Source organism: Ambystoma mexicanum, chromosome 3p (genome assembly GCF_040938575.1).
Source record: "Ambystoma mexicanum isolate Mex_15411 chromosome 3p, UKY_AmexF1_1, whole genome shotgun sequence".
Taxonomy (NCBI): Eukaryota; Metazoa; Chordata; class Amphibia; order Caudata; family Ambystomatidae; genus Ambystoma; species Ambystoma mexicanum.
Window position 1 is genome coordinate 1257504630 of NC_090925.1, and position 144179 is coordinate 1257648808.

The 144179-nt window shown below is 44.8% G+C and overlaps 1 protein-coding gene across 4 annotated transcripts; it reads right to left on the reverse strand.

Annotated features, from left to right (window-relative positions):
• Positions 1-28862: 28862 nt before the first annotated feature.
• On the reverse strand, positions 28863-95396 carry ADAT3 (adenosine deaminase tRNA specific 3). 4 transcript variants are annotated; one of them, XM_069652741.1, is made up of 3 exons: positions 95257-95390; positions 78878-79002; positions 28863-30162 (listed from the first exon to the last, which is right to left on the reverse strand). In XM_069652741.1, exon 3 carries the CDS (start codon positions 30155-30157, stop codon positions 29060-29062), a length of 1098 nt encoding a protein of 365 aa, XP_069508842.1. In that variant the 5' UTR covers positions 30158-30162; positions 78878-79002; positions 95257-95390; the 3' UTR covers positions 28863-29059. The 4 variants fall into 4 exon arrangements, with proteins under 4 accessions (XP_069508842.1, XP_069508843.1, XP_069508844.1 ...); XM_069652742.1 differs by having other exon boundaries at positions 78878-78962; positions 95257-95313; XM_069652743.1 differs by lacking the exon at positions 78878-79002 and having other exon boundaries at positions 95257-95396.
• Positions 95397-144179: the final 48783 nt, after the last annotated feature.

A 144179-nucleotide genomic window follows, 5' to 3' on the forward strand; every position in this document is an offset into this window, starting at 1 on the left:
ACAGGTGGTTCCTGTCACCCTTAAAACGGAAAGTGATGCGCCAGAAACACTATGCTACTGGCAATGGTTGCAAGTTGCCTTAAGCAACACTTCTCCATGACCTGTGGGTGATGCAAACCTAATTCTATCATGGAGTAAACGAGGACACTCCCACCTATTCAGTGAAGATGGTCTCTTGTCCTAACTGGATATATTCATGATTTTATCTTTACAAGAAACTGACAGAAGATGTACTGTCCAACAAGTGGCTACAAAGGGGCCGCTAGAAAGACCCAAAGGAGGGCTTTTACTCTCGGTAAAGTCCCCATGGAATTAATCAAAATGAAGGAATCGACTCATTCTATTCTAGTAGCAAAAATATTTCATTTAAACCAGGTAATGATTTGTGTTAACATAGATGATCTCTCGAACTATAAGCCCACGAATGATAATGTTAAAGTTGTTGCTAATGTACTCTAGAAATACTCTCACTGATACCCACTATGGATGGTTGGGGACTTTAATGCGAACAAAGGTGCCTCTACCATCGAGTTCGACAAAGATATGGTGCTTAATTCTACACCTATCAAAGATGATCATTCCAACCGTCAAGGGAAATCTTTGGAAAATCTTATTGATAAATTTGGTTTGACGAGGTTAAATGGTAATTGCCCTAGTGATGTAAAGAAGGGCTATACTCAGACAGATTGACGCAGAGCATCAACAATTGATTATGTTATCACTAACAGTAATGGGTTACTCTGAACAGAACATCGCCATGAGAGTGACAATTTTCCGCTTTGTGTCCTCTTAGGTTCATTGATAACTTCCAATCGGGAAAACGAATATGATAAAACCGGACAAATAGCTCTGAACGAAGCACAAAACCGTATCAAAAGGGGTGGCAAAAATGTGAGCAGGTGAATCTATTGGTAGCAAAGACCGTTCCAAATTCTATTGTACAATGCAGTGATAGTAGTATTGATTCCACTATATATGTTATAAAGCTATTTTCTGAGATGATGGCAATCATTTGCACAAATAATTGAGCTTCCAGGAATTATAAAACTGTCCTGCAATGTTCGAACAAGATCACCACTAATCGCCACCACCACGATAGAAGCATAGCCAATGCAAAAAAAACATCTTCGCAAGTCCATCAGCGCGGTCGTTGAATTATTTGGAGCTAGTCGAAGCTCTGGTCCAAATACATCTGGCTTTGTAAAAATCTTTATCAAAAATGGCTTAGATGCCATCAAAAAAATAAAAAATAAATCGAGCTAACACGCTGGAACACAATTGCAAGCCGTGCAACTGAAGGTAATAATACAGCTATCTGAGAAGTGATAAGAGGATCCCAAAAAAAAGAGAATAATCTATTAATTGTGTCTCAGAAAGTAAGTGGACGGCGCACATTAAAGGAACGTTGGGTTCCTCGCTTGATTGTGATCCTCCCTTCAATCCACCAAATGTGATATGGTGTTGTAAGGCCTCTGTCTTGGACATAATAGTGATCATTGAAAAACTGAATAATTCAAGAGCTGTCGGCCCAGATGGGGTGTGTAATGCATTGCTGAAACTCACACCTGATCGTTGGGCACATGCATTATACCATTTATTTACTGAAGTTGGTAGAAGCGGAAGGATCCCAAAAACCTGGCATATGAGCTACCTATTAGCCGTATATAAAAAAGGGGCTTGGGATAATCCTGCAAACTATAGAATGCTAGCTATGCTAGACATCGCCTCTAAAATATTTGCAAACATATTGCTGGATGAGTTAAACATCTGGATTAAACCCAAGAACATCTTGCCCAGTAATCAAATAGATTTTCAGCCGAAAGCAAACACTGTGTCTAATATCCTCATATTGACATCGGCTATCGAATACACATGGCAACAACAGCAATGTAATGTCTATTGCGCTTTTATAGATTTTAGCGCTGCTTTTGATTCAGCTTTAAGGAAAGACCTATGGAGAAAACCTAGTGCTCGGAAGATCCCCCCGGGTTTGCTGAAAATGCTAATGCTTTTATATGCCGATACTACTGTACAAATCAGTTTAGATGGCAAGGGTCGGCTGTCAGCACCCATAGACAAGTGCCGAGGGGTTAAACAGGGCTGAATAGTGGCAGCTACCCCGTTTAACCTCTACTTAGCCGACATGTATTTACACTTCTTGCATTTGGCATTATGCCCTGTTAAGGTTGGCACAGCATTGTTAAGCTGGCTTGCATATGCGGATGACCTCTTACTATCTGATTATGCAAAATTAAATGGACTGAAAGGTAATATAAATGGACTGAAAGGTAATATAGAAAAAAGTAAAATCATGGTTTTTAGTGCGTAGACAGCAAAGAAACATTATACCTAGGAAATTGATGGCACAAACTTGAACAGGTAAAAATGTAAAAGTATCCGGGAGTAATAAAAGAGAAATTAAAATGGGATGCACATTGGAATGCCACCAAAGAAAAGGGTCTTAAATCCATAAACTCTTTGGGAGATATGGAGGTTTCTCTACACACGCAGTTCTGTTATTATATTCAGCAAAAATGTTACCATTGTTATTGTATGGCTGTGAGATTTGGGGCCATACTCGTCTAATAGCACTAACAAAATTCAAAGCACTCTTATTAATGAAGCTACACAGAATGCCTAAGAGTATTTCAATAGAATACATTTACTAAGAATTTGAGTTAAAAAGATGTAGCAACCGAGTGTCTCCGTAAAATGACTATGTGCTGCATAAATCTAATGTCAATAGACAATGGCAACATAATCGTGTCATATATGCAGACCGATCACTGTTGCACCTATGGTACGAGGGGTAGAATTCTAAATCTTCATAGTGAATGGTTTGTTGACTGACAGTACATGCAGTCTAACATCCTTATTCCAGTGGAAAAATTAGCTGAAAAAGAAATTGCAATTATATGGCCAGGAGTGTCACCTGTTTCAACTTGCCACTAAGAGAACCAACGAGTGGGCAATATTGTCAGTACTGTCAAACACGCCCCACTGTGTATATAACAGCTTATCCTGAACCATATATTCTCAGAAATTATCTGCTGATGAAGTTTAACTGTTGTGATGTACTTGACGTTGTTGGGTCACGTCACAAACTTGACAAGCGGTTAGGTATGCTAGTAGCATCCCACATCAAATTGTTGGTTCCGTTTATCACCCACTCAATTCATCATGCCCAACATTGCATGTTTAAGCACTGAAATTTCCGCCAATGCTGTTCCAATAATTATATCAATACCTAATTTCCTTATTAATCTTAAAATAATCACAAGGGCTAGCTGGGTTTAGTTCACCAGGTTTATTTGCTCTCATGTTCATTATGAATGCCTTTCCACTCACCAACCACACTATTCAAATAATTCATGATCACACATACTGGGTGTTTTTCTGGTGCAGGTGAGACACCCTCACACTATATTTTTTACAAAGACATTCATGTCTTAGTCTTTAGTCTCTGCTCTGTTATTTTTCTTTTATGTACGCCTCCGTAAACCCTGACTCCAACCCCTACCATGCGGTATGTCTTAATTGTTTTTATTTCATGTTTAAACCTTGGTTTTTTTGTAATTTCCTTATTATCTACAAGGTCCACTATGTAATACTTGTATAATTTGGTCTTTTTGGCTAACATTAACAATGTTAATCTTTGTTTTAAATGACAACTTTTGAAACTGTTTTACTTTTTTTTTTTAATGTACTATACAGCCTTGAAAACCACCCGCCTGGCCGAAACACGTGGCGACTGCTCACTTTTTGATTAAATTTGTCATATGATTTAAAAACAGAATTGTAACTGTAATATCTAATGTGATTGGCAACAAAAGCTAGGCAGTGCGCGTTGCACTTTACTTCTAAAACACAACCCATACCTGCAACTCAGGTAAGTAAGTACCTCAGATGCAGAAGGATAGAAAGAACTCTAAAAATCAAACCAAAATAGCCTCCCTACTTCTTATAAAGTCCAACCCTAAGATGGTTTGGGGCCTTGTGCCCAAAAGGTACTGCTTCCAAAGCATATACTTCATACAGAGATTTACAATGCAAATGGTTATGATTAATTAGGAGTTCCAAAGTTAGAAAAAGGTTCAAGTAATGGTAAGGTAAGTACTCAACTCAATCCAACACACTAGGAGAGGCAGAGGGAAGGATCCTTAACCCAGGTTCCACCACCAAAGGTCAGGTAAGTGCAAGTTAAGGCTACGACTTATGGCCATGTTACGCTATGGAGACAGGGGTGGGGGCTCAGAAACAGGTATGTTAACTTACCCACCTGACTCAGATTCTTACACAGACCACTATAGGTGTTATCGGTATCCATTGGGGGCACAATCTTCTGCACTTGGTGTGGTCGAGGAAGGCCCAGAGGTTGTGGATGCAGAGTTAATTTACAGAGTCAGCATTTTGTTTTGGTTGATTGCTGTACTTAGGAATTGGTTCCAGACAATTTCTAGTAGAAGACCCAAATGAGTGACGGATGGACTTCTGCAGGGCAGGCCACTTAGGACTCTTCACAGGATTGCAGAAAGAGTGTTGCAACTTAAGCCACCATGATAGCGTTACGACATGCGATCTTAAAGCTGCCAACATAGGAACAGCCCCAGCACAGCTTCCCTTGGTGCGAGATGGCTAGAGCAGACGACTTGCGGCACACACGTACAATCTGAAAAGTTCCAAGGCTCTGCTTGGAATGGAGACGTCTGCAGCGAGGTAACCCAGGAGAGAGCTGGTCAGTCCACCCCTGGGTCCACGGACACTTCTGAAGGCTCAGAGGGCATGGATCTTCGAGCAGGGGCCAAGACAGTGTGTTGCCAACAGTCATGGAGTTGAAACAGCAACAAGGATCTTCTTCAAATCGGGCAGAGGAACAGGGCTTCACCGAGACACCACTGGAGTCGATGGTGGTCAGCTTCAGGACTCATCTTTAGCGGGCTGCTCTTTTTCATAGAAGTCTGGATTCCAATGATGAACTCCTGAACAGTTGCAGGAGCCCTCCTTTCATCCAAGATTCAAGCTGGGAGCGAGCACAAGCCCACCAATGATAAGGATCTGAACTATTCAGGGAGTGGCCATCTGATCACGGATAAACACTGGTTTGCACATCTGCCCAGCAACACATTCAGGCACCAGAGATGGATTGGGGCTAGAAAGTCTCAGCTTCTTCCTCTGGCAGACACCTACAGATAATGCCCTTTAGCCGGGGAAAGTTACAGCCTTCGCCTGGAAAGCGATTTCCATTTAGGCATTTGTTGATCTGAGAAGGCAGGAAGAAGGCCAAAGAATAATATGGTGGAAGAACAAGCAACCAACCTCGTGACCTGCCATCTTAGGATGCTAGCCACCTTTAGTAACCTTTTGTGGTAAATGCAAAAGTACACATGTAAAAGAACACTAGAACGGTTAAGAAAATATCACAGATGCCACCAGTTTGTCTCAGGCACATTGTCAAAGTAACCAAAAAGCAGTTTTATATAAGGACGGGTGGCAAGGGCGCTACTTTGGGTCCCAGCTGAAGTAAGTTCAAACAGTCCAAAGATGTTCTCCTCCTAGCGCGCTTTCATGCCTCAGCAAGCTTCAGGGAGGCTGATATAAATTACACAGCCTGCTGTAGCGGCCGTGTAGTTATGGTTAAGTTGCTCATCTCACAAGAAGAGCACTTTTTGGGCGGCTTATAACTTCGCTCCCCCTGGACGAATCCTCACCAAACCTTGCAAAAAAAGTATATATCCCGCTCTGAATTGTTTTGCTAGGTTTGGTGAGGTTTTGTCAAGGGGGCAAAGTTTTAGGGGGGTGGAGGGGAGGAGTCCCACATTTTTTTTTCCATAGATTGAATGGAGAAAAACTTTGCTCACGCCTACCGCCCAAACCGCTGGACGGATTTTCACCAAAATTGCGGCAGGAGCGGCAGCTTTGTCACGAAAGGGTGCTTTTGTAAATTTGGTGGAATTCCGTACAGTAGTTTTTCTTTTAAACAGGAAAAATGTAGGTCAAAAAAATTAGTGATATCTAGGTTCGGTCTGGGTTAGATATACCTTTGGTGACTGAGGTATAGCCTGTGGCCATAGGCAGTGGCCAGATTGTCCGGGTCATGGTATAAGGTCATCACCCAGACAATCTGGCTACTGGCCATGACCGCGAGGGATGAAAAATGGTGTTAAAGTGGCCATGTCCACCTGGGACCGGCTATGTGATAATGTTATTCGAAAGTAGGATAGTTTTGAAAGGGAAGAAAATGTGCTTATGGATATATGGTTATAGGGTTCTGACTTTGGATTCTGCAGGCTGCCATGGAAAGGGAAGAGGGGCTCTGTACTGAGCCCTGCCTTCTTTTTTCATGGTGGCCATCTTGGAAAAGGATTTTCCTTCCTACAGTGGGACGCTGCAGTAGTCCCACTGTAGGGAGAAAAATAAATGTATTAGCACCCCGGATTCCCGCCTTGGGAACCAGAGGTGCTACTGGCCTGTATCCCCCATTGCAGGGGCTGCAATGGAGGATAATGGTACGGAGCCCTCGTTATTTATTTATAACACACCGAAGCCCGCGGGCATCAGAGCGCACACAGACACACTTTGCTTGGGCCGATAACTTGGGCTGCCGGGCCGTTATCCCCCCGTTTCAGTCCCTGGAACAGGGGATGAACGCCACATTATTCCCATTAGCATAACACAAAATGCTAATGGAAATGTTGTAAAAACGTATTGAGTCCATGTATGGTCATGTGACACTGTCCGAAAGGACCACAGTGGCGTTCACAGATGTCGACGGAAGTAAAAACAGTGGAAAAAAGTATAGAAGTATTAAAAAATGATGCTAGAAAGTGGGAAATGGCAGAGTTTTAAGGTGAAAAGTAAATTGGACAAAAGCGTTGCTATATTGGGGTAAGTATGATATTAGTAAGTTGTAGGAAAATAGCATGCACTGGTAAAAACCCATGGAATTCTCTGAAAATAAATTTGTTAAAGGGACGTTCTGGTTAAGTTGCATCAATAAAAACCTATACAATTCAATGAAAATCTTTGTTAAAAGGGACTTTATGGTTAAGTTGCACTAATACAAACCTATGAAATTTAATGAAAAGACTAAGGCTAACACCCAGGACATCAATGATGACATCACAAATGTCACTGATGATATCACATGTGAAATTAATTTTGATGAAGTCCCTACAAGAGGTTGTGTTTATAATGTTGATAACAAGATGTCAGGGGTGATTGTGTATAGCATTAAAGTTCATCTTCATGTATACAAATTAATTGTGCTTGAGGCCTGCCTATTGCCCCATGTATGTGCACCATGAGAGACCAACCCCTAAGGAAAGTACTTTAAGAACATATGACAAGGTTAACTTCTAGATATACAGCACCTTTTGAATTTTCATATTCTGACTGTCAGTGAACAAAACCTCCTAGCCTAGATATTTCAGTGAACAAAAATAAGTGGGCCAGATATGTGATGTCATCAGTGATGTCATCAATGTCCTGGGTGTTAGTCTTAGCAGTGCATGGTGGTGGCGTGAGTTATGGTTGCTTAACTTCCCATAACTGGCAAATTTTTTCGGTTTTTCGATTTTACCTGTAACCAGAACGACCCTGTAACAACGTTTTCCCATTGCATTTCATAGGTTTTTATTAGTGCAACTTAACCATAACGTCCCCTTTTTCATTGAAAATATATATATGTGATACAACTATCCGAAAAGCACTTAATTGTAAGGCGAGGTGTACAGTTGAATGAATGCAAAAATTCATAGTCTCCCTCAGTATTGACAGTCCTCGAGACTAGTCAGTTTCTCCATAAGAGCAAAACGGACAACTGAGGTAAAGCAGGCGGCTTTCTGTACCTACAGAAAGTCAGGACAGGGTTCAAAACAAAGGGCACGGGGGGGGGGGGGTCGCATAGAAATTATTAGAGTGAACGGTGCAAAAAGAAAATCTTTGTAAATTACAATTGTGTGCTTTGATTTGATAACATAGGCACCAACATTACATTTCATGACAGAAAGGCATTGCATCGCAAAAGCATATTAGTCTTGGTCTTACCAATACCTTCAGTGTAATGATGTAGGTTGCGGTGTGGTGTCAGCTGCCAGCTGTGGTTAATCGTCATCAATAAAAAAAGTTTTTAAAAACGGGAATGGGTGCATTTTTCTTTCTTCATCAAAAATACCATCAGGTCATACTTTCGTTTTTGGTCTTCTCCTAACAGAACAGCCAGTCTCACAAACCGCTTTCCTTCATCAGGAAAACAGATTAACTTTATCAGCTAAGGGTTCCTCAGAGGTGGCTACTACCCTCTTGGCTTTTTCAGGGAAACATTTCTTAAAGGCTTTCACTCACCCCTTAGCTTTGCCAGGCAAGCATTCCCCAGACTTCCACAAGTCTCTCAGCTTTGCAGGTTCTTCGTGGACATTACATGATTCTTAGCTTTGTCAGGCACTGTTACAGTTGCCTTCAGCCCACAAGACCAACAGCGTGGAAAGGATCCAGAAGAGCAGGAAGCTGGTGTTTTCAGTTGCTACTGAATGGACATCTTGCCAACTGTTCCATTTCCTCTGCTTCCCAATATACTCCATCCTCTACATGCCCTTCCTAAACTTTGTCTGAAGGCTTCCCGTTGGTACAGCTATTCTACCCCTCTTCTCTTCTGGTCCCGATTGGCCTTGGGACTTTCCAAACTGCCTCTTTACCCCACAATTACTTCAACTGTTTAACTTGTAATGTAAGTTTGGGGTGGGAATAAGGTTAAAAAATGTTTGGCAATCATGTTGCCTTTCATTGCCAGGATCGAGCCAGGGATTACATCCTCAGTAAAGAAAAAAAAAGCTTTCAACCTCATTAGGACTACGGCAGTGGGGTAATTACATTACTGCTGAATTACCACCCCGCCGCACTATGAGTTCGGAGGTAACATGGGAGCATAAATCTCAGTAAATTCTGCTGAAATCCGCACAGAGTCCTATGGACTCCAATAATAGTGACTTACACCACCCTACCACCACTTGTAATCCTGGTGTATATCCAAGTAGTGGTAACACTAAATTGGTTGGCAGTGTTTTGGCACATTTACTGCTGGAATACCACCCAACTCGTAATGAGGCCCATTGTCTGCCAAATTAGTTCTTTCTCACATTATTCTGAATTTTGCCATACTGCCATGTGGTCAATACGCCACCATTGATGAAAAGTAATTGGACATTCCTTCAAGTTTGTTTTCCTGCAGAAGGGCGTTTTGTGACATGGTGCTAAGTATTTGTCCTGCCAAATTATATCATGGCCTACTGGGAGGCAGAGTGGCGTTGTGATTAGGTGTGTTAGGGCGGGGTCTTTGGGGAGTTGCTAGGGAAGCATCATCCAAGTTGAAAGATCTGCATTCACGTGTATAATAAATATATTAGCACCATCAGGAGATTGGCAGGCTTCAGAAGAGGAATGATTAGCTGAGTGGAAAGCATTATAGCAAGACAAAGCGCGACACAACAGTATCACCCAATGACGGAGTAGATTTCAGGATAACTCTTGCATTTTCCCCCAGAAGTATGACGGCAGCCTTCTGTGGGCAGAGAACAAGATGCAACAAAATAAAGGAGTGTATTTCCAAGGAAATAATGTGACTTTTTTTTTTTACTTTTTAATACTTGACAATACAACGTAAGAGCGAGCAGTATACAATGCTTGACAGTCATAGATCTTTCGAATACAGTTTGAGTACAGCAATAACAAACAGGTGGGCCGGGTGTAGCATGTAAAGACATAATCACTGTATCGGTTGAGCAGATGATACAGAGGATGCATCGTTATCCTTCGCTGAGGTGGAAGCAATATGGGAACGGAACTGGGTCCAGACATTCCTGGGCTTAGACTGTAGTGGCTGCTGATCAGACCAGGCTTCTTCAGTGTCCGAGGCCCAGGTCACGGCCCTGAGCCATTATGCATGTGGTGGCGCTCCTGGGCGGAGCCAATGTAGTAAAATACAGCGATTAGCATGTAGAGCCCCATCAGTTTTTTAGAGTTACGGCCCAGCCCAGGAAAGTTATGAAAAAGGCACAGCAGTGGAGACGGGGTGACAGCAAAATCAAGAATTTCAGATACAGTAGTACAGATCTCTTCCCAGAACTGGGTCAAGCATGGGCAAGACCAAATCATATGTATGTATGTTGAGTTTTCAGACCCACACTCTGGGCATCTGGGGGAGTGGTCCTGTGACATGTGATGTAAGCTGATTGGAGTGTAGTGGCACCAATGCAGTACTTTTAATTCTCGCTTTAAGCTGATTCAATTTAATGACACATCATCGGTACGTGCACACATACAATTCCAGCACTGGTCTGATATTTCCTCCCCCGATCCTCTGCACGAGAGCGTTCGAGTTTATCAAACCGAGGAGTGGCTTTGTCTTGCAATGTAGCATATAGTCTAGATACCTTCCACTTGGTGAAGTTGACGTGTAGAATTTCAGCTAGTATAGAGTCATCAGGGGTATAGTGGGGAAATTAGGGTATCTTTGCTTAAGAAATCATCGAGGGCCAGAATATTGGACCCAAACGGATGTTTTCCGACGTAAGGTTTCAGGCAGGTCTGGCCACTCAAGGAAGTTGCCTTGATCAAAGATGTCCTGGATGCTTTCATAACCTGCGGAAGCCCAGTGATGTACTATAGACAAGGGAATAGAGGGATCTTCGGGGAGGAAGTTCCAGAGAGGCAGGGTGCCGTGAAAGGGGTAAGGGACTCCAGTTAATTTCCATATTTTGGAGAGTGCCAGGGAACTACTGCCTACAGGGTCCAGTGAGTCGTGCCCAAGGTGTAGGGGAGAGAGAACCAAGGATCTAATATCGCGTCCCTTGACTAATAATGTACCTTCTTACGATTGGACAGTGGTACATTTACAATAATGGTTTGTACAAGATTATTTACAAGGAGGCCAGATAACAAATGCTCCACTGTATCATCTAAGTTATGAAGTGATATGATAATGTATGTATGTACAATGTAACGCCTAAAGTAATGTCGTAGGAATCAGACAGAGGACTCACATTTCTTTAATAGCAGCAATGCAGAGTGAACTCGGGAACATAAAACACACACCCCCAACAATGTGCTACCCCTCCACCTTATCAGCAACTTTTACGTTTTCAGTACATTAACATCAATGCAACTAACAGAAGATTCTATGAACTCACTAAGGAGGATGCCACTCCTTTCAATTAGTACAAGGGGATTCTATGTGGATCGGGGATACCCAAGGTCATGTCTCCTGTCTTGAAGAGATACCAACACAGATGTGTCACCATAATACAATTAGGCTAACATTCTTCCATCATCATGTGTTTGTAGCAGCTTGTTATCTTTATGGCTGGATATGCTTTTGGTGGTGTAGGCAGTTATGAATAAGTGTGCTAGTAAATATGGTATTAATGCACAAAGTTTCATTTCTCGATCCTGACTCCAAGCATATACTTCAAAGCAGAGGGCTTTCTAAGCAACTCAAAACTGGTTGCCGAGTATAAAGGCCTGATGTTTCCTGAATCAACATACTCTTCTCGGGTTCATTTCAATTCACTTACAACAATGACATTTCCCATTAACATCCTTTAACTAGTCATTTAAATGTATCTGCATTTTTCTTCCACAGTAATGCAATGAGGGAGTACAGCATTTGTCGATAGGAGAATGCGATAGGGAAAATAGCATGATTGGTAAGGGAAAAAGTGTTGTGTAAGGGAGGAGGTTGTTGAGGATCTGAGATGGGTGAGGTTCTCTGTGGGTAAAGTCTCACAAGGTTCTCTGTGGGTAAAGTCTCACAACTGGATGTGTAAGTACCCTGGTTTAGGTCATTCCTGAATGTAAGGAAGTCAGGTTGAATGCATTTGCCAGTTAGGTGAGAGTTTCAGAGAGGTGGTGCCATTATAGAAAAACATGTTTCAGCAAATCTTGCTGTCCTATAACGGTTTCACAGAATTGTGCCATAAAGAGACATTAGATGAACATAGCGATATAGAACACCAACTTAGCTTGAAGGAATGTGTGCTGTACCCTGTTGACAGCACAGTGGGTAATGCATAGGGCCCTAAAGGTATCCGAGTGACAGATAGAAAACAGATGCAGGGTATGCAGCACTGGGTCACTTAGCCACAGGTTCAATAATACCTTGGTAGCTGTTTTCCATAGCCAATGGAGCTCGAATAAGAGGTAGGCTAGGGAGTCCAAGGACAGTCTGTTTGTTCAGTCCAGGTACAAGAGTATTATGGCCATCACAGAAGGTCCTTTCTTTGGGAATGGCAGAAATAGGAACATGTACCTCAGACTTCTCAGATGGTAGAACAAGGGTATGACCACGATGTTAACAGACAATGAGAGTAGAAGGTCCATGGAAACCACTATGCATTTCACCGATTTGGTGGGGCCAGGGCAGAGGATAGGGGAACCAGGGAAGTAAGAGCCACATAGCAGGATTGCAATCTTACCTGGGACGAGGAGCATGTGATTTTGGATCATCCATCGGTTGTTTGCTTGGGGAGAGGAAACTAGCATGGGGGGAGGTGGATTCACACCGAGGAGTTTGAAGACCTTCAGCACAACGTTGGTCATCTGTGTAATTGTAGCAGGCCAGTTCCAAGAAATAAATTAGTACAGAATATGGGCATGGTTAATGTTCAAGGGCAGGAGGGAGAGGAAGTAAGTTTTGATTTTGGTTGAGATTTTGAGTAAAAGGGAATTGGTGTAGAAAGCCTCCAACCCATCTAGAAGTACTCATGCCACTGCTCCTTTAGCATTTCACTGTTTCTTCCGGTTATCCCAGATGGCATAAGGTCAGTTTTGATTCCTCTGCAAGGCCTGAAATCTGCTTGAGCTGGTCCCATGGTGCTACCCTATTGGTGAATTGGGAGGCTGTCTGCAAGATTGGCCGGTTTAGTAGCAAAGCTGCAGTTGGCAGTGGCTCCATTGTTATTCAGCTAAGTGGGAGCTGGGTTGATTTCTTCAGGAATTACATGGCAAAATATCCTGAGCCCAGTAGGAAGGACAATCCATGAAGAGAAGGAGCATTTGAGGTTTGTGTTGACCGCCCTTGCAGCAGGTCTGGCAGAGGGACATTTCTTAAATAGTGACAATGTGCAGAGGTCTGCAGGGCCCGTCTGAGGATACCAGCTACAGGACGTATGAGACATCGCAGCTTGAAGGAGGGGAAAGGTCTGGCATTAGAAGGAGTGGAGGGGCATGAAAAAGCAAGCCAGAAAGAAGGTGGTGGTGGTGGATGTAATTGTGTATACTCAGGGTGTGATTTATCATCTAGTTGAAGTACCTCAAACAGACAGTCAAGGAGCAAATTTGTGTTTGGTGCAGTGTTTCGTAACACAACACACCCTATAATTACAGCAACAATGTACCTCGGTTTAACTAGAATGAACTTGCATAAAACTTTGCTGTCTCTCAAGCATTTAACTTTGCAGTTTTCCTCATAAACAAGTTCCTTCACACCCTTTCACAGTTTCATCATTCAGGGTTTGAGAGGTATTATTTAATGCACACTTTCAAAAAGGTGTCAATTCACTTTGAGTTCATGCCCTGAAGAAAAATACTCCCCAGTGCACTGTCACTTCAGGAAACTTGTGACTACAAATGTACTTTTGCCAAATCCTGAATACACTTGATTCGATCAATAGGTTGTACCACCCAATGGGGCGATATGTAACCCACGTTTATGCTCTGAGTCAGAAGCATGATTTTGAGGTCTAGCATCACAGTTCTGTTCATGGTTTCTGATCTCTGAGTAACACTACTTTCCATAAACGTTTTAATCTCGGCTGATGCACAATGTGTCTGACCTGAATACTGGCGGTGGCGAATCACTCACATCAAATCACTTAGTTGTCGTTCACCCTGCTCTGCCAAAATATGTGCTATGTTAATAGCATACAATAATTCATTGGCTCTACATGCATTTATAACTTTTTTTATGTTGCGTCTAAAAAGAATTTTTGTTTTTTATTTAAAAAATTAGCTCCCAATTTAAGTGTCTGGATTGCGTTAGAAAGCACCAAGGAAATATCGTGTTCTTTTTGAATTCATGACCCGGCGTGTGCATATTATGATCTCTGAAGAAGTGCGCCAAAAGACGAGCAAGACGCTTAATGCAAAGATTGTTGGGTTGCTTTTTAACACTGTAATACAGCTTTTTGTACCACTTTGCCTAGCTCACAGGCTATGTGTTTCTCAACAATGTGGGCGTTTGGGGACTGGCCTTCTTTGTGTGGTGGCGGTAGTATCGTGTTGGCTCAAATCTGACTGCACCACACCGGTACTCATAAAGGTGTTAGCTACATTTCAGAAGGAACACAGGAGCCCATGATTAGGGGTCAGAAATGAATGGAGGGAGCCTTTGTTTTGTTTCCGATGGCTCAGGGGGCCACTTTTGGACAGCTGCCTTCTTGTTGAATGCCACTTGATATCTTCAGTTCAATGGCAGTCAAGGTCGCAACTCGCTCTTTTCTCACATCAATCCAAGCACTTCTAGTGGCACAAAAGAGCAGCTTGTACAAATTTCGCACTTATAATCAGAAACAGTACTTCACATGAGTTCATGGACATAAGTTTGCTTTTCCTGAATCTGCTTTTTATTTTAGTTTCATAGAACTTTGTGGCACATTTCAACAATGAAGAAAAGTGACTTCCTGTAGCATTTTGATTTGCTTACAATGTCGGAGTTGCCTCAAACTAAATTTGAAATGTAACCACTTTAAATATTGTTGGTTGCACAGATATAAATATATATACATAAGCATGGTCAAAAACACATATGGTGCGTCTATTAAGGCTCATTTCAAAATGGGAGGAGTGGAAAATGAAATTGTAAAAATTCCAACTCCTGTTCTTGTGTGTGCATTTCCAAGGTGTAGGAGGGCAGCTAAGCACAGTTTGCATCTTCAGTTTGCTTTCCTCCTCCATCTTGGGAGAGCACCCGGCTTTACGCCTGCATGAGATTTTCATGCAGGCGTAAAAGCAGCGGATTCTAACGAAGTGCACTTTGCCTGAGCACCTGCTAAAGACCAGGTGGAATCCATTATGAAATGCTGCCTACAAAGCGTAATTCGCAGGTGGCGTTTTATCTCACACAAATTGGAGAGTAAAAGTGAAGAGCTAAGGCGATTTCACCTTCATTTACTCTTCACATTCACACCCCACTTTGTAAGTCTTCAAAGTTGCATGCAGGGGACCAGCAACACGTAAGTGCAGGCATTGGTTACAGCCCGCATGCTAATAGCATTTTATACAAAATGATCCACATTGTGTCAGGAGTGTATAACATAGGAGTGTGCAAAGGTTTTCATCTGCCGTTGGAATTGTGAGAATTGCAAGACAATGAAGTTTCCCATTTTTTTGATCATGCCAGCAGTGAAGAAAGACCTGGTTTTGAACCACTTTTTATTATTAGCTGAAATCTCCCCCAGTTGCCTTTGTCGACACCAACTCGTGTTTAGTGAGCAGTCCATGGCTTGTTGCACACACCCGCGTATCATGCAATTAAACCTATCCACATTCCATTGCTCTCTGAATAATATACAGATGAAAATGTCCAACTGAAATCCTACTCATACAGTACTTTTGCATTAACTAAGATGAAAACTGGTCTAGTGTCCCTCGCAGCGAGTTCAGGATGACCTTCACTTTCCAATATGCTTCCAGGAACCCTAATTCTCAACATCGTTATGTTTTCTACCACCACTTCTTCTGGCAACCCAGTATGATGGTTTAAATAATGCTAGGGCAAAAGCACATCCGCTCCGAACCTTACCCACAGACTTTGGGTACTGGGAATGGGGACCAAGGCATCTTGCAGACTTTTACTTATCACGATTGAAACAATGCCACCATAATCATGCACCATTGTCTCAATTTGACCATCAGTATGTGGCCGCCAGAATATTGTCCTCACCTTCTGGATGCATATTTCAGGTTACTGGCCAGGGATAAACGTCACTCACCCCCGATATGGATGCCAGTTCCCCACATGCACAAAGCACACCACATCTTACTCACCAATGCGTATAATGTAAAAATGAATAGGGGGGGGGGAATTGTGCCGCCTGTTCTTAGGCAGGATTTGGACTGAACGTCCTTTATAGGATAAATACATGGTTCTTACTCCTTAGTCTCTTGAGGGGTACCAATCTGAGTCTCCTCAGCAACCATCCCTTTCCACCGTCAGCTCATTCTTGCCCTCAAAGAAACTGATATACAGTGAATTCATAAAACAATACCTTGAACCGCCTTAAGGTCTGCATGTTTTCTAGCCACTCGGCCATCATAATATGGATCCGATCTCTGCACCATAAACATGCACATAGATCATCTTCGACTGCATCTTCCAGCTAGCTACCCAGTGGCATTATTGTCAATTCTGCAATACAATTCTTTTTTCCAGAAGGGGTCTGGTCTCACAATTAAAATCTAACAGCATTTGCCGAGCCAAGCTATTCTCTCAGTGTGGCACTTAACACACCACACGGGACAACACGTTTACCAAAGGTTAATGGTAAAAAATGACTTCCCATCCTACAAATACTGACTGAAAACGCCTACACCCCAAAAGGCCTAGAGTTCCCTTGGTATCACAGAGTAAGAAGATTGCAAAGCAAAGAATAGGTGTATACTTTGAGTCATCCAGTTGGGACTCACACATTTATTATACTAACATCTACAGTCAGACTGGCCGTTATAGCATCTTCTTTAGGTGTACACCCATCGTTTGTCAATGATGGACTAAACAGCTTAATTCTTTCATGAACATCTTAGAATTGTCCATCTCTTCCAATTTGCCAAACACAGCCTTCCTTCTGCAGACATGTGTCCTTACTCAACTTCCATAGACCAGAATATCATCCTAAAATATTCCTGGCAATTCTGCCAATGTGTCACATTAGCCTCTGGAATTCTGTGGTCACAGACTAATGACCAAAAGGCATGCTCAGTTAATGGCGCATACTAAACTGTGTCATAAATATGGTAAGATGCGTATTAAAGAAGATCGGATACTATTCGGAAGATAGGTAATGGCAGTGGGTAGCTACTTAATTCTTGTTTAAATCGCTTAGGTCAATGCAACTCTAACATTTCAGTTTGCATTCCAACTACAACAGTAAACGTTTACCCTGATGCTTCCTCTGGCTCAATAACCTCCTCCACAATCAATCTGTCACAGTATCTTTTAAATTCTTTTATCCAAGATGTGGGAATAACCCTCACACGATGCAGTGCAGATTGAACAACCTACTTCAATAGTATCCTGTGAGAGTAACCCTTCAATGTACCAATTCCTTGTGTGAAGGAACAAACTGCTACTTTCAAAGTACTATTTCTTCGCCTAGCACCACCCAGGACGGCTACTTGCTAATTAGATACAATTAATTCATATTTTATAACGCCATTAATACCCAAGACCAGTCTCTAAGCATGGGACCAGGATTTGAACCTGGTCTTGCTTCCAAGACGCATTGCCCCCGAGTTATGCATGGAAAGCTTGATGAATGAAAAACACCACATTCAGTGCTTAAGGCATGACCCCGATTACAGCTTGTATAGTATCAAGCGCAGTGCAGCAACAGCAGCTTCCCGTTACTTGCACATGGAACGCTGGCGATTGTGGTCTCCTTATGTGTGGAGCGTGCCGTCCTTGGTCTGGATCACTCTGCTTTTAGGCATGCACGACCAAGCCACAAACACAGACTATGGTGTTTTACATGCATCAAGATTTCCACACATTGGATTCTTTCCTTGAAATTCCCAAACGACTATGTTTCGATTATTGTATAAGAGTCCTGAAGAAGAGCCAAGCTCCAAACAAGTGTAGGCTCAGCAGCTACAGTTGTCATCTGCATCAAATTATTCCTTTTGAGAGACTGTACCGTTTTTAAACTTGAACACAGTTGTGTAATCATTATCATACTTTGCAACTTCAGATGTTTCAATAGAATATAGCTTATCAGTGTTCACTACAGAGTAATTTCAGGGAAGGCGCTGTTAGAAACCAGGATCTCATTTCGTGTGTTTTCAATAATTGAGTCACGTAAGGGAAGCGTCTCAAACACTTGGCTTCACTGCGACATCTCACTCTACATTCCTAGCAACTAGCACATTGATTGAGGTAAGTTTCCCCGAAAACGTTTTTGCTACTTGATACTAAATTCCAGCTGAAATCACAGGTGTACAACTGGGAATGGAGAGGATGACTTAATGGGAAAGGAGGACACACCTGGGTACCACAGATTGAGCAGGGGTACTGAACCCGGGTGGATATCAAGTTCAGGAAAGTCATAAATGGGACCTGTGGGGAAAGATGCCCTTCTCTCTTATGCGTCCCTGTGTTGTGAGGATCACTCCCCCCCCCCCCACTTAAACTAGCTGGGCTCTCACCAGCCAGTCAGCTGATTTAACCAGACTCCTCACTGGAATACCCCCCTACTAGAAAATGCAACTTGGTCTGTTGAACGTTTCAAATCTGTTTTAGTAATAAAATATCAGAAAACATTCTCTCATTAATAGCCAAACAAATTATTGGGCCGAAGTACTCAATGCCTCCGCTCCTTTAAGATTAAGGCAATGCTTTTCAAAATGACATTTCAAAACCGCTATTTAAGAGCAGAATCAGGTTAGCCCTTTCGCCAATGAATACAAAGATACATTCAATAGTCATTAACCAGCAGCATTCCCTGCTACCCAGACGGCGGTCAGGCTTTCTCAAACAATATCAAAACAACATATATGCCGTTAATGTATACTGCACCCACTTTTAACAGGCCTTCACTCTACAGGTCTTCCACAATGCCCATAATAGGTGTTGTCCTTCCCTGTTGAGTACAGCTTCTCCACTGCAATTTCTCTTTCAGACATGCATTATTAATGTGGGGCTACTCTGTTCCCCGGTCACTTAGTACATCACCAGTATGCAGGGGTGGTAATTCATGGTAGAATACCACAGGCCCAGATGTGAGCCCAACAGGGGCGGTTGACATTGCTAGGTGAAATTCCCACCCTCCATGTTGCTAGAGTCCTACTAGATAATCTATAGGGGCCCTAATACCGCAGGCAGGCTTCATCCTTCTTGGTAATGGACAGTGGTTTCAGGCATTTTGTACTACTGGAAGCTGCTGAATGATGCCTCTGATCTCCTGTGTTGCCAGATGGCTCAGAAGCTTCATGTGTAGATCTGCACACCCTGACCACCTGCAAGCCTGGCTTTTCCCCTATGAATACCAGTGGTGTGGCTTGAACACCCTTTTCATTTGTCCAGCATCAGGACACCACACAGCAGTCTTTCAGACAACCACCCCTTCGAATGTTTGGCTGCTGGGCCTGCCTTGAGATTCCGTTCTCATTAACTCCTGGGAGACTGCATGTGCATGCAAAGTCTTGGCGTTTGTGACCTTAGTCTCAATTCCATTAGCCCTTCCTCCACACAGTCTTTGCATGGTACAGGTGGACTTTTTGCTTCTTATGCACAAAATAGCTTTTCATATGAGAGTTTGTCCAGGAATCGAATATCCAGCGGGATAGGTCTTTAACTAACCTCCTCGAAGCTTAGGAGTTTCCAGTTACCAGTTAGAACTCTGAACCACAATAAACTGTAGTGTTCTGGCAAAAGTCTGCATTGTCAGTCACAACTTATATGTCCAAATAACAAAGATTATGTCGGGTCCACCAACCGTACTTTCGTATACTGAGTGCAGATCTTCTAAACGTATAACTGATCAAACTTATTTAAAAAGGTTGAATAAGTTGCTTAAAAGAAAAAACACATAATACAATTAATATTTCCATAATTACATATAATCAATGGAACGCAAATAGAACAGTCAGTAAGTAGTGGATCCAAGTTTTGGCATATTGAAAGATCTAAGTTTACTTCGACTTGTGTGCCCTTCCTGATGTCAGGTCATTCCGAAATGTAGTTTATGCAAAATAACCTGAGGTTCAATAATTTGTCTTTGGCAGAGCGAGGAATGACGTGACAGTGGCAATGGAAGGCAAAGTACCACTCAGGACTGCAAGAAAGAGGATGTATATAAAATGATGGGCAAAAGGAGGCACAGACATCAAGAGTGAATGTAAAGCATACCATGCGTACACACACTGCAATGGATTCTGTATGCGTTTCCCCAATTACCTTGCCCTCATGAAACCATGTTTAAATGACCTTGCAGTCGTCCAAACAGGACTATTTCCACTGGCTCTGCATTTTGGCCTCAGAATGGGTGGTGAACGCTTAGCAAAATAAATATTACGTGGCTCTAGGGAGAAAAGTACAAATCATGAACAAAATAAGGCAGCTCAAGTAAAGCTAGAGACTATAATGTCTAGCTGTATACATGCTTAACAAGGACTGTAGATTAAGTCCATCTCTGCCCCCGGTACAACTACAGAGGGACCCCTGTTTTAGCAGGGGCTGGCCAGGCTATGCTAGAAAAAGCTACTTGTGTCGTTCATGCGTGTGGATGGGTGCTGAGAAGGATAGGGGTGGCGTCGGCGCTAGTGCCTCGTTAGGTGTTCAGCGTGCCAGGATTTAAGATACAACTGCGCCACATTCTGCTTTCAAGAGGTGTTGAGGCATAGGTAGGCAGAGAATTTATGTAAATCAGCACAGCCGGATTGTTGTCGCAGTCCTGGTTGTATACTGATGTGTGTGGTTCGCCGTGCCTGCGGCCAGTGGAGTGATGTATTTATACGTACCACTGGCGTCAATTTGAGGTACTTCGATGTTAGGGCTCCTGCTAATTTATTTGGCTTCTTCCATTGGTTCTTGCTGCTGTTATAGAGACGGTTAGCTGCATTCTATGTCCCAACTAGTCACCACAGGAGGCCAGAATTATATGTGGGTTAGGTCGACTGCATTGGAGGTGTCATGGGTTCAATCGCACCACTGTGCCTCTACTAGTATTGCGATTAGCCAGTTTTCGGTCCGTTTGCCTGGTGCAGTCGTTCATCAATCAGGGGCAATTGCCTATGAGAGTGCTGTGAATCCGCTAGTGGCAAATGAGGCACGGCAGGGTCGTGTTAGGTGTGAGTATGTGATCCGGGCCACCGCAATGGACATGGTCAGGTGTTTTGTGCAACAACAAAAAAGGTTGGAAGCTCCACGAACGCAGCAGGCCCCGCCTGGGGAGAGCAGTTAATATACTTCAGGATTATGGGGTTTTCAGGATAGAGCAGTAAAAAGCCAGGGTTGAGGGTTTTGAAAGAGAAGAAGAGTGTGGGGAAACCTATTGCAGTACATGGGTATGTTGCTACAGTCTATCCCCTCAAAGTGTGTTCTCTAGCAGTACAGCACACGAGCCTAAATTAGTAGTACAGTTAGTGTGTTCGAAAAACGTGTAACCTGGAGCAGCGCCTGCACCCAGACAGCGGATCCATTTTATTCCACTGGCAAGTATACTTGAATGTAGTGCAGTTCCTTGCCATATCAGAGCACATTTACTGGTGCATAATACGGGGAGCAAATTAACCCAGCTGCCAATCAACTTTTTCCCCTACTAGAAACGCAAATGCAGGAAACAAAGTGTTTGGCAGGGGACAGACACGAAGCAGCTAGCCTCGCATTTAGGGAGAGTGTATACATCTGCCATAATGCAGAGGTTGAGAGGACCATTAACAGGTGCGAGTGAAGTCTGTGTGAAAAAATGAGAGCATTGTACAGAGGTGCAGTTTGCCTTTAGGTATATCAGCAGTGGGTAATGTCTGGGGGGCGGCTCATTAAGATATAGGGTATTGTATAGCATCACAAGGTGTATCACATGTCAGCCAATATTACAAAAGTGGATACGTTCTGTCCAATCCCATGGAGACCCCGTGTTGAAACAAAAGTGCTTACAGACTTGTTGCACAGCAGGGATTTGAAACAAGAGGTTGAGTAATCGAGAACTAGCCAGGGATTCTCTTACTTTGTACCAACACACAAATCTCCTCTCGGGCCTCTTCAACACATACTAGATAACATTCCTTACTCAAGAATGGGACAGCAGGCTAGTGATTTGATGGCATATGATGCCTCCTAACGAGACTATACACAAAAACAGACTGCTTGCATTATAAACAACCACGCCAACCATAGCCCCCCCCCCTCCTCACTCTCCTCCCAAAGTCTTAATTCATAGGATTTCAGCCCAGCACAGTAAGGTTGTGAAAAATGTAAGGAAACATGCAGTTGTGGGACTAGCCATTTTATACATTGGGGCTATGTGCTGCATTAGGGTTTGTCATTTCTGGGGTTTTTCACATTGGGGCTGGATCTCTACTCCTGTTTCCTGCAGAACAGCACACTCTCAGTGGTCAGTTTCTTGTGCCAGCTGAGGCAACTGCAGTGTGACATGTAACCCTGTAGAGGGCTGTGCTCTATGGTGGCTCACACCCTCCCAGGTGTAGTGGCGTATTGGAATGTAGTATTTTGACTGGTGGTTCTGACAGATCTGTAAGGATATGAGAATAGGCTGAATGTTAAAAGGTATTTGTACCGCGCACCGTCACCAACGGAGTTGGTCCCCAGGCGCTCTGGCGGATCTGCAAGCGAGAAGGTGGGATGGGTTAGTAGGTGAAGCGGGAGTAGGATAGTGAGAGGAGTGGGGTTCTGTTGGCAACTTCAACTCGTTATACACCGGGTGCTGAGCTTTGGTGCGAGCATCAGATCAATGTCAGTCCTGGTGTGCTGTTGGTGAGGCTTATGTGTTGTTGCAGTGTTGTGCAGTGCGTCCGGGTTGTTGTGCGAGAGATGGTTGTGTGAGATCTTTGAGTGAGATAAATCTTCAGAAATGCTGAGTTTTTTGTTAGTGGGTTATATGAAGTTTAACATGCTAACATTCCGAACTCTGGCAGAGTGTGGCGCTCGCTAATCCTCCCAATCTCATTAGGATGGGCAAAGGGGTTACGCCTGGCAGGGTTTTAGGTTTGTGTTAGGCGCTCCCTGTGCTGTTATAACATGCTCTGTAAGTGTTCTAATTCTGATGGAGTGAGTGTTGTGGGTTGGGTTTCAGTTGGTGTGATCCGCTCCCCGTTCTATCCTAGCAAGCTCTGTAGGTGTTCTAGTGCCGATGGATTGGTTAATGTGGGTTGGCTGTCTATTCTCCTCTTTGGGTGTTGGAGCAGGTTGTGGTCTCCTCTTACAAACTTTCTATCAAAATGTGTCTGCTGGGGGTTTGGATATGGAACGGCCGGGAGGCAGTGGATGAGTCATTTAAGGGCTTTCGTCTCTGTCTGAGGATGCGATCAGTCTAATGACTAGGTTTGTGGTATTTCCCAGGACGAGTTTAATTCCCAAACTCCGGGGGCATCCCTCCCTTACATCTGAGCGGGAAGCCCCAAAAACATTTGTATTGCTCACGGATCAGCATTTCTGGCATTCCATTTTACAATTAGATAGGAATATTGTACCTTTGGTACAAAGTGTATGGACTTGTAGGGATTGATAGCCATTATATAATGTTGGTGCACATAGACCTTTATTTTTAATCTGGCACCTAGACTCGGCATTGTAAATAAATGTGCTCCAAGTGTTTTGTAGTGGAGTGGAGCCCAGACCTTTTGTCGTTTCTACAGCAGAGATCAGGTGACCAGGAACAGAGGAAGCTAAAAAAAACCAGCCTTCTCGCAGTGCGAGCGCAGAACGTGCTCCGAGTGTTTGGGTGTACTGTGGCAAGGAGGCTTTCAATGATGGGTCTCAGGCACCGGACGGCTCCTCCCGCTCCCAAGGTTCGCATCGGACGAGAGTGGCTTCCGTGGAAACAAACAACATTGTACAAATAATAGCAACGCTGCTCTGTGGGGAGTACCCATGGCCAGCACAATTAGTTAACTCACTAAAAAGAGCGTTTTTCAAACCTATAAGGGAAAATCAAGCATTCCCCTCCCCTCACTCCCCTCTTGAACTGCCTGTAAAATACCTGCATAAACTCTTAGCGGCCGAGGGGAGGGGTATTAGGTTTGGCTTGAGGTGAAGTTGAAAGGATTGGTGCCTCAGTGGATACTAACAATTATCACTGAATGCAGCCCGGCATTACAAGCACGATAAATGTAAACATCTCCAAGTCTACAGTCTGTCAAAGAGAAAACGGAAGGCACAAGAGGTTCACTATTGTTATTGTGTAAACCTATTGTAAACGACTAGGTCAATACAGTTGACGGTGGACTGCTCCTCCTCGCAGTAAAGGAACAAGGGTGTGGCAAAATAGGTAATCAACCTACTATCTACGTAGTGCAGCGTTGACAGAGGACCTAAGAGCACCAGAGTGGGACTGCTCAGTAGTGGGGAACGAAGCTCAGATTTTGGGGGGTTCCCAAACTTCACGATCTCCCCAAAGATCGGTCAGGGGGGGTCATGGTGAGTGCACAAGTTCACACTCATGAACACTTTCTGGAGGGGGGGGGGTAAGGTGAAAGCAAATCCACAGGTATATTGGCCCCAGATCAGTTGCTGGCATCGAATCTTGAATATACCCTCACAGCCACGATTATCAAAAAGAAAATCATTGTCATTGGTACAAAGAGGAGGTGCTGAAGTCTGGGAGATAAAGACCCCACTAAGGCAACTGGTGGAGACCCCTGCTCCTCTGAGATGGATATTGACCTAGAAGGTGGCTCACTTTTGGGGGAAGTTATCCCTTGAAGGGGCCCCACACATAGTAACAGCCTGTACTACAAATAGACCTTTACACAGGACTTCAAGTAGAGCTCAATTTTCCATCTTTACACCGAGGTCAGCACAGGACATATATGATCCCACAAGACGGCATAACCAGGAGAGACTTCACTCGAACCACCAATGAATGATGCAACTCTCCCAGCAATAATAGTTAACGTATTTGAAATGCTTAAAGGGGACTCGCTCAGAAATTCTAATGGAACTCACAAAGGCAATGTGCCAGTGTGAGACTTCGATGGTGGGCCTCAGTAAAGTTTTGAATACCTCAATCTTGCCCACATTGAAGGAAGAGGCCTTAAGGCAGAGTCTCAAGACTAGCCTGATCCAGGGAGCCTTAAGTGAGGCAAAGATAGAAAGTGCTGAGCTTCAGAGAGCGGTGATTAGAGAGCAGTGATCAATCAGTTAAATTCTATTGAAAAAATGAGTGGCCTAACAAACGAAGAAGAGGCTGCATTTGGTGGCAGGATGGGCAAGCCTTTCAATGAAACTCCCTGTCGAGTGTGTTGGAGTTTAGACGCAAGGCCCATGCAGCTGATGATATTTGCACTGCACTCCCGTGCAAAGAAGTAGCCCGGGAGTGTCAAAGTGCCCCTGTAGAGGACCACGTGGAGATTGGTAGGTCCAGAAGCACACAAAGAACAAAAGAAGAGCAAAGAGAGAAGGAAGAACCGAAGCAGGAGACTGGAGTCTTGGCCCATGGAGGGGTGAAATAAAAAAAAAAAAATAAAACAAAGAGCAAGAAAATCAAAGAACAAGGGCAATACTACCCACATTAATGCCCCGCCAGATCCCGGTTCAGTTGATCAGGTATATCCAGAATAATATGTGGAACCTGCAGCCACAGCAGGGAGGCAGGTCCAGGGAAAAAGTCACGCTACAGTCGACGCAGTAAACAACCATCAAGGAAGAAGGAAAGTAGGCGTGCGGGGGACCCGATGGTGCCCAGACAGACAAAAGGGGTGTAGGACCCCTCTAACCATCAGGCTATTGAAAACTCCTTTGCTGACAAAGTTGCACCCAAACCAATAAAAAAGGCTAATTTTCCTACAAGGGAAAAAAAGGCCTTCAGAGCTGGCTGGAAATTCAAGTAGGGGGCCCGTTACGACAAACCTTAGACCGGTGAAATGGGCTCCTATTTTTCTTCACGGTAAAACATCATGTAAGCAGGTTGAGTCGAGTAATCCACGGGATCTGGGGAGCAGAAGGTACCCCATTGGGAACACTCAGGAAGAGGCAAATGGCTCCTTTCGCAATCCCCCAGACTTTAGTTAAAGTGCTACTTAAAGGCCGTGGAACACAAGTCCCTGAATCATGGAGTAATTTTGTCTGTCTTGAAGAGAATTCCAGACTTGTATCTATTCTCCTCTGAGGATAGTGAGTTTTTTTCCACTTCCCCTTGGAAGATAATGTCATGCTAGCTGAGTTGGGCCAAATGCTATTCTGACAGCTTCCAAAGAACTTGAGAAAGATGGCCTGGAGGTCTATGCAGCTTTCCCAGATAAGGAACTACGTGCCAGTTCGAGGAGGTCAGAGGAAAGAAAGGGGTTGGAAATGTCCTGCAGTTAACTGACACAGAGGGTAGAAAAGGGCCACTATATCAGCAGAATTAACCACAAGTGAAGGCATGGGCTTTACTCCCCTGTGGGGGAGTGGGGGGGGGGCCACGACGGGGGTGAAGTACAGAGGGGACGGAACACAACTAAATGGCAGGCTTCAAAGGGTGAGAGAGTGGACTCCGACACCGTTTCGTCAAATAGGTGCAGTCCCTTGTGCTTCCGGAAGTTTCTCAACCATAGATCCTCCCCCTGAAAGAATGATAAGCGCCCAGGACGCAAGCATGCCTTTGCGGAGGAGACATGGGCCAGGAAGCGGTCCCTGAGCAAGGCAGTGAGGGACTTTGTGGGGTGGGGCAAGGTCTGGAGCCAGTGGGCTATAAAGCGAAAGTGGATTGCCTCAAGAACTAGAAATTAGTCCCGGGGGCGGAGAGCTCTCAGTTTCTATCTTTTTGTAGAGTCAATGCTCGGGGCATTGAATAACAATAACTCGCGATCGCTCTCCTTGACTTTGAGAGCAAAATATTTGCAGGATTGTTGTTGAGGGAGATAGAGGAATGGGCCAGGGAAAAAAAGATCCTATCAAGGTTTCAGACAGGTTTTCATGGTGGACGGCATTGAAGCACAGTAGTGGCAATTTTAAAATGTTTAAAATCCTGGTCGGGGGTTCCTGTGCTACATGGTGCATGGGTCAACCTCTCAAAAGCTTTTGACATGGTAAACAGGGATCGCCTTTGGTAAAAACTGGATTCTTGGGGGGGGGGCCCCCAAAAACCTCTTTTGGCTATGCTGGCAAGTCTGCATGAAAATATGACACCGAGGATCAGGCTGGATGCCAGGGCAGCCTGTCCAATCCAGTGGTAGTTGAGAGGAGAGTGAGAAAGGGGTGTATGGTGCCCCCCCCCCAGCTTTTAAACCTCTATTTGGCAGGTTTGGGGGTTGCACTAGACAAGTCGCATTAGCCAACCCGAAGATAGACTTTCAGCCGGTCAGATGGATGGCTTATGCAGACGACATTGTCCTCCTCGATAATACAGCTGTTGGCCTGCAGCGCCTTTTGAACTCATTAGGGTGGGGGGGAGGAGGAGAGGGGGGGATCTACGCAAAAGATAATGACCCATTGCTAAACCCAGAGGAATCAAAAGTACTGGTATTCAAACAACCAGTTAGACAAGTGGCAGATTATATGTGGACTCTGGGAGATCATATGATTCCTGTAATAAAAGACGAGTTATATCTGGGATTTACAATATATCCCTCGCCAAGAATAAGCCAATTGGGAATGGACTAAGGCTTCCCAATTAACATCACCAAGGAGGAATTTTGTGAACTTTTCCATATCCCCATTGATCCATTTTTATATTGCCAAGGTGGTAACTGTTAATCTCTATGGCCCAGAGATGAAACCATTGGCCTGGGACATGAATTGGCCAAGACTGGAAGGCAGGATATGGAAGAAGGTTTTCTGCTTGCCCCAGAGCCTGATAATGGCAAGTCTGAGATATGAGTTAGGTCTCAGATCTCTTCGGTCCTTTGCAGAATGAAGGATCGTATCCCTATATCAGCTGATTAGAGTACCTCAGGCTGACTCTGAGGGCCATCAAGATGCATTTAGAGCAACGTTCATCAACATTTCTGTCCAAGTTGAGGTTGCTCATCTCTAGGGTATTGGCAGAATGCGACAGTGACTTGGATACCCTCTTGCTTAACCCGATGAGGGTAAAGAAAGCTATCATCCAATCAGATTAGATTTGCACGATCTAAAGCATGCGCAAGCTGACATTAGCCAAATCACTGTCCGTGTTTGATTAAAAAAGGCGTTTTTTCTTATTTGAGGTACTTTCCCAGCTGGAAGAGGAGACCAGTATTTAAGAGTTCGTCTAAATCTGATCCATACATGTGAAGTGCTGTCTTGTCGGGGTCGAAGTGATTAAGTAAAAAAAAAAGCTGTCCCGACAGGGAGGTTGCTCGCCTGCAGTTCTTAAGAGATGCACTGTTGGAATGTAGGGTTACCTGGGAGGTGAGGTACTTCCTACAGTTTGTGGAAAATTAAGATAGATTGTCATTTGACATGTTTTGAGATAGGTTAATAACTGGACAAGAGACTTCATTGACCATGTCCAGTGTTTGCAGGAGTGTGGCCTTGTGTATTCCTAAATCCTTTGAGAGATTTTTGTTGGGTATTTATGACCAAAAATGTGAGATCATTTTACCAAAGAAGTGTGATAATTAATGTTTAAGTATTTTCTTGTTTGACCTATGTATTTTTGTAACTGAAGAGTCGTTACGCAGCTGTACCACAATTAAAAAAAAAGTTAGTGCACCTAGACCTTTATTTTTAATATGGCACCTAGACTCTGCATTGTAAATAAAATTGTTTTTACAAACTGTTTTTTGGTTCTTGTTACTTGAATTTACACGAGTGTGTGAATGTCTAAGGATCCAGCGAGTTTTTCCCCTCACAATGAAATCATTCTGTGTAATAAAAGTAAGGAACTGCAAAGGTAGATCATGCCTCATTGCAATATTTAGTATGTTGTATACTATGGTGCTAAATACAGTGCTCCAACACCTGAATGTGGCCTTGACTTACTAGAGACAGTTGCACACACAAACAACGAAGCAGCTTTTCTGGAACAATTTAATGCAAAACATTTACTCTATTAAACAACACAGAAGGAGGTTGTGGAAGAACATAAGGCACAGTTGGACAGCATATGGAAACTATAGTTTGTGATCAAAGTTTGCTCTTTTATGCACTACTCGCAAAAGGGGAGGGAGAAGGTGGTTGATGTTATTGGGGCTCCTCAGTCCAAGTGAAGGGTTAATGTATCTGCTGACACTCAATTTCAAGCGCTCTGCATTGATCCTCTAGGATCCCTCTGAAAACTTCAAAACGGTGGTTTAAGTCTTTCCTAGAATGGATTCTGTACTTAGATCCAAGCGCCCCATCAGGTGATGGGGCACCATAGAAAACCCGCTGGATTCTTGAGTGCAGGAGAGCCATTGCACACATCACACATGGCTCTCGGGTAACATACAAATCATATCCAGTGCATATGTAAGGGAGCCCCTCCTCAATGTTTATAGGAGCACTGGGGGAGTCCCGAGAAATCACTGATTTGCATTCATTTTCTATGACTGATGAAAAGAATTTACAGCCTGGGTATAATTCATAGTTGTACACTCCTCCACCCTGCGTATGCGACACCAAGTCGATTCCAACCATTGAGGCATGAAGCAGTGGGTTAGGGCCTCTCCTACAATCATGACCCACAGTGACTACTTCATCTTTGCTTGAATTGACAATGACAGCCCCCACTGCCTTCATACCTACTGCAGCCCCACATCTTGCTGCTTGGATAGCTTGTTCCATGTACTGTTGCATCTTGGCTTTCTCCTCCTTGGCAAAGAGCTGCCCATCAAGGGCTTTCGACACCATCTTGTTCTCATGAAAAGATGTAGGCCAGTGAGCACTGGCTTCTCTAAACTGAGGCCTGGTCAGTGGGGCCCTGCAGGAAACATGAACAACAAAAGGCTCTCCAAGGTTAGAGCAATTAACCTGATCGTTAGGAAAAATGTCAGACAAAGATGGTAGCCCATCGCTTTTCTGCACAGAGCTTGCGAGACAGAGAAGTATTTCCAAGTCATGTGGACAAGCGTCATCCTTGCATGGACGTACCCTTCGAAGATGCTGGAGACCAGGCAGAGGATAGAAGGATGACACTTCTTTTACAAGGCGAGAGGTGTCTTTCTTGCAGAGAACAGGAGCGGCATAAGCTTGCAAAAGAGGCACGCTCTGCGATTCCTCGTCAGAGAGCACAGGCAGGATTTCCCATGAAAAGCATTCTGAATCAGACGATCTGCGACGCTTACATCTTGGCTCAGTCGGAACATATTCCTCATCTTGGGAAGGTGGCATCTTGACTGGGGAAAAAAGTAGACATTTATCATAATTAAAAACAAGCACCCAACAGAGAACATCAAGTAGGTTTATCCTTTTGCTAGCAAGGGCATGCAAAGCTTTGTTTCCTTTCTTCACTCTTGAACTCACTCCGAACTTTCATTGCTCACCGCCACTAATCAATCCATAACTGTATGGCTACACACGGTCTGCTACTTGGCTGCCAGGAAGTGATGATTTACTTCCCTGTGTCCACTTCCTCTAGGAGAGGGGTCTGAAACCTGAAGCTCTACAGATGCTTTGGACTACAATTCCCATCACCCCTCACCATTGACAATGCTGTCCCAGGCTAATGGGAGTTATAGTACAAAACATCTGAAGGGCCAAAGGTTGCAGACAACTGCTCTAGGACAAACAGACGCAGCGTCCTTCCTTAATTGAACAGCAGCAGCTATCACTGCCCATTAACAAATACAACATCTACACACTGCCAAAATCCTCAAACCTCTACTGCTTTGCAAGCTTGACTATTCCTTCTGCCCCCCCTTAACAAAACCCTAAATTCTAACACCTGCGCCCTATTCAACATTCCCCTCTCCACGGCCCTCACAACAAGTATCCGATATCTGTATTGCAACCCACATGTTCCCCAGCATAGTTAGTCTCTAGCTACCCGTCCTCGGGTCTCAAAACCACTACCTCAATCTTCAAAATACCACTTGTGACACCTCTCGACTCCATTCCATTGTCTCTCCAGCTCTGCGCAACGGGATACTCTCCCTCTGAGATCAGATCAATCATCAACGTACACATCTTCAAACAATACGTAAAACAGTACTTTATTCAGTGTGGTGAAAATGCCTCCATGGTTCCAACCGTGTTGAAGATGGTCCATGCATAGTCAGTCTCGCTTTCTGATGAGCACCTACTATGCATTGATATATACCAGGCGTAAGGTTCTTCACTAATTCAAAAGGGGCTGGGATCTAGCAGTCAATTATACTTTTTACAGAGGAGTAAACATAACAAATATTTACATACAAAAAGGCAACAGCCACATGAAAGCTGGTGTACTGCCAAAAAGATTTTTAAAGTGAATGTATACGAAATCCCATGTGTGCCAAAGGAAACACAGTCCAGACTATTTTAAGTACTTCCGTATGGGAAAGGGGGCGTGAGTAGTACAGCCCTGATCTGGACGTAGACTCGGAGACGCCCACACACCCCACCTGATCAGAAACACAGAAATGTAGCGCCTCACTTCAAGACAGCGATGCCAATTAACCAACCCAATAACAACCTTACCCTGTGCATATACCTCTCAAATTCTAACCAAACACAACCACTCACCTACAACACAACAATCTGCACAAACTTCACTACACTGCAACAACAAAACAAAGCACACATAGACCCACACAACAGCACACAATGTCTCCCGACAGTATAACACCTCAAGCCCAGCCAACGGAATTCCGGGCTGAGGCCGCCAACAGCACATCACTGCTCTCTTGCACTTCTCCAGCTGATCCCTGCTAACTCCACCCACCCCTCCCTTTTTTCAGAGCCGCCAGGGGACCACTCTGGTGGTGATAAAAATATCCTTTAACATCTTTTCCCCCCTTGCACATTGCATTCCGCCCGACCCTTTTATGGCTTCCCTAAAACAGGGATCCCTCTGTGGTCAAGACACTAATGTAACAATTCATGGAAACTCTGACTCTGAAGAGATAACTTGACAAGACACTAGAAGAAAACATGCTGCCCTTTTCTACCATTTGTATTAGCGGGTGGCTGAGACTTAGTCTTTCGAACATCTACATCAAATAGAAGAGACCTATGTAAAGGTGTTCCCCGCGCAGACACTCCTAATCCCCAAAGAGATAAACATGCACCTAGACAGCTCTCCCAGGGAAATGGGCATTTCACCATATGCACACCTCCACAACAGTGACTACACTCCCACATCACCCAGGAGATAGATCCCTGCCCCGAGAAAGTAGTACTCCCGAAACACCCCCTCCCCCCCAACCTTCAGAGGAAGGTGCCAACACCTCTCCCCTTCCACAGACAGAAATGCCCACTCTCAAGTCTCACCCGAAGAAAGGGCCACATCACCCATAAATGCCACCCTAAAGAGTCAGATACGCCTCAGAACTGAGAAAAGCTTGGTGGAAGCCAAGCAGTTGGTGTGTGTTAGGTTGTGTGTATTGTTAGTTTCTGTTGCATCCACTCCTCAACAGAGAGTACACTCCCACACCACACAGGAGATACATTCCTGCCCCGAAAAAGTAGAACTCCTTATATGCCCCCCCGCCTTCAGACAGAAGGCCACTCCCCTTCCACAGACAGAAAAGCCCATTCTCATGTCTCCCCCAAAGACAGGGGCCCTTCACTCATCAAACCGCCACCCTAGAGTTTTGTACGCTACAGGAAAAGCTTGGAGGAAGGGTTAGGTTGTGTGCATTGTTCCTTTCTATTGTATCTGGCTGCCTTAGATGGTGTGGTTAAGCTATGATCCCGTTCCACTACGAACAACTCAGCCTCAGCAATTATTTCAGTTCTTTATTTCCATAGCAGTGACAATTTAGTTTACTGAAAGCCAGAGCAGAAGACAATCGGAGGGTGTGAGCAGTCCCAGGAAAAAGGAGCCGCAGTGCAGGCCTACTTATATGGTTATTTTTTAAGAGCCGCCCATGACCTGCCAATGTTCCCTCCACCCTTTAACAGACATTTATTTTTGGCCACCCTTCAGGCCCCACATGTTGCAGCTTCTGTAGTGCTTGTGTCGGCTAGGTGCCCTGACAGGAGGGAGCAACCAAGCGAGGACAAACATCGCTGTACAAAAGGTACATTTATATTTATAAAGGGGTGTTGTGCATGTATGTGTTCCATAAGCCCATTCAATGTCATACGGACCTCTCTCTCTCAATAATCAGGGACAACCGGGAACTTTCTTTTTCCAACTACTGTTTAAAAACCCTTTTACCAACGAGATGGGCAAAACAGCATTGAATAGGCCTTTATCCGAATTCTTGAAAGTCGTTGCGCAACTTTAGCCATCCCGCTGATCTGCCTAAGTGGTCACTAAGCATAACTTTTAAGACGACACTGTAGAGTAGAAAGGACACGTCCCTCATCATTCCATTGACAATTAAAAAAACAAGCATTGGCAAAGCCAATCGTTTTGGCGTTTACTGCTGTTCGTTTTGCATTTGTAGGCACCAGGGTGCAAGGAGGTGAGTCCAAAGTTTCAAGGAAGGATGCAATAAGGTGTACAAGAGCATGAGAAGGAAGGGGAATAGAGCAAGGAAGAAAGTGATAGAGAGGGCACCATCTATTTATTTAATTTCTTGTAATACGCCACATGGCCTTAGTCCTCTGGGCACACAAGCAAAAAACAAGACGGACAGACGTCAGAGCTAAGGAGCGATCAAGACCAGGAGAGAGAAGCAAAAAAAATAGAATAAATAAAAGTGGGCCTAGAAGAGAGGAGCTTAGTTATGGCCTGTTAAATGGGTAGGTTTCGACTGCCATTTGAATGCCAGCAGGGAGTTACAGGCTCCGATTGGTAATGGAAGGGCATTCCAGGATTTAGGGGGCCTGTACTGGAAAGCTGGCACCTCCAAATTTAGAAAGCAAGAAGCGAGGCTGTATGAATTTGTGTTGGTCACTAGAGCGAAAGGATCGTAATAGCCGATCAACCGCAAGTCATTCTGAGAGACAATGGGGGGATAGTCTAGGTCCAGCATTTATAAGCTAGTGCCAGAGTCTTGTGCAGTGTGCAGTATCCTGTACTTAACGGGCAGCCAGTGCAGAGCCCTGCTGGAATCAGAGTTATGATCCTGCTTACGGAGACCAACGACTGCTCGCACCACATTGTTCAGTGGGTCTGGAGGGCTAACAGGTTAGTTTGCGTGGAAGTCTTGCGTTGACTAAGGCAGAATCTGTTAGTGTGAGATATAGGTCCTGCTTTGATTGCGTAGTCGGACCACGTAGCCACATGATGAGCATGTGTGTGACATGAGTTTACATAAATTCTGCATCTAGGTGAATTCCTAGGGTTTTGACACAATCTGAGACCTTAATCTGATTGTTTGCAATATTGAAATTTTTGTAGGAAGTATCACATTTCTGAATTCTCCGACTAGTAGTCACAATCGTAGATGAGCAAGAGGAAATATGAGTGAGTAAGATATAAAGCGAGAGTGTGAGAGGAAGGATGAGAGGGGCAAAGAGGGTTGGGTGGGGTAGAGAAGTGGGGGTGAAGAGTGCAGAGGTTGGGTGGTGGGAGAGAGCAGGGGGTATAGTGCCGGTAGGGTAGGGATAGACAGAGTAGCGGTAGGGTGGTTGGTTCTGCAAAGAGTCTGGGTAGGATGGGCGCAGATAGTGGGATAAGGTGGGTGGGGGTAGAGAGTGGAGGTAGGGGTTAGAGTGTGGGTGGGGTAAAGAGAGCAAAGGATGGAGGGTAGAGAGCAGGGGGCGGTAGAGATAGACAGCAGTAGGGTGGGTGGGGGAAGAGAGCATGAAGGTAGGGTTGTTGGTCGGGGAAAGACTGGGGGTTAGGATTAGAGTCAGTGGAGGTAGGGTGGGAGTATAGAGAGTGGAGGAAGTGTGGGTGAGGTTAGAAAGTCGTGGTAGGGTGCAGGTAAAGAGGCGAGGTAGGGGGTTTATAGTGATTAATTCGAATTACATTATGTTGAAAGTCATAATGTCTAAAAAAAAAAAGTTGAAAAAAAATGTTGAATCTTTTTTTGGTTGCCTTTTGTTCAAAGGGGGGGTTCCCCCTCCACCCCCCAACATCCCTTTTTTGTAATTTGTTTTGTTTTACCCCCTTTTTTTTTTTAACTCCGGAACCCAAAGAAAACATGTAAATAAAATAAATAAAGCATTCAACTTTAGAGCGAACGGGAGTGGGGGTATAGAGTGAGGGGTGGGATAGAGAGTGTAGGTTGGGTGGATTAGCGAGTGTAGGTAAGCTGGGTGGCGGTAGAGAGCGTGGGGGGTTGTCATGTGGGTAGGGTGGGTGGTAGTGGTAGAGTGGAGGTAGGGTCGGTGGGGCTAGAGAGAGTGGCTTAGGGTGCTGAGTGTAGAGAAAGGGGGATAGGGTGGGTGTAGCAAGTGGGGATAAGGTGGGTGGGGTAGAGAGAGTAGTGATCTGGAGCTTGTGCGATCTCTTTGTGAGTGTGTGGTGGTGGGCTGTGGTCCGTGTTAGCTGGCTGTGGTGGTCGACACCCTTTGTATGACCGATAGGGCAGTACCCAGTTGTCTTGCACTGGGGGCAGTTGGCAAGCTACCTCGGTTAAGCCAAAACTAAAAAAATAATACCTTGTCTGACTGACGGAGCAGATACTGTGTTCTCTGTATTGTACTGGACCAGGTGAGACAACAGTATGTTTTATAGCAAGGACATAGTAGGGTACCGTTTATGTATAAATGGCGGCCAACATTTATGAAACTATGAGCTTTCTGGAGATGCACAAACCAAATATGTTTCAGATAACGCGCGCGAGGTTGTGGTCGCATTGTACATGTCTGCTCTGGCGGCAAGGCTGTTTAATGCCTTTCAGCTACAACCACTCACTACCTGGCCTTTGAGTGCAGCGATTTTTTTTTTTTTTTTTTTTTTTTTAAAGGTAACCTTCGATCAGGGGGGATTGGGAGCGGATATCAGCTGGGAACTTGCATCTCTCTGTGCACAGCCCATTGGAGAGGACACATAGTCGCTGTGCTTACATGGAAGGGGGCAAGAATGCGGCCTCTGGTGGTGGGAGAAATACAGGTCCCCCAGAGAGAAGCTAGCATACCAGAGATTAACTGGTTAGAGGTCTAGAAGGGGAGACCTGTGGTGTGGGTCACGGAGTGAAAGCGCACTTCAGCCAACTTTCTCTGCCCTAGCTGTGTTTGTCCACGGCATTTACTAGACCCCCAACAGGCAGCAATGACCTATGTATTATCGCTCTCTGAAGCAGCCCGAACAACCCTGACACCCATGGCGACTCCTTCGCAAGAGACCCTCACCTTCCCTTTGGGCATGGTAACGCTTAGGGCGTTTATGTGCTGGTATAGTCAGTGGCAGCAATGGCAACCTAGCAGTACCTGGTCTTTAGCACGCTCTCTGCCCTGCCACGCCTCCAGTGCAATGTCAGTATTTTCTAGACTTTGCGTGACTGGCATCAACACACCCCTCCACACTGGAAAAAAAGAAGCATTCACCAATCTGTCAATGGAGGCTCTGAACATACTCAGGGGTGTACCTTAGTATAATATTGGGTGGATGGGGATGAGTTTTTCCATCAAACTAAGTAGTGTTCCGAACAACAAAGTAGAGCAAATCGATTTGGAAACCACAGTTTGTAATGCATGTTTAAGCCTGCTAGGTTATTATAACATTAGTGCTGCCACCCATTGAAACCATTTGGAGTTCACAAGACATACTTGCGAGTAAACACAAAAAATCCTAACCCAATGTGCATGCTGACAAAATTAGCTGGCCTGCATAAACAAACAGCCTGGAGCTCCACTCACTGCACAGCCAATCAGGTTCTCCTTACACCAAAAACACTTGACCAATCCCCCACAAGTCACTAGATGTACATTTTGACAGCCATTTTAATGCAAAAATGTAACTATTATAGTACCTTGGTTAATTGTAATTAAAAAAACACTGTAAAATGTGAAAGCTGCAGTAAATATATTTTAGCTGTAAATATATTTTAAAGCATCAATCAAGTCAAATCACTTTTAAATAACATTAATTGTCGGTCAGCCTTTCATCCTTCTGAGGTCGATAAATGAGCACCACACACCATGGGTAATAATAAGCAGCGCTCAGATACCTGAGGGTTCGTAGCGCTATATAAATGCCAAGTTATTATTATTAATTATTATTAACTGATGGTGGCTGCCATTTTGGAAGTAAAAATGGCTGCCACATTCACCACACAAGACACTTACAGCCAAAGAGTGCAAAAAGGTGTGTTGTGGGTGTGAATGAGAGGAAAATGCTATAGATTTCACTTAGCAATGGGCAAGAATGGCAGGGACACATAGCCAAACTACATAAATCCATCCTCATATATCATCTGCATTGAAAAGCATTACAAACCTGCATTCAAAGCCCCTAGTCCAAGCTCTTATGCTAATGACAATAGTATCGCCACCTAATAGCCAAAACTAAACAGATGACTTGTTGGTTCAATATCCTGTTTCCCACTTCAGATGCATACTTATTACCACACAGTTGGCATTGGCTGTCATGCCGCAGTTCTAAAATCATCCTGCTTTGTGATTCAAGAGTGGTTTCAGTGCATTGTAAATTCAGGGCAGTTTCCAGTTACTGGGCCCTGACATGGAACTGAAAATGTTACGATGTCGATCTATGTGCGCCACTTATTGAGGTAAACTTGTTTCCCTTGAGTTGCCACTGAGGATATGTAAATGCCAATGGTTTTCAAATTTGTGCCCATACAACTTCAAGACTACACCTGCCTTAGCAGAAGGTCATTCGTTAAGAATGCATGTTAACTCATTAACTACGAGCTCCATAGGCCACATAAACTGGAACAGTAAAACCGGAAACCACATTTTTGCAAGATCCTCTTTGGGGTGTGTATGCACACAGTATGTACTCCTGCGCATTGCTTACTATTTGACAGTGTTTCTCAAGTCAGTAATGCCAATATAGCCTCCAAATCTTTTTGGTACAAATCCTATCCAGTTTAGAGACTTCGGGCCTCATTACACGGTAGGCGGTGGACCAAGGTGCTATTAGCACCTTGGTCCATGCCGGTAAAATACCGGCACCGCCTTGGAGGAAAGGGGAATTACCGCCCTATTCCAAGGTTGGCGGGGTGGTAATTCCCCCTTTGCCCTTCCGCATTCCCATTTTTTGCTCCATAGGGCTCTATGGGAATGGGGAAGGCGCCAAATACGGTGCCGCAAATTGCGGTACCGTAATTAGCACCCTGGTCCTTTTGCGGGTTGGTTTTTAACGCCTGCTAAAAAGCAGGCGTTAAAGTACCAACCCGCAAAGGGACCTCGTAGTAAGGCGGTAAGGGTTTACCGGTACCAGTAAACCCTTAGCGCACTACGTGTAATGAGGCCCTTCATCTTGTTGCACAGCATGCCACCAGTCATTGAATAATGGTTCTGTGCTTCAAGGTAGGCTGGTGAGCTAGCACTTATTACAAGGACCTAGCAGTGTCTAGAAGTACGGATCGTTAAGACCCACTTTCATGGGCACATAACTAAACAATTTAGCTGTACAGGTCTGAAACTCTTGACTTGAGTGTGGGGCTTAAGTAACAACTGTTTTTCAGGCCACAAATTGTGCAACTGGCACCAGCCATCAGTGCATAATTCACACATGACAAGTAACACATGGCGTGCCATGTGAATTGGCATTCATCACATGGGGCAGGTGACTTATGCCCGACTACGCTACTTTTTTCATCCTGTTATTAACTCTGCACTTGCACTTGTATAGTGAATTTCCTGTACTAGAAGCTCAAAAGCGAGAAACAGGGAGGAATATCGGGAATTCGTATTTCAACCCCAATATATCAAATAAAATTAGGATAACAACATTTTTAAAACTGGCTTAAAATGCATAAAATTACCGATTTTAAACAATGGTACACTATGCTTCAAAACATAAATCAAAAAGACAAAAAAAATGAAGGTTTCGGTTACTCCCATCTCATCAACATTTAAAAGCGTCAACTTCTTGAATATATCCCATGGGAACAATATATTTGTAACCGTTGTCTAGATGGTCCGAGGAAGCTTCACGTTAATCAGATGGCGGGTCTATGTCATCGCTGCGCCAAACGTCGACTTTCAAAAAGCCGATTCCATTGCGGCGCAGTGATCCCATAGATCACTTTTGGCAGCAGCCGCAACCCGCCTCCCATTCCCTACCTACTTGCCTTTCGGCAGCATACTTCGGTGTGTACCGCCGACTCATTCCTCTCCCTGCGGCGGGTCGGAGTTAACTTTCTTTACAATAAACTTTATTTTCCCCATCCTCCATCTAATGGAAGCGGGAAGAACCCCCTGAACCCAATTTCCCCGAACAAGGGGAGCTTAGTCGGTGTTAAGGAGGGAGTGGGGGTTCGGGATTTTTGTTCTGTGCAAAGGCGCAGTATCGGTAATGTCGCACCAATCGTGGCAACATTTTGGACCAATACTCAGATGGCATGGGGATGTCAGGGGAAATCGTTTGTTTACCGACAATATTAAATTGTCCCTTTCACCTGGTTCAGAGAGTAGCCAGAGTAGGGTTTTGAAAAAGGACTCGCTGCTTCGGAGACGATTGGTTCACCACTATTCTGCAACATAATCCAGCAAAACGTGTTATAAGAGACTGGTCTGAAGCAAGATCAATTCCAATATATAAAACAGAATGCTGCGAGGACCCATAGACGTAATGACATATAGTTATGTCGGATTCCTTCTGCATCTATCCTGCCGCAAGAGCTGCCTAGGTAGGCGGCAGACTGCGGAATGCCCTCACCAGTCCAACAGTCTTTAGACCAGACTTATTCACATTGCACAATGGTTTAGGATTAAATATATTGGTAAAGAAAGCATCGGAACAGAGCGGTCCAACACTCTGTCGAAATGCAAGTAGTCCAACAATGTCACAGAGTGTTGAGGAATACATTTGGGAAAAACCAACGTTGTGGGGGAATAGATCTCGAGTGGTTAAAGCTAATTATGCTACAACATGCTAACACCAAGGTTCGCATTTGCCTGGGTGCTTCAGGGACTTTGCCTAACAGTGTCAGTACAAACATCGGCTTGAAGCAGGGATGTGTGTTGGCCTCCATTCTGTTTAATTTATACATAGCTGACAAGAGAAGAAGCCTGCAGTGAGCCTGAAACTATCTACAAAAAGGAGTGACGCCCACATATCTTAGCTAGCATATGCCGATTAAGTGGCATTGATGGATGTAACAAGGGTAGCACTTCAAAAGAACCTTAAATGCATTCTTGTCCTACTCTGGTGTACCCACTTGGATAGCAATGTCACAAAGGTGCTTATCGTTGGTAAACAGATTTCAGGCATTTCAATGTCATTTGTGAAGCACGTTCTATAGAAACATTTTTGCCATCTAGGTTTATATAAGTAATGGAGAGACTATGTGGTAGGAATTGAAAGCTTTTAGATAAATCATTTTCATCAAGAATACGGTTGACATCACGAAAAGCATATATAAACATGCATCGGCAATACTAACAGTTTTGGCGTTTACTGCGGTTCTTTGCATGTTGCATTTATAGGCACATGGGTGCAAGGAGCAGAGTGCACAGGTTTACAAGGAGGATGCGATAAGAGTTACTCAGGTTGCGGATGTCCTTGCTATATCGGGCACTGTCACCGCACTGTATGGCCCTAAAACGATGCACCAGCAGGCCTTCCTCCGATCAACATCTTATAGATTGCCTAACACGCGGCCCCTCACCGGGGTTTTTATTCTGGGTGCCATACTGAACATTTGGAAGCACGACAGCGGCGAGGTCTTCCTCTCTTGGGTGGCGTCAGTCTGTGCTGTGTGCGAGGCTGCCTGGCAGTTTGCACATCCTGTGCGTGCAGTGTCTCTGTGCTGCCTGTGCAGTGCAGGATGTGAGGTGTCTGGGAGCATGCGTCTGCAGGACTGTCAGGGATATGCCCAAGTGATCTTAAAAGCTAGCTAGCAGACAAAATATGGAGTTAGCCCAATAGATGTATTATTGCTGCAATAGTAGATAGTTTTCTGCTTTAAAAAAATGGCAGTCATCACTCAAGATTAGTTAAGCGCCCACGCAAGTGCAATACCAGGGTCCCTCAGTGTATGTCAGGCTGTATGGATGAGTACCTTCCCTCCGTCTGCCACCTTGGGGGCGAGCTGTTCACCTAAAGGGTTCTTTTATTGGCACTGCTCACCCAGATTGAGCTACACAAGAATTCGAATACGCTTAATTTGGGCTGCCCGCTTTGTTTCCACAATGGCTTAAATACAGTTGTAATTTCGTTAAGGCTTTGCTGGATAACTGTTTTAGTTCCATTTTTGCTCTGGTCAGTCACCCGCACTGGACAACAACATTTTTATTACACTGAGAGGTTGCATTGGGGCTACACAGTGGATCCCATTCAAGGTCTGGCCATCATGTACAGGTGCCTTGATTCTTGGGTCTAGCCGTGGACTTACTATTAAACGTATTGGGCACATTGATGTGGAGCCCCAGGGCTGGTGTTCTGATATTTTCAGGCTGCATTACTGCATATTTCTGGTGCTAAACTGGTCTGAACTGGCTTTCAGCCCGCACCACCCATGCCAACCCAACCCAGCCCATCCTCGGCATTCACCAAACATTCCAGATGACGGTTGCCCATTTTCTCTTTGCCCTCACCTCTACCCGGGTCATTTAAGAACTAAAAGAGTTTCTCCGCGGGATGAAGCCCGGGTAATCTGCAGGCTATATCTAGCTGCTCCAAACAGTTTAGCCCGCCACCGTCAGATTAATTATTAAACTGATATCCATACATCTGCAGATTCCCATGCGCATTACAAGGCTTTCCCCTCAGATCAGGAGTATCCGGTTACCAGGAAACCAACTATAGTATCCTGGGTCCTGGGCCATGTAATAAGACAAGGAGCAGGAACCAGACTGACCCATGTAAATTATAAATAGAAGCAGGATGCTTTATTCTTCAAGTTACAGTTTAGCAGTATAGAGGTGGGAGAGAAGGTAGCATGCTCCACTCTGGTCCCTGTATTATCTGCAAGTCCCTAACTGACATTCCCGGAACCTCCAGGTGTCCAGGGTTCCACATACCTAACGGCATTCTCACAACTCATACACTCTAGTCACTACACATCTCCTAAAAACAAACATTTGTGAAGGACACTCCTTCACATGCCAGGGCAACAAGCATAACACAACTAAACTCCTACCCTGGCCTGCCTCACCAGGGTCTCACTAAACAAATGTGTGCAACTGTACAGACATGGTGTTTTACAGAACCTGTGTGAGGCCCACAAGCATACAGTGCAAAAATCATGAAAACACAAAAAAATGGAACAATGCTTGCACACAACTCAAAAGAATGCTAAACACAATTTAAAACATGATGGGATCTGTTATTGATGCAGGACAGCTCCATTTTGCCAGTTTGGTCCATAGTTTGTCTCTATTCACCTGGTCGAATGCCTGTGTCAAGTCTATAAACATGAGGCGAACTCTTGGTCAAACCGACAGAATCTTTGCTTTTAATACACGTATAAGCATTATGTTAGCGTTTGTACTAATACCTTTGACAAATCCGGATTGGAAAGGGTCTACCCAACCTGCCCCTTTGGACCAGCTTTGGATGTCCAAAATTAAAGATGCAAATAGCTTGCCGATTGCATCTAATAGGGCTATGGGCCAGTAGTTTTTGGGGTTGGTCTTGTCTCCTTTCACGTGACCTGTTTAGGGATTTAACCCCCATATCCTGTCTGAAGCCCTATTACGCCATTCAAGGCATGACAATTCCTTCTACTATTTGAAGCAACGACTAATTGTCATCATTAAGGATTCTTTTGAATTGTTAATTCAGACGAGCTTCCCTCGTCAAAGTTACCAACGCCTGACAAGTGGCGCATGTCGCTTATCTCTCCACAACCACTATCTTCAGAGGCAATTTGGTGCCTTTCTACCGACGACACTATTTTTGGTATCCAATCCGGACCTTGATGCAATGCCTTGAGAACGACCAGTTAGTGGTCAAAACACGTGTCGGCGGTCCACCATTGGATTAAAACTTTTCCTCTGCAAACTACACCTTTGTTGTGATAATAACAGGATTGTTTTGCATTAATTTTGGCATTGCTCGTTCCAAGCTACTTCCAAAACAATCCCCCCCCCCCGTTTCCCCCCACTACAATATGGTGCTACAGTCAACTTCATTGCACTGATGGAACCAAGACTATAGCTTCCAGGATGCATTACGCTGTTAACTACCTGCCAAAAGGGATTGTGTCCTCAGTGGCATCAAGTCATTCTTGCATGGGATGCAGGCCAGTAAGACAACTCCCAGGACGCATCGGGTTGTTAACTGTAATCCCAGGTCTGTAACATTAAGTACCCGTTGGACGAGGAGTCACCTGGTACTCTTTCCTATCATAACACAGTGTAATAGTTTAGAAAGGTTTGGGGTACTGTGAGAAACCTGAAAGTATCTCCCTTATCTAGTCCCCCAGGAACTTGTCATCCAGGTGGCCAGGACACGGTCATCGCTTTTGGATCCAGTTCCTGGGAGTAGAACAGTGAGGCAGGATCACCTGGATGGGGAGGAGGACACGGGGGTGGGGGGAGGGGCCCTTGGGGAGTGGGCGACCAACAGGTGAGACGCAGTATCCCCTTCTTTAAACACCTCCCTCCCCCCCCCATTTTACCACATGGGATAATCCAAACACAGCCGCCCTCACACCCTTTTTTCCCCAACAAGAACACACGCACAGCACGAAAGACAACGGACTAATACCAGAGCCGTTTACCTGACATGTCCCAATACAAGGGTCAGGCAATTGATCAGAATCTCACACCCAGCAGTGCCTGCCCCACAGAGATAAGGTGGAGCACGACGTGAGAGCTAACTCAGTACAGCAGTTCAAGAGGAGGAGAAAGACGGCGCAAGTCGAGAGGATACCAAGGGGAGCAGTGACATTGCCCTTATCGACAGAGACCCGTGAAGCCTCAAGAGAGGAATCATAAGACCGCAGACAATAGCCATCATCATGTGTTGCAGCAGATGTCAATAGTACCCGGGCGCCTCCTCTGCCAACAGCCAGGTTGAGGAGAGATGCATGGCCCAATGGTACCAGCCTTGTCTCTAAAGACGAGAAAGCAAAGCAGTTCATCACAGCCAGTAAATCGAAGGGAGAGCCAATAAAGAAACCGAACTGTGTTGAACAAAGTAGCAAGCGGCTAATTGAACTTTGAATTAAAAAAAAAAAGGGGGAAAGCCAGCATAGCAGAATCAAACACCACGTGGGTGTTCACTCGAGAAACTCCAGGCAATTGCCCTGCTATTGAACTACAGTAACCAGAAAGCCCTAGGAAAATGGCAAAAGTGGGTCAAAGTGGTCACACAGGGGTCTTGTCAAATCCTCTGTACAATCGTAAGACTTTGACCAGCAAACGATTGTGAAGTGAAGGGGAACGAATCTCGCATGGTAAAGGTTTTAAACGAAAACTGTGTTGTAAAGGTTAGGAAGAGTGAACCTGGCAGAGGGATGCCCACAGTGAAATGTTTGAAAGGACATTGGGATTAGTGAATGCGAGAAAAGCCATTGTGAACACGAAGGAGGGAGGCTGGAGATTAAAAAAGGGTCTGAACCCGAAGGAGGGAGAACCAGGGGTGGAAAGTCATCACCCATCGGTCATAGAGAAAGGTACTGGTTAATTGATTTGTTGCATATGACTGTTGAGGGATCTGCGCCCGGAAGAGAGGGAACCAGGGTTGAAGCCGTCACCCAGAGCCATATGTGAAACAGAACTTTGTGTTTGTTTGTTGAAAATATCAGGCCCTCGAAGGCAAGAGACTTTAGTGAAAAGAGACCTAACCATCAAAGAACCTGATAGCTGGAGCAGAACTGTCGGCTCGTGCATGTGCTGTGCTCAGGAGACCCGCCTTGCCCCGTGCTCAATACATGGGGAAGGGAGACCAATGGCAATCACATCCAGACTTATTATTTATGAACACGTCCTTCTTTATCCCACACTCATTAGCTGTAAGGATTTAGCAATAGTTATTTATTTTTAGTATGGGCCTTTTACTTTGACAAGACGCCACAACGACGGACCTATTTTTCATTTGATGGCCGAAGCTTGCTCCCATCTTAGATTTAGGTTAAGCGTTTTTCCACCCTGCTTTTACAGTTTAATAAACACCCTTGAACTGTGATCACTTATGTCTGCATTTACTGTTGCCACCATGAGTTCCGTACATATGGTGTCAGAGTGGGATCTGATTCAACTGATAAAAAAAATCAAAACCCATGCTGATAACCGTGGTACCACCAATGGGGGAAAACCGGATTGTAAACCTCGACTCTGACTGTGTGTCAACACTCAAAGAGGTGTTCTCACAATCGCATATCCCGACTTGTCAACAAGACGCAAGTATTACTCGACACCCTTCTTCCCTCACACTACAACATACAGCAGTGGGATCGAATAGTATTAAAAGTTCAACCCGTTTTTGGTACATCATCATCACCATACGTAGCGGGCCATCAGGGTTGGAGAATAATTTATCCTCGAAGTCCGTTCCCTCTGCAGACTCAGAAGAGTCTGAAGATTTCAAAACCCTGACGAGATTGAGACTCGCTTCCTTTCGGATTACGAACCATCCACAGAAGGGACCCTTAAACCCCCAGAAGAAATGGCGGATCTAGCCAACCTCATTACTCAATTAGCGGCCCATCAGATGCAAGCAGAGGTTAGGCTCCAAGAAAATGTGGCAAAACTAATTGAGTTACGGTGAAGATTTAAGAAAAATTGTTCTGAACTAGAAACTTAAAAGATGTTACCTATGTAGAAAGGTGAACTACAAACCTCATACCAACTGCTGAATCTGGCTCAAGGTGCCACCTTTTTATCCATCAAAGAGGGGCTGTTGAAAAAGAGTGGGGAAAACCTGTAATTTTTAAAATCGACAGAAATTAAGTCTATAAAATGGATTCCAGGAGAAACCCCCTTCAAAATGAAAGGGGGGGGAGCAAACGAGTGAAAAATACTGTAGCCCTATGGATCAATGGTAAATCTCTAGACGAGCTAATGGAAAGGATCACCCTGGAGCAGTTTATAAACTCCTTACCCCCTTTTCTACAAAAAGCTGTGCTATAGTTAGAATCGGCCTACCCTGGCTACAGCCATCGAAACTGCGCAAAACCACTCAGACGCAGCTAAACACTTCAATTCGACCCATCGTTGGGAGGAATGGCACAATCATAGACCAATCCATCAACCTCTAACTCAGGGAATAGAGAGACCTGGGGATCATACCGCAATATAGAAGGGCAGCCACAAGAAAGAGTAGACATTCAAAGAATTGACCCCAGAGCCAAAGAGAAGGAAAAAGGAGGAAGTAAAAGGGAGTAGACCATCTCCTCCCATCTGGTTTTCCTGTAGAGACAGGATATGTGGCTCGATATTACCCAAATAACTTAAAGGACGATCCTATGGAAATTGTTTGCCTAAAGGGAGTGGAATAGGATGAACCCAAGGAGGAATTAGAAACCTTTAGTATCTGTTTATGCCAGACCTCTACAGAGTTTATATACGAGAAGGCTTGGATAAACGGAAGACCAGTGAAGGCCTTGATCGACTCAGGTAGTAAGCAAACTGCTATAGGAGCCGATTTCGTTTCAGCCAAGGACCTAGAAAATGCCACCCGAGTTAGAGCCAAAAAAGCACAAGGGAAACACCAGGTAACTCGTACTCCAGTCACACCTGGTTAGCTTCAATCAACAAAAAAGGAGGGCTGGAATACACGTCTCTCAATGTAAGTGAGCGCAACACATCACACTATTACAACTTTTGTTTCAGTCAAACCAGGTAAGACCTCTAATTGTAGGACACGAACAAGTCACATCCAACTCATCATATTCAAAAATTGTATTATCCTAAAAAAGACATTAATGGACCATTAAAAATTATCAGTACAAGCATTACACATTGTAATGAAATAAAGGTCATCAAAAATATAAAAAAAATTCAAAGAAAAACAGAACATCAGTTTAAACAGTTCACATAAATTATATCACCACAATAATTCATCAATGGTGATCATACCAGAAGAAGACCCCTCAGCTACTAAATAAAAACAATACACACCTCATCAAATGTAATACAAGCATAAAAATACACAAAACATAAATAACAGGTCAAAATTCTATTATCACACAAGTCAGAGAACATAACAATAAAAATGTGCAGAAGAAAAGTTGATGACTCTAATAACTACCCAGCTAACACAAATTAGCTAGTATCTAAAAATGAGTCGTTCTGAATAAGACTCCTAACAATACAAAATGTTTCTTTCAATTAGACCCAAGTTATCTGTTTCTTGGAAATTCTTCAAGGATTAATAGAGTAGATGATCTTGTTGGTATGATGTTCCAAAGGCAAATATCCAGTGTTGGAGTTGCGCTCCTTAAAATTCACCAAAATGTAGAGATATACATCATTACTAAACTAGTATCAGTCGAGTTCACATTTACTAACCGTGAAACCAATAGGTCACATACAGGTCAAAACAAATAAGACCTAATTGGAAGAAAAAAAAACTCACTTACCAATTGAGAATCAATTGCTCAATCGTGGTAAATCAACAGGAATATCAATTCCCTCATCAGGTTGAAACTGCATTACAACGACAAGGGAACCAAAGGGAACCATGTAGTTACAGCAGAAAAAGGCACCAGGAGGGAACCGGGTAAAAGAAGCAAAAACAATAAAAGAAGACCATTAGAGAACTATAGGGGGGGTAATTCTCATATCCTATTATAATATAGTTGGAACACTAAATATATTCAGAGATTATAGCTCTCAATTCAGGTACTTACACCAGTGGAGTTTTATTGTGGATGCGCCAACATGTATCATGGTGCACCCATCAGCCGTTTTAGGTAGCGCGCTCCGGTCATTTCTACAAAGATGCAGGAATGCGAACTCTATCACATTCACAGTCCAAACCCATTGGGTCAATATCACCACTGCATTAAGATTTCCCAGGAATACATTAAAATATGGTTAATTTATCTGGTTTTGTAGGGATGTCAGTGGTAGCACAAGACAGTGTTATCTGTAACTCCCACCAGTACCAGGAAAGATGGTTCGTCTGGTCCTCTAAGCGCGTTTAATTAACTGCTTTGCCGAAGGCTGTAAATATGAGAGTAAAGCATCAGCTCTCACTCGAATATCAAACTCTTCAATATACAACTACCCAGGGAATCTAGCGGTCAGCTGTTGCTCAATGTTCATAACATACTCTCCACTACAAAGGTATTGTTTGACCAAACCAAAGGGCCGATCATTCATAGGAACCCACGTCAAGTTACATTAATACTTCCGTTACGTGCCGCAGGTCTTGCTCATAACTCGGTGGTCTCACTGAAATCAGACAGCACTATAAAATACACCTATAAGTAATCATTGGTGTATTTAATAAATAATACTGTGATTGAAATTCTACTGCAAAACACAAAACGCTCAGATTAGCTTGCACAGCGACCATTTCATATACGTTTTCAAACAGCGCGGGCACTCACCACATTAATACGCACCTGGTAGTTGACAGCATGTCACCTTCTAATGCAACTCTTCACCGAGCGTTAGAGGACAGACTTCTCACCATAAATATATAGAGAAGTCCTACCTCTTTCTACATGGGTTCTCTTAAACACATAGGAACCATGGCGGGCATCTTTTAGTGTATTCAATATTCTTCATTCAAACATCATGTGGAGCAGTTGTATTCGTGTCTCAAGTTGATCTGTTTATCACACACCAATCTCAAATCAAGATTGACTTTACCTCAATCTCTCGATACATGACTTCATTAGAAGTGCCACAATAGTTGGTACTTCAATTGGTATCGAAGTGGCAAATCAATTTGCTTGTTCAATCCGTTCAGGTGGCTACTGGTTAGAAAACGTAGTCTTACCTCTTCTTACCTGCGTTCGTATTGTTGGTGGTGTGATTTTTCTCAGCACTGTCCAGGTGAGTTCATCACACTTATGATCACTTGACACAAAATGCCCAACCATGGGCGCTGTCATCACCCGATTTCTAATACAACTTTTGTGCTCACTAATTCGTATTTTTATTTTACGTTCCGATTTACCTATATACAACTCGACTGGGGCACCAGATCACGTAAACAACCCCACTTGCATTACATTTTGTAAAAGTGTGATTGCCATACCTTCGGTAGACCAATGTCTACATTCATAGATCTTCGAGTCTGTGGGCGACACCTACACATGCCACTTGGGGCATGGCCTTCTGGCTTTTTTAGTCCCCATTGTTCAGTAATCGTCAGTTGCTGGGTTGGAGCACACGAAATATCATTAGTTGTTACCAGTTCCTTCAAATTCTTTCCTCTCTTAAAGGCACATCTCGGGATCAGAACCATATTCCTACTTTTAGAAAGGAGATGCCAATTTCTTTTGATAATCTTGTTTATTTGATTGGATAGAGGTTTATACATACTCACAAAAATGAGATTGTCTGTTCCATTTGTGGGCAACTTCCCCTTGTATTCCAACAATGCTCCACTGTGGTTATCCGAAGCTCGTTTTAATGATGGTCTCTGCGGTTACATTTGAGCCTACTGTCCAAAAGGCAATTTATCTCGTAAGGTTTTTGGATGGAAGCTCTTATACTTCAACAGTGAGTTTCAATCTGTGGCTTTATGAAACGGTTTTACATCCAACATATTAAGATCTGTGTTGACAACAATGGTTAAGTCCAGAAAATGTATCTGTATTTTGTTAAATGTGATAATGAACTTGAGAAAAAGGTTGATCTCATTTAACCAATCGAAAAAAGCCAATAGTTCTTTTTCATCTCTGTGCCAAATCACCAGCACATCATCAATGTACCTTTTCCAAAAGGTTCAATGTTGTAGAAACAGGTTGGCACAATTTATTCCACAGAATCAATGTAAAGATTTGCCAGTGTGGGTGCGACTGAAGACCCCATGGCAGTGCCATGGATCTGCTGATAAAACTCGCTGTTGAACATAAAATAGTTCTCCATAGTTCTCCATGAGAGACACAGTCGTACACCACAAGATAAAGGAATTTGGTGTAATTCCCACTGTTCTTTTACTAAGTAGTAATTCCTCCATCATCTCCAAAGTGGCCATGTAAGGAATATTTGTATACAAACAGACTATATCTAAAGTAACCAATATGTCCCTTTGATTGTCAAAAGCAAAGTTTGATGAGATTGAGGACACTTGTCGAATCTTGTATATATGTTTCCATGCCCCTCACGTACCCTTTAAGAAAATGGTTGGCAAACTTTGCCAATGGTTCCAACACTGAATTAGTACCAATACTATGGGTCTACCAGGTGGATTAACCAGGGTTTTGTGCACCTTCAGAAGTATGGAAAATTTGGGTGTACTGGGATCGGTCTTCACCAAGTAGTGAGCTTCTTTCTTAGTTATCCACTACCTCTCTCTCGCCTTTTCTACTTTGTTAGCTATATAAAAGATTTTAGGCGGGCAGTAGGATCACCTTCTAGTTATTAATAGAAAGTTGTTTCCGCTAGTTGTCTGTCGCATTCAGATATATAGTCTGACCAATTCATGAGCACAATCGCACCACCTTTGTCAGCACTCCTGATGACTACAGATTTATTATTTTTGAGAGTCAAAATTGCCAGTTGTTGTAGCCTAGAAAATTTTGGAAGAATCGATCTTTATTAGTCTTCTCTAGTAAAGCCAGTTCTGAAAGTACCCTTTGTTCAAAGACGATTGACTCGGGGCCCTTGTTCGAGTCACCTGTGTACATGGCGACAAGATATTCCAAAATATCTGTACATACATCCAGGGTGACTCTTGTGAAATATTGTCAGCCATAATTCCTGGGCTTCCCGAAAAAGTTATGCTAGAACGAGACTTCCCTACCTTTTCATATCTCTTACAGGAAAATCCACCTCCATTCAGAGATTTTGTACCCCAAAGTAGCTGGCAAGCAGACTAGAACTCTCAAAGTACTCCAACATGGGACTGGGAGAATGCAAAATGTATGAAACCAACAATAACCCTTGAAACCCAATTTGTAGGCTTCAGTAGAGAGACCAATAAAAGCTCTAGTCCTCTACACAAACCAACTAATACCAAACAATGGGATATGCGAGAGTCCATGGATCTCTCTCATCCCTGTTCTCTTTCAAGTCCAAACAAATGGAAACCTGGACAAAGAACAGAAATATCCACCCCGCAAAGGGAAAGGCATGCCAGTAACCTGAAGGTGTGTCTCGATCTAGTCCCCAGGGTCTCATCATCTAGGTGGCCAGGACATGACCATCGCTTTTGGATCCAGTTCCTGGGGGGTGGACCAGTGAGGGAGGATCATCTAGATGGGGGGGGGGGGGGGGGGGGGAGACTTGGGGAGTGGGACACCAACGGGTGATTCCCCCTTCGACCACGTAGGATATTCCAAAACACTGCCCCCCTCCCCTTTTCCGACAAGAACACTTTGCACAACACAAAAGACAACAGACTAACACCAGAGCCGTTTACCCGAAATGTCCCAATACAAGGGTCAGGCAATTGATCGAGCACACGCGCACGCACACACACACACACACACACACACACACACACCCCCCCCCCCCCCCCCCCCCCCCGACGGCCCTGACGAGAGGCTGACGAGGAGAGATGCAACCTTGCCCTCTTGACAAAACCCTGCGAACCCTCCGAGAAAAGAATCGTACGGCCGAGGACAATAGCCCAAGTGTGCTGCAGCAGATGTGAACAGTACACGGAGCGTGTGGCCTTGACTCCAGTTACGAGGAAAGCCAATCGGTTCATCACAGTCGGTGGGCAGAGCCGATAAGTGCCGGGCTGTGGTGCAAAATGGCAAGTTGAACCAAGTTCAAAGAACTGTAAAAGTGTTGAGGGGAGACCAGCTGTGGGTGCTAACTCGAGACACTGTGGTCGATCCCCGTCTGAGTGAAACTACAAATACCAGAAGGCCATACGAGAGCCGCCAAGAAGTGATCATACAGAAGGTAAAGCAAAATCCCTGTACAGTCAAAAGCCTTTGACCAAAGAACTGTGAGAAAGCAAGGGAAGTGAATCCCGCAAACGTGTGAAAAAAAAATCAGATTTGTGAAGGAAGGAAAAGCCATAGTGAACCCAGTGGAGGGAGGCAGAGAGTAAAGAGTAAAGAATCCTCATGCTAAGTGAAACCAGGAAACAAACTTTCATTTGTTGAAGGAACTTTTGTTTAAATACGTCAGGCACCCTAAAGCAAGAGACTTTCAAGGGAAAGAAGACTTGGCCATCGAGGCTCCTGATAAACTGGAACAGAACTGTTGACTCATGCTGAGGAAGCTCAAGTGTGTGCTGTGCTCCAAGATTTCCCCCCCGCCCTGTGCTCAAAGCGTGGGCAAGGGAGAACCAAGCTACCGCATCCATACATTTGAGAATACTTTCTTTTCTTAAAAACCATCCCACACCCTTTTTGTATTAATTGTAAGGTTTGGCAATAGGTTTCCTAGTATAAGGCCCTTTTTATTTGACAACGCCACTAGGACCGCCTAATTTTCATTTGATGGTCGATGCTTGCTCCCATCTTAAATTTAGGTTTAGATTAGGCATTTTTCCAACCTGCATACAGTTTAATAAACACCTATGAACACTTGTGTCTGTCTAGGCAAAGACATCGATGCAATGCTGCAGAAGGGAAACCTCTGCTCAATTCGTCCACTTCCAGATTGTCCATGCCCCAAACAAGGATCAGGTTGAGCTCAGCTCATGACCCCAGTTTCAGTGCTAGCTGTTCCAGGTGTCTGGAGCGAGTTCCCCTCTGTCTGTTAATATACTCCTGGGCTGTATAGCCGTCTGTCTGCAGTGTCACTGCAATCCCATGAAGAATAGTGGAGAAAATCTTCAGAGCTTGGTGAGCTGCTGCTAGCTCTCTCCAATTGGTGGACGGATTGGCTTTGTGTTAAACCACCTTCATTGGCACCTCTGTCCCTCGACCAACACTCCACAACCCCCAAAAAATAAATAATACACATCGCTGGACGTGGTAGTAATCATGATTGGCACGGTCAACTTGAGTGGAAATCGCCCGCCCCCCCCCCCCCCCCCCCCCTCTGACAGGTTGCCTCCATGAAACCACCAGTTCAGACTGGATCTCAGATCCTCCAACACCAGAATGAGGGCAGCGAAGTTCTGTGAGTCTTCCCTTCAATTCTTGTGTAGGTGCAGAAGCAGCCTTATGTTTAGGATTGTTGAAGGTACCAAGAATACGCAGGAAGCCATGTGCCACGGGGTTTGCCTAAAGTCCCACCTCCCCCGCCCATTTGAGGTCTGAAACCGTGTATCAAAAATTTGGAGGTCCTGTGATGGTAGTAGTTGCAACATTTGAGTTTAAGAGGAAACCCACCAACTCCAGAGTTTTGCATGTAACTGCTCTTAGGTTGATGCTCTGAATAGCCAATTATCCCGGGAAGGGCAACACTTATGCACTTTTAATGAATCAATGCATTTAATGGCTCAAAACTCCTAGTAAAACTGTGCCGACTGAGACCAAACACGAGAGCCCTTAATTGCTAATGGTTCTTGCTTATGGCCAATCATAAGAATTGCTAAGGGCTCTTCAAAATTGGAACAATGTAAACATCTCATCAATACAAAATGGTTTTGAGCCGTCAAGTCCAAAACTAACCAAACTCTTCCCATCAGTTTGGGAACCATGAAGACTATGGAATAGAATCCCTTGCCGATTTTTCTCTTGGAGACCCTGCAAAGAGCTCTTTTCAAGAGAAGTTCTTGTACTGCCTGAAACATGGTCTCCCCCTCCTGTCACCTCATATGGGAAATGGAGTGTGGCTGATCACAGAGAGGATGGTCACAGAGCTGAACTCAATCAGATATCCCTACTTGACCCAGCCATCCACATATATCCTGTAGAACCATTGGAGCCATTCTCCGACTGGTCTGGTGCAAGGATTTCTGAGCCCTCTGTGGTGAGAATGCTTTCCTTTCTTTCTGCGATAATTTCTGACTTTCTACCATGCTACAGTGCCATGGTTTATACAATTTCTTAACAGGAGAGGATGGTTTAGATGTGGCAACAGATTTAGCAATAGCTTCCTGGCATGCTTGTGTGCCTTGAAGACTGTGAACCTTATCTTCCAAGGCCTCTCTGAACAACATCTGGCCCTCACAAGGGATCTTCAGGGCAGTAGTTTTTTAATGGGAATCAATGTGCCAAACCTTAATATGTAGTTGTCGCCTCCCCCCATGGAGGACCCCATGGCCCATTGCTGACACCTTAACACAATTGTATGCCAGATCTGAAATGAATTTGAGTTCCGATACCCTGCAGCACAGGAGTCAGGTCCTCAGTCACGGAAAGTATTTTGAGATCCCCAGTGTCATCGCTAAATCCTGTTGCATGGACAAGTAGTTTCCTTGAAGTGTTGAGTACTATTTTGTTTCTATTCAACCGGACTAGTAAATGTATTGCACTGTCCATTGCAGCAGCGCGTCTAGCATTTCTGCTATTGATATGAAGGACAGATTCCCCTCCCCACCTTGCATTGGTGAAGGTGGCCAGGTTTTGAGCACCTGTGAAGCATACTCACCCTCACACTAACAAAAACACCACTACCGCACCACAAACTGAACACAATACACAACACCAAACTTGAAACCAAACATAAGTACACACAAAGCACCCATGCCCACTCATACCTTAACACCACATGACGCCTACCACCAACAGGAACGCACCAAAGCTCAGTGACCGGTTTCTCCAGACTGCTCTAAATCCCACTAACAAACCCTCCCAACCTGCCTTCCATTGCAGATCGGCCAGGCGCAGAGAGACCCAGCAAGTGTCAGCAGTGCGTGGTACAAGGTCAGACAGTGTTCAAAGTGGGCAGGAGCGGTGCTCCTCTATTCTTTTAATTAGGTTTTACGGTTAGTGTTTAAAAAAGAAACTGTTCAGAATGGTTTCGTTTTAAAATAAAAGTGTAGGAAGAAGTTGAAACTTGCACTTTCAGTGCAATGCATTAAGGTTGCCTTAAAACAGCAGACGCATGTGTCTGGGGGTTTGTATTGTGCGTGGGAGAGGGCATGGCGATGGGGTTTGTGAGGAGCGGGGCCAGGCTAGTAGGGAACATAGTTTCACTACTTCTTTTCGTACACCGAGACCAGATAACATAACAAAAAAAGTCAGCGGGCTTAGGCCTCCTTGGTCTAAAAGGAGGACTTTATAGAGACCATGCTGGGGTCATCGAACTACACTAGAATTAATTCCCACATCAGACGTCATCACGCTGTTAAAGTCATCAGCAAATGTGTCAGAATGGTGGGCGATTTAGGGATGAGCTTAGGATGACTTAATGAATATGCTAGCTAAAATCATCCCTATTATAGAAAACGTGTTCCTGATGCTTTTAGAATGACTTGCTGATCACTTCAAGAGATTGCACGTTTGTCCCCGATGATTTGGGGAGGATTCTGGGATGACCAGCTATTACTTCATGAGCTTTGCCATGAAAAATGTTTGTTCATGATGATGACTTACTGATCACATCAGAGTTTGTAGGATGTGTTGACCAATACAGGTTGTCATACTGCTTTTGTTTAGTTGAACTTGTGCTGAAGAACCGCCAATGTGTCTAGGGTAAAGCATGAGACTATGTTGGGCCAAAGTGGAAGGCGGAGACCTAAACATAGCATGCTGCCCCTGGTTGGGAATCCTTTGCTATCCCAGTCAACAGGCACCCTCACAATCAATACATGTCCATGCTTAATGCACCGATATATTCCAGTATTTACATTCATTCACACAGTATTCCTGTTTGCTTTGCGCATAATCCAACAATCAATTTAACAATCAACAACCATAACAAAATGGACCTCCAGGACATAGGTTCCAAAAAAAGAAAGAAGCAATAAAAGAAAGAAGCAATAAACAAACTGAACCACAAAGTCCCATCAACTGCAACTACCCACAACCTACCAAATAGAAACAACAACAAACCACAAACAGCAAAGACTAAACCCAAAAGACCAGGAAAAACAAAAGAGGACGCCCGTTCAAAGGAACACAACCCACACACCATGCCTTGAAAACAAGAAAGATAAATAAGCCAGAAATAAGAAACCCCAAACCACTCGGCAAGGAACAGACCACATGATCCCAAAAAAGACTTGACAAACATTGCAGATGGCCCAAGGAGACACAGAAATAACAGAGTAAAGACAGACTGCATTGCTCGCTACCTGTCTACATACGACAACGTGGTAAACAAAAACGGCACAGCAACAACAAACCGACTGCTAACAAACGTCACAAATACAGACCCAACCAGGACACCAAACGTAACACGACAACTAATAAACATCTCAACCCAGTCTCCACCATGGACAATACCCCAACCAGAACAAGGGGCAAGTTGGAATCCATCACACTCCACACCCCCTACATCACCAAGGCTGAAAAACCAAGGGGTAGCTACCGCATTTGTCACCCAGAACGAACCAGAACCAGGCAAACCCGCCATAAGCCTCATCAGTCTACTCGACAAAGACGGACCAACAAAGAACCACCCCATCGAACAGTGTCAACCGGAGAAAACCCACCTGGAACAGAAACCCAACCAACACACCAGTCATAACAAACAATACTAACAACAACCCAAAAGGGAAATTAAGCAAACTACATTGCAGTCTCCTCAAAGTTAGATGCAAGGCAAAACACTCAATAGAAATCCATGACCTAAGTGAAGGAGGCATAGACGTGCTCTTCCTTAAAGAAACCTGGCTATCAGACAACTATAAAGTCATCGCAAACAAAGCACTACCCGACAATTATAATTGTATACACAGCAACAGAGAAAACCAAAGAGGCAGCGGAATCGCAATTATACACAAAGAACACGCCAAGCATCTCGAATCACCACAACCAATGTGGAAGACTATGGATCCCTCCTCATCGAGATAGGTGGATGACCAATCCAACATTGTATTCCTTCTGATCTACAGACCACCTCATTACAACCCCAACTTTGCGACCAAACTAGCGGACGAGGCTGCCATGCCATCAACACGCCAGTAGAACCTATTCATAGTGGGAGATTTCAACAAATGGTTCAAAAAGAAAACGAGTACACAGCAAACTCACTCTGCGCACTCCTGGAAACCTTGCAGTTACAAGCAAATAGTAAATAGATCCACCCACGACGTCGAACACATTCTGCATGCAATTTTATGCAGGGAAGAACTATGTGCATACGCACCACCTACACAAATAGTGTGGAGTGACCACTACTCGATACCATTCTAAATCACACCCCAAATCCGCCTACCTGCCGGGAAGCATTCCCTCACCACCAGCAAGAAAAGAAACTGGAAGAACTTGGACCTGGAGGCCCTAACACACATTCTAGACACAGCCGACCCAAGTGAAAGAGATCCCTCCGATACAGACATAGATACAACAGAAGACTCACTCAACAATTGGATCACCAACACCCTTGAACAATTAGCACCAGCTAAAACATTCAAAGCAACACCAAAAAAACTGGCAGCAAAAATGGTTCACAGAAGAATTGAAAAAAAACACAAAAAAATAAATGGAAACAAAGATGCAGAGAACAATGTACCAGACACAACAAAATAAAATGCCAAAAAACTACAAAGCAACCGTCCTCCAAAGAAAAATAAATTAAAAAAATAAAACACTTACTACACCACAAGAACAGAATCGGCAAACAATCCACAGAAAAAACTCTTCAAAATCAGAGATTCCAAAACATTTCCTGTAAGAATTCCATCACACCTGCACAAGCACTTTGTGACTAAATCACCAACCATCCGAGAGCAAAAAAAGACACAATACAGGAGACTATCAACCTAGCCGGGGCAAATACAACTGCGACCACTGGACCACAGACAACAAAACACAGATACAGCAAAACTCATCTGCCTAGAACCCATCACTGAGGAAACTTTAGCCACACTGATCAAGGACACCAACCTTGCAGGATCTCGAAGGGACCCCCCACAGAACCCTCACAATCATGTCCCTAATACACACAAGAATTACCTACGCAAACAGCCTCTAGCTAGGAATGCCAGAAAAACTCACCAAGAAACTCCAAAGGGTGCAAAATACAGCAGCCAAAATCCTATTAAGAATAAACAAAAGAGACCATATCACTAGCACTGAAAAGCCTACGCTGGTTGCCAGTAAAAAAGTGCATCAAATCAAAGCACTTGGCATCGCTCACAAAACCTTGCACAGACAAAGAGCGGAATTCCTCCAATACAAGATTAGCTGGTATTGCCCAGGAAGGGAAATAAGATCCAGCAATGATCTACACACGGAGGCAAAACACTAAAAAAACAAAAAGGAAATTTGGCGGAACAGCTTTCTCACGTCTAATTGCTAACACCTGGAACAACATGCCCAAAGTAATACCTTCAGGAAACTGCTCAAAACCTGGCTATTCGGCAGACAATGATAACCTAGAAGGGACACCGGAAACAACAACACTGCAGACAAACTACCAGAGAGGAGACGAGAGGTGCCAAAGAACTGCAAATAGGAACCTGGCAAGATACCGTCAAGCGGCACCCAAAGGGCCGTCCCAGAGAGAGACCACAACAAACTGACAGACTTTACTAACCCTCTTCCCTTCCTGCTCCTCCTACATAGCAGACACCTCTACACCAGATCTTGGACTAGCCAGAGAACCGTTACTATGCCAACATCCAGAGTGAACCACCCACATAGTCCAAAAACCACCTAAAATCCAACAACACACCAAGATGGAGGACTACCTTACAGCTGCGACCCTGAATCTCTTATTGACACTAACCAGTGCATATGACCAACCCATCATAACCACATAGCACCAACACAAACACAAAACACTACCACACACCCGAGGAATGGAATCTTACCCATACGGTTACAATGCGCGAGGGAGCTCAAAAATGACCACATGCAAAACCACACTCACAGACCAGTTCCTAATAGTTCTGAACCTATCCTCTCACCCCCCCCCAATAACCTCGTCACCCCCCTTTTTTGCAGAGCCACGCGAGCGCCAGGAGACTGCCCCTGGGTGGTACTGGTGGAAATTAGTGCCACCATGGCTCTGCAACACTACACTCCTGTTGGCTTTGCCTTTAAAAATGTCTTGTCACAAAAAGAAAACATGTCCAAACTGGCCGCCCAATGCAGGCAATTCTAGATGCGTATTAATGCTTATATTTGCTTTACCCTTGATGCCCAGTGAAAAAAGTCACGCTGCTTTAAGAAATGGCTTGACTGGCTGCCCTAAATGCCAGTCTAGACACAAATAGAATCCCAGTAAAAAAAAAAAAAACTAAAAAAAAAAAACTAAAAAGACAAAAAAAGAAAAATCAAAAAAATAAAGTCATGCCACAGCAAAGAATGGTTACACTGGGTTCCCCAAAATGCCAGTGCAGCCACATAAGCATGGGAAAGAGTTTTGGGCACTAGATCAAGATCATAGTTTATACATGCGCTTCATTTGAATACTTTGTTTTGTATTCTTTTTGCTTTTTACCGATTACTTCACTGCATGGTCATGGGTTAGTAGAGGTGTTGCACTCCCCGCTCCTTTGGATTTTTCCCTGGATACCTTGCGCTGGTTCTAGATAGATTTCATATCTACACAATTGGTTTGGGTTCCATACGGATGAGACTTAGTGGCGACATATCACTTCACAGCAACCAGCCCAACTGGTCCATCGTAATATCCATACGGACCATGGTGAAAAGACATGCCACACAAACAATCAAGCACTAGCCTTGATAAGGACCGGAAGGGTCGAAACACGTGTCGGCTGACCACTGTTGATACAAAATAAACACCACTGAACCAAAACCAATTGTGTAGATATGAATCGATCTAGACCCAGCGCAAGGTATCCCGGTACAAACAAGCTTACAGCCACATAACACGTATCCTTTCTATAAATTATGGATGCACATTAAAAAGTGCATCGTGATTGGGATACCAATATGGCCACCGAGGGGAGAGCAGCGTGGAGCTCTCACCCCCCTCTAGTCTCCCCCTAGGGCCAAAGTCAAAGATGGATTAAAAACCTTCCCCAGGGGTGGGATACCAATATGGCCACCGAGGGGAGAGCAGCGTGGAGCTCTGACCCTCCTCTGGCCCCCCACTAAGGCCAAAGTCAAAGATGGATTAAAAACCTTCCTCAGGTGGGGATTTATCAATGTAGGCTGCAGAGGTGCGGCATAGGCGGGTGTGCAGCCTTTGTCTGTGCGATGTCTGAGGAGGAATTGCACCCACGCCCGGTGCAGGCCGAGCTGAGAGACCGCAAGCAAAAAGAACTGCTCAGGGAGAAGGCGGCCGAGAACCCATTGCAGCTGCGAGGTAGGGTGGCGGAAAGTAGCCACTGTCGGACAGCAGAGGAGCCCATCAGGAAGGAGCTGCCTGCGATATTGGAGGCCCACCGGGGCTGGATTTGTGGAGCAGGGGCTCCCCTGCCAGTGAGCACCAGCGAAAGATCGAGGCGGGACCGAGCCACCACTGTGCTGGAGAAACAGTCTCACAGAGAGATCAGTAGAATCCGGAGGGGCCATACCTGTAGCCCACTGCTGAGAGCTGTGCAGCAGATAAGAGCACCCAAGGCCCGGGAGGGGACGCACAGCGAAAGTCAAGAAGCAGGAAGGCAGCGACCCCAAGGGGCTCAGCCCCCTCACCCTTGTGGAAGAAACATTGCAGGTCAGCATGTGCCCTTGCCCAAGGAAAGGGTGCAAGCAGGCGGAGGCTGGCCAGTGATCACCAGCTTTGATCAGAGCGACAGTGAGGAGTGGGTGAGCGCAGCGGGAGGGCCCATACCCAAGCATTGAAACCAGCGCTTTGCAGAGAAAACCAGGGGAGGCCCTGTGGTGTTCTAGCCGGGGCGGCTGGAGACCCATTTGAGGTACATTTTGAATTTTGGAGCTGCATGTAGTCCCATCAGCCAGCGCACCCCCATCCAGAAGCACAGCAAGGGAGAAAGAGACGTACCATGCATAGAAAACAGTGACCGGTGGGGCCCTGAACTCCTGAGGGCAATCCTGAGGTTTAATAGAGGGCTAAAGAGTCCATCTGCATCCGTGGTGGCCAAGTAAGAATAAGGGAGATTTTATCGGGCTCAGGGCAGAGTGATCCTGGCACCAAGGCAGGAGGAGGGTCATTTGAAACCCGAGGAGGACGACAAACAGTGTCTCACCTGCGCACAGTTAGAGAGGAGTTCCAAACCCCCCTCCCCCCTGCACAGTCAAGAGCGGACCCACAAAGCGGCAGAGGGAGGAAGTTCCTACGCCCTTGAAAAGTGGCCAGGCAAGGTCTGAAGGGTGCAACATGATATCGGGGAGAAGAGGAGGGGGTAGGGCTCCCCCATTTGACCTGCACACGCACTATGTCCAAAATCAAGGGGAAGGACATGCAAGCTGCACCCAAGTCGGCGAAGGAACCCCAGGAGCGCAATCTGCCGAGACTCTGGCGCAGACAGCGCGAGGTACCGGCTGGGGGAGATCAGGGGCTCAGGGCAGGAGAGGAGTTGGGGGAGCTGGCAGGCACCTCAAAAGATTAAGTGGTAACCAAGGAGGTCTTTCACCAATGATTTCAGGATCTTGTGGACAAGATAGAAAACCCAATTAATTCGCAGTGGAGCATGATGCGAGAACAAAGACCTTGAAAACTGCTCGAGAAGAACTAACTTCAGAATAAAGGGCCTTGCTGAGGCAAATAAGGATCTACGCGTGATGGCGCAGCAAGTGTTTTCAGACCTGCTGGAGGTGGAAGACTGTTCATGGATAGAGCTGGACTGTATACACAGAGTGGAGCCAAGGAGGGGAGAGCCAGGGGCCGGACCCAGAGATGTAGTGGTGGCCTTACACGAGTACAGGCATAAGGAGAAGGTGCTGGGGGTTGCCAGGAGGGCCAGATCAATCAGCTACAGTGGCTCAGAACTTAAGCTATTCCAGGACTTAACCCAGACCACCCTGGTCAAGCGTAGGATGATGGGCCTGGTAGTGCGCACCCTAATGCGAGCAGACATATGCTATAAGTTGACCTTTCCCTTTGGACTACTTTATTAATGGGAATGGAAACAGCATCGGTTCACAACCCACGAGGAAGGTACGAGGGTGCTGAAGATTGAGGATGAAGGTTCCACAAGGCAAGAACAAAAGCAGGCGAGAGAACCGCTCAAGAGGTTAACGCGGGAGTGGACAAAGTTTTTGACAAAGGCTAAAATAAAAGGGGCTTGGTTTAAGCCCCCCCACCTCCCAACGAGAAGGCAGGAGTGGAAGGCGCCCAGACACCCATCGACACAGGAGCACCATGCGGAGGGAAAGGGAGGGGTTACAGGAATTAATGTTGTAGCCCACCTGGGGGTGATGGTTGGGGAAAGGTAACGGGCGGAGGTGGGTGGTAGGGGATGTCTTGATTCATCTACATGGGTCTAGAGGGACCCGCAAATGTTTACTCTGGGTTGGTACAAGGACTCAATTCCAGAGATTATGGGTCAGAGGGAGCTCGAGGGTTGAGCCTGCCCAGAGGAGGGGGTGGAAGGTGATTGGGGGGGGGGGGGGTGCCAACTGCAGCCACTCATTAGTGCGAGCCGCATGGTAAGATGACCATGGCAAAGAGGGAAGTGCTTCGGGTGACCTCCCTAAACATCAGGGGACTCAATTCCCTGGTTAAGAGAAAGAAGGATGAACAGTTGGGAATTGAAGCCCTCCAAGAGACACAGGTTCAGAGGCGAAACAGGCATAAGATGAAAAACAAGGGGTCCCACCATCCATTCCAATCCAATGCTGCAGGGAAGACTGGGTGGGGGCAAGGGGGGGTTTAAATCGGTATTTGGGACATCCCCGGCTTCCAGGTCATAGCTACAGAGGGGGACACAGAGGGTAGGTATCTGCTGGCCTCTTGCCAATAGGAGAGGTGGACATATACAGTGGCAGCAATCTACGCCCCCAATAAGGGGCAAGATATGTTGTTGCGGGCGACACTGACCAAATTGGAGACTTTTGCCAAAAGGCAGATAATATTGGTAGGCGACTTTAATCTGGTGTGGTATCCAAGAGAAGACAGGAGCTTACGGGTGTTCCACAGCCAGGTGGCGCCATCTGCCTGCTTGAACACAAACACATGGCCCAATTGGCGTTGGTAGATGGCTGGAGGGAACTGAGGGGGGGGGAGGGGGGTTTACACATGTTATTCCCACGTTCATAGATCCTTCTCAAGGATAGATTACTCCTGGATTTCGAGGTCACTATTGGGTAGGGTCGCAGGGATAGAGATAGGAGTGATTGCCCTGTCAGACCATGCGACCTTAACCATTACCTTAAATATGAGGCTGAACGAACTGGGCATATAGCGTGGAAGTTCCCTAGCCACATCCATAAGGATGGAGTCCTATGTGAGGACATAAAGAATACAATCTTAGATTACTTTGCAATTAATGCAGCAGATGGTGTACACGAACAGTTGGTGTGGGACGCGTTTAAGCCTACATTGAGGGGGGAACTAATTGCATTGAAGTGAGAGAGGGACAAACAACTAGGTCTCGAACAGGAGGAATTGGAAGCTAAAACAAATAATGGCTTAAATGGCAAATAACGTGGAGAGTACGCTGCAAAGGGAATATTGGCTGATTAGGGGGAAATTAGATGTTTTGCAGACTAGAGTTGCAGAGCGTTCATTGCTCTACCTCCAACAGAGGTATTATGTCCAAGCCAATAAGGCGGATCGCCTGTTAGAGAGGTTGATTAAGAAAAAAGAAACATCAAGGACAATCCCTAAAATAAAGGCGGGGGCAAGAAAACACTGCTCTACCTGACATAATTTCAGTCTTCACAGAATATTATTCCTCCCTGTACACATCAGATTCCCCTGAGGGGGGAGCCCAAAGGCAATACCTGTCCCGGTGCCCTCGCCCTCCTCAAGAACGGGAAGAACTTGAGGGAGACATTAATCCCGAAGTAGTAAGGGCAGGCTACAGCTGCCTTGCCATTAGGAATGGCTTTCCAGCGCATTTCTACAGAACCTTAAAAGAGGCACTGATACTGCACTTAGTCCAGCTCTTCAACTCTTTTGAGAGAGCAGGGTGTATCACTGAGACAATGGAAGAAGCCAAGGTTGTGCTGCTCCCAAAGCCGGATAAGGATGTCACTCTATGCGGTTTGTGCCGGCTGATTGCCCTTATTAATCTAGACACAAAGCTCGACACCAGGGTTCTGGCGTCACGCATGGATAAGCTCCTCCCCATAATGATTGTTCCCGACCACCCAGAATTTATTAGGCATAGGCAGACCTCGGATAACATTTGGCGCGTCTGTCAGATTGAAAAAGTAAATAAATCTAGAACCCCTGCACTATACTAGCGTTGGATGCCGAGAAGGCATTTGACCGGGTCGAATGGCCATTCCTCCATACCATGGAGGTTACGGGATTTGGTTCCAAATTCCTTTCAATGGTAAAAGCTAACTATCAAACTCCCTCCTTTTGCCTGGCAATCAACGGGCAACTTTACTAGGGAATCACAGTCTCACGAGCCATTAAGTAGGGTTGCCCGATCTCTGCTCACTCTCATACGCCATCCACCTGGAGCCGCTCTTGTGCAGCATTAGGGCCTGCCCGGATATTAGGGGGATTCCCTTTGGGGTTGAGGAGCATAAAGTCGCAGCATTTGCTGATGACATACTCCTCTTGATCACAGAACTAGAAACCACATGTCAGGGATCTCGCTGAACTTCTCTTTTGGGAGGTGGCAGGATTACAAATAAATGCCCACAAGTCAGTTATTAAACTTGATCGCCCCCTCAGAGGTTTCAGGAATTGTGGGGTATAGTACCCTATAGATGGGCGGAAACCGCCATTAGATATTTGGGGGTCCAGAATACTGGTTTTCTGGGTGCTCTTTACTGTGCCAACTACCCGCCTTTAGCTGATAAACTGCCCCGCCTGCTGGCAGAATGGGTGCCCTTATCAATATCCAGAATGGGGAGGATAAATGCCTGTAAAATGGTGATTTTGCAAAAATCCTGTACTATTTCATGGCCCTGCCAGCAGGGATTCCCCAAAGTGTCTTTAGGACCCTTCAAAACCAGGGTAGCTATGCAGATGCTAATGTTTCCCAGAAGCAACACAGGGCTGTGAGCGCCAAACATCCGCCTCCATTTCCTTGTGGCTCAAATCAAAGTGATTGGGGTTGGTTCAGGGGCGATTACAGGAAGGTCTGGTGTCGAATGGACAAAGTAGTGGCGGGCTCGCCGCTGAATGAGGTTTTGTGGCGACCCAAAGGGGAATAGACCTGCAAACATGTACTGTAGCAGGATAAGTGCCCTATTGGGGGACTCATGGAATGAGCTGGTGTAGTGGGGGAACTTGACCACTTGCCCCTCCCCGCTGGCATCGTGGTTTAGGAATCCCAAGTACACACCGGGTATGGAAATGGGTGCCTTGAATCGTGGGAGGCGGCAGGGTGCCACAAACTATGTGTCATGTTCTCAGGTCAGGACATTAAATCCTTTGCACAGTGCAAGCAGGAATTTGGGCTAGATGAGGGGGGGGGGACAGGTATCGGTACTCAAATTAGGTATTGGCTTATGAACCCAATGGTCAGGTCAGTGGCCACCAGGGATCTCGCGCCCTTTGAACAGTTCGTAGCGATGGACACAGGGGTAGGCATTTGGTAGGAGCGTTATATGGGATTATCGCAGACTGGGTAAGGAGCCAGGCATTGCACTATATGGAGCAGTGGGAAACTACAGTGGGGCAGCCGCTGGAGTGGGAACTTTGGACTCAGTTATGGGCAGAGATCCCCAAGCTCACGCAGCCCATCCAGATTCAGGAGATGTGGTTTAAGATAATGGTCCAATGGCATTTTACCCCAGAAAAACAACATAAATTCTACCCAACTGCGTCAGCGCTCTGCTAGAGGGGATGCGGGGAACTGAGATTGTGGAAGCATATCTGGTGGGAAGCCCAGTCATACAGCCTTATTGGGATATGATCCGTGCAGCAATGAATAGTATTTTTGGGAGTCAGATGCCGGACAACATAGGGATGGCCATCCTGAGAATGAGCGGTGTTCTGGAAAATCTACTCAAAAGCTCAAAGAAAGACCTACGTCATTCTGATAGTGGCGGCAACGCTTGTGGTGGCACACAAATGGAAACAAAAGCTGCCCCCACCCAGAAAACAAATGGGTTAGTAAAATCTGGAACATTGTGGCACTGGAGTGGGTGACCTATTCGATTCAAAGGCAACACCAAAAGTTTCTCTCAGACTGGGACATTGGCCTGCATCACCTGCAGCAGGACTCGTGGGCTGCATTGCGCCGAGGAAAATCAGGATTGCTGGGGCTGGTTTGAGCACTCACTCCACATGGGGAGGGAGCCTTCTCAGGAACTAGGGGGAGATATGGCTGAAGTTTCATGGGGAGGTGAAAACTATTTAGAGGGGCGGGTTCTCAAACGGTGCAAAGGCCTGTACAACAGCTGGCGAGAGAGCTGGCCACTTACAGAAACCTGGGACCGGGAACATTCTACAGATTTTATGGACCCAGGCAGGAGAACAGGGTTGGGTGCGTTGTTGGGAGCCAGGGGGGCGAGAAGGGATGGGGTTACATGTGTACTTACTGTTAAAAATGGTATCATTTTTTTATTATTGTGCTGCCCTCACCAACCATAATCAGCTCCCTGGCCCATCACAAACACACCCACACACATTCTTAGACTCAACATTGACTAACTTATTCACACACAGCATTCACTGACTCATTGCATGAGAGGATCAGAAGATACCTTCCCATACATTTTATATCCCCCCCTTCACCTGTTCCAAATAGGCAGAGAAATGTTATTTTTATTCCTGTGCTTTGAAAAGTGGACCTCTTTTGAAAATCGGGATTTACTTGAAAATGCCTAGAACCCCCATTTCCACCCTCTGCCTCACGCATTTGGTGTGAAAAGAGCACCTCAATGGCCACAACTGTGATACACACATTTAAATGTCCTTTGTGCATGGTTCACCACCTTTTTGGTGCAGGTTAAGTGAATGAGCATCCCCATCAGTTGCACCAAACACGTTTTGAAAATCGTGTCACAATGGTGCATCCCTACTTATCACTTCTTTACGCTGTATGGGGTTCGAGGTGTCAGAGGGGAATCAGAAATGGGAAAGGACACACGAGAACGAAAGGGTGAATGTGTTTTTACTGTTTCTGCAGTTATTAACTCCAGATTTGCTCTTGAGCTGGTATTGTGTTAAATAACATAAGCACCAGTGGCAGATACTGTGACTGGAATCGGTAGCCCCAGAGTACGTACTGTGCATGCCATCATTCAGGTATTCTGTTTTATGTAACAGATTTGCAGGTACTGTATCAAACGTCATCAGTTGTAGTGCAGGTACTGTGTCTGGAATCGGTATCCCAGATCCGGTACTGTGTCTGTAATTATTTGCCCCAGGGAAGGTATTGTCAGATGTAGCTGATGAGCAGGTGCGTACTGTATCGGAAGTCATTAGCCAGAGAGCAAGTATTGTGTCACTCATTCGCTCCAGCAGCCTTTACCATAAAAGCTAGAGGAGGTAGTGTCTGATATTCATTGGGGTGCTAATTACAGGTTCAGCAGCAGCCTCTTACTTAAACGTGCATTTTCAGAGGTTGCAAATGGGCACCTCTTACCAACAGAACAACAAAGTTGCGATCGGGAAAGACCTAGTGGATGCTAAAAGAAATGCATATACAATTCAATACAAGAGCAGGCTCTCATGCACTAACCTGATGCTGACCGGGAACTGAAGAAGCGTTTCGTAAAGCGTCACCTTATGTTGCTTTTATTATCAATTGAAACACAAAGTTAAAGTCTCTATGAAACCCAATAGCATTGTTTGTTTAAAAGTTTGCCGACCCTTTCTGAAATGCCTTTAAGGAACCAAGACGTATTCCACGTATTTCTAAAATGCCGGCAAGCCGTCGTGACGTTTGCACGTAGGAACGCACTGGCATGTATTTATTTTTTATTGTGTATTTATAAGGCACTTATACTTCTCGGAAGTGTTTCTAGCCAGGTGTATTTAGGTGCTGGTGGGTTTGTTTATCATATTTAGATTTTGGTTGCAGCAAAAGCGGATCTGTGTGTGTCTTCTGCCTACATTTCAAAATTAAAAAACCTGGGATTTACGTCACTGGAATGCCCCGCCCACACTTTTGGCAGGCCATGCCCCCATGCTCAGCCCCCATATTTTAAAATCACAAAGCTAGGGGTTTATGGTGGCTAAGTTTGCATGGGGTTTGCAACCAGAGATAGCTATACTGTCGTAAGAGATACCCAGCTCTTGTAGGTAGGCCTGCATCTGCAAAATCTGTGTCACCTAAGTGCTAGCTGTGCTGTATCAATGATATAGCACAGCTAGCACTCAGGTGACACAGATTTTTACGCTCAGTGCTGCCAGACAGTGCATTGAGTTGTACCGGCCAGAGTCTGTGCCACAATATGCTAGTATACATTTTCACTTTTTTTGCCTCACTTAACTGCATGGCGAGCCACTGCCCCCCCCCCCCCCCTGCACATGCTCAGTCAGTGCTTCCTGATGGGGTGTGGCCATGAAACAGGAAATTAACACAGACTGGACTTGCATTTGGCTTGTATATCCGGGCTGTGTTGTTGCTTCCTTCTCGTGCTGCCAGCGTCTTCTTGCCCGGTAAGGAATACCGCTTCTCGGCTCCACCCAAGCCCCAACCAGGGTTGGAGGAGGTGCTGAGAAGCAAGCGTTTCAGGCCTTCCCTGGTCCCTTTGCTCCCCTCTGCCCCTGGGGACCCACGAAGGCGGACGCATGGGGAGTGGAGGCGAGCAGGGGAGGGGCTGGGTCACTGCAATGCCCTGTGCCCTTCTCCCTCTGTGCCCCCACCTTGGGGGCCATAGAGGAGAGGTGGTGTGCGGGGCGGAAACATGTATTGCCAGTGCAGGTCAACCTGCTGAGCTGCCCCGGTAGCCATCTACTATAGAGTGAGTGTCTGCACCCCTTAATGTACTAAAAATCACTCCATTACCAACAGTACTTTGGGTGCACCACTGCCATAGAAGTGATTTGAAGTGGAATTGATGTATATCTTCCTGTTGTGGGTGCCATGGCTTCACCTGCATGGGGCACCATATGTTGTAGAGAAGCCAAGGTGTCATGCGCCGTCCCACATCTTGGCGCATTTGGCCCTGTTTCTGTTTAAGGGGATGCTACCGTTCCGCTATGTTTGCTTCACGAGCAGCGGTTTAGCTTCCTGCCGTTGCTTTTGACGTGCTTATAAGCCACGCCCACTCAGCAGCGTTGCATTGCAACCCTGCTTGGTTAGCCGATACTTTGTGCTTTCCTCTTGTTGCTGTACGCTAGTATTGCTTTCTGTTTTAGTGTCCTTCTCTTAGGACCCTCTATCGCTCATTTTCCACTTATTACTTACCTCCTCCCTTCTTTTGCCTTTCTTCGCGGTGTTCGCCCACCTCGCACTGCCTTTGTTTCTGTGTGACTCTGGTTGTGCGGACGCTTCCGCACAACACAGGGGTCTCTCTCTGCTCACCACAGCCTTTGGCTCTCTCTTACCTTTTTTTCTTTCATTCCTTTGACGCCTGATCACCGTTGCCCGCAGCGGCATCCATTGGCTGAAGCCAGCCGCAGCCCAACTTCAGGAGGTAAGATATCGTTATCTAAGGAGTTATCCAGTCGCCTGACTGGAAGCCTTCCTGTGGACGCATTCTTTGGGGTTTTTTCTGCCACGCCTGGCTTTTTCGCCATCAGTCCCTCTCGGGAGGGGGCCACTCTGAGGGGCGTGGACTCTTGGCTAAGCTTCCACTGTGGCTTCCCTCCGAGTGAAACCCAGACATGCATTAAAAAAAGGAAAGAGATTACCGGGCAAGAAGCTCTTCGAGTCCGATTGGCACATAAACCAGCCTACCAGGTGAGGTGGAGGAGGGAAAACGGGGTTTGAAGGAGAAAAGAGTTGAGGCTGACACAAGGGCCCTCTTGTGTGGCACGGCATCCATGGCGACGTCTGCTGCTACTTCAACGCTGTCACCGAATTGCACTAAAAGTGAAATGGCTATTACTCGAGGTTTCCAAAAGTCAGCTTGGTGGGTTAAGCACTACTGTGTTCGATTATATGTAATATAGGTAGATGAATGATTGGAATGACAGCAGGCTGGACTTATCAACTATTCTAGGCATGGAATAGAAAGGGTAAAGTATAACAAGCTGATGTAGCGATCTCTCTATCATTTGTTGTCTCTGAGACTGAGTATGAGTCACGTTTTCAGGTATGTGCTCTGACTGCTCTCTGTTCTCACAGCTGGGTTGGAATGGCCTTTAGAGAACCTTGGAGATTTCCCTGTAGGACTCTGCACCCTTGGTCCTTTTTGTGTGCAGGGGAGGATGTGTGCTGACTGGCAGAGGGAAGGGCCCAAATATTTGTAAGGTCAATCTGGTACGTCTATAATATTTTTTTATTGTACTTTTTCAATTGCAGGAACACACATTGGCTCCATCATCGCATCTAGGAAACCAAAGTCCCCAGCAGCAGTGGCACCATCATAAATCCCGACATCTGTAGTAGGACTTTTAAACAGTGTTTTGCTGTGGGTGAATGTGGGGCAATTTTAAAAGTATAGTTAGGAGTCACAATCAGGGATTTCAAACCTATTTTTGAGGCTGTTCCAAGTTCACGTCTCATGTGGGAGTTGCATTTACAGTGCACTGTGTACTCTCTCCTGGTTTCCCAGCAGTGGATTCTGCTAACACCCAAGAGCTGGTTTTAGCTCCTGCTCATCTAATCTTAATTTTGAAGTCTCAGGTAGACTCGCTGACTAACTGTTTGTTTTCATTGCTGCAGCATCGCTCCAGGCGTCAGTGTATCAACCTAACGTCCCAACCATTTTTCATCCAGAGTCCTCAGTGAGTGTTGTGGCCCCTTGACCCCCTGGACATCCTTTTTTTCTGAATTTGCGCTATTTGTGAGGTTCCCCAGGCCCATACACACTCCCAGTAGCCTCCCTCTCCAGCCCGATCCCACTTCCGTGTTTTCCCTCCTCCTCCCGCCTCCTAGACTGTCCTCTGCCCCCGATTGGTCCTCCTGAAGAAAGCAGCCAGGCCTACCCAGCTGCACTGCACGCGCTCTGGGCATTTTTCATCCAGATACCCCGGTGAGTGTTATGGCCCTTTGACCCGCTGGGCATCATTTTTTCTCCACCATCATTTTTTCTCCAAATTTGCGCTGTTTGTGAGGTTTCCCAGGCCTGTACAGACTCCCAGTAGCCTCCCTCTCCAGCCTGATCCCACTTACGTGTTATCTCTCCCCCTCCCGCCTCGTAGACCGTCCTCTGCTCCCGATTGGTTCTTCATCTAAGTCATAAGTGACACTCCCAGGGCAGCTCCAACATAGGTGGCTCCAGAAAGTGCCAGCAGGTGTCCGCAGGGGAAGCCAGTGGCCAGCCGTCAACCAGTAACGACCAGGACCAGTAAGGTAGGAGTGGTCTAGGTGGGGAGTAAAGCAATTACTCTACCCTGGAAGCCTAACCACTTATCAAATCTATCTAAAACACCTTAAGAATCATTAACACCGCTGCTGCCTTCCTCACCATCACACCATCAAACCTAACTGTCTTTAGTACAACACCCATTTGACCTGTTAGGCATAGGCCTCTTCCCACTATACAGGACTCACAAATCTAGCAGTGTTTAATACTGTAATTGTTTTGGTCACCTACGTCTCATACTTAGCTGTGTTTAGTATAACACCCATTTGACCTGTTAGGTGTAGGCCTCTCTCCCACTACACAGGACTCTCAAATCTAGCTGTGTTTAATATTGTAATCTTTTGGTCACCTGACTCTCAAACCTTAGTGTGTTTGGTACAACACCCAATTGACCTGTTAGGTGTGGGCCTCTTTCCCACTATACAGGGCTCTCAACGCTAGCAGTGTTTAATACTGTAATTTCTTTTGGTCACCTACGTCTCATACTTAGCTGTGTTTAGTATAACACCCATTTGACCTGTTAGGTGCAGGCCTCTCTCCCACTATACAGGACTCTCAAATCTAGCTGTGTTTAATATTGTAATCTTTTGGTCACCTGTCTCTCAAGCCAAACTTTGACTGGTACAACACCCATTTGACCTGGTGTCTCAAATCTAGCTGTGTTTAGCATTGTAATCATTGGTTCACTTATGTCTCAGACCTAACTGTGTTTAGTATAGTAATCATTTGGTCACCTGTGCCACAAACCTAACTGTGTTCAGCACTACACCCATTTGATCTGTCGGGCTCAGACCTCCCTCCCACTATATGGGAAGCTCAAATCTGTGGTGCCCCGTTACAGGTTGAATTGTTTATTGTGGCCTCTCTCCCAGTATACAGGAAGCTCATATGTGACTAACCAAATCACATCCAGAGAGCACCACTGTGGAGTGGGACAAAGATCATTGGCTGATTGTTGTGGAGTGATACTGTGATTAGGAGCTCACGCCCGAGAAGCTGACACAGCGATTGTTAGTTACGCCCATTAGGACAACTCTGTAATTAATAGCTATCCTTCCTAACCCCAGTTAATTGGCTCACCCAAGTGAACCTCCACCAGAGAGACCCACACTAAGACAGCCACTGATAACTCCCAACATCATATCCCTAAAAACCTCCCCTACCTTATTCAAGACAGCGACTGAACAAGTCGGCAATACCAGCTGACAAGACCACCTATAGACAGAGGCCAAACTTGTAGCGGACAATTCCCTTCACCCAGGACTACACCACAAGACAGCCGAACCAAAGCAAAAAAATGAACTTGGCATCAAGAAAAAAAAGACCAAAAACAACTCTCAAGCTCAAAATGCCACGCAAACGACCTATACTGAGGGAAAGAAAAAGAACAGAAAGAACAAACACACCAGAACAGCAACAAAGACTCACAACTGCAGAATACACTGCTACAAACAGGAAAGACAACCGAACCAACGCTGAGAGAAGAGACAAACCCCTCTCCATACCTCGCAAACAACCAATCACCAGAACGAACCAACCCTACGCGAGAATTGGCAACAGCAGACAACAAAAGAAAACACAACTACGCAGAAGAGGTACGGACAACGCTAGAAATAACAAAAATGTAATAGCTGCAATAACACCTTACATCACCAAAACAAGAGGAACTTCCACTCGACACCCACAATTCTTGGAAGAAGAACATGATGAAAAAAAAAAGACTGAACCTAGAAGAACTCTTTGACGACACAGACACAGCTGTACCAACACCTCAGCTAGAGATCAACCCGAAAGGAAACTTCAACACCAATCAAAAGACAACCCCAACAAAGCCCAAACCAAAATACACCTCTAAACTCCACTGCAATCTAATAAATGCGAGATCCATGTCAAAACACTCAACAGAGATCTTTGACCTTCTCTACGACAATGGCATAAACATCCTATTCATCACAGAAACATGGCTGGACAACAACTACAAAATCACACTCCAAAGCTGCCTCCCAACCAACTTCAAATGCCTTCAAATAAACAGAAAAAGGAGGCGGCCTCGCAATAGCATTCAAAGGACACCTGAAAATAAAAACAGACAAACCTCTCAACATCATCAACTGCGATACCATGGTCATACACCTATCAGCGAACAAAAAAAACCAACATCACATTCATCCTGGTGTACAGACCACCGACATACGATGCAACCTTCGTAGATAACTTCATAAAAGCCATCAGCAACATAGCCATCAAGCACGAACATCTAATTATCCTGGGTTACTTCAACATCTGGTTTGAAGAAAGTCATGCCAATTCCCAAAACCCACTGACTGGACAACTTACAACCATGAAACTACAACAGCTGGTCAAAGGGGCAACACACTCTGCAGGACACACCCTCAACGCAATCTTCGCCAAGGAAAAACTTATCGCCACGGCACCACCGGTACAAATACTGTGGAGCGACCCTCTCATCATCCCATCCAATTCGTGATCAGAGTACCAACTCAAGTCTTCCAAATTCACAACCACCACCAAAAGAAACTGGAAAACCGTCAAAGCAAGAAACCTATTCAAACAACTGGAGTTGACCAAACCCTCAACTACAGAACTAAAGCTGGCTTGCCTAGACGGGAAGGCAGAGCTACTTCACAAATGGATTGCTGATACAATTGAAAAAAGTCACCCAGGGAAAAACCATTCCCCCCCACTACTAAGCACCATGAAAAAGGACAAGATGGAGCTGGAATGAAAGAAAGAATACAACCCAGACAGAAAAATACTGTTCCAGAAACAAATCCACGCATACAAGAAGGAAATACAAAAGGCGAAGAGAAAGCATTATGATTACAGAATCAATAATGCCACCAACACACAAAAGAAATGTTCAACATCAAAGAAATGAGAAACCCACCAGGCTGCGAAAACACCCCAACTCCCTCAGAGAAACTTTGCAACGACCTGGCAGACCACTTCAAGAACAAAATGATATCTGACAAATCATACAAAACAGACCAACCCACCATAACATTCAACCAACCGGATTGAACATAGAGCCACAGCACAAACTCCAAAACTTTCCTGAAATATCAGCAGAGGCATTTGTCTTGCTGGTAAAATACAGCAAGAAAGCATGATCACCCATGGATTCCTGCCCACCTGACATCTACAAATCAATCCTCGTACAAGGAACACCATCAAAATATTACAGAAACCTCCCAAATCTCTCACAAGCAACAGGAACTGTACCAAGAATCTTCAAATCAGCATGTATCAAACCACTTTTAAAAAACACTAGTGGCGATGTAGAAAACTCTCCAACTACAGGCCGATTTCAAAAATTCCCTACCAAGCAAAAGGACTTGAAACCTATGTATACAAATGAACCCAAGAATACATATAAAAACACCACCTGCTAGACCAAGCACAAGTCGGTTTCAGACCCGCAAGAGGAACAGGAACAGCACTACAATCCATCTGGGAAACCTAAAAACAAACGCGGACTCTGACACAAGCACAGCCCTGATTCTGCTCAACCTCTCCGCAGCCTTCGTCATGGTTAGCAATGACACCCTGACCAATAGACTAGAAGACATAGGCATAACGGACATGGCACTACTCTGGATGAAATCTTTCCTAGCAGACAGAACAGAAACAGTGTGAATAAAACCATTGAAATCCACCCCACAAGTTGACTGTGGAGTACCACAAGGGGCCTCACTATCACCACTGTACTTCAACATCTACCAGACTCCAGTAATCAGAATCTTCAAAAAATACAAAATGACATGCTACAACTACGCAGCTGACACTCAAATCATCTACAAAATCGAAGACACTCAAGCGGTGTCCAGTCATTTGGTCGACTACAAACTGGTCGACTGCAATTTGGTCGACGTCATTTGGTCGAAAACCAAATGGTCGAATTTTTTTTTTTTATTTATATATGTGTTTTGTGGGTTTTCGTGTTAAAAAAAAAAGAAAGAAAAAAAAGGGGGTTGGGGGGGGGGAAAAAAAAAATTCGACCATTTGGTTTTCGACCAAATTGATTCGACCAGTTGTCCAGTCGACCAATTGATTTCGACCAAATGACTGGCAACCACTCAAGCCGATCACTCAAACCTAATCAAATGCTAAAAGAAGTATTCAACTGGATGAACGCCAACAACTTGAAAATCAACCCAGGAAAGACAAAAATCATGATTATATCCAAAAACCAAGAGAACCGCACCAACATTCCATGCCCAACGGAAATAGGAACCGCACCAACACCATCTAAGGTAGTAAAAAATCTGGGAGTCCTGATGGACAGCACCCTAACCTTAGAACCACAAATAAACTCGATCATCAAGAAATGCATCTTCCTCCTTCACACGGCAAGAAGAATCTTACCTTTCCTCTCCTTCACCCACAAAACACTCACAATCGTCGCCCTCATCATGTCAAGAATCGACTATGCAAACAGCCTCTATCTCGGGATACCAGAATACCTCCTGAAGAAACTACAAGGGATCCAACATACAACAGCCAGACTGCCCCTCAAACTATCCAGAAGAGACCACATCACTCCAGTCCTAAAAACACTGCATTGGGTCCCAGTCAAACATTGCATCACCTTCAAAACAATGTGCATAACACACATCAGCGGACAAGGAGCTGAACTCCTACAAAAGAAAATAATCTACAAACCAAATAGACTGCTCAGATCAAGCAACGAAATCCGCCCGGTACAAAAACCATACCTTAAGAAAAAAACTTGGGGGCTCCTCCTTCTCCAACTTAGCCGCAAAAACCTGGAACAACATCCCAAAAGAAATAAGAAACACCAAAGACCACTAACAATTCAGAAAACTACTAAAAACCTGGCTCTTCAACATCACAGAACCAAACTGATAAAGCGAAACAACCGAACGGGAAACCACAAAGAAAAGGGTGACAAAATTTAGGATGACACTGACAACATCCAGAACAGACTAAAGTAACTCTTACTACGACAAGTAAGACAATGCCAAGTTGAATAGAACACAAGCGACACCCATGAGGACAGAAATCAACATTCCTAGCCAACTCCAGCCAACAACCTCATCCGCTCCACAATTACTACCAGGTATCATACTTGTATAAAGTTGTGTGAATGTTAGCACTGGCCATACTTGAACTAAGTTGTGGACAATGACATGGGCATTGAATGGATGGAGTTGTGAATGAAGGCAGGGGCCGCCCCTGGACGTCATTACAAGTGTTGGCATTTGCTACGTTTCAAAGGGGCTGGGAGCGAAAGCCTGCATGAGAAACTGAATAAGATGATGAATGCCGACCAGCCGCCACATATGGATGGAGTAGCCTTGACTGACGGATGCCGTGCACAGAATGGATAGGGAATGCTCTCTGGCCCAGATTGGAAGGACGCAAAAATGCCTGCCTGCCCCGCATACAGACAGGTGTCATGTAGGTGGCCGGGGCTGAACTGGGGCAAAGGTACGAATGTAAGTGGATACCATGTGCGAAAGGGACTGAGTGTCTGACAAACCCAGATCTGGACGGAGACGCTGAGATGCCTGCGCACCCCACCTGTAGACTATACAGAAGTTTAACGCCTTGCTTCCAGACAGCAATGCCAATTAACCAATCCACTAATAATTTCAACCCTCTGCATACACCTCTCAAACTATAACCAAACACAACCACATTCCTACAACACAACAATCCACACAAACTTCACTACACTGCAACAACAAAACAAACCACACATAGACTCGCACAACAGCACAGGACTACTGACCGTAAAACACCCCAAGCCCAGCCAACGGATTTACCGGTCTGAGGCCGCCAAAGCACATCACTGCTCTCTTGCACTTTTCCAGTTTATTCCCCCTAACTCACCCCCACCGATCCTTTTTTTTTTTCAGAGCTGCCAGAGCGCCAGGGGACCACTCCGGTGGTGATAGTGCGCGGTACTAATGTCCTTTAACATTAACCTGTGTCCCAGCAAGAAAAATCCAGTGGAGCACTTGACCCATTCACGCAGGCAGGTAAAGATTTATATTCCCCATGTACCACTGGTTGAGTAGAAGTGCTGAAGGTTTATATCCGCCATGTGCAATGTACATCCAGGTGTGGTGTTCGCCGCCAATCTGTAGCCTAGTCCAGGAGCACACCTTAAAATAAAATATATCGATCTAGGACTTCACGATCTTAACAGGGAGTCGTCTGAGACTTGTATCAATGTGGTGTTTATTTTTTTTATCTACCCAGTAATTCTTAACCATTTTTGCGAAGGGCTCACCCCAGCTTTTCACATGGTTCCTTTTGAATCTTTGCATGTGGTGTTAGCCATTTTAAATCTATTTATTTATTTAGGCATTTTACATTTTTGGAAACTTAAAATGGTTTTTAAAAACTAAAGTGACATACACTAAAGTGGGAGGTTTGTAATGTTTTCACAGATTCAGGCTCCTTTTTTAGATGGATCGTTGGTACTAAGTGAAAAGATCTTTTTCATTGTACCGATGAGAGTGTAGGGGGGGGGGGTCGATTTAGCATGGAGCCGTCTTTCTCTGTGAGCCCCCACAGAGTCTCCGCAGGAGGCAGAGGTGAGTTTTGGACTGTGTGTGTATGTCTGTGGGGAGAATGCATGTGTTGATGCTGGAAGGTGGTGGTGGGTGGGGAAAATGGGGGGATTTAAGGTGGGGGTAAACCCCCTGATTAACAAGTGAAGGAGAGGGTGGGGAAGGAAGGGAGGGGGCGGTATGTGATATTTCCGCATTTTAAATTTTGTGTTTGGGCTTTAAAATGCAGGAATATCACATAGAACTGGATCGTTTCCTAGTGCCTAAAGATGTAGGAATCTCAAAGGAAAAGCAGGAGAGGTGAAAACAGACAGAGGAAATGCAAAAACACAGAAATTATTTGGACTTTGGGTTCACATGGATTGCAGTTGCTGGAGAAGAAAGCCGCAGTGTGTGGTTTGTGGTGCTACATTAGCAAATGACAGCCTGAAGCCAACAACAAAATTAAGGAGGCATTTGGAAACTAAGCATGCCAGTTTAGCAAAAAAGACCAGGGATTTCTTTGCACAGCAGGTGCATGGCATAAAAAAGCAAAAATAAGGCACTGTTAAAATGTGGGCTCAGTACATGCAAATGCTTTGGAAGCTTTTTACAACATTGCAAACTATCTGAGCAAAAATAAAAAGCCTTTCAATGAAAACATTTTTTTAATTTGTTTTACAAATATAACAAAATACTTTAAATCAATCACATTACATAAAAACTGCATACTTCGTTACTGTATGCAAAGTCCTTAAAATATATCAAATTACAAACAATTTATGAACAAGTAGACACATAAACAAAACATCATACTTATTCCATACTTAATCACAAGAATTTTAAAATATTTAACTTTTACATTTAAAACTTACAATTTGTGAGCCGTTTATAAGTGTTCTAGGATCACCACAAAGTCATCTTTTCGTTCTTCTCACTGAGCTTTTTCGAAATAGACATCTTCAATTTAGAGATAATTTTTAGACAATATGCAAGTGTTCTAGAAAGGAACAAAGTTATCTTTTCATACTTAACAAGAAGCTTTTGCAAAGTAAGCAATTCTACATAAATCCATGATCATCACATTAGCTCAATTCGTCAAAGTTGATAAATTCATTGCATAAGATTTAACAGAGACAACCAAGTTGCCTCGTAACTGGAGGCTAAATACTCCAAAAGAAGTGAGGATATATTAATTACACCCTGTATGTCAACCAAACAGCTTTTAGTTAAGCATGTAAGCACACCGACAACAAGAATACAAAAAAGTAGAAACTGTAGAGTTTTATAGATTTAAATACAAGTTATAAATGTGTACAAGATCCGATTCCATACTAGTAATGTAATATGCTACAATACCATTTTCCAACCGGAAGTATTTACGCTGTAGATGACGTAAGTCATAGATTAGAGACCAAAATTCACTAATAGGATAAAGTGCTCGGTTACACATAGGTAACGGACTGAATGGAATTACTAAAATACCCACTTAAGGTGTTCACCATATCTTATAATCCTCATACGAGTATCATTTTCCAAAAAACAAAGCTCTTATGTGCCACAGTGAATATTTTGGTCATGACAGAATCCATATTCACCTGCTACAACACTGCTACGATAGCTCATCGCAACCCATAATCTACCTGCACCACCATGATATTTGCTTTCCGTGACAAAATCAGCTCCGTCTTAAAGCAATACAAGAGCCCCTCAATGAACCCCAAGGAGGGATTCCAAGTACACACAGATGAAGTTGCCCTTCCAAAAAGTGGCCTCCACATATGTTTAAGGTGCAGGTATTTGTTACAACTTCAGTCAGACCTCCAGAAGTCCTATATTTTTTTAATTAAGGGCTTCTTCGATCCTACATACAAGACGTGCTGTGGCTATAATTATCCGGTCCGTGCTGTCCCACATACACCGTAACCAGACTAGGTGGCCTTCATGGTTTGATTCCGACCCCATATATGCTCCAAGACAAGCTTTCCTATCACAACGAAAATATGGACAGAATAGAAATAGGTGCGGTAAGGTCTCCATTTCGTCGGTACAAAAGCGACATTTGAGGCCAAGATCAATATGATCGTATTTATACCATTTACGAATTTGTGATCCGGAGTGGACTAGATCTAAATGAAATCTCATGTATGCTGAGCGCATTTTCTTCTCAGGAGACTGCAATAAATATGCGCATCGTGGTTTCTGAGCATGTCTGAAATTTGAATAGTTGGCAAAGGAGGAATAGCTTTCAATCTTGTCTGAATTTAATGCCCATGAATTAAGGTGAAATTGTTTTTTCACCAATCCTGGGCGATTGATGATATCCTGTTTGTTCAAATTCAGAGATGCCAGAATTTCTTTCTTACAATCATGGAATGTGGAGATTGATCGAGACGGATCCTTAGTGAGCATAAATTAGAGATCTTCATAAAGAGAATTAGGAGGAGGCAGGACCATTTTCATGAAATTGTTAAACAAGCGCCATTCAAATCTATCACTTAGGGGAAGTAAGCCTAGTTCATGAGTGAGGATCGGATTTGGTAAGTACGGTGGAAGCCCCAAGACTGATTTCCACAGTTTGCCTTGAATTACATTTAAGATGGTACCAATATTCAGCAAACATAGATCAAGGTCATACAGAAGGATAGGTACAGCCTTAAGTTGGTAGTCATCTATCAAAGGTAATAATGAGAAATTACAATGATGCTTAAGTATCAATTTCATCTGAGCTGTTAGCTGCACAGCTTTGAGGTTCAGTGAAAGTTGCCTGTTTTTACATTAGAGAGTATTTAACAGTTGGTATCCCAAATTTCTCATCTCAGATTTAGTTGTTATCCCTTTTGCATTGACATACCATCTATATCTTGGCAATTTCTTCTTAGCTGTAAAAATAAAAATATTTGATTTTTCCGAGTTGATAGTAAGATTATTGATTGTACAATATTGATGAAAGTAATTCAGTTTGTTTTGTAGACCAAATGGCGTTCTGTCGAAGAGTATTATGTTGTCGGCAAAAGCTAACCAACTAAGGCGCAGATGACCCAATCTTTCTAACGCTTCCTAGATTGTACCTATGTCCACAAGATACAGATTAAATAGTACTGCTGCAAGATAGCATCCCTGTTTTACACCAATATGAGTGATGATGTGATCGGACAGCAGACCTGCAGCATTAATGCGCACCCTGTAGGAGGTCTTCGAGTGTAACTGAGCAATCAATGCTACAATATGTGTTGGAATTCCATAAGCAAGCATTTTTGTCCATAGTCTGTTGCGCAGTACACTATCAAAAGCCGACGAAAGGTCCAGTGAAGCCATGTATATTGGCCCACTGGTTGCGTTTCGTGATGTTGTCAATAGATGGGCAAGTATAGTTGCATTCCGAGGAGTTCCCATTTGTTTGCAAAAACCCACTTCTGGATCTTGGATAGATGCGGTGAGTTAATCATTTATGTTTCCAGATCATACAATCCTAGGCGTGTAAAGACCTTTGCCGCAACATCGATAAGGCAATAGGCCCAAAGTTGCCCGGGTCGTCAGGAGGGCCCTTTTTATGAATTGTAATGATTATGGCAGTAAGACACGAAATTGGAATTGCTATCTGCGCAAATACCAGATGAAAGCGAGTGAGCAGGTGTTTCGCCCAAAAGTGAGGGTCATCTTTAATGACGCAGGACGGAAGCCCATCAGGGCCCGCCGCCCTGGACGAAGAAAGTTTAGAGATGGCCCATATCACTTCTTACAATGTCCAGCTGCATGCGAGGGCCATCTTCATGTTAGGAGCTGCAAGTTCCTGTTTGACATGCTTAAGGGGCATAGCATATTCCAGCTTAAAATGTGCTTGCCAGGTGGATCCATCTATACATGCGACCATGGAGTTTTGCGGTTTGTTCAAAGGCTTTCACAGAATTGCTCACATTTCCCTGGCATTCCGTTTACACAAATGATCAATTATGTTTTGGTTATCCAACATGTAACGCATATAGCGTATTTCTTTTATTTTATTTTTGTACTTAACTATAATGCCCCTTTTACATGATGAATTTAGAGCATTAGTCGTGGACGTGCGTCTCGCTATTCTTAGGTCATGATTTTTCTGACGTTTCAATGCGTTTATTTTGGTTGAGGATTTAGCAGACGTCGATGGATTGCGGTTTAAGAGGTAATTTAGATAACATAACAAGAGGTTCCTGCATAATATTTAAGTTGCTAGTTATAAGACTTTCTGCATAGGCGAAATAATCCAATTAATCATCACTGACAAGCATATGCCTGTTCACTAAATATACTAATTTTCTACATATACTGGCATTCCAGCAAACAGATATTGCAAAACGATCACTTTCCACTAGGGAGGCGTGTATCAAAGTGTCAAAAGTTTGGCAAGTAAAATGGAATACAGTGGACAATATACTGTGATCGCCCAGACCCACGTTAGAGATCTGAGTGAGAGCAAGATGACTAGATAGTTCACTTGAGGCCAAGAGAAAATCAATTAATGAAGATGAGGAGCCTCGCTGCCACGAGGATAAAGTATTTGAAGGGCCAAAAGTCAGGGTCTGGATGTTCCAACCTTCAAAGAATTCCAGCCAAAGCCTGCCCCGAATTCGGGCCTGTTGAACATGAGGTATAATTTTATGGCGATCAGATTTGATTTCTTTCAGCTCTAAATTTGAGTTGAAGTCACCACCAAACAGAATTTCGTGCATTGGGTACTGCTGCATAGCATTAGTCAAAGCTTTATTTAGAAGCTGAAAGGCTATTTCAAGGCCTATATTCACAGGGTTCCAATAAACCGAATTGAGCAATAGTTTGCATGCAGCTTTTCCTGACCATGGTTACAGCAACCATCATAAACATGTCCATGTATTCCAAAATCCTAGCTTTCAATCTTAAGTTGTTCTTAATAAGAACAGCAAGACCACCGCTGGGGAGACCCAATGAGGCACGACTAGCTGGTGCACAATATGAGGTGAACCCATCAAGGGCAATCTCCATGATGGTCATAGTTTCCTGTAAAATCAATATTTCCGGCATGTGTGAATAGCCCACAGATTTGGCCCAGGCATGAAGATTCTTTTCCCCACACCAATTCCAGGACGATATTGCGAGTGTTGGGAGTTACGATACCGCAGAAGGGATTTTCATGGTGGCTGCCACTTTGATTAGGGGTTCCATCCAACTTACACCATTAAGAGCGAAGGTTAACTTTTCAAGTTGTTCCCATAATCCACTATTGGATTCAGATGTTGCCTCTTGCATCGGCCCTTTAGGGACCCTATCTTGCGGGACTTGCGGAATGAAGTCGAGAAAGGCCCATGCGGTTTCCATCTCTATAAAGATGTGAGGGTAAAGTCCCAAGGAATTCAAATCATCTGTGTGGTCTAAAATTAATTTAAAGATTATAGGAGATTGATGTTTACACAGACCTCTAAAATTATTCTCATTTGCTAGTTTCGCCCACTCAACATCTTTTGTGGCCAAGATTCTCAAAGACGGGTTCTGATAGAAAGCATTCATCAGGAAGGATCGATTTATGTGAGTGGTCCCATTAATGGTTGAGTCGCTCCTCCAACCGATGATGCATTTCATTTCTTTGGATAGCTCAAGGAGAGTTAAGATCTATTTGTCCTGCAATCCAGGCTCATCTTTGCGAGTCTGTTCCTCACTTGGTGGTAGATTGATTTCTGCGAGAAGCCTTGATTCTTTCTCAAGTTCCTGTCCAATATTCCCCACGCATACAGCCTCAATCAGGTTTTGGGAACCTGTCTGATGGCTGGCTAATAACACCTGTTGACCACTGGTCAGGTCCTGTGCAGGAGGAACTACAACCTGCTGGGCATACAAGGTGCATGCCACCACATGGCCCATGCCGCCTGCCTTTTATATATGCTGAGAAAGTGATTCTGCCAACAATTCTCGCTGTCAACCGGGTAATTCTTGTTTGCGGTGCAGCAGAGAAATGCTAAAGTATCCCTATGTCTGAACCACAATTTTCCGCTGCATCACTGGCCTGTCCTCTGATATCAGTACAGAATTGATATCGAGCTTCAAACACTCAGTTTGCCCCACAGTTCGATGAAGCCACTGACATTTCAAAAGAAGCTCATTTTATTGCTTATGTGAGGTACTGCCATGGAAAAGAAATATTGGGATTTTCTTACTATGTAAACCAATTCAGGGCAGAGCAAACTGCACCTGAAGTCTTTGACATTGTTAACTACTTCCTAAGGGGGAGGCATGTGTTGGTAATTGCACGGATGGTGCTCCATCAGTGTGGGATGCTAGTGCCTGGTTAAAAGCAAAAGTGTTGGAAGTACCTCCTCATATATTGTGGGGTCACTGCCTGATAAACTGGAAAGCTTTGCCGGTGCGCAATATGGGGAATGAACACAGAGGTGCCGACTTCTGTTGTAAAGATTGTACATTTTATTAAGATGCACCCCACAAGAGCCCGTCCGTTTGCCGCATTATATGCGGAAATGAGAGCAGAACATGATGCTTTGGTGTTTCACACGGAGGTCAGATGGTTCTCCAGGGAAAATGTTTTAAATCGCATTTATGTACTTGGGAACAAAGTGAGTCACTTTCTCCTGGGTTTAGACCAAGCGAAAGAAGTGCCTCTGTGTGATTCACGCATGCTCGTACTGTTAGTTTACCATGGCGATATCTTTGAAAAGCGAAATTTTCTAAACCTCTCCCTGCAAGCCACAGAAACCACATTTGCTATGAATGCAAAAATATCAGCATTCATGAAGAAGCTGAACGCAAAAATATCAGCATTCAAGAAGAAGCTGGGGCATTGGAGGAGGAGGGGTGATGTCTGCATTACTAATGCATTTCCATTATTAGCAGATGCTGTTGAGGAGACGGAGTATGATCTTTCATGTGTTGCTGAACTAATAGGAAACCCTCTCCAAACCAGCCTCATAGTAATGACAATTATAACATCAATGACTGGGTGGTTCAGCCTTTCCTTGCAGGCGTAGGGGCCCACCTCCCAATACACCTCCAGGAGGAACTAATGGAAATTCAAAGTGAATATTGGAGAGCCAATTCAAAAACTTGTCTTAGGTTTTTAGACCCAGGAGGTCTAACCTCCCTCCCTGGTTGTTCAACCAATACCTGGTTCCTCTCGCCCATCGCATAACTGCTCTCTGCTCTGACTTTGAGTGTTATGTGGATGACACCTAGCTCTCTTTCGGGCTCCACTCGGCTACCTCTACTCCCTCTCTCGTTCCTGACTGTCTGTCTGCAATTCAGGAGTGCTGTGCTGCTAATGATCTCTGCCTCAATGCCAATAATACGGAGATCCTTCTCATCGGAACACCAGCTCCCTCCTTTCCTCTCTCTCTGGCCACCCCACTGGATCCTCATCCTTCTACCTGTTAGGCTAAGAACGTTGGGGTCATCTTCAACTCCACCCTCTCCTTCTCTCCTCATATTTCAGATGTCTCTAAGAAGTTAAACGGTCAGCTGCACCTCCTCAGAGGCATTGCTCCCTTCCTCACTTTCTCCCAGAAGCTCACGGTCTTCAGAGCTCTGGTCCTCTCAAGGCTGGACTACTGCACCAGCCTCTTTCTAAATCTTCCTGCCTCTACTCGTCATCCTCTACAAAGTATCTAGAACAGGACGGCGAGACTTGTCCTTGGCCTCAAGCCCAGGGATCATATCTCTCCAGCTCTGAAATCTCTTCATTGGCTCCCAGAGGTGGCAAGGATCAAGTACAAGACCTTCTGCATGGTCCACAAGGCTTTCTGGGCCTGGGTCCGCACTACCTCCAACTCTCCCTAAGTATCTCGCTTCTCGAGCTCTCCACTCATCCACCTCCAACTCTCGGAGGGCAGATCTCTTTCTTTGGCTAGGGCCTCCCTCTAGGACAGCCTGCCTGCCTCTCTTAAACTTGAGCAGAACCATCTTCGGTTCTAGAAGCAACTCAAGACCTTCCTCTTTGCTTCCGCTTTCTCTCCTACTCTCCTCTGCTGATGACCAATCTGTTCCACGCACTGGTTACCTTGCCACCCTCTGAATTTGGGCCCAGGTCCCTGCCTGTCCAGTTGCACCTCGCACAGCCTTTTGCCTCCCCCGTACCTGTGGTCTGTATCTGTAACCCTACCGTCCCTTCTCTCTGCACTTATGAGCCACCCGCTGGCTGCACCCTCTGATTAATGGCACTTAGCCACCTACTGGCTTCACTCTGTTACCTGCACTTCTCCATTACCCCTCCCTTTTGCACTTCTCCATTTCCCCCCTTTTTGCACAATCTGAATGACACAAGCCCTAGTAAGATCGTTGTTTTGTCCGCCCTTTGTTCCCCCTCCTTGTCGTGCCTAGAAACACTTGGGTACAGGCGCGTTATAAATGCCATATCATATATTTGGGTGTATTATGGCAAAACGTGTCTGCAGAGTTTGCAACTTTATCCATATGTGCAATCAATACTGTTACCTTTCAGCACCTTGTTTCTTTGCGAGATTGGATTCTCAGCACTTGCAGCCCTAAAGATTAAATATTGGTCAAAGCTGGGGGTGGAAGAAAACCTGCAGTTGCCTATTGCAAAAATGTAACCCAATAGTGACAGGCTGGCTGCTAAAAGACAGGCCCACCCTTCACACTAGTTCTCCAATATGCCACTGTACAACTTGCAAGTAACTGCATTGATAGTAATCTCAAAGTTGTTGTACATATGAAACAAATTGTTCCATCAGTTGCATGTCAAATGTTACTGTAGGATAGCAATATTGGCTGTTTTCTTTTGTGGGAAATAAATATCCAACACTACTTTTAGTCAAGTCCTCTGTATTGTAGCAAAACATTCTGAATGCTCCGTTTACAAATATGTGTCCTCTAATCTAATGTGAGTTATTGCAAAGAATGATTTTAAAAGAATTTAGTGTTTTGCACCCACACCTCCATGTGGGGCACCATTCTACACCAGCGCGCGATAACCGCTTGCAACCGAAAAACATTTTGGAGTCCTTGGGCCTCATTACGAGGTGGGCGGTAAGGGATTACCTGCACTGGTGCCGGTAATCCCTTACCGCCCTACTACGAGTTCCCTTTGCGGGTCCTCCCTTAATGCCTGGTTTTTCCAGGCATTAAGGACGGGACCCGCAAAGGGACTGTGGAGCTAATAGCGTTGAGCCCTATGGGGGCTGAAATGGGAATGGGGAATGGCCCTACTGAATGGGGAATTATCGGTCCCGCCAATCTTGGAATGGGCCGGTAATAGCTCCATTCACCAGGGCGGAGTCGGTAAGGTTTGGGAGGCAGCCATGGTGCTAAAAGCGCCATGGTTACCTCCAACCTCGTAATGAGGCCCCATGTGTATAGGGGGGCCCAAGGCAGTTAGGTTTTCCTAGGGGGGGCCTCAGGGGCAAAGAAGTTTGACGACCACTGCTATAGTAGAGTTACTATCTTGTTATCAAGACAATGTTTGTTTTTTAAAAAAGGTGAAGAACCTAATCGCTATCTTGCTGGCACTGTTATATGTTACCATATATTTTAATTGCTATTTTGGAAGAGCACATATACCCTCCCCGATCCCTAGAGGACAGTGCATGTGCGGGGTTGAACGGCAGAAGCTTAATGTACTAAACAAACCTTTGCAAAATCCCTGGTTGCTTTACTTTTTAAAGGGGTCTATTATCCATATGCTTACGGTGCCCTTGTGTGCGACATTGCTATGTGTACGGTATGGTGCATATACAACTCATACCCATGACCGCACCTTCAGTGGGTACGAGCAAAACATTCCGGTGCTTTACTGTGAAGGACAGTCACATGGGCCCAGCGATACTCAACATTTGACTCGGTCGTCTGCTTAAGAACATTGCAGTGCCGCGTAGCCCCTGTGAGAATGTGTATTGTATATATAAAGGGCACAGTGGTGCTATGCTTGTAATTTTCATTAAATTGCCCAAACAGCTGCATGCCGCTGCACAGATTGTTAATGTGTGGCACGTGGGCATCGTGTGCAACGTTCGCAGCATCTTCAATATTGCTTAATTTTGAAGCAGGGTGCTAAGCGGCACAGTTTTGTTTGGCTGACATGGAGGCTGTTTTGAATTGTGTGGCAGACTGTTTGTGCCACTTTGTGGTACGGTGTGTGCTGCACACACCTCCAGGTTTAGTCTCAGGCTAGGGATGGTTGAAATGCCCCGAAAAAGGCGCTCTTTGATTCCTGCCTTCCTGCTTCTGGTGGCACAGGGCGCTTTGGGCTTTACTTTACAAAAACTCCAAATTAGATTTGCTGTTGTGTTTCTGCGCACAGAAAATTATTGCAGATTTTGGCCATCCAAGCTCTCATTAAGAAGGGAGAAAAAAGGCTTCTCTAACCAACAGTGGACAGAGCCCCCCCCCCCACCTTTTTATTTCTCTTAACATTGATCGCGGCCTGATCGTTACTTTCACTTAAGTCATTGAACACCGGCCAACAAAAAAAATGTAAACACGCAGAACACCATTCTCTAAGTGGCATCCATTACTTGTCCAGCAACTGAAAGAGATTTGCATTGAAGGAGAGCCTCAACACTGCCCCTCAACCCCCAATTTCCACCTTGTTCAAGCTGGGGAAGATGGTTTACAGTATATGCCTCAGTTTGAGATTTGTGTAATGTGAAAAGTGTACAGGACAGGTAGTCTGTTCTCAAGTTAAGGTCAAGGTGAAAGCACCCCTAAAGAGGTTCTGGAAGGCTGCCCCCCCCATAAAAAGCAAACTGGCATTTAAAGACTGTAATTTTGTATTTTAATGCTTGCTATACCCGTGAGGAAGAGCTGTTCTATTGCTTTTACTCCATTTATGTTAATGAACACATAGAGAGCTTGTTTACCCCAGTTCACAGTAGGGCGAAGTTGTGCCAGCCTTTGGGCACGGGGAATGGTGTTCTAATTCCCTTCATGATTCGTGCTTTCCTGCATCTACGTTTAGTTTATGCTCAACACTTTGGGGAAATCGCTACATGATTTAATAAATACAAATGTAAGTTTCAGGGACTCAGACAGAATACTGCATGTTCTAGTTATACTTATGTCCCGTTCTCTATATAAGTTCATGAGTTTCCCGGAGAGTTTTTAATTGTCCCTTCAATGCGGTTTGTTTTTTCCAACCATTGCACCTCAGCAGTTAATTGAAAATAGTTTGCCTGTAAACTTTATAACATTATTTATTGAATGCTTGCCAGGGCTAGTTGTGTCATTAATTTGATAACCTCTTTATTGATCATGGCTTATGATCTGGGTGAATGCTTTTTATGATGGTATTTTTTTGTCTCTAATGATGGGAGCAGTTCATTCTTGTTCAATGTTGTGGAGCTTGGAGCTATTTTCTTGCTTTTCCGGATTTTTCAGCAGCCTTCTATAACAGGGGACTGACGCGGTAGCCAGAGTTTTCTGACCTGAGGGGTTGGGGGGGGGTTGAAGGAGTGCTGATAATTGCTTGGCTATTTGAAAGTGGAAGGTCACTTTATTGCCTTAAGGCAGTGGTCTTCAAACCTTTTTATGCTGACATCGGACATCCCCCAAACCCCCCCTCTGAGTAAAAATATAGTTTCCGCCCCCCCCAGGCACAAATGCTTATATTTTCTATTAACTGCTTATATTTTTTAAACAGTCACTATAATCCTGTTTTGGAGAACTTTCCGCCCCACCCCCACAGGCATCCTTTGGGCCCTCCAGTTTGGAGACCACCGCCTTGAGGCACCCTAGCTGTTGAGCATACAGAAGCCCCCTTTTCCTGGCTGGGGTGATTCCTACCCTTCCCCTTTCTAGTTGCACACAATGACTGTTCTACTGATCAGTCTGATCGCTTTCAAACTGTTGCTTGCTTTAACGCTGTTGCTGCTCCATTGCCCCAATAATGTTCCACATTAATAGGTCCATGACTTCCTGAGATAGGTGCACCGACCCTTTAAGTAACAAGCTATCTACGTGAATCAGGCTGTGGTGCATGTGTGAGAAACATGCCTCTGCAAAATTTACCCATGACTTGGTTAACTTTTTTACAGGATTTGTCCACTGCTCATGAGCGCTGCACTAGTTCAGCTGTAGTGCATCATTTATGGCACAGTAGCGATGCTTATGGGAGGGGAGGGGGGTGAGGGGAGCTTCTCGCCCTTCTGGAGCATAGTGTGTGTAATATTTACTCTGTGTTCCCCCAGTAAAGATCACTTTTGTCATGGATTCTGTCTCCGCATACCCTCCCATTTTCGGTCCCTATAATTTCCTGTACATGTTACTGTCTGCAAACTGGGACTGTCTATGGTTTTTACATTTAAGAAACTGAAACAGGTGTTTTTCATTTAAAGGACACACACACACGGACTCTGCAGCATTTTAGGTATAACAGCTCTGCAGTTAAGAACGTATTGCCTCTCCAGAACACCCACCTCTAATTTTATTAACAAGAAGATGCAACTAGTTGAAACCACAATGGGTGAAAGTCTTGGAGGAAGTTACCAAGCACCAAGAGACGCTTCACTCACAAATAGGGATACATCGGGCAGGAACATCCATAGCAAGCCCACTATAAATTACTGGTTTTGGGGAAAGACAAGTTTCACGCATACTTGGAGCATACTAAATTTACTATTTTTTCTTTTAGACAAATGTCATGAGGAAGTACTCATGGAAGCTGTGGTCTAGGTGGAGGTTCCGCCATTAATGCTGCACCATGTTTTCATTGCAGCGTTCTAGTACTTCTAGCTCATTTCCCATATATGCCTCTTAGCCCCGGCTACAGAACTTCTATGAGAAAGGCGGTATTAAACTGCCTAATTTTGAGGCCTAGTATGTAGCGGCGCAACTGCAATATGTGGCTAAGTGGCTCTCTGATGAAGAGACCCCTGAACACAGGTTGTTCGGGAGGAACTGTACTCCTTTTACTTGCGGGAAATGATCTGGGTGGCTAGCTCGGACATGAGGGAGTGCCCTAGAATGCTGTTGTTGTGGTGGAACATGTGGCGCCGAGCCTGCCGGATGATGGGGGACCCCTTCCCGTGTATTCCGCAGATACCTTCGGTCGCACTGGCCAAAGGGGACATGCAGCTGACAGTAATTATTAGGACCTATTGGGAATCAGTGGGAGTAGTCACTTTGGGAGACATTTGGCAAGACGGGACTATTATGGAGTTGGGGGAACTTGGGGAAGTGACGGGATTGCACGTAGGCCAATATGTCACTATCATAGTGTAGTGCAGGAGATTCGTAGTAGGTGGCCTGAAACTATTTTGGCGGAGCAACCGGATGCTACGGTTGGGGTAATATATGATACATCGGAAGTTGGGCATGAGGTTTCTAGATTGTATGAGATGTTGATGACTAAGGTTGGGAAGGACCTGGTGCATTTGAGATTAGAATGGGAAACAGAGATGGGAGCCCCGATGGAAGATGGGATGTGGGAATGTGCTTTGGGATATCATAAGAAGGTGTCGAGAAATTCCAGGTTCAAACAAATGCAGCTATATATAACGCACAGGGCATACATGACCCCTCTGAGAATATCAAAGTTCCAAAATGTTGGGTACCAGGCGTGCCCTAAGTGTGACGAGGAGAATGCAGACATGATACACATGTTCTGGGCGTGCCCGGTAATTGAATGCTACTGGGGTGAAGTAGCACAGAAACTAGCGGGGAAGGGGGTCACGCTCATAATAGACTCGGGCTGGGCCTGCTTGCTGGGAGGGTATCCCAGAGCGCAAAAACTTAAACATGTAGGGAAATTGAAAGATTTGGCATATGTGCTCGCGAAACGAAGGATTGCCATGGGATGGAAGGAGTGTCATAAGCCGCGAGTGGAGGTCTGGTGGAAGGACCTACAAAAATGGGCGGAGGCTGAAACAGTGGTGTGGCAAGAGGCTAATAACACGGGTGGGGTGAAGAAATGGGCTCCTTCATGGCATGGAAATTATTGATAGCTTAAATGTTTGGAGCAGTATCGGCTCCAGCTGAATCTGAGGGCAGCGATACCCTGACACACGGAACAGATACTGAATGTGAAGAACAAACAGGCTTATAAGGGGGGGGACTGGGAGTGCAGTGTTTACGTTGTTAAATGTGTTTAATTATGTTTTGTTGTATTGTTGTTTGGTTTGAATAAAATAATAAAACATTTTTTAAAAAAAAATAAAAATAAAAAAAAATACTTCCGTTCAGCACAGTTGTTTCATACTGCCTTCCCCGACAAGGTATCTGGATTACCCTTGTTTCTCGGCCACAGCGTTCGGAGTCCCCAAGTTTCTTATCAGCTCCATTGGACTTTACCATTGTAATCATCCCATCGGACTTCTCTGTGTATCTCATCTTTTGGAAATACCACTCACACCGGACTTCCGACCATGGTTTTTTTATGCCTGCAAGCTTTTACCCCTTTTCCTGGGTTGCGCAGGGAGTACGCCGTTCTTGTAAGTCCCGTTTTCTTCGGTCCAACCAAGGTGTTGAGCTCCCGGAACAGACCCAAGCTCTTCAAGAGGAAGGGTGTACATGAAGAAATCTCTGCAGATAATTCCGTATCCGAAGCCTCTTCCAGCGACGTCGAAGTCCATGTGAGCCCTTGCATAGTTGACAGCAATAATTCAAATCTTGGCACTCTTTAATGTGCTTTTCTTTGATACTGACAATTCTCTGTGTATTTGAAAGGATGGGGAATTTGAGCCAATTCCTGGTGCAGTTAATTGTAAATGGCTAATAGAGGGTCTTGATGAAAGTAGAAGAGAAATACGCAAAGAAAAGGATTTCAAAGCTGTAGTGCTTTTCCAGTCAGCGGGTAAGCAATGTATTTTTTTTGTCCAACTATTTGATGTTTGGGGGGAAGGGTGCATCCGACATCCCTACGTGGAGGCATTCCCCTTTTTCACACATACAGATGAGTGCTGCACAATGCCCACCACTCTTTTACAGTATCTCTTTCCTCTAGAGTACCTCTCTAAAGTATAGATGGTCTGGATGATTTCTCTTATGTTATGGGGCATTTGTAGAGCGCCTTTTACCATTGTTATGATCTTGAAGCACTATGGGTTAACGCCCTAGTGGACTGTAGTTCAGGTCAGAGTATGTGTGCAGCTAGACTGAGTTGTAGGTAGCTGCATGGGGAAGGATGGGGAAGGAGAGAAAGAGGCAAGAAGTGCAAGAATAAGCAACAATGAAACCAAAGGGACGGATAGGATAGCACTTAAGGGGAGTCACTTACCCCAGTGTACAGCTCAAGCAGAAAATCTGTTGTATTGATAGTAAAAAATGTGACTAACTTGCCTTTTTCATACAGAAAACATTTGACAAAATAATTATTAAATACTATTGTGATGCAGAGGGACTCATTCAGGCTTTAAAAAGACAGGCAAAGGAGAAAATGCAGTTAGTGGGGAATCTGGGAAGTGCTGGAAAACTGTTGCGTGAACTACAGGAAGAAGATGCAGTGAAAAAAACAGAATTATACTGTAAAAGCTGAAGGGTGGAAACCGACTATACCCAAACGTAAGTCTTTTGGCAGGCATGGCTAGTGTTCTTTATTCCTGCCTCAGAACCCACCTCTGTTACTTCGCCTGGACAATTGAACGAGACAGCACTAAACCAGCAGATGTCTCTGTGTAATGTTGCAGTTCCCAAAGATGGAGCTGCGCAACAACTACACAATATTGGACTGTCAAGTAACAGTCAATTGTCTGCTACAAAGGTTTTGTCGGACCGATCTAATTTGACAAGCTCAACTCTATCACCACGTCAACAGTGTGTCCTTGTTACAGTATGAGGGTCATGCCTGTTTAGACAGTGGAGTGACACCTACATGTTCCCACACACCTGCTCAATCATTCAGATTACAGTGTTTTAAACCAATGGAATTGGAACATCCCCACAACAGAGTTTGTTTGCTACGTCAGCCCCTGCTACTAATCGACAACGTAATTGTAGCTCACATGCTGCTGTGTGAAACTGAAGATGTAAGTGCTCTTGTGTGTAGAACTATATAGTCGATCTGGTGAATTTATAGCTTGGTGCCAACTTATAAACGGTACATGTTTTTGTGCTAATGGTAAATGGTACATGTCTTTGTGCTAATGGGTATTGTCTATGATTTCTGATGGGGTCAGCGAGTGTTTTCTTGAGTGTGGTGAATGGTCGTACTAGTTGTTAGCTGCTCATAGTGACATTGGGTGAAGTGACTGTCGGCAGTCTGCCATGCAGGTAAACCTTTAACAAATTCTGTTTAGGTCATTGAAAGTGTGTATTTTAATGCAGTGATTTGTTATCGTGGAAATGTATTGGGTGTGATGCCATGTTGCTTAAAGGGGCCTGACAGGACGACTCTATGATGGAGTCACTGGATGACTCCAGAATGATTGCAGGAAGATCTTTTTTTGACTTGGGATCCGATGCTGCCAGAGCTGTCTGCCTGGAGTCCCTCCCTCGTCAAGAGGAAACTGACCCTGGCAGTGGCTTATGCAGACTTGATATCATGAGGAGCAAGTGATAGAAGTGGGTGTATTGCGGCTGGAATTCGTCATTATTCAGCAATGACGGGTACAAACAACTTTCTGAAAGAAAACTCGCGGATTTGCACAAGACTGTGTGACGAATCCTGTGGGTTTTGCAAAAAAAAAAAAATTTTAAAGTAAAATGGTAAACAGCTGATCACCTGCTGTGCGATTGATACAATTCACATTACAGTAAATATCACCGTGCTTTTTCCAATAATTAATCTTGATCCTTTATGTTGACATTACTTTATTTTTTACATGTATTCATTCAAATTGCATCATTTAAGGCAGTGCTCTTTTTCTTTTTTTAAATATATCTTGCGCCGGACACAACATGTACATGTTTCGATCCTCTGGGAATGTCCACAGATGGCTACAAAAAATAAACAGAACTCCTATGAACATATTGCAATGTGTCACATAATTCATCAGTTGAATCACTGTTCCGAAAGAAACTATATTATCTGACCTTACATTTTACTACCATTTAATAACGGTAGTAAGATGTAAGGTCTATTAATAATATAGCGGCAAATTTCAAGTTATTTCACCTAATTCGCCATTCACGATTACACTGTGCGTAGACATTGCTAACGGCTCACCGCAATCCTTGACTTCTCCAAAACACGTTCATTACAGCGTGTCTTGTTTTGCATCACACCTGTTCACATGCAGCTGTATCGCTGCATCTTTATCTGCTACCACCCTCTGCTGTGTTTCAATGCATTAATAAATCTGATTCGCACTCTATTGGTTAGCCTTTTTGTGACTGAGAGAACTCTTACCTTACTTTCACTGTAGTTTCCAGTTCCCAATCTGTGAAACGTACTAGCAACGCCCTGCCTACTCTTCTTCACGTGACTTTAGGCACGTTGCTTTTCCTACCAGGCACGTAGCATCTGATGTCATCTTGCCCCGCTTCGTGAGTGGGAAGCGAGAATGCTGCCGCTGTCAGGCTGCAAGTTGAAGCACAGCCGCTCTTAGTTAGCTGAGATTTAAATGATCAATTTCTTCTGGATACCGGTAAAGCCCCTGTGGAAGCCAGAGGCTTGTGCAAGACACCAGAGGTGGGGGAGCGGAAAATTACATTTACTTTAAGCATAATTTTCTTCTATTCAACGTGACGGACCTGGAGGGCTAATAAAAGGAACAGTGGAGATGGTGGTCAACTAATCAAAGAGGGCTAATAAAACAGGTTAATTAAGAGCACTAATTTAAAGAGGAATTTAATATTGAAGAAGAGAGTGTGTCTGTGTTAATATTGTTTAGGGGGTGATTTTAGAAGGGGTCTGCTTGCACTATCTGGGGTTTGAGGAGGCACATGGGCATCTTGGTGTGAGTTTGCAAGGGGGATGGGGCATCACAGTGTTGGTCTAGTGGGATGAGCATCTTGGTGTGGGTCTGGAGGGCAGAATGGGGCATTTTTCTATGTGTGAGGTGGCTGGAGCATCATGGGATGGGTCTAGACCAGAGTTCTTCAAACTGTGGGGTGCGTCGCATCACAGGGGTGAGGGGGTGCGAGAGCCCAGCATGAAATGTAAATACAAAAAAAGATTTTTTTTTTTAGATTGGAGTAAATGGGCAGGGGCGGCGCACATGGTCGGACTGGACCATAAAAGTGTCTCAGGCACCAATGAAAAAGTGGCCCGCAGTTGCAAATGGATATTCATTCCAATACTAGGGCCCACCTGTTTCAATATTCATTCCTTTGTCGCTGACTGTTCAATGTAAACATGAATAGTGAAGTAACTCATCAAACCAGCCCACATTGGCCAAAAAAAGGGCCCATTTTGACTGGCCTACACTAGCATTTTGCATTTTTGGTACAGGCATTGTCCTATAGGCCAGTCCAAGCATGGCAGCTCATCCATAATGAGCGAGGGGGCGTCCACCCAGTGGCCACCTCACCCATTATGGAGGAGCCAGCCCAGTGAAACAGTGAGCACTCCCTGAGCTGCTTTTTGCAGCAGAGGGAGTGCTCCTGGGCTGGCTGAACTGTCAAGGAAAGCCTGTTTCCATTTGACCGTTCAGTTCCACAGCCGCACATGCTTACTGAGCCATGCAAGGCTGGGGGTGTTTTTCTTAGCTCATTGGAAATGCTGGCTGGGGCACAGCATGTCTGTATCTGCGAGGGGGAGCTCCTGCACCTCCTCGCACATACGGACACAGCAACATGGAGCAGGGAATTTCAGCACCCATGCGCAGACCCCTGTAAAAGGTACATTTATGTTCATTTATTTTTTATTTAAATATGTGTATGGATGCGTGTATGCTTGTGTTATGGTTGAGTATGGTGATGGGTGCTCGTATGAATGATAGTGATTGGTGTGTGTGTGAGAGTGTGTGTGTGTGTGTGTAGGGTGCAGTGACGGCACGCAATAGTTCATAGCCATTTGTACATACTGTCCATTTGCCATTTTGGGGGGGGGGGCGGCCTGCCCAAATTTTCCTCAGGGAGGGCCCAGGCAAAACAAGTTTGAAGACCACTGCCCTAGTTTAATGGCGGGTGCGGGAACATTGATTTATGAGCTAGGTAAGATGACAGGAGCAAATACTCTAGCCATAGGGGGACATTAAGGGTCCCCTAGCAGCCATTCCTGGGGGAAAGAGCTGATGCCATTTGGAAAAGAGCAGGTTATTGGTGTAATTATGGCACGTAAAATGAAAGAAGATGAGGATACGCTTGCTTACATTCACAATTTTCAGGAACGGTGGCCTTGGAAACTCGAGAGCCTTGGGGGAAATCAGTGCCAGTATTTTACCACATTTTGTGTCAGGGGCTTGCCAGAACAGCTACAGAGGCAGCGCAAGAAACTAGTGGGAATGGAAGCGAAGCCTTGGGCAGAAATACAGTTGACTATAGCACATCATTGCCGACTACTGCAAGAGAAAAATAAGAAAAAAGAGGATGCTAGGAAAATTGAGGAAGCTATGTTAGTCCAGAAGAAATTATCAAAGTGCGCCATAGAAGGTGCACTACTAACAAGTGGAGAAGGGCTGGGAATGCACAAGCGGTGGGTATGCCACAGGTGAATAATCAACGCCAATCGGATCAAGGAGGGAATGGGTTCGTGCCGAGAGGCAGAGGTACAGGGTTCAGAGGAAGAGGTGGTTTCCAGAATAAGCAGGGTGCCTTTAAAAATAACCAAGGAGGATTTCAGAATATGCAGAATGACAACCAGAGTATGCAAGGAGAGCAATCGAGAAGATTCCCTCCTATATGTTGGACATGTGGTATGACAGGACACATCACGCGAACATGTGGGAGCCATGGGTATGTACAGAATGGGCAATTCTCAAGAAGGGGGGACAGCTGATCCTCCGGCATATATCTCACAAAATAGGGACGGGTTTGCCCAAGATCAGACAGTGTATCAAGCACAAGCGCCGCAAACACAACAGGCTTTGCAACCCCAGCAAACACCATTGAATCCACCACAAGGGCAGTCACAGCACGCACCCATGCAGATACAGCAGAGTGCAAACATGGGACAGTTATTGACGCCTAGAGAAGTGAGTGTCACTATTGCGGGTTGAAGTCCTTTTACAGGCACGGGAATAAGTATGTATCCACAATAGTGTCATGATCCATCGATCATGCCCTTTCTGGTCTTCCTGGTCCCTAGCACGTCGGGGGTTACTCGCTGTAGTACACCTAATATGGCCCTATTCACGGAAAACGGTCTATCGACCTTTACGTCCTATGCAGCACGTTCTATAAATTAGCCACTCCCCTGCGGTTCCACGCGTCTCAGCGCTACCGATAGCTGTGGCTTGACGTGTGCCGTAGTTTGTACTATTGGAACTGTGTTCCTTTGTGGGTCCCAGACTTTCCTCCCATTCTTATTCCTTCTACTTCCTTGATCCTGTTCTTTCCACGTTCCGCACAGACCGCCTCCGTGTGCTGCCATCTTTCCAAGTTTCCTGGAGTTTCCTTTGATCCCGGACGAAGTAGCTGAACGAATCCTGGAATCCGAAGACGGCCGAGCGGGCTTGTACAAGACCCGAACTGCACAGAAGAAGAGCCCGGCTAAGGATTCCACAAAGCAAAGGAAACAGGTGAGAAAAGGGGAAACCTGTGACAGATTGAGACGCCACCTGACCGATTTCGATACAGACATGGAAGCGGCCGTCCAGGACCTTATCCGTGGCATGCAAGAGCTGACGACCGAAGTGCAAAACTTAAAGGCTGAAAACGCCACATTAAAACAATTGGTGTTATCCCGTGATTCTGCCACAAAGGAGAGTGTAATTCTAGGCGGTGTCGTTGACAAGTTCGACGGTTCAGCAAAGAGCCTTCGTGGATTCCTAGATTCCTGTTTGGTCCACTTTACATTTAAGCCTTATTATTTTTCTACGCCCAGGGCTAAAGTGGGCTTTATTATCTCGCATCTTTCCGGGAATGCCCTGACCTGGGCCACCCCATTGGTTAACTCTGGGGATGCTACGACGGCTTCATAGAGGCCTTTAAGACCATGTTCGACCGCCCAGAACAGCTTTACAGTGCCCAAGAACGTCTACTCGACTTCCAGCAGGGTACCCAGGATATGCTCTCGTATGTCACATGCTTCAAACAGCTGGCTAAGGAAGTGGAATGGTCCTCTGAAGCTTGTTTTACCTTATTTCGAAGAGGGCTAAACGAAGATATCATGAATGAACTAGCCAGAGTGGCACGCCCGAGTTCCTATGAAGCCCTAATGGATCTCGCTCTACAAATAGACTTTCGCAATCCTCAACTGCAACTGAAACTCCCAACCGCCCACTCCCCATCCTCAAATCCCCCACCCCAAACCCGATCATCCTATCACACACAGCCACCCAACCCCGCCCGAAACCTGCAAAACTTTCGGCTCGCCCATTTTTCCCTAACATCACCAACCTTACCCCTCTCCCTCCACCCTGTCCCCCTCCGCCCAATCCCGCTCCAGCACCGATACCAACCTTCCCTGCCAATTTGAACTGTATCCTATTTAACGCCCGTTCTGTAGCAAAAAACAGACATTGCATCTTTGACCTCCTCGCCTCTGTCAAACCAGACCTAGTTTTCATCACTGAAACCTGGTTCTCTGATGACTTCAGCCCAATTGCAAGTGAAGCCTTTCCGCCCGACTACTGCCTCATCCCACTGAACCGATCGTCCAGAGGAGGGGGGTAGCATTCGTCTTCAAATCTCTGTTCCGCGCCTCAATCATGGACAACCAACCCTCCATTCCCTCCTGCGAATCCCTCCTTGTTAAACTATCCCTCTCCCCGTCGCTCTCATACACCTTCCTAATAATCTACAGGCCCCCTGGCCACGATAGACATTTCGCAAACAACCTTTGCGACTCTATTGCCACCCTCCAAATAAACCATCCCAACCTCACCCTTCTCTGAGACTTCAACATATGGCTCGACATCCCCACCAACCCTATGACACTCGCCCTGGTGGACGGTCTAGATGCAATCAATCTCCAACCCCACATAAACGGCCCGACGCATTTTAAAGGACACACTCTCGATGCCATCTTTAGCTCCAACACCCTGATTCAGTTAAAACCCCCCACCCCTATCATCTGGTCCGATCATTTCATACTCTCATTCGCCATCCCCTCACCCGGCCCCCTTCCCGTACTGGCATCTGAACCTCCGAACCTACGCAAATGTTGAAAAAAACTAATAATCACCCCGGACCTAGCCGAGGCACTCCTCCAGTCCCCACCACCCACCTGCCGCCCCAACAACCAACTAACACCTGAGGCCTTTGACACATGGCTCAACGCATCTTTGGTGCGACTCGCCCCCCCGTGCAAACCATCAACCCGCCGTGGCCCTTTCCCCAGATGGTTCCCTCCTGAGCTGAAGACCACTAAACGACACTACAAATACCTAGAACGCAATTGGCAGAAAGAGAGAACCCATGAGAGCAGGACCACCTTGGCCCGACACTTGTACCTGTACAAGGCCGAAATCCGGAAAGCCAAAAAAGCCCACTACAACACCCGAATCCTAAACTGCAAAAACCCAAGCAAAGAACTCCACAAAATCATCGCCGAATTCATCAATCCAGCTTGTAATACAACCATCCCGACCCCGTCACAATCACTGTGTGACTCACTCTCCCTCCACTTTTACACCACAGCTATTGAAAGGACAAAAACTCTAAACACCAAACTGACTCTCTTACAGCCAACCGACAATCCTCCACCCGTACCGGCCAGCCCGTCAGCTACAACCTCTACCCGACCAACGTTCGAAGACCAACGTTCGAATCCTTTAGTCCAATATCACCAGAACAAGTTCTCAAACTTCTATCTGCCCGCAAACCATCTGGATCCCCCCTGGACCTCTGCCCAGCCACAACCCTTAAAGAAATGTTTGCTTCCACCTGCGCAGGAGAACATGCAAGATCTATCATAAATGCCTCCCTTTCCTCTGGTATTTTTCCCGAAGCATTCAAAATGGTACACGTCAAACCTCTAATTAACAAACCTTCGCTTGACCCTCTCGAGCCCAAAAACTAAAGCCCAATCTCAAACACCAGATTCCTTGCCAAACTCATTGACCGAACTGCCTACTCTCAACTAAATGCCTTTGTCGAAGCCAACAATCTCCTTGACCCGCCCAATCAGGTTTCAGAACACGTCACAGAACTGAAACCACCCTAACCTCGATCTGGGACGACCATAAAATGACAGCTGACTCCGCGGGATGTGCCGCTCTAATCCTTCTCGACCTATCCGCTGCCTTCGACACGATCAATCACTCAATCCTCCTAGACCGCCTCCACTCCCTAGGAATTCGTGGAACCGCTCGTAAATGGATAGCTTCATTCCTCAAAAACAGGCACCAAATAACGACACTCTCCATCTTTACCTCCCAAACTCGGCCAGTCGACACGGGAGTCCCTCAAGGAGCGTGTCTATCCGCCCTCCTGTTCAATCTCTACCTGATCACCCTCCCACCAATAATTCGTTCTCACAACATCCTTTGTTACAACTACGCCGACGACACTCAACTAATTCTAAAATTCCTGAACTCGAAACCCAACTCCCGACCCGACCTGGCATCCTGCCTCCTTAACATAGAACGCTGGATGACCCAAAGCCACCTCTTGTTAAACCCCTCCAAAATTGAAATCATGGTTTGCAGCAACACCGATCTTCTTCCGCACCCAGTACCCTGGCCACCCGCCATGGGCAACTCACCTACACCCTCCAACACAGTGAAAAATCTTGGATGCACCCTGGACTCCGACCTAACACTCTCGCGCCAAGTCAACAATGTCTCAAAGTCCTGCCACTACCACCTTAAAACCCTTAGACGCATCTTTCCATACCTCTCATTTCCCAACAGAGTCTCCGCTGTCCAATCAATCGTTATTTCCAGACTGGACTACGGGAACCCCCTATACCTCGGAATCCATGCCTACCAACTGAATAAACTCCAAAGAGCACAAAACACGGCGGCCAAAATGCTACTTGCGCTCGGTCCAAGAGACCACGTATCGCCAGCTCTTAAAACACTGCACTGGCTTCCAGTAGCCCGTAGGGTGGCTTTCAAAACCTTATGCCTCTCCCATCGAGCACTGCATAAAACTGGACCTCAATATCTTCAAGAAAAACTAATACCTTATCATCCCACTCGCACCCTAAGATCAAGCTCAGCCGGCCTCCTGGTAATTCCCAAGACGAACTCAGTCAGGCTAGGCGGATCATCATTCTCAGCCCTGGCTCCAACCCTGTGGAACTCACTCCCACCCCACATCCGCCTAACTGAGGACTTAACGTCCTTCCGCAAATTACTGAAAACCTGGCTCTTCCCCCTAAAACCACACTGGCATCATCACAATAATACCTACCCAACAAACTACCTGAAGCGAGAAAAGGTCCGCCAAATAAACTCGAATGTAAACTAGAAAGACAAACAGACCTAAACGAGTAACACAGATCAAAACAGTGAAACGGATAATAGGAATGAATCATTGAGAACCATAGGAGATGTGAACCGATGAAAGGGACATAATGAATGAGGAGGGAACAAAGTGAATGACATAAATGAAATAGTTAGAATGGATGAAACGTATAGAACAGACAAATACACTAAGTGGAAGCCTGCATGAGTGGAAGAACAGACGACTAGAAAGATCAAATGAGTATGGTGACTGGATGAAGTAGTTGAACATAATAATGCCAATGAGTATGAAGAATGGTTGGATGTGTAGAGCGGCTGAGCGAATTGAGTGGATGAGTACGTATAAAATAACCGAGCATGCAAATACAGAGAAGCGAACAAAACGCAAGAGCGCATAGAACTCAGCTGGATAGTGCAAGAGGGCGAGGGCGTAGAACTATATTGAACGGACAAACGTTGAGACATGGAAAAAAAAAACAATTGTGCGCTGAAGATCAGATGAGCACGGAGAGCGGATATGCATGGAGAGCGGGTGAGCGGATGAGAGTGGAGAGCGGATGAGTGTGGCGAACGGGTGAGTGTGGAGAGCGGGTGAGTGTGGCGAGCGGATGAGTGTGGAGAGCGAGCGAGTGTGGAGAGCGGAGGAGCGTGGAGAGAGGTAAGAGTGAACAACGTCTGAATGTGGAAAGCGCAGAAGCAAGTGTGGAGAGCGACTGAATATGAACACTGCAGAAATATATGAAGTAGTTGAGCAGTGGAGAGCGACTGAGTGTGTAAAGCGACTGAGTGTGTAAAGCGACTGAGTGTGTAGAGCAACTGAGTGTGTAGAGCGACTGAGTGTGGAGAGCAGAGGAGTGTGGAGAGCGGAGGAGTGTGGAGAGCGGATGAGTGTCGAGAGCGGTGAGTGTGGAGAGCAAAAAAGTGAATGTGTAGTGTGGATGAGTGTAAGGAGCGGATGTGTATGTGGAGCGAATGAGTGCTTGGTGCGAATGAATATGTGGAGCAGACAAGTGTGTGAAGCGGGTAAATGTGTGGTGCGGATGAATGTGCGTAGAGTAGATAAGTGTGTGGAATGGATGGAAATATGGAGCAGACGAGTACTATTGTCAAGCCGACCAGTAGTATGTTGTGCCGATGAGTGGGTGGACCGGATGAGCGTTGTCGACTGAACAAGTGTCTAATCTGGACGAGTATGTAGACTGGACGAGTGTGTAGACTGGACGAGTGTCTGGAGTGGACGAGTGTCTGGAGCAGACGAGTGTCTGGAGCCGACGAAGGTCTGGAGCGGACGAGGGTCTGGAGCAGAGGAGTATTTGGAGCGGACAAGTGTATGAGGAGCTGACGAGTGTGTGGAACGGACGAGTGTGTGTAACGAACGAGTGGAGCGGATGAGTGTACAGAACTGATGAGTATGTAGAGCCGATGAACGCATGGAGCAGATGGGTTTGTAGAGCGAACAAAATGCATAGAACGAACCTACCCGCACGGAACTGCGTGACATACATATTATGCCTTGGAATGAAGGGAACATTTGAAAAACATACATCATACCACACCCCACGCTTACTCTCTCCCTTACACCACCACTCAACTAGAACACAGAGATACTATGACACCATTCGGTATAACTGTTCTCATATCTACATTCTCCTGCTCACTCCACATCACTCTATGTAAACATTGCTGGTTTTTACACCCCCCAGCCACGCGTTCTCCTCAGGCCTAACGCAGCCACACTCATTCTGGATAAAGCCGGCCAGAGCGAACACATACTCCTGATCTCTCAACCACCACACCTACCGCTAAGAAGCAGCTACCACTTGAATTCCGCACCAGCTGCACACATACCTGGTGCACACACGCACCTTTTAGACTCTCTCTACTCTCTCTACTGACCCAAACTTCGGTTCCCAAGGGCGTTCAACCTACCAGCGCCTTCAGACCATACCAATGGTATATAAGGCGCTATATAAATGCAAAATAACATAACATAACAGGAAAGAAGGGCGGAGAAAAAGAAAACCAAGTTACCACTCCAGAAGAACTCCATTGGGATACCTTCGAGCTCCGAAAGCATTTCTACTCCAAGCAACGAGCCTGAACCTATGCAATTAGGAGCCTTCCGTGGACCCATTACCCCGCAAGAAAGGATGCGAAGGATCCATACCGGATTATGTATGTATTGTGCATCCGACAAACATTTAGTAAGAGAGTGCCCAATTGCCCCTCCACGGCGCTCGGGAAACGCCAGCTCCTGATCCTAAATGGAGCACAGGTTCGGGAGAGAGATGTCTGCTCCACCTCTATTCCATCCTTGAACTCTCCTGGACAAAATTCCTTGGTAATTTTACAGGCCTTCTTGTCAACATCCAAGAAAGAAATATATCCCAGCCTGGCACTGGTCGATTGTGGGGCTATGGGGGTATTCATAGATCATGAATGGGTCCTAAAACACCATATCCCTTACAAATCCTGGACTATCATGCAACCTGTAGAAGCAATTGATGGAAGACCCCTTTCTTCTGGACCCATAACCCTTCAGACCAAGGAGATAGAGCTTGCTATAAACCAACATAGAGAAAAAATAAACTTTGACAACATCAAGTCGGCACATTACCCCATGGTTTTGGGAATGCCCTGGCTTCAAAGACACAACCCGTATATCAATTGGGCAGCGGGATCCTTGTTCCTGGGTTCTGAGTTTTGTATGTCCCACTACTTACATCAAGACCTTGATCCTACACCATCGGAAGGACTCCCTACAACTCATGAAGGTACAATCTCAGTCTCAAACATCATCCGGGTTCCGGAGACTTACCAAGAATATTCTGAAGTTTTCTCCTCTGCCATTGTTCAGGCTTTACCTCCCTATAGACCTGAAGATTGTGCTATTGAAACGGAACCCTCCGCGGTGATTCCCTTTGGTAGGATGTTTATCCTATCAGAACCTGAAAAGAAAGCCCTTCGAGAGTACCTGGACACAAATCTTGCAAATGGCACCATACGACCATCTAAATCTCCATCAGGGGCCTCCCTGTTCTTCGTTCCTAAGAAAGACACCAAAGAACTCAGACCGTGCCTGGATTATCGAGGTCTAAATCAGTGTACCCTTAAGGACCGCTATCCATTGCCCTTGATCTCAGATATCCTGCTGTTCCTTTTTGTGATCGTCTACCTGGACGATATTCTAATATTCTCAAAGGACCCTCTCAAGCATGAAGAACATGATAAGGCAGTATTACAACGCTTACGCGAAAATAAGCTCCTGGTGAAACCCGAGAAATGCATTTTCCATACCTCTACCGTTCACTGCCTAGGTTTTGTCCTTACTCCAGATGGTATCGGTATGGATCAATCCAAGGTTAAGGCTATATTATCCTGGCCTAGCCCCGCCTCTGTGAAACAGATACAATCCTTCCTGGGCTTGGCTAATTTCTATAGGAAATTCATACCTTCCTTTTCCGAGATAGTCCAACCCATCATTGCCTTGTTGAAAAAAAGATGTTCCCTTCCTTTGGACCATAGCCCAAGAGGAAGCCTTTCAACAGTTAAAATCTGAATTTACACAAGCTTCCATCCTGGCTCAGCCTGATGTCAATCGATCATTCATAGTGGAGACAGACGCCTCCAACTACGCCATTGGAGCCGTTCTAAAACAACAACTCAAGGACAGCTTGGAACCTCCCATCGCCTACCTTTCTCGGACATTAACTCCTAGTGAAACCCATTACTCCGTCTTAGAAAAGGAACTGCTAGCCATCCGCCAGGCCTTCACAGAATGGCGTCATCTACTTCTAGGAGCCAAATTTCCGGTCCAGGTCCACACAGATCATCGAAACCTACAAGTTTTGCAAGCCTTGGAATGTAGGAATAGCCGTCAAGCTCGGTGGGCCTTCTTTTTTGCCCAATATCAGTTTCAGATTCACCACGTCCCTGGAACCCAAAATATAATAGCTGACGCCCTTTCTCGACGTCCAGACTACCAACCTCCGGAAGATCGGACATATCCCAAGATGTTTCCTCATACCATATTTGTAGCTCAAGCAAACAACCTCCTGGAAGATATTCGCATGCAAACTCAGACTTCGGAACTTTGGAAAGGACTTTCAGAGAAGAATCAATGGGACTTAAGAATCAAGGACAGATACTTGTTCAAGGATACTAACCTGGTCATCCCCACACAAAAACTACAACAAAGGATAATAAATCTCTGCCATGATACTCTTCACTCCGGTCATCGTGGTATTTCCAACACCCTCCGTCTAATACAAAGACAATTTTGGTGGCCCAAGATGAAGACTGACGTACAACTGTACATTCAATCTTGTTCCGTCTGTAATCAGAAGAAACATGATAACCAGAAAGCAGCAGGTCTCTTATTACAGCCAACACCACCAACAAGACCTTGGGAAATCATAGCTACAAACTTCATTGTGGAATTGCCGCCTTTCAGAGGTTATACCACTATCATGGTCACCATGGATCTATTCACTCATATGGCTCACTTTACTCCTCTGTATAAATTACCATCCTCATCAGAACTTGCTGGTATTTTCCTGGAAAACATCTTCTGACTGCATGGACTTCCTTCCAAGATCATATCGGACAGAGGACCACAGTATATCTCTCAGTTTTTGAAACACCTCTGCAGGATACTAGGGATCCAACAAGCTCTTTCCTCGGGGTATCATCCCCAAACCAATGGTGCCACAGAACACGTGAATCAAACCCTCGAACAATATCTTCGTTGCTTCTCTACCAAGGTCCAGGATGATTGGTCACTTTTAATACCAGTGGCCGAATTCGCCTACAATAATTCGGATCATTCAGCTGTTAAGACCAGCCCTTTTTTCTGCAGCCAAGGATTCGACCCTTCGGTCTTACCTTCTGTTCTTCCACACCCAACACCTGTTCCAACTGTCGATTCCTGGATTAAAACACTCATCAATGTACAGAGGGACGCCACGGAACACATTGAAAGAGCGCAAATCCAAACCAAGCACTATGCAGATTCTAAGAGAAGACCAGGGCCTTCTTACTCTATTGGGGATAAATTATGGCTATCCTCGAAACTTCTGCCCCGACATCTCAGACCGAATAAGTTGGCTCCCCGGTATTATGGGCCCTTCTCTATAAAAGAAATCATTAATCCTGTGGCCTTTCGACTCCAACTTCCGGACTCCTGGAAGAAGATACATCCAGTTTTTCACAAATCTCTGTTGAAGCCATTCATCCAAACCATCCGGACTACTCTTAGACCTAGTCCTGTGATTGTCGATGACCAGCTGGAATATGAAGTTTCTTGTATTTGTGACTCCCGATATAGACAAGGCCGACTTCAATACCTGGTGGAATGGAAAGGCTATCCACCCAGTGAACGTACCTGGGAACCAGTTTCAAATTTAAACTCCCCCAGATTGCTCAGAAGGTTCCACCGAATACATCCAGGTAAACCCGGTGGAACGGGTTTTAGAAGGGGGCATGCTATCATGATCCATCGAGCACGCCCTTTCTGTTCTTCCTGGTCCCTGGCACGTCGGGGGTTACTCGCTGTAGTACACCCAACATGGCCGTATACACAGAACGCGGTCTATCGACCTTTACGTCCTATGCAGCACGTTCTATAAATTAGCCACTCCCCTGCAGTTCTGCGCGTCTCAACTCTACCGATAGCTGTGGCTTGACGTGTGCCGTAGTTCGTACTCTTGGAACTGTGTTGCTTCCTGGTTCCCGGACTTTACTCCTATTCTTATTCCTTCTACTTCCAAGATCCTGTTCTTTCCGCGTTCCGTGCAGATCATCTCCGTGTGCTGCCATCTTTCCAAGTTTCCTGGAGTTTCCTTTGATCCCGGGCGAAGTAGCTGAACAAATCCTGGAATCCGAAGACGGCCGAGCGGGCTTGTACAAGACCCGAACTGCACGGAAGAAGACCCCGGCTAAGGATTCCGCAAAGCAAAGGAAACAGGTGAGAAAAGGGGAAACCTGTGACAAATAGGACAGCTCACAGGGAGACTTGATGAATTCAGTACTATCGGTGACACCAAATCCTCAAGAGGAACCGAGGGTTGATGTTACCATAGGAAGCACATCTTTTTCTTTTTTAGTAGACACTGGGGCAACTCGCTAATGTATATAGGAAGGAAAGTTTTCATTATCGGGAAATGCCATGAATGCGCAAGGCTTCTCTGGAGATCCAAGTAGAGTTCCTTTTACTGATGAACTACTAGTCCCTATGGGAGAGTGTGATATATGTCTGTATTTTTATTGTATTGAAGGCAGACACCGGTTAATAGTCTGGGCTGAGACTTAATGACGAAGCTAAATATGACGATTTCTTTCACTGAGGAAGGCATAGTGTGTTCCACGCCAGGGATACATTATTTAAACGTGGGTGAATTTATCATGGTGTGTACAGGGCAAATGCCCTGTACACAAGGAACAAGGAATGCCATTAGAACCAGAGGTTTTCCTTTACGGGGTGCGCATTTTGTTAACGTGGCTACCTGGCTTAGTGGGAAGGATTATGAGGATACCTGAGGAATTTTTGTTCAGGCCCCAGATACCCATTGACGAAGAGGGGCGGCAGATCTTTCCCTTACAGTTACACGTAGCCAAAGTGCGAGGGGAATTAGCCATGCTTGAAGGATTTGATGACGAGGGCAGGCCATGGAGAACGGTAATTGCCATTGGGGAAGGGTATATAGATTGACTGACGTCACAGATGAAGATATGTTTAAAGACGATCCGTCAGACGATGAATTAATATTCGAGATGAGTATTACATATTGGATCAGAATAGAGAGAAATCCCAAATCAAATGGCAATAGTGCAGCAGCGCCCGCGTTTTTCGATGAAGACCTGGAAAAAGTGCCAATCTCTTTATGGACTACAGGCCCTGATTTAACTAAAGGGGTGTACCTGCGATTCAGTCTCTGGTCCTTCAGGTAAAGTACATGCATATATACCAAAGGGTGGACCAGTAGAACGGGATGACACCATTTACTCAAAAAATCTCCATTTTGGTTTTATTGTTGAAGAGGTTTGAATGAGGAAGTATGGGTTTGAGACTGAATGTCTGAGAGAGATGTTGACTAAATGAATTGACCTTTTTAAACTATACATGAAGTTATTGTTATTATATGAATATTGATTAAAATTGAGATTTTTTGAGTGAATGGTGTCATCCCGCTCTACTGGTCCAACCTTTGTTATATATGCATGTACTTTACCTGAAGGACCAGAGACTGAATCGCAGGTACACCCCTTTAGTTAAATCTGTTTAGTACAGCCCGCGGCTGCAGAGGCACACAAATAGGTGCAAAGAAATTACATGGTCAAAGGTAGAAAATGGAGAATGTGAATATTTTCTCGTTTACTAAGGATCGTTATAAAAAATTGTTGGAAGCCCCCATGGCTCCGTTTGGAGAAGGTCCAATCGGGGAGAAGGTGGCTGCAACAAATGAAGTTGAAAAAATTCTACAAAAAATTAAAAAACTAACTTGGACATATTTACATGAATTATTCCAGAGGGGTTGCAGGTCAAGAACATCCCGAGGATATTTGTTGACAACCCCCAGTTCCAAAAGAACTTCAGTGGGGTTGGCAACAAGTGTTCTCGGGATTGGATCATCTTGATCGTAGAAACAGCTCAGGAAGAAACAAAGAAGCAGGGGGAGGAGTTGGAGGCTTTGGAGAAGGCTTTCTTAGAAAGTAAGACAGTGGGTGATGCCAAAAAACAACTGGAGGAGTTGGAGTAGGAAATTAAAAAGTTCAAACAATTTCATTTGGAACGAAAAATTAACAAATTGCAAAGATATTACTAACTACAATGGGGAAAGAACTTATCCTTACTTGAGGAAAGGTTTTTTTACCGACCCCCCTACTGGTGGTAACAACTACCGGAGGAACAATAGATATGCCACGTTCTCCAACACCTCTGGATCTTCGAGTGGGTCAGACCCGTCCCTAAATGCTCAAGCTGGAAGCAGCGGGAGTACGAGGGGAAGAGGACAGAACCAACAACAGGTTTTTTTCAGAGGGGGACAGAGAGGCCGGCCGAAACAGCGACAGCCACAATACGGCCAGGGACAGGGCATGAGAACCAGGCAGTGGTGCTCAAATAAGTAAGCCTTGACCCTCAAGACAAAATGCCTATATTCAATTTAGCCTCCTATCAACTTGAAAAACCAGATATGGATTTATTATCTAAAGGTCTGTCCTATGTCCCAACCACGAGAGCCGATATGTTCAATACAGAATTAGAACTGCAAAGATTTTTTAGAAACATACGGCTCAAACATTTTTTCGAGGTTTATCTCCCAGCTCATCAATGTGAAACAAGTACCAACCCTGAACTGGTCCCTAATGTTAGTGGGCTAAAGGTGAAATCCACTTTTACTCCTCCCTCCCATACCTGGCACACCTGAAATACTGGCATTTGAGAATATTGTGACTTGAGAAATTCTCGATGCCATTAAGAAAAAGAACCACAAACCTGATAATCTCACTAGAGATGAGAGAAATAGTTTGGCCAGGTTGTGTGAGGAAGAATCTATTACCATAAAACAAGCTGATAAGGGGGGTGGTATTGTTGTTCTAGACATGATTGCCTATGAAACCGAGTGCATTCGTCTATTGGGTGACAGACAATCATACAAAAAGCTATATAGGGACCCTACGCCAAGTCTGCAGGATGAGATAAAAAGCCTGACCAATCATGCAATACACAAAAAGTGGATGAGTGTTGAAGAAGGGTGTTTTCTAAACAAAATGGGACCCAAAAAGGTAGCATTTTATATACTGGCCAAAATCCATAAAAACCAAAACAAAATCCACCAGGCAGGCCTATTGTGTCTGCGACCGACTCTCTGCTCGAACCCCTATCTGTGTATGCAGAGGTTTTTCTTAAGCCACTAGTCCTTAGGATGCCATCATATGTGAGAGATTCCACACACATGATCAAGATTATCAGTGAAATTCAAATAGAGGAAGATGACATCTTGGTAACTATGAATGTCGAGTCGTTGTATGCGGCTATTCCACAGATGGAATGTCTCCAAGTTCTAGGTGAATATCTAAACACCAGAACTATACCTCATTAACCCCCTACTGAATTTATTTAGGAATGTATACGGTTGGCAATGACCGAAAACTTCTTCCTGTTTAAGAGACAGCTTTTTAAACAGGAGAAGGGTGTGAGCATGGGGGCTACTTTTGCCCCTGATGTTGCAAATTTGTACATGGCCAATCATGAGAACAAATATACCCTTGGGGTTGACAACCTCCTTATGACTCATCCGACGCTAAAACTCCATGTTCAATTATTGCGTCGGTATATTGATGACGTCTTTTTGATCTAGAGGGGGTCTGTAAAGTCTTTGGAGGAATTCCATGAGTGGTTAGACTTAGTGATTCGAATATAAAATTCACCATGGAGTATAGTCACATACCGGTTAGTTTCTCAATCTTGTGATAAAAAAGTGCTAATCTTCTCACTACCACTCTTTTTAAGAAACCGACTGATAAGAATTCCCTACTGCATTTCAATAGCTTTCATCCCTCCAGTTTACGCCAGAATTTACCATATGGCCAATTCTTACGTATCAGGTGGAATTGCACAGAGAAAGACGAATTTAAAATCCATGCTGAACATCTGAAAGAGAGGTTGATTAATAGAGGCTATCCTAGAAGACTCGTGAGAGACCATATGAAAAGAGCAGAGTATACCAATCGAGAGACATGTCTAACCACCCGGGAAAAACCTAAGAATGAACGCCTGGTATGTGTTACCACATTTAATCCAAAAGTGGAGATGTTAAAAGAATCATCAACAAACACTGCAATCTTGTAAAACAGCCTGGTTCACTAACGCAAAAACCGATGTTTGCATTTAAAAGAAATCAAAACCTTAGACAAAGGCTGGTTCACACGTACAGGGATCCTTTGAAAGAACAAACTATTAATAACCAGTGGGGTTTGCCCCCGATTGTGGGGCACTATAAGTGTGGGAAATGTGTGATTTGCCCACTGACCGAGACAAAACGTGAATGTACCTACGGCAATAGAGTATGGAAAATGCAACATCATACGAATTGTCTGACAAAAAATGTAATCTATGTGATTAGTTGCCCCTGTCAACATCTCTATGTTGGTAAAACTACAAGAGAGGTTCAGCAATGAATATCTGAACATAGGAGCTACATAAGAAACAAAATAGCTGATAAACCGCTCGTTGAACACTTTGTAAGATTACAACACAAAGATACCGATTTGAAATGTTTTGTGCTCCAACATATTAAAAACAACATGAGAGGTGGTGACATGGGGACAATATTGCATCGAATTGAGCAACATTGGATCCATATCCTAGATACGGTCAGGAATGGGCTCGATGTCTCGGTCGAATGGAACTCCCTAATTACAAGGAACTGAATAAATGCATACACGACAAAAATACGTTGTTGATAGTGAAACCAGAAGATGACCAAGGTGTAGGCACATATAATGTATCGATACTTGGTAATATATGTTGTCTTTCCGAATATGGCTGTCATCGTTGTTATAAAAAGAAAGAAGAAAAATTAAAGAACTGTGGGCCTAATAAAATGACATACGTGCCAGAAAAAGGTTTTTTGATAACGTCATAAACAATAGAATATAAATAGCTTGGTAATTATGTCTCTTCGAACCACATATGAGGTGGAATTATTCCCATGTATTAACAGGATCACAATACTTATTATGTGCCTAGTATATAATATAATGTTGGAGTAACGAAAATTATATCTTATACATCCAATGTACTTTAGGAAAGCATGTGGTAGTGACCTAGTCTTTATGCTTGGGAATCTAGTCAATTCAACTAAAAAAACTCGCTCTTTTGTATACCAGTGGCTTCTTTGACTACGGTGGTCTATTACGGCTAGAGCGTATTCATAAATATCATCAAGATCAATAGGAATCGGCATGATTTACTCATTAACTAAGGTGCTTATTCTTGGTCCATTTGTATGGTTATTCCACAATAGTATTTTTAACTTCCATGATTTACACTGCTCTTCGAGGTGTGGTCAACTAAACAGAGGTTGGTATAGTTTGTATATTTGGGTAACATGATACGATTTTATTTTCTCTCGAAGCGGTACTGAGTGCAAGTGCTGGCCCGAATGGTCCATTTTCTATTTCGGGTGTAGAACCTTTGGAATAACATAATGGTCAATTTTCTGTGTTTGGTACAGACCCATAGGTTAAATAGAAAGTCCTTTCTCTATTATTACCCCCACGAACGGCGTTGTACGAGTGGCGAGGTACGGCAGCAAGTTATTAACACTGGTAAGTGTACTAAATACACGCCGTTATGTACTTGATACGAGCGGTTTTTAAGCCAAGGCTGCATACTAGATGGTTTCTTACCGACTGGACTGTAATGGAATATACCACTTGCATATGGCGTATTACATATAAGCAGTGAGAAAATGGGTTTAGTGTAGACATAGACCCGCAGAGCTGCTCTATGCCACTTACCTGAGAACAGGTCCTTGATATAGATACATACCGACGGATGTGCCATAGCGGGAGAAGGGACCATGACATAATGTTGTAGTGGAGTTACCCATGGCAGGAGAAAGCAGTTGTTTTTTTACATACGAGAGGTCAATACCTATGTGGTGACTGACCCTCTGTCTTGTAATGGTGTTGTTTTTAGGGAATCCATTGCCAAAATTATCGGCTGGAGTATCTGACATTAGACGGATGAACAATTTTCATTTGCTCCCACACAGGAGTGTGTCGAGGGTAACCTTATGTATACAGTGCACACGCATGGTTTCATTAAACATGGATGGTAGAAACTAGTAGATACATTACCATCTCCGGTTCCGGAAGCACCTCAAAACCTACCTCTTTGCCTCCGCTTTCTCTCCATCTCTCCCCTGCTAAAATCACTGAACGTGCACTGAATCTGCAACTGGGCCACTCACCGATCTCGGTCCTTGGCCCAGCCACTCTTCCCTGCACTGCCTACCTGCACTACGGGACTGTCTCTGTATCCTACAGCCCCTCCTCCCGGCACTTACCTTGCACTTGCCACCAGCTGGCCCTATTATTTATCTTGTATTCTACTAACCATGTACTGCACTTTCCCCTCTCCCCTTCCCCTTGCACTTTTCCCTTTCCCCTCTACCCTTGCACTTGCGCGATCTGTATGACACCTGGCCTAGTAGGATCGTTGTCCGTCTCCCCGTGTTCCCCCTGCCTTGCCTCGTCGTGCCTTGAAACACTTGTGTATAGGCGCGTTACACATGACATATCATATCATATCATATCACATTGGAATTCTACTATTGTTCCCTTAGATTGTGGAGTTTCTGAGGCCAGGAGCCTATTCTTGAGTGTCGCACAAGAGGAATATTGCACATATCTATGAAGTGGAGTATGTAAGTGCACCCTATATACACCAGGTGGTGGTTGATGTGCTTTCCTCCTATGTTTTAAGACTGTATCCTATGTTTTAGGAATATACATAAGAACAGAGAATCAATTGTCTCTGTTTTCCACAGGTTTTCCGCTAGTTCTTGGCTACCAGTGGAGTATTGATTGCGTCTACCTCTCCGCTTTCCCTAGAATTTATATTAGGGGTGAGTAGGTGTTAATGTGTTGATTAATCATTACACATGTGACAATATTAGTCACCGTTAGTAAGAAATAGGGATGACACCATATCCTGATGGATTTTTTATGTATGTTTTTTACTAGATTTGAATTTGGCCTACACCATTCCAGAAGGGTGGATCAACTATATCCTGCCCTACGTCCTGAAGAAGGTCTTTATAAGAAGGGAGATAATCATCTCTAACTGGACCGAAACATGTGTCGACGACTATCTAAATTGTCTGGAAATTAGAAACCAGATTTGATATGACACCTGATATTAAGGACTGGGTCACTAATATACGATTGTAATCTATGGAAAGTTCTGTGTAAGGAGTATGAAGACACAGTATATGAAATGCCAAATTGGTTTTATTGTTGAAGAGGTTTCAATGAGGAAGTATGGGTTTGAGACTGAATGTCTGAGAGAGATGTTGACTAAATGAATTGATCTTTTTAAACTATAGATGAAGTTATTGTTATTATATGAATATTGATTAAAATGGAGATTTTTTGAGTAACTGTTGTCATGCCGTTCTACTGGTCCACCCTTTGTTATATATGCATGGACTACAGGCCCTTATGATGTAGGCCTATTGAGGGGGGTGGGAGAAGTTAAGATGAAGCTGAAACCAGGAGCAATTTTACCTCAAGCAAGACAGTACCCAATGTCTCAAGAGGCAGATGAGGGTATTTTTAAGACTGTATTAGCCTTGATGGAACAGGGCATCTTGGTGACATCAGAGTCACCGTGTAATACTTCTGTGTACGCTGTGAAAAAATCAAAGGGGGGGTCATGGTGCATAATTCAGGACATGAGACCAATTAACCCGATTGTAGAGGCACAATTTCATCTAGTCCCGAATCCTGCAACAATTTTATGTAATATTCCTACAGAGGCACGATATTTCACAGTGATTGACTTGAAAAATGTGTTTTTCTGAATCCTGTTGCATAAGGATTCTCAAGATTTGACGTAATTTACGTTCCGCCAGACTAAGCTGAAAAGCACTCATTTACCTCAAGGGTATTGTGAGTCCCCATCGATCTTTAATAGGGTCCTGCAGTTGGACCTAAGCAATATTGATTTGCCAAGCGTTGTACTGCAGTACGTAGATGATATTTTAGTTTGTAGCACGACAGAGGATGAATGTAGACAAGATTCAATTCAGCTAATGACTATCCTAGCAAACAAAGGATACAAGGTAGACAAGGAAAAATTACAATATTACCAGGAAGTGTTGTATATAGGTCAGTTAATGTCGCATGAGGGAAAGAAAGTTACACCTGAAAGGGCTGAGGCGATCATGAAAACACCAAAACCGCATACTATAAATCAAATGCAGTAGTTTTTGGCATTGTGTAACTATGTTAGCGCATGGATATTTGATTTTAGTTCATACACAAGACCTCGTTTGCAGGCTTTCAAGAAAACCCAAGTGAATAATGAGAAAATAGAATGGACTGAGGAAATGGAGGAAGGGTTAGAGTGCTGAAGAAAGCTATCTGTACAGCTCCAGTTTTAGGAATTCCCAATTATTCTGAGGAATTCTACCTGTTTTTGCACACAAATGGAACAGTTATGACAGCAGTGCTTACACAGAGAACCACACTTGGATATAGACCTTTGGCATATTATAGTGGGGTTCCAGACCCAGTTATGAGAGGTCACTTTCCTTGTGAACAATCGCTGGCAGCAGCCGTGTTCGCCATTGAGAAGTCTACAAGTATCGTGATGGGGTGTTCCATGACTTTATTTGTTGAGCATGCTTTGTTTGCTGTTTTAGAGAAACCTAAGGGTACACTGACATCTCATTGGGCTTCTGCCTACAAGGTAGTTATATCGAAGCCAGCAATCAAAATAGTCAGGTGTAAAACAGTGAACCCTGCCACGTTTGTAGCCGAACCTGTTACAGAGGTCAAGCAAGTGCATGATTGCTCTAATTACGAGGAGTTCTGTGACAAGATCCCAAGGGTAAAGGAGAATGCTCTAGCGGGGGCAGGAGGATTCTCTTCATTGACGGGTCACAGAAAATTGATCAAACTGATGGAGAAAGGCATTCAGGTACAGCTGTGGTAAGGTACAGAGCTAACGGGGAATTTGAAGTAATAGCAAGTGCAAGACTACAGTCTCTTTTCGGCACAGGCTGCGGAATTGGTGGCGCTTATTGTCACGCTCGAGAAACATGAATGACAGGAAGTGATGGTGTGCAGTGACTCCGCCTATGTGACGCCAACCGTGCACGCAGGATTAGCATGTTGGAAAAGGAAGGGGCTACCTCCGAGCAGATGGTAATCCAGTGCAACACGCTGCATTATTGGACAGGCTTAGTAAGGCACTCCAACTCCCAGTAGCTATTGCAGTAGTTAAATATGCATCACATACTAAGAGAACTGACTTTATCTCATGCAGGAACAAAGCTGTGGACGAAGTGGCCAAAAGGGTTGCATATTCACCTGATATTTGTAGTTTTGATACTCCTAATGTAAAGGAGAAAATTGTCACGATAATGAATGTAAATGAAGGATTTAATCATTTGTCTAGAACGCAATTGACAGAAGTTCAAGGCAGTACTCTACAGGAAGAAAAGGAGCTATGGCCACGGAGGGGGTGTTCTTTATCCCCCTCTGAAGCATTGTTGCGGCAGGATAGCACTGGTAAACTGGTGATGCCTGTAGCCTTATTGAGGGTAGCGTTAGAACAGCTACACTACCCTGTGCATGTAACTAGGGAAAGCCTCGAAGAAGCTATTGTGGAGGATTGTTTTGTACCAAACCTGTTAGAACACGTTGCTTTTTATATAGTGAATTGCATCGTATGTCAAAGGTTTACTGATGGGCACACATTGCGAACAATCAGAGGAGTGATTCCTCGACCGAATGGTCCTTTTCAGCATTTAAATATCGATTATGTTGACATGCTGCAAGAATGTAGTGGATACAGGTATATGACAGTGGTGGTTTTTTCCTTTTCGAGATGGATTGAAGCCGGTCCATGTACACACCCTGATGCCACTTCTGCTGCGAAGTTTTTAGTGTTGTAGTGTCGAGAAGTATTTCCTAGATGGGGAGTATGTGAGGTGCTAAGATCCAACAATCAGCCCCATTTTGGAAATAAAGTATTTGAACAAATCACTCTATTACTTAGTATTAAACATACGTTTTCTTCTGCTTATCGCCCACAATTGATATGTGAGAGACTCAACGGTCTTCGTAAAGAGAGAATTGCTAAACTGAAATTGTTATTGAAGAAGGGGTGGCTGTACTCTCTGCCCCTTGCATTATATGCATTAAGGAACCAGCCCGGGTCGGATCACCACCTCATGCCCCATGAGCTAGTTACAGGAAGGTGAATGAGAACCCCCCTGTCAACTCGAACGAGGAGTAGAAGTGATGCCCAGACAACTGCACAATTGTTAGGAACTGAGCTACATGCATATTTAACATGTATGACCACTAGTATCTCTGTGATTTCAGATCAACTCAGGCGTAAGGGCTGTCGGTCTCAGGATACAGATGAAGACCATTCAGCAATTGAAGCTGAAATAATTTTTTATCAGTACCAAAACATTTTATTGATGATCCTGTGTTAATTCGCAACTGCACTAGGAAGTGGCATGATCCCCGATTTAGTGGTCCTTCCATTGTGGAGAATTTTACATCTGCAGTAGAAGTCCAAGAACGGTGCACATGCATTCACCTTGGTGACGTCAAGCCATATGCTGGTGAGACCGGAACAGCCCCACCCAATTTGCAAGCAAGTCACGAAGAAGCATTTCAGCACGTGCAGACTCGACAGATGACGAGAAAGAGGGACGCAAATATTACTGTTTAAATAAATGCAATTGTGCATTTGGACTGTGGCTTCCCAGGACACTCTTTATAAATATTTTAGCAGGAGTGAGAAAGTAATTGTTCTAGAGCCACAGGAACTCATTGAAATTGGATTTTAGAAAGTGATGATATAAATGAAAATGCCTGATCTTGATTTCCTTTTTGATGATTGGAAAAGGGAACAGTTCTCGGATTCGTGTTCACTGAGTTTCTCCTTGGACACCCAAATGGTTCTATCTGATGTCGATGCCCATAGACTGCTTATTATGGTCTTTTATTACCTAATTCGAGTTCATCCTTATCTTGTTTGGAGAAACACCAAGTTATGTATTCCTGCGAGATCCAATAAATCGTCCTGCAATCAGTCGGTTACTTGTGAAGATAATCGAGCACATTCAGCAATTACCAGAGCACTTAATGAATCTGCCTGTTAAAAAAGGTTTTTCCTTCATTAAAAATAATACACAGGCATAATGTGGTGTATTGAGCATATTGCAGTCCCAGAAAGTGACTAGACTCAACGACGTGTAGAAAGACACCAATTGTGGGGTTTTATGTATTGGTGCATAATTTATGTGTGCACATCATCTGTCATTATTTTCCTGTTTTATTAATTCATGCTGCTTACTTTGTTGGTTCTAGAAAGGCAGACATTCCTTTGATTCTCCCCACTCCAGTGACCTATGCAGAGTTAGAGGTTGTAAGGAGGCCAAGGCCATATGTGATTGTCCCTACACCAGTGACACACGTGAAATCTCCCATATCTCTGACAAGTGTTCCTATCATTCCTCCTGTAGGGAGGATGATGGCTGATGTACTCCATGAGCATTTTGCATTTTGCGTGTATTCTTTTGGAAAGAGAAAAACATAAGGTGAGACTAATTACCCCTCTTTCCTTTACCCCAATGTTTCAAAATGACCAACAGTTATTGATTAAACACCTACCATATTGATGTTATTATTATAAAACATCATGAACCCGACACAAAAACAATATTTACAAAAAACCGATTCAATTTAATTTTCACATATTGTGTATAAATAAAAAGGCACACATTGCCATGAATGTAATATTGCACCTTTCAATGATTCAACAATTCTTCATTCATAAAAAACAATGAAAAGACACGGGGTATAAGCAACCCAAAATGTAGATATTATTTGAAAAACACTTTGTTTGCAACAAAATCCCACAGTCGATGTTAATGGGTATTTTAGATGACTGTCGACATGTTTCGGCCATATTTTGCTTTAGACACTATCTCTAGTGTCTTAGCTTCTTTCTTTAAATCGGCCATCTTCAGGACAATACTTCTTCACAAAAAGCCAACAAAGACTTGGTACCGCAAGGGTTGATCGACAAGACCAATCCTACAACAAAATACACAAAAGAGCAAATGTAATATGTGAAGGCCAGTTTGATACATTTCATGGGTTCAAGATCATTCTAAAACACGTGTACACATTATTATTCTCCAACACACGTATTCAAACTATTACAAATATATAGAACAATGACGAACTACAACGCACATGTGAAGGTCACTTTAAAAGAATTAATGTCACATTGGGGCAAAGTAAAGAAGCTGTTCACTCCAGCTAGTTCAAAATATCTAGGCTCAATAGTAGCACTAACTCAAAACAAATTGCTTCAAAAAGAGGAAACACAGGGAAGCATTGTTTTATCTCTGTTCCTCAAATTTATGTGGAGCCCTTGTTTGGGTCCACACATATCACATTTTAATTAGTGAACTAGTTAAGGCAGTTCAATGGCCTCACTCTTATTGAAAAAGGAAGGGAAGACAGGGAGGGATGGGCAAATGAATGGACAGCTCCAGAAGAGGACGATTATGTGCAAGATTTAAAGACAAGAGAGAAACCACTCACCAGAGATCATGTCATAAGATACGAACAGCGTGGCATGAAGGAAGCAGGAATCTGATGGGAAATAAATAAAAAGCTCAATTGCCAAGGAAAGACTGATGAGGAAAAACGAAGATGCAAGGAAAGAGGTCAGATGCATCTGGGGAACAGTACTTTCTGCAGATGGTTGGGAAGAAGGCATAGGGGGTCATTACGAGTTAGGAGGTAACCATGCCGCTATTAGTGGCATGGCTACCCCCTTACCGGATACCGGGTCCGGGTTCCTTGAATGAGGAATTACCAGGCCATTTCGACCTTGGAGGCCCCGGTAATTCCTCATTCAAGGAACCCATTCGAGCCCCCATAGGGCTCAAATGAATGGGGAGGGTGCTAACAACCGGCCCGTTAGTTGTTAGCACCCTGGCCTGCTCGCTGGACCCGCTAAGGGTGCCTGGTAAAACCAGGTGTCCTTAGCAAGTTCCTGCGAGCAGACTCGTAATTGGGCGGTAAGGGGTCGACGGCTCCGGCACCTTTACCGGCGCTGTTAACCCCTTACCGCCTCACTCGTAATGACCCCCTTAGTCGTATGCAGTTCTGTGGCAGTAACTGTGCATCATAAACCAGTTATAGAACGTGTGGAAAAAGGATGAAAACCTCTCTGGCCTAGGCTTGCAAAGTTGCTGAAATGGGTCGAAGATAAAGGAGGCTCCTTGCAGCTAGTGCCTCTGGCTAGTGCAGAACTATGCTTCAGAAACGATGGCACTCGAAAAGTTGGAGAAAATCAACAGTTTGGGCGAATCTTTGATGTAACAGGAATGAAGGATGGGACAGTAGTGAAAATGGACCACTTCTGGGCCTGCAGATCCAGAGCATACATGAAGCAGCACAGAGACTGGGGAGGAATATGTTCTATGGTGATTGTTCACGTTCCAGCACTAGCGATTCCGAAGAGTGACCTGAACATTGGTGAGTTTCCAAAGGCAGATGCTCACCTAAGAAGGAAGAGATCTGTTGGACTCCTTGATCGAATAAAGAGGGAGAATTACTTTTCAGCGAAATCAATTGAAGCTTTTGATGCTATTCCGTATGAGCACAGACTGTTCATCAAAACTGCCTCTGTTTTTACAGGGTTGATCTCTTTATGCCTGGGATTTAAACAATGGCAAATGCCAAGTGGTTAGAGATAACCAGATGGGAGCTTTTACAGACAATCAACACTACCAGAAAGGGATTCAATGCTATTAAGGAGGAGTTGAGAGCCATAAAACTGATGACACTCCAGAATAGACATGTCTTGGACATGATTACAGCTATGGATGGAGGTGTTTGTGCCAAAATCGGAGAATCATGTTGCACATTCATACCTTCTCATGATGACGAGAATGGCACCTTGACAGAGGCCATAAAGATGTTGACAAACTTGCACGTCAAGATGGAAGATGAAGTGGAAGACATTGCTGATGACAGCTGGTTTGCGTCAATCTTCTCATGGGTTCCAAAATGGATGGCGTTTCTTGGAGCCCTGTTAGTAATTATCATGTTTGTATTCTGTGTGGTTAGAATAATAATCACACAATGCAAGAAGACTGCAAAGAAAGCAGCAGGAATGAAAATCATGATTGATGTTGAGTCTGGGTTCAAACCCAAAGAGCTAACAGATGAAGTCATTAGAGACTATGTCAAGGCCAGAATTCATGAACAAAATTCCTGTATCCGAGAAATCACAAGAAGTATTTGGGAAGAATGATCTACTGCAGCCCAAATGGACAGTGCAGTCTAATGACCTGGATTATTGACGAACATGTGAAATCAGCAGGATGCTTGAAGGGAGTAATAAAGATATGGACTCCAAAAAAGCACTTCTTCAGAAGAGGATGTCTGGATGTGAAGACTAATGGAAGAGTGGTCAATGAATCACCCAGAGGGGGAATATAGAGGAGAAGCCAAGTACCTCTACCGGAAGTTCTGCCATTATTCTGCCTATATGTTGGCAACCGGAAATTGCGGCATGCGCAAAGCCAATAATGTTCCCTATATTGCGAAGTCTTTGAAACAAGATATCCATTGAGAAAACCCTATATGTATCCACAAAGAAATGGCGATCCTCTGAAAGAAATTCCGGAAGATGTGTGAAAATAAATTGAAAAGAGGACTGTATAGAATCTGGATGCTCCACAACGCACTTTAGCAAACTTGGAGCCCGTGAATGGAAGTGTGGCGCAGCAGAATAGAATAGCTGACGGTGAAGAAAGATTTGAGAAGGGCTTGTCTGTCCCAGTGTCAAGAGTTGGGGCCGCAGAGAGCCTTGCCATGTACTCAAGAAGATACAATAACGTGAGAAGCAAGCTGAGTTCCTGTTTGAGGTAGAATAAAAGTCACTAAGGGTGCCAAGATTTCTTCATTTAATAGTATTAAATACAACTAAGAGCTCAAAACAGTGGTCTCCAGTCACATGGTGAGATGAAAATAAACTTTGGGCAAGCTACACCGAGACCAGAAGATAAGGCCATGCCACACTCCCTTTTATTTTCAGGCATAGTGAGCCTCTGCTAGGTTGAGTTCAAAGGAGCTAATTGAATGGCATACCGCAGGAGTGATGATAGATGTTGGGCTACTTAGGTGGGGAGACATGACCAGGCCAAACCCCCCGGCACCTGGGGTACCAGCTTGCGTGCTGCTAGCAAGTGGAAGGGTACAAGAATGCCGATCAATTATAGAGGGCCACGTATTAAGGAGCCCTATAGTTTAAGAAGCCAATAGTATGTCGTGTATTAGTCTGACAGGGAAGATGACTTGCACTTGGGATGGACTTAAATGTCCACCTGATCTTAGAGACCCGATCACGTCCCTGTATCCCATAGAACGTATATGTAGATGTTCCCGTTGACCAACCACAACCCCTAGTAGGTTTTCTTATTTGCCACGTAGTATTACATCACCTAAGACGAATATTTAGTATAAATGAACTGTTTTTTAAGTAATACTGTGAGATAATTCTGTACGGCATCAGTTGTTGTCCTTTGTACTCCCTGTTTTAATAACTTGTTATTAAAACAGCTTGACTTTTGCCAACTTCCTGAGTCGGTCTGATTATTAATGTATGAGTAAAATCTGCATCCCCATCCATCTCAGATACTGTTACCTCGTCTTAAAGGGCCCGGTCCCTGGGTTCAACTGGTGTCCCACCCAACTCCCTCACCCCTCTAGAGTATGACTGGGACTGGCATACACCCTCGAAGGCCTCCTAGCCCACATTGAAAGCTGTCTCTGTTCTACCCTGACAGGGTCAAGCCCCTTACCCTGTCATATAATATAGAGTTAAAACATACTTAATTACCCATAATGTGGTGTTAGCTTGAACATAATTAAAATATGTGCTCGTTGAATAAACTGACAACCGACTAGGAACTGAAAGTGAAGGCACGTTTCAAACTTAAAATGGTGCAACCAAGGAAGATAAAAGTGTTCATAAAAGAGCACACTATGAACTTCAAGCTAGGGAGTGAAAGGGAGGAAAAATAGATGTTCTGTAAATTTGATATGCTGTTATTGAGGTATGCTATATATTCAACCTGCATTTTCTCATTGCCATGTCAGATGATGAGAATATCTGTGTGTCTTATCCATGGTGATCTGTTTTAACCATGTACATATACTGACTATGAAGACAAACTTTCTTAGGGACTGTGATAAAATCCCATGCTTCAGACCAGGGGATGGGATTTCCAGGGACCACCACCTGTGCCATGATGCAGGCCCCGTAGGGGTTGTACAGCAGGCCCCTTAAACTGCTAGTGCATTTTTGGCATACTATATGTGCCAAGCTCTATTTAATCTGATTCCCATGCAGCTGTGATGATGTTAATGCTGAATGCTTTTTGTTAATGCTGAACTCTTCAAAAAGTAATCTTTCTCCCGGCTTTCAGTGCCATCACTCCCATCTCATAACTCCTTCCCACCTGACCCTGCTCCCTCACCGAAGGCTCACAATCTTGAGGTCCTCTTTGATAGTGACCTTATGACTGCAACAATTCATCACTACCACTGCCTCTGTTGCTCGTATTCACCTCCTCAACATTTTGAAAATAAGTCCTTTTCTTACTAACCATTCTATAAATATTCTAATCTCCACTCTTGTTCTCAGCAAACTTGACTACTGCTCAAGTCTACTCCTTGGCCATCCTCTCTACTCCTTCCTCCCTCTAGACCAGAGGTCTTCAAACTGTGGGGTGCACCCGGCTGGGGGCGCGGCAGGATCCCAGGGGCGTGGGGGATGCGAGAGCCCAGCTGAAATGTAGAAAAAAAAATGTTTGTAGGAAATGTGCAGGGGCGGCTCACATGGCCTTGTTGGGCCTCATCAGTGAGGGGTAACATGTAACAGGCCGAAACATGTTTGGGGATGCTTGTGGTCTTGTGCAGAAGGGATGTGACCTAGCAGTTCGGGCTGGACTGCCCCTTTTGGGGTAGGACCAAGCATGACTTGCACATGGTCTTTCCCCTTCATTAATGGCTTGGCAGGCGAAGAACGATGGTCTGGAGGGTTGCCCAGAGCAATGCCAGAGGTTAAGATTCATTCTAAACCTTCCAGCCATCACCTCTTTGTTTTTGCCTAGTCTGTAGCTGACCTGCACTTGTGGTTCTACTATAGCCTTGTGTATGTTTTATTGTGTCATAACTTCCTACTGTTTTAAAAATCGCAAAATCGGTAAACTATCAGAATCGCCTATACTAATAGCACAGGGCTGGACCCTGCTCCAGCCTTGTGCAGGGTGCATAGCTGCGGTTGGTCAAATTTCACTATCGCCAATACACCCAGACTGGTATGCCGACCTTGTGTCCTAACTTCCTATTTTTGGAAAAGTTGCAAAATCAGCAATCTCCAAGAATCACCTATACTGAAAGCACATGGCCGGTCCACCCCCTCTGCAGGGCGAATGGGTGAGGTTGGTCAAATTACACTATCGCCAGTAGACCCCAGCCTGGTATGCCGAAATTGGGCCAAAATGTCAGCCCACCTATTGTTATGGGGCTGGAGCCAACCTTGAACATGCAGACAAACATACTTTCACAAATTATATATATATATATATATATATATATATGTATATATATATATATATATATATATATATATATATATATATATATATATATATATATATATACATATATATATTACATGACCACGGTAGTGGCCATGTAGTTATGGTTAAGTTGGTGTTTCCATAGGAAGAGCACTTTTTGGGTGGCTTATAACTTCGCTCCCCCTGGACGAATCCTCACCAAACTTTGCAAAAAAAGTATATGGCCCAATCTGAATTTTCCAAAGTTTGGTGAGGATTCGTCCAGGGGGGGAAAAGTTATAGGGGGGTCCCAAAACTTTTTTTTTCCCATAGACTGAATGGAAAAAAACTTTGCGCATGGCCACAGGCCAAACCGCTGGATGGATTTACACCAAATTTGGGGCAGGAGCGGGGGCTTGGTCCCGAAAGCGTGCTTTTGCAAATTTGGTGTAAATCCGTCCAGTAGTTTTTTATAAAATGACCAAAATGTAAGGCAAAAAAATTTGTGATATCTGTGTTCGCTTCGCGGACGGACTTCCCTGTTCGCTCCGCGGACAGCACCCCGATTGGTCCATGGCCTTGCGTCATGTCCGCGGACATGCAACGTGTTCGCTGATTGGACGGCGAGGGGCGTGGAGCGCGTCAGATTTTCTGTGGCGCCCGTCATCTTGTATTCGCCGTCGATCGCGTACAGTGCGGTGAAACGTGGATAAAAAATTGTATTTAGTGCCGTGTGTTGGTGTGTAAGAGTGTTTGGGGAGGGTGGGGGAGTATGAGATAGGTTTAATGTTTTGTTTTTTTATGTGCTAGACGTTTTTGTTGCGTTCGATTTGTCTACGGAGAACAGGGCTGTTCTGACATTTTGTAAATAAACTAAATGGTGGGGTGTTTAGAGGACGGAGTATGTGTCATTTTTGTTCGCAAGGAAGGTAAAAATGAGCTATGAACACTCGCGGTGTACTTAATTGTTCGTAAATACACAAACTGGGGGTGCCCTTAGGATGCTGTCCGTATTGTAATCTGTCTAGTTGAATGTGTTCTAAGAACACTCGCGGTGTCCCGAAATGGTTGCAATTACACAAAATGGGGGTGTTCTGAGAACGCTATTTCTATTGTTCGTTGTCAGGGTGAAAGTGTTTTAAGACCACTCCTTTTGTCCGCTAATAGTACAATTTCCTATGGGCGTCAACCGACGTTTTGTCCACTAAAGAAACGATAAATCCGGCTGGTGTGCGCCGACATTATGTGATAATCCTATGACTGGCGCTATTGACCTGGCTGACTTGCTTTTGCGACACTAAATCATATCTCCCGCCCCTAAGCCTGATATTATCAAAGCATTCATATTCCCCGCCTCTCTCCGTGACGTTACAGGGTGCGTCATCAAACGTGCCCAGTCCTCTCTGCAGTTCTAAGTGACTTTACACAGAACCCAGAAGACAACACATATTATGTCACAACACAGCGCGCCACAATTCGGAATATGAAACAGTGATTTAAAAGCAAACAGCAAGATTGTAAATTTTGTAAAGAACATTTATTTGACATCAAATGTTTAGAGACTATTCAGCAATTTGCATTTGTCTTTGTTGTCGATCCGCAAAAGTTCATGTTGAGGCACGCGATGTTCCTTTGCGGTACAGAGGGTGTTAGATCAGCTTACAACTCAGTGCGCCACAATTCGGAATATGAAACTGTGGTTTAAAAGTAAACAGCAGGATTGTACATTTGGTAAAGTACATTTATTTCACATGAAATGTTTAGTGAATATTCAGCGATTTGCTATTGTCTCTGCTGTCGATCAGCAAAAGTTTATTTTGAGCCACGCGTTGTTCCTTTGCGGTAGATAGGCTGTTGGTTTATGATAAAAGCAGTAAATGCTCGCTCTGATAATCGGAAGGTTGCTCCAACATCGAGCCATTAGACCACCCTATTGGTTGGTATGTTGTTTGTAGCCGCTAGCACTGCACTGCGTAAGGGCATATTGGTCCTTGGCGATTGTCCCATAAAATGGTGAGGGTCATGAAGTTGCATATTTGGACCTGCTCCTGGCAGTTGAAGACCCCATCTGCTGGAGTCTGTAAATCGTGACATAGGCAAAATGGGGCCACATACCTGTTTTAAAAAACATAAATTAGTCTCACCAGCCGATCTTCATTAAAAATCATCATTTTATTTATTAGGGCGTGAAACTATTTGCTATCGAAGATAGTGCAACGGAGTATGTTAATAATAAAATAATAATATTTTCCCATTCATATAGCGCTAAGAACCGTGAGGTATCTAAGCAGTGCTTATTTTTAACCACAGTGTGTGGTGCTCATTTATCGACCACAGAAGGATGAAAGGCTGAGTTTGGCCTTGCAGGGATTCGAACTTGCGTTAGCAAGGTGTGCACGGATGTCAAAGCGAGCGTTGTACTCGCTGTGCTACTTGACAGGCTACAGTGAAGTGGCACAGTGAGTAGAGTGCTTCACCGCCTATAGACCGGTTAAATTATTTCTATTAACCCACCCTGTGTCGTCTGCCTTTTTCAGAGCCCTCGAAATGACAGGGGATCAATTCGGCGGTGATAGTGCGCGGTAGAAAACATTATGCCACTTTCAACGAACAAGTTCAACTTGAGCGGTCTTTAATGCTACGCTATTGTAATTATATTTGGTATAAAATAATCTATAGGGTTACTTACAGTACAATTGCAATTTCCATTGTCTACGAGTAGTGCAGTCCCAAAATACGACTCTGCGTGTGCGAACGATCTTTCGCATAGTGATATAATATATAAAAGTGGTTTCGTTTCAGAAATGTCATCCTTATCTTCTCTTACGTTTTAGCAACACTCCTTCAAGAGAAGTCTTTCATCACAATCTCTGTCTGTCAAGGTCAAAACACAATACAACCTTATAGTCCGCTTCGTGAGCCTCTCCGGGGCCCGAGAAAAAAATGGAAGCAGCTGACCTTCACTGTGAACGAGCATAAAATCTTACTTTGCAACATTCTGTGTAAAGCCATCTGTGAGAAGTTGGTTTTTGCACGCCATGTTTGTATATTGTTTGCGTGATAATAAAAAAAGTTTGTTTAAGAGACGTTATGGTTCTAAGTACAGCCGAAAGACCCCTGAAAATCGCAAGTTATGGTGAGCTATGAAAAATAACTCGCGCCACCACCATGCACTGCTAAGACTAACACCCAGGACATCAAAGATGACATCGCAAATGTCATTGATGAAATCACTGATGACATCACATGTGTATGTACTTTTCATGGAATTTGTGTACTAGGGATTTTTATTATAATGTTGCGAAAAAAGTGTCAAGGATATTGCAATAAATATCATACCGTTATTAGTGCTTTGAACGATGCATTGATATAAATAGCATTGTATTATGGGATTCTATGTAGTATACTGAGCTACTAATGGAGAAACATAGCATTGTGTGCAGAGTACAAGATGAAAGTATAATATTTGTAATGTTAATATGTTGAATAATGAAATGATAATTGTCCTGAAATGTTCGAAAATTCACAAAATGGGGGTGTTCTGAGGACGTTATTCGTATTGTGTGATTGCTTAGCTGTATGCAATGAGGGAATGGCACAGAGAGTAAAGTGGATGCCGTCCGCGGACACCGCTGCTGTTCGTGGACAGGGCGTGCTACATCCGGGTTTTTCCAGGAAATCCAACATGGAAAGAAGACTGTACAGATCAGCCAATCAGATGTCGAGGTTTTGGATTTGTGTTGAAAGAGACTGTGTGTGGTGAAGATGGCAGAAGTGGAGAAAGTCAGGGTGTTGGTGCTCGGAGATATGTTTGTGCATGGTTTACAGCAGTAGGCTCAATGCAGGCATGTTGCAAAGAACTTTGATGTGAAAGGAGTGGAGGTGGTGTGGAGTACAGTGCCTGATTGCAATGTACAGGGAATTGAACAAGTTTGTGAGGATATGGCCACGATGAACAGTCCACATGTGGTAGTTTTGCACTATGGTGCTTTCCATTTGGGCAACGTCAGTGCCCCTACTTTGTTGGCTGATTTGGAACGCTTGGTTCAAGCTGTAATGAAGATCCTTCCAAATGCGAAAGTATTTTTTTCTGGATTACTACCTAGGGCAATATGGGATAATAGTTCAGTTTTTTGTCCTCAGCAAAACATTGCTAGGTGTGTCATCAACCGAGGCATGTGTACCTTCATGCTTAGAGCTGGTATGTTCTTCTGTAATAATGAGAATATTGATGCCAGTAAGCTGTTAATTTTAAAGAAGATGGCATTTCTTTATCTTTTACGGGAAATGCCTTTCTATTTTGGAATGTAAGGGTTGCTTTTCAGAGCCAACTTCAAAGGGGAAATGGGGCACACTATTTAAATTTACATTCACCACGCTCATATTTTCGATATGTCCGCGGACATGGCGGTAGTCCGTGGACATGAAAATCACTACGAGGGGGTTAGTATGTTCTATGTTACATGTATATCAAGTCAGGGATATTATGGTTAAGTTGTGCTATTAAAAACCTTTGAAATTCAGTGAAAAAAACTTTGTTAAAGGGACGTTATGGTTAAGTTGCGCTACTAAAAACCTATGAAATTCAGTAAAAAAACTTTGTTAAAGGGACGTTATGGTTAAGTTGCGCTACTAAAAACCTATGAAATTCAGTGAAAAAACTTTGTTAAAGGGACGTTATGGTTCAAAGTAAAACCGAAAAACCCCTGAAATTCTGCAGTTATGGTAACATAAGCAACCATAACTCGCGCCACTGTGCACTGCTAACACTAACACCCAGGACATCAAAGATGACATCACAAATGTCATTGATGACATCACTGATGACATCACATGTGCATTTACTTTTCTTAAAAACTCTGTACAAGGGATTCTTATAATGCTGACCAAAAACTGTCAAGGATCATTGGGATAAATATCATGAGCTAATTAGTGCATTAAGCAATGCATTGATATAAATAGTATTCTATTATGAAGTTCTATCCAGTATACTAAGCTACTCATGCAGAAACATAGGCAGTGTGTGCAGCATACATGATGAAGGTGCCATATTCATAATCTTGCCATGTTGAATACTGAAATGATAACTGCTTTCTTATTAGAGTTTTGCGTACTGTGAAACATGTAATAAGTAGATAATAAAACCCACTTAATACATAATTATTACAGACAAAACACAAAGAGACAACAACACATACAAACATGAGTATATATAGGGACAGTGAAGTAAACAAAAAAGCAGAAGTAGTAGCAGAAAGAGTTCATAACCTAACTGATTGTCTTTATGCAGAGAAACTATTGCTCTGTTTCAAAGCTGCTACTTACCATATGTATGTGTATCACATGATGTGACTGCACCCAAAGGAAAGGAGAGTGAGTATAATGTATACAAATATGAGCATATACAGGGAAGGTAGAGTAATAAAAATAAAACTATGTGAAAGTGCTGATAATCCTAATGATTATCTTCATGCACAGAAAGGATTGCTCTCTTTCAAGCCTGTGTCTTCCGCTATGTATATGTTTCATATGATGTGACTTGACCCTAAGTCTACAAATATAGTACCTTTTCAATTTTTACTTCCTGACTGTTACTGAAGTGGCTTGTGGCTTCGATATGTCAGTAAAGGATAAAAAGGGAGAGCCAGCCATGCGATGTCATCAGTGATGTCATCAATGACATTTGTGATGTCATCTTTGATGTCCTGGGTGTTAGTGTTAGCAGTGCACAGTGGCGCGAGTTATGGTTGCTTATGTTACCATAACTGCAGAATTTCAGGGGTTTTTCGGTTTTACTTTGAACCATAACGTCCCTTTAACAAAGTTTTTTCACTGAATTTCATAGGTTTTTAGTAGCGCAACTTAACCATAACGTCCCTTTAACAAAGTTTTTTTACTGAATTTCATAGGTTTTTAGTAGCGCAACTTAACCATAAAGTCCCTTTAACAAAGTTTTTTCACTGAATATATATATGTATACATATATATATATATATATATATATATATATATATATATATATATATTACACGGCCCGCGGTAGCGGGCATGTAGTTATGGTTAAGTTGCTAAACCCATAGGAAGACCACTTTTTCGGAGGCTTATAACATCGCTCCCCCTGGAGGAATCCTCACCAAACTTTGCAAAAAAAAGTATATGGCCCACTCTGAGTTTTTTCGGCAGGTTTGGTGAGGGTTCATGCAGGGGGGATAAAGTTATAGGGGAGTACCAACATTTTTTTTCTCCAATAACTGAATGGGCGAAAACTTTGCGCACGGCTACAGCCCGAACGGCTGAACGGATGTGCATCAAATTTGCGCCAGGAGCAGGGGCTTGCGTCAGAAAGCATGCTTTTGTGTGGTTGGTGGAAATCCGACCAGTAATTTTGTTGCAAAGACCTGAAATGTACGTCTCAAAAAATGTGTGATATCTGGCTGTGCTCCACGGACCCATTTCCCTGTTCGCTCTGTGGACAGAAGTCTCATTGGCATGCAGTACGCCGTGCTGCTGGCGCAATTTGGACGTTGGCTGGAGGGAAGCGTGCTGTGCATCAAGGTTTTGGGGAAACTCCGCCATGGGGTATCGGAGGACAGTGCAGCACCGAAAGGGACTGATAAACATAATGTACGCCATGTGGTGGTGGGAAGAGGGGGTGGAAAGGATGGGGGACAGAGAAGTGGTTAATCTGAGATGTGTGAGTATTAGGTGGACGAAGACGGTGGTGCGCCTGCAGTATCCGTGCGTACTGCGCCAATTCGCCGGTCTGTGCACAGGTGAGTACCATGTGTGGTGAATGCAGGCAGCCTTCGTTAGGGCACATTAGCTTGTGCCGCAACCTCTTACCGTGCTGACTGGTGGTAGCTGAATAGCAGACGGGGAGGGCATTGCAAAACATATATTACACCATGTGGCGCTGGCACGAAGGGATGGAAAGGGTGGGGAATGAGAAGTGATTCATTGAGATATGTCAATAGCTGGACGAAGAGATTGATGTGGCTGCAGTAGATGGGGAGTGCATTGCAAAACATATATCACGCCATGTGGAGGTGGGATGAAGGGATGGAAAGGGTGGGGAATGAGAAGCATCTGAGATATGTCAATAGGTGGACGAAGACGTTGATGTGGCTGCAGTATCCGTGCGTACAGCGCCAATTTGCAGGTCTCTGCACAGCCGACTACCATGTGTGCTGCATGCAGGCAGGCTTCGTTACGGCACGATAGCTGGCGCAGAGACCTCTTTCCGTGGTGACTGGTGGGAGCTCATTTGCAGAAGGGGAGTGCATTACACATGACATGCACATTGTAAGATAGTGTGTACTCTGGTGTGTTGCATGTGGTAAGCCTGTAGCCCATTCCATGCACGGATGGAGGCCTTGCACCGACAACTATGTGCCGTGGTTGCAATTAGGTTTCACATTGTTGCCTTCTGTGCGTGGTTCACCAGCATTACATACATTGTTCATTCCATGGGTGTGGTGCTTCTTAGCACATCCTACAGTGTTTACTCCATGGCTGCAGCTACTGGAGTGAACAGTTCTGCAGTGAGTGCACAGAGTTCAGTGTTGTAATACTGTCAGTATAGAAGAGGGTAGGGTTGAAGTGCATCTTCTGTGTGCATGGATACTGCAGTGTGTGAAGTGGGTGCCATATTCAAATAGTGTGTGCATAGAAGTGGATAGGGGTGAACTGCACATTCCATAGGATTGCGTAGTGTCCATTGCGCAGAGTGCTGCCTACTGTACTCCACTATGAGGTACTGCTTTTGTGCACTGAATAGAGTACGGCATGTGGTGGTGGGAAGAAGGAATGGAAAGGTTGGGAGAGTGAGAAGTGGTGCATATGAGATATTTCAATAGGTGAACAAAGACATTGATGTGCCTGCATTATCCGTGCCTACAGCGCCAATTTGCGTGTCTCTGCACAGGCAAATAGCGTGTGTGCTGAATGCAGGCAGACTTTGTTACTATGCAATAGCTGCTGCGGACACCAATATGCATCGTGACTGGTGGGAGGTCAATTACAGAAGGAGAGTGCATCACACATGATATGCACATTGTAAGATACTGTGTACTCTGGTGTGTTGCATGTGGTAAGCCTGTAGCCCATTCCATGCACGGATGGAGGCCTTGCACCGACAACTATGTGCCGTGGTTGTAATTAGGTTTCACATTGTTGCCTTCTGTGCGTGGTTCACCAGCATTACATACATTGTTCATTCCATGGGTGTGGTGCTTCTTAGCACATCCTACAGTGTTTACTCCATGGCTGCAGCTACTGGAGTGAACAGTTCTGCAGTGAGTGCACTGAGTTCAGTGTTGTAATACTGTCAGTATAGAAGAGGGTAGGGTTGAAGTGCATCTTCTGTGTGCATGGATACTGCAGTGTGTGAAGTGGGTGCCATATTCAAATAGTGTGTGCAAAGAAGTGGATAGGGGTGAACTGCACATTCCATAGGATTGCGTAGTGTCCATTGCGCAGAGTGCTGCCTACTGTACTCCACTATGAGGTACAGCTTTTGTGCACTGAATAGAGTACGGCATGTGGTGGTGGGAAGAACGAATGGAAAGGTTGGGAGAGTGAGAAGTGGTGCATATGAGATATTTCAATAGGTGAACAAAGACATTGATGTGCCTGCATTATCCGTGCCTACAGCGCCAATTTGCGTGTCTCTGCACAGGCAACTAGCGTGTGTGCTGAATGCAGGCAGACTTTGTTACTATGCAATAGCTGCTGCGGACACCAATATGCATCGTGACTGGTGGGAGCTCAATTACAGAAGGAGAGTGCATCACACATGATATGCACATTGTAAGATACTGTGTACTCCGGTGTGTTGCATGTGGTAAGCCCGAAGGCCATTCGCTGCACGGATGGAGGCCTTGCACCGACAACTGTGTGCCGTGGTTGCCATTAGGTTTGACATTGTTGCCTTCTGTGTGTTGTTCCTCAGCATTGCCTACATTGTTGATTCCATAGGAGTGGTGCTTCTTAGCACATCCTACACTGTTTACTCCATGGCTGCAGCTAATGGAGTGAACAGTTCTGCAGTGTGTGCAATGAGTGCAGTGTTGGAATACTGTCAGTATAGAAGAGGGTAGGGTTGAAGTGCTTCTATGTGTATGGATACTGCATTGTGTGAAGTGGGCGCAATTCTTCAATAGCGTGTGCATAGAAGTGAATACGGGGCAAACTGCATACCGCATAGGATTGCGTACTGTCCACTGCGCAGATTTCTGACTTTTGTACTTCAGTATGCGGTATTGCTTTTGTGTACTGAATAGAGTGCTGGGAGCCATACTATGTGCATGAATGTGGGTATGGGCGCCGGAGGCTGTGTTATGTTTGTAGATTCTGCTAACTGTTGCATGTTTCCATGCATAGCTGTATTACGGTGCAGAGGTTGGGTAACACTGGCGGTGGCTGTGGTGCGTGTGTGGAGTGTGGTACTTGGGCACATGGTGCCATGCATGGCTGCATTACATTGCGGTGGGTGTGGGCTAGGCCTAGACTATTGGGTGCATGACCAATGGCTGTAGGCCATAGTCCATGCACCCAACATGTGTGGATTGTGGTACTTGGTGACATGTTGCCATGCCTGGCTGGATTACATTGCGGTGTGTGTGGCCACGGCCTAGACTATTGGGTGCATGGCCAAAGGCTGTAGGGCATGCACCCAAAAGCAAGGCCTTCACCTCACCCACCGCAGGAATTCAGTTTTGACTGCATCTCGCAGAGGGTGGTCACCTTTACAGAATAGTTGTGGAGCACATTTAACTCTGCATAGAGCCCCAGAAATGGGCTGACCTGCATATATTGTTGGTTCCGGTTTTCGGTGGACGGCTGGAGATTGTGTAGTGAAAAGTCTTGCATTGTACCCACTCGGTGCAGTGTTGGAACACTGTCAGTATAGAAGAGGGTAGGGTTGAAGTGAATCTTCAATGTGCTGGGATATCCAGGTTTCTGTAACTTCCTGGGAGTAGGCCCAATGTTGTGAAGATTGTGTGGTTTGGTTGCCTGTGACATAATACTTTGTGAATGGAAGTGGGTAGGGGTGGCAGAGACTGTGGTATGTTTGTGGAATCTGCTAACTGTTACACATTTGCATGCATCGCTGTGTTATATTGCTGGGGTTGGGTAGAAGTGCTGTTGCCTATGTTACGTTTGTGGATTGTGGTTTCTGGCCACATGTTCGGATGCATGGCTCCATTATGTTGTGATGGGTGTGGGCAAGCAGTAGACTTTTCTGTGCATGGTGAAAGACGTGATGGATGCCTCTCTGGATGATTTTGGATGCTGAGATGCAGTCAAAACTGCATTGCTGTGGTGGGTGTGGCCAATGCCTAGACTATTGGGTGCATGGCCAAAGGCCGTAGGCCGTGGGCCATGCACCCAAAAGACAAGGCCTGCACCACACCGAGAAAAAGCATACGCAAAGAGAAAGGCTTTGAGGTGCTTCCGGAACCGGCGATGGTTCTTGTCAAGTTTCAGGGAGGCAGGGGGCTGTTGCAAAGGGAGGCCCCAGCTGAAAAAAGACATCTACCACCAACTGGTTGCTTGTAGAAGCGACTGACCCTGAGGGAGTTGGAGGTGGATGAGGGAAGAGATCGAGCAGGAGATATACAGGAAGTGAGAGTTGAAAGTATTGAGGTCCCAGGGCCCAGAAGGCCTTGTGCATAATGCACAGCGTTTTCACCTTATTCCTCGCAGCCACTGGGAGCTATTGCAGACATTTCAGTGCAGGACAGATACTATCCCTGGGCTTGAGGCCAAAGCCAATTTGCATAGTCCTCTTCTGGATGAGTTGCAGAGGGCGGAGAGAAGAAGCAGGCAGATTTAAAAAGAGCCTGTGTTAATAGTCCAGCCTACACAGAAGCACAGCTGTGCAGATAGTAACCTTTTGGGAACTTGCTTTAGGTTGGTAAGATACATTCAGTGCTGCTTTTGGTTGCATAGTTTTACGATTTATGAAGAGATGGGCTAGTGGGGAAAACAATTGGTAGCATTGTAGGAAGGAAAGCATAGAGTTCCTGTTTCGATATTACAATGTATGAGTATGGGTAAGTGAAAACATTGCAAGTCCATACCATTGAAGTGTCACTTGATGGTAGGGGATAGGAAAAAAAACAGTATGCTTTTAAAGAACGTAGTGGACGCTCAGTGGCAGATACCGTGCGCAGAGGCACTTATAACACAGTCGTAAACATACTGCAGAAAATGTTTTCATACCTTCATTTTGTGGTGATGGGTGCTCATGTGGATAAATGTGGATGCACAAATCATGCAATCTTTTACTGAACTTTCTACTGGACGTGCTGCCGAATGACAGGAAAGTTGCAGGCTGATTTTGTAAGGGTACATATATATTTATTTGCATTTGTAAAGTGCACTTGCAGCCCGTGGACATCGAGGCGCTGTTATAGGATTTCATGGGAAATTTTGATTCATAGGTTAACAGGCGACCAGAGGTCTCTTGGTTACAAAAACACAGACTGTGTACGATACAGAGATGATCAGAGTTACAAATAAATGCATATAACAATGAAGTCAATTTACAGGATGATAATAGACATTTTCCTTTCAGACAAAAACTTACGTTTTGATAGCTTTGCGGAATGCTTGGTGGGAATCTATCATTCGTAGGTGGGTGGGTAGTGCATTCCAATGGGTGGCAGCCAGAGTAGGGAAACTTGATCCACCGGCGCAGACTTTTTGAGTTTTAGGCGTGACAATCATGTTGGAGTAGCACTTCCTGAGAGGTCTTGTGGCGGTATGCTTGGTGATTCTCTGAGCCAAGTACGGGGGTGCAAGTTCATAGAGGCATTTGTGCGTGATGGCAAGGGTTTTGAAGACAATTCTCTCTTTGACAGGGAGCCAATGGGCCTGCCTTCTAACTTCGGAAATGTGGTATTTTCTAGAGTTCCTGTGGTCGCCCGAAGGGTGTTGTTTTGGACCAGCTGGAGTTTGGCCAGATTTTTGCATGATGTCCCTACGAGGAGGGCATTGCAATAGTCCAACCTTGATCCAATTATTGCCCTGGCAATGGTGAGGCAATTCTGGCGTGATAAGAAGGGTCTGGCTGCTTTGAGAACTTTAGAGTAATAGGCTGATGCAATGGCATTAACCTGTCTATCCATGGCCCGATCAGAGTCCAGGTAGACTCCAATGGGGATATTATCAATGGTAAAGGATAAGTACTGTTCATCAAGGTTGCCCAGTGTGGTGGGTGATCCTATGAGCAGGAGTTCCGTTTTTTCACTGTTAAGGTAGAGCCAATGGTCTGCCATCCAGGATTGGATAGTGGAGGAAATGGTGGTGAGCGTGTTCACATCCGTTTCATAGTCCCCAGTGAGTGGGATAAGCACCTGTGTGTCATCTGCATAATTGGTATACAAGATGCACAAGGAGTGAAGGATGCTGAACAAATGCCTTGTGAAGAGGATGTAAAGCGTGGGTTCGATACAGGAGCCATGCGGCACACTACATTTGATGTGGCTAGGGGTGGCACAGGCTGAGTCAGAGAAGACTTATATGGCCCTCTCTTGGAGAAAGGAGGTTATCCATTTGCACGCTTTGGGGGAGAAGTTAGCCTCCGTTGCCATATGGCGGCACAGGGTGTTGTGATCCACCAAGTCAAAGGCTGCGGATAGGTCCAGGAGCAGAAGGAGCGCAGGTTTGCCTGTGTCTCTCAAATCGTTCATTTGATTCTTTAAGTCTAGGAGAGCCGTTTCAGTGCCATGTCGTGGGCGGCAGCCAGATTGCCGCAGGCCGAGGAGCCGGTTGTCAAGATTTTTTGGACTTGCAGGTAGGCTGCTTTGTCCAGGATTTTGAGTAGGAATGGGACGGTGGTAATGGGCCTATAGTTGCCTGGGACCGATGGGTCCAAGGATGGTTTTTTAAGGAGTGGGCGTACCCAGGCTTCCTTAAGTCCAGTTGGAACGTGGCCAGCATGGAAGGATGAGTTGATGAATGCGGTTAGGAAGGGTGCTAGGATATGTGCCGAGTCTTTGATGAGTTGGGCAGGACAAGCATCTCCCTTGCAGTTAGAGGGTTTGATAGAATTGAGCAGTGAAATTACTTCCAGCTTAGTCATATCTTTGAAGTCAAAAGGTGGGGATGACTTGGTCTTGGTGGGCGTGGGCGTTTTACTGTGCAGGTTGGGTATGAGGCAGTTAAGGGCTTTTTGATGGCCGCAGATTTTGTTTTGAAGAGAATTGAGCTTGTCTAGCATGGCAGATTGAATACTGTTGCACCAACTTTCGTCCTTGAGGCGGGAGGGAGGAACAGAGGAAGGTTTTTCCAACTCCCTAAAGATGATGATTTCTTTGGACTCTGCTTTGGCGGCATTGATCCTTGAGTTGTAAGATGCAGCTTTGGCTAGGGTGATGTTGGCTTTGTAAGATATGGAAATGGCTTTGAAGGTACTTCTGGTGGCTTCAGAGGAGTTTGCTTTCCATGCGGAAAGGGCAACCCTCTTCTGTGAACGTTGGTCAAGGAGTTCGTTTGAGAACCATGTGTTCATCATTAGGCATGGGTGCCACAGGGGGCTCGGGCATGGAATACATTGCAGGATCAGCATTAGTCATGGGCGCCTCGGGCGTAGGCATATCATAAGTGGCTTTGTCATTATTAGCCAAGGGAGCAGGTATGGGGACGCTGTATTGCCAGCACAGGTGGCTGGTACTTGCATGGGTGAAATGGGTTGCACATAAATTCTAGACACAGGACGCGCAGTGAATGTATTCAACTGCTGAGGACCATAGAAAGTCACAGGTGTGGGCAGAGGCCATGCTTCGGATGCATGGGTGGACATGCATGCTACTGGGGTTGCATGCATAGATTAACCTGTGTTTTTGTTGCTAGGGCTGTCCTCTAATGGTGATTGAGTCTTTAAAAATCCGGGCTTCTGGGCCCTAGCCACAGAATGAAGATGATTGTCATGGCGGTGACGTAATGGGAGAGGTGGACATCTGTGACCGACTCTCGAATTTTGGTCTGCCAGGCTCGGAAAATAGGTGATTGGCAAGGGCGGACGGGTGCGCGACCGGAGTCGTGCGTTTCTGAGGCAGCAGGGAGGGGGGCACTGGGTGTAGGCAACAACTTTACTCTTTTGGAGGGAATGGATTGCGAGTAGTTTCACACTTGCGGCTGCTGGTGGCCTTAACTTGCGAGAAATGGCATGTTGGCGCCTTGCGTGCCATCGAGCAGCGAAGAGCTGCAGAGAGCGGCGTAGGCCTTGTCCACAGGCCTTCGCCAGTCAGCGGCTTCGCCTGGCGGTCTGCCTCCTCTCCCTTTAAAGCTGAAGTGTTGTGCTGAACTGTCCGTGTTAGATGCTAACGTCTTGGATGGCATTGGTGGATGCGTGTGCGACAATGTACCCTTACCCAATGAGGTAGAGGTGGACAAAAAATAGTGGAAAGGGAAGAAGGAGTGCTCCTGCTTTAGTGGGGCGCGGACCTCGCAGTACTTTGGGAAGCATACATGCCACATTCTGCGCTTCTCACCATGCTGGCCAATGGAAATGGGACTGTGGGGATTATCCAATCAGGTACTGTGGGTGTGGTGCACAGGAAGGGGCGGTCCTACTGTTGTACATTACTCAGCGTAGTGAGGCTGGCTGACATGGCGAAATGCATTGTGTTGACTTTGGGTGATGCATTTGTGATAGATCTGCACAAGTAGGCCCTGGAAAGACACTTTGATGGCAATTTTGGTTTGGAAGGAGTGGACACATTGTAGTGCCCTGTCTAGGACCGCAGTTTCGCCGATATGCATGCACTTTGCAAAGACCTGGCCACTTTTGATACTGTCAATGTTATCGTCATGCACTACAGCGGTATGCATATGGGTTACATGGCTTGTTTAGGTTTGTTCCGTCGACTGAAGAGGTTGCTCAAAGTAGTGAAGAGGCTTTTCCCCACTGCCAAGGTGATTTTCTCATCCATAGCACCAAGAAGAATATGGGAGAATGCTCATGCAAGTTGTTCCGAGCCAGAGGTTGGAAGGTGTCTCATCAACAGAAGCATGTATACTTTTTTGTCCGCTGGTGGGATGTTATTCTGCAACAATTACCTCATTAGTTGTGGAAATGTGGTGTTTTTCTAAGCAAATGGCATTTCGTTTTCCCCATTGGTAATGCTGTTTTGTTTGCCCGTCTACAGGATGCGGTGAAGAGTTTACTGTAACAATGTGAGCACAAGAAAACACAAAATCAAATCAAAACAGACAAAAAAGTATTTCACTCGAAGCACCTAAAACTAAAAATATTTTTTAAAAAAGGCTCTTTTCAGAGCCACCCTAAAAACAAACTCCCCTACCCTGGTTGCAATTTATTTCCCCACACCTGCACGCAGCACAAAATCCACATCCAGGGACTTTGAAGATGGCCATGGAAATGGGACTGTGCAGGCTGAGGTATTGCGCAATACCGTTTCTGGGTGTGGTGTGTACGCAGAGGACTGGTGTACAGAACTGATACTGTTACATGGAGAGCTCTTCAATGTGATTGGTGGATGCGTGTGGAACATTCTAACAGTCCCCAATGATGGCGTGCTGGAAAGAAGGAAGTGGAAAGGGAAGAAGGAATGTTTCTGCTTTATTGGGGACCGGCCCTCGCCGTACCTGGGGAATTGCACGTGTCACATAGTACCGTTTTCAGTATGCTACCCATGGGAATGGGACAGTGGGGACTATCGCAACTGAGGGCGTGGTTCACAGGAAGGGCTGTTAATACTTTTCTCCAGTACTGTGCGTAGTGAGCCGTGCTGACATGGTTGGCATTACTTGCAAAGGCAGTGTAGCACAGCACATTCGGTCCAACATCAATTACAGGTCAAACCTAAGTGGCCTGCTACTCTGTTCTGAAAAGCTACAAACAGATTGCGGAGCTGCTCCAGGGTGCAGCCTTTTGTAGGGCTGCTGTGGAGAACTTGCAGCTGGAAAACAGGCCTACATTGTTCAAAAACATATATACCTCTGCTATGGCACATTGTGGTGTGTTTGTAAGCGTGTACTTTCCGAAAAATCCTCTGTACATTGCACAACACTGTACTTTTCCACTGTCTGAGGGTCTGGATCGTGTCCCTGGAATAAGGGCGCGTGGGTGCGGTCGCCTGGTGACGTTGCCACTGTTCTCCCTTGGGACCCATGTCCGCAGGACGTGTTTTGGGCAGAATATGTTGTGCGCACGTGCATAGGTGTCTGATGCACACCGTTGCCACTTGTGTACTGATTAATAGTGCGATACACGCGCGCTGACCATTTTGGGACATGCTGGGTGTTTATAGGGTATAGCAGATGGGATGCTTATGTGTATCGTGGGTGGGCGGCTCCAACTAATGAAATGTTGTTCGCATATGCTGCACAGTGGCAGTGTTACCAGGACACTGAGGCACATATACACAAGCGTGTACTTGCGCAACAACCAACCGTGCGCTCCCACACGTAATTATAGGTGGTGCACAAGATTCCAACTTGCGGGTTGTACTGGCGTCATATGGATGCCTCCATTGTTATTGCGGGTGGGCAGGTATGGTGTGCGTAGAACACCTCCATTTCGCTTCATTGCGGTCATTCCTACGAGGACTGTGCGCTGCTAAGTCATAATGGCATTTCCAAACAAAAACAATACCACATATACACTCAACAACAATTTAAATATCAACATTTGTAGAAAAGTTCAAGACATTGGGTGTATGATCATGGAGGCATCTATGAGGTTTGATGCTCAAGTCGCGCATGTCACAAAAAACTGCCTATATCATCTTAAACTATTATGAGCGATAAAGCCCTACATTAGTGAAGAGAACTGTACGACAATACCCAGAGCAATTATACTACCGTGCCTGGACTACGGAAACTCACTAATGCTAAGTGCAAATAAACAGTGCACCACAAAACTCCAACACATACAAAACAATGCCATCAGGATTATCAAGCAGAAACCCAAGACCGAACACATTAGTAATGACAGAAGGAAACTTCATTGGCTCAAAGTGGAAGACAGGGTATTGTTCAAGGCCATGACGCTGGTCCATAAATGCCTTTATGGGAAAGCCCCAGCATACCTCAAATCAAACATTTCCATATATGTTCCAGGCCGCTCATTAAGATCTGAACACAGAGGCCAAATCACAGGAGCTGCCCACAAAAGATCCAACGGAATGGGCAAGGCTTTTCCCATATCCACAGCTGTCAAATGGAATAGTCTGCTTGTAGATCTAAGACTAGAAAGCAACCTTTTGTGCTTCAGGAAAAAGGTGAAAACCCTCCTCTTCAAATAACTCCAGAACTACACTACCGTTTATATATTGTCCTGTCTCCATGTTAGTCTACTTGTTGTCTTATGTGTCTTTATGTGACGCCCTGATGCCTGAGGGCGACCGGCATGATACAAATAAATAAATAAACATTTACTTGCACACATTCATACACACCATTTAGAAAGGGAAGGGGTAGCAGAAGTGGATACTTATTGTGGGGAATTGGGGATTTGCACAAGTTGGTTGTGAGGGGAGGAAGAGATTGAGGTATCACTGTAACGTCTCCCATTGCACAGATTTTGAGGGGATGGCGGGCTGTGACATGGGGAAGGGGTACACATGCACATCTGCCAGTGCTGTAATATTTTGTCCATAGTATACCCATGTACATAATCGTTTAAGGCGGCACAATTGTTCACCAATTTTTCCATTTTGGCTTCCAGGCGGTCCATTTTGCTATTTACAAAGTTTCGTTCCTTTCCTACACCCGTATGCTGTTGTGGAAGGGGTGCTGATTGCGCTGCCTTGCTTTCCTGTCCAATATGTTCTCTTACAGAAATGAAAATGTGTTAGGTGTGCATGAAGCAATATATATTACATAATTTACGTTTCTCACTATGTGCGTACCAATGGGGTTACTATCGGAAGTCACTGCGTCATGAGGGAAACTTTCTTCCAGGCACTGTAAGGTGCCTGCCATTGCTACGTACAAAAAAAACCCCTTCTGCTTCTGTACCACTGCATACTGCACAACCTGCGCAATTATCAGACAAAATGTACTGTGCTTGCTACGTTGCAGTGATGTTCTGGTCTTAGTCTTTTCCCGTTCTTACTTTGGCTGTTCGTTCTTTGTTCCCATGCACAGTGGCACTGAGGTAAGATTGTTGAAGGCAGACGTCACTTCTGTTGTTGTTGCATTCAGTTATGGTGTAGTCCCTATGCCTTTGTGAAGTTTGCTTCTACACAGTTTGCAGTCCTACTCCATTTTTACCTTGCAATTCATGTACATGCTGCTGCTTGCATATGTTCCTTGTGTTTGCTGAGTAGTACCAATATGTAAGAGAGCCCCTGCCTTTCTGAGCAGTTTGGATGCGACCTGATGTCCGCGACCAGATGCATACTCTGAGACTGCTGTGCGCATTAATATGG

Excerpts from the sequence above, each read along its gene's own strand:
- ADAT3 (XM_069652743.1), bottom strand. The coding sequence starts at position 30,157 with ATGCCACCTTCCCAAGATGAGGAATATGTTCCGACTGAGCCAAGATGT.